Here is a 144179-nt window from a genome sequence, read left to right on the forward strand (position 1 = left end):
AATAAAAAACATGCCTTTAGAAATGTTTTATGAACGGAGTTATCTCATTTTGGAACCAAAGTCTTCATATAGGCTACTTTATAATGGCACTGATTGATGCAAGTAAACAGGCATGAAGCAAGGCACGAGAAGAAAATAAATGAAGTAGCAATACAAATAAGTGATGTGTTTTGAAGAAGAGAGAAAAAATCATGAAATGAGAAGGAAATGTTATTAGCAGGGGTCTACTCCTCAATCCTCATGAAGTCAACCAGATGCTCTTATTTGTAAAAGTAACGTTAATATTTCAGCCAGGGATAGTAATAAAACGAGAGAAATCACCTTTAAATGAATTCACAGGTTTTACACAGGTCTAAATGCTTTCTCAAAAGACTTAAGAATGGCATTGATACAACTCTGTTCTTTCTGTTCAGAAAAACCTGAGACCACTTTACATTTATTTTGGAACTGCTCTTTCACAGTTACATTTTGGTGTGACATTTGTGATTTTATCAATTGTTATGTAAATCCTAATGTTGATTTTACATACATTAAATGTAATTTTTTGTTTTCATGAATGTGAAAAGAAAAGTGATATTTATTTTATAAACCTTATTTTTCTGTTAGCTAAATTTCACATTCACAAATCTAAATTGTCTAAATGCACTCCTCTTTTTTTGAGGTTTAAATGCGAGTTGAAAATGTACTTTGAGTAGCCTGTTGAGTTCTCTAAAAACTTAAAAGCTACAAGAACAGTGACTGTGTTTAAGGACTTTGCACCTAATCTGGATTGGAAGACTGAAGGAATTTAGTCTGGACTGAGGGAATCTGGAGCTTGTATTGACAATGATAATGGTTGTTGTAAATGTTTGTTTTTTGTTATCTTCTACAAGCATTTAATTAAAAAAAAAGATATATATATAAATATATTTCAGGCAGGGATTCGAGCACTTCCGGTGGGACGGGTTCACTTCCTGCGGTTGGTGTAGCGTCGCATATGCAGGTCATCTCTTCTGATGCACATGGATGTGTAGTAAAGCTCTCACATTAACGTGTGTCTCTTGTAGACGTACAAAAGAAACAAAAGCCGATGCTCGCCGACGGCATCAGCCCGTTGTCCGAGCGCAGAGACCCAGCGCGCCCTGACGAGCGACTCTAGTAGCATGTTGGCTTGGGCCAAGGCGATAGATCACCGTGGCAACTTGCTGGTGTCGCGACTGGTTTTATACGGCATATCGGCGACGCTCCAACCGACGACGGTTGGTGAGGAAATTTACATTCACGTTTAACGTTAAGAACACGAGTCAGACAGAGTGTTTTTATTGTACACACTTTTGTTGAAAACGGAACTCGAAACACAATGATATTTATAAACGAGTAGTCACAGAATGACATTTCCAGACCTAGCTCATTAATTATGCAAAACAACAGCCAATGGCGGTTCTCCAAGCAATATTTGAATCGGTCATTCACAGATTGTTTGCCTCCAAATAAAGAGCTTTTGCTTATATCGTGTCGTCATTCTTTTCACCACCTAATCAATGAAATCAACGGGACTTGATGTACACATTTGAAAAAGCAAACTCTCTGTTCGATGTGAAACGGGGCTTTTAGGACATCTAGTGTAAGGAAAACAACGTTGCATGATATTACCAATCCTGTTTCGGAGCTACAGTATATACTCGTTTATGCTCTTTCGCAAATGCAACGCTTGGGGGGTGATGTGAAATTGTCATGAGATATCTTCTTTTTGATAAACGCATGGCTTTTACCACAAGATGACCTCTACCACTAGACGTCGTCATCACTTCTTCGATCGTTCCTAACAATTATTTATTAATAAAAATTAAAATCATATTTATTACAGTCTCTTATTCATATTTATTACAGTCTGTTGTTCATACAACGCTAATCAATATTCGGTTATGTGTGTTTGTGTGGCACTTTTAGGAGTGTCATTCATCAATTCAGTAAGTACTTTTAAACTCTTTTTATACTGGCTTTTACTTCTGTAAAGAAAATGAGAATCTGATTTGTCTTCTCCTTTCAATTGAACGTTTGCACCCCTTCGCCAGTAGAGGGCGTTGTTTGATAACCGTTGACAGTTGTAAAGGTTTCCTAATGGGTTTTAGCTGCTGAATGAATTAATTCTTTAGGTTCGAGCACACAGGCTGATCTCAGACCACAGTTTCTTAGGGAGTGCCTTAAAGAAAGATTTATTCTGCATACTCACTTTGCCATCCAACTCTTGAAGTAACTTTCTTGAACTAATATACATACATATGTATATATATATATATATATATATATATATATATATATATATATATATTTAGCCTGTATATCGTGTACATATTGAACAAGATATTATTATGAAGGGATTGAGGGATTTAAGCAATAGTAACTCCAAAAATAAAGCTAGATAACACAATAAAACACAACAAAAACGTGATAACGTAATAAAAAACATGCCTTTAGAAATGTTTTATGAACGGAGTTATCTCATTTTGGAACCAAAGTCTTCATATAGGCTACTTTATAATGGCACTGATTGATGCAAGTAAACAGGCATGAAGCAAGGCACGAGAAGAAAATAAATGAAGTAGCAATACAAATAAGTGATGTGTTTTGAAGAAGAGAGAAAAAATCATGAAATGAGAAGGAAATGTTATTGGCAGGGGTCTACTCCTCAATCCTCATGAAGTCAACCTGATTCTCTTATTTCTAAAAGTAACATTAATATTTCAGCCAGTGATAGTAAAAAAGCGAGAGAAATCACCTTTAAATGAATTCACAGGTTTTACACAGGTCTAAATGCTTTCTCAAAAGACTTAAGAATGGCATTGATACCCTCTGTTCTTTCTGTTCAGAAAAACCTGAGTCCACTTTACATTTATTTTGGAACTGCTCTTTCACAGTTACATTTTGGTGTGACATTTGTGATTTTATCAATTGTTATGTAAATCCTAATGTTGATTTTAGGAGAACTTCCGGTGGGACGGGTTCACTTCCTGCCGTCGGTGTGGTGTCGCATATGCAGGTCATCTCTTCTGATGCACATGGATGTGTACACAAGTAAAGCTCTCACATTAACGTGTGTCTCTTGTAGACGTACAAAAGAAACAAAAGCTGATGCTCGCCGACGGCATCAGCCCGTTGTCCGAGCGCAGAGACCCAGCGCGCCCTGACGAGCGACTCTAGTAGCATGTTGGCTTGGGCAAGGCGATAGATCACCGTGGCAACCAGCTGGTGTCGCGACTGGTTTTATACGGCATACTGGCGACGCTCCAACCGACGACGGTTGGTGATGAAATTTACATTCACGTTTAACGTTGAGAACACGAGTCAGACAGAGCGTTTTTATTGTACACACTTTTGTTGAAAACGGAACTCGAAACACAATGATATTTATAAACGAGTAGTCACAGAATGACATTTCCAGACCTAGCTCATTAATTATGCAAAACAACAGCCAATGGCGGTGCTCCAAGCAATATTTGAATCGGTCATTCACAGATTGTTTGCCTCCAAATAAAGAGCTTTTGCTTATATCGTGTTGTCATTCTTTTCACCACCTAATCAATGAAATCAACGGGACTTGATGTACACATTTGTAAAAGCAAACTCTCTGTTCGATGTGAAACGGGGCTTTTAGGACATCTAGTGTAAGGAAAACAACGTTGCATGATATTACCAATCCTGTTTCGGAGCTACAGTATATACTCGTTTATGCTCTTTCGCAAATGCAACGCTTGGGGGGTGATGTGAAATTGTCATGAGATCACTTCTTTTTGATAAACGCATGGCTTTTACCAAAAGATGACCTCTACCACTAGAGGTCGTCATCACTTCTTCGATCGTTCCTAACAATTATTTATTAATAAAAATTAAAATCATATTTATTACAGTCTCTTAATCATATTTATTACAGTCTGTTGTTCATACAACGCTAATCAATATTCGGTTATGTGTGTTTGTGTGGCACTTTTAGGAGTGTCATTCATCAATTCAGTAAGTACATTTAAACTCTTTTTATACTGGCTTTTACTTCTGTAAAGAAAATGAGAATCTGATTTGTCTTCTCCTTTCAATTGAACGTTTGCACCCCTTCGCCAGTAGAGGGCGTTGTTTGATAACCGTGGACAGTTGTAAAGGTTTCCTAATGGGTTTTAGCTGCTGAATGATTGAATTCTTTAGGTTCGAGCACACAGGCTGATCTCAGACCACAGTTTCTTAGGGAGTGCCTTAAAGAAAGGTTTATTCTGCATACTCACTTTGCCATCCAACTCTTGAAGTAACTTTCTTGAACTAATATACATACATATATATATATATATATATATATATATATATATATAGAGAGAGAGAGAGAGAGAGAGAGAGAGAGAGCCTGTATATTGTGTACATATTGAACAAGATATTATTATGAAGGGATTAAGGGGTTTAATCCATAGTAACTCCAAAAATACAGCTAGATAACACAATAAAACACAACAAAAACATGATAACATAATAAAAAACATGCCTTTAGAAATGAGAGTTATCTCATATGCAGGTCATCTCTTCTGATGCACATGGATGTGTACACAAGTAAAGCGAGTCTCACATTAAACCGTGTCTCTTGTAGACGTACAAAAGAAACAAAAGCCGATGCACGCCGGCGATCCGACGGGCATCGGCCCGTTGTTTCCGAGCGCAGAGAACAAGCGCGCCCTGACGAGCGACTCTAGTAGCGTGTTGGCTTGGTGTCAAGGCGATAGGTCCCCGGCCCGAACAGATCTAGCAGGTGTCGCGACTGCTTTTATACGGCACATCGGCGACGCTAAAGCCGACGACGGTTGGTGAGAAAATGTACATTCACGTTTAACGTTGAGAACACGAGTCAGACAGAACAGAGCATTTTTATTGTACACACTTTTGTTGAAAACGGAACTCGAAACACAATGATATTTGTAAATGAGTAGTCACAGAATGACATTTCCAGACCTAGCTCATTAATTATGCAAAACAACAGCCAATGGCGGTTCTCCAACTGCACACAAAGCAATATTTGAGTCGGTCATTCACAGATTGTTTGAAGTATATGTAACCCCCTCGCTCTATGCGTGCTCGCTAGCCTCTAGCACCGCCGCTGTTACTCTGCGCTGTGTGTGTGTTCGTGGGTGGTGGTAGAGAGAGGCGCGGACACAGAGGGGTTCCGGATCGTGGCTTGGCCTGTTTATTTCACAGCACGGCATCTGTAGCGTTGAAGAGAATAACTCAACTTAAGTTTATCCATTAAAGTAAATTCGATGCACATTAAATTTCACAACAACCTCTCGTTGTTACACAATCATACCTAGCTTAGCATCAACCACCCCGTATTAATCAAACTCAAAAGATAAGACAAAAAACAAACATTTTAACTCCCCACATTACTCCGCTTTTAGTTTAGAACACAAAATATCTAAATAGACAGAACCTAAGAGTGATAACAAAGATTCTTTAAATATAAATTTCCGCTACTATTAACACATCTTACCTGTAGCGTTGACAAGAATAACTGAAGAAAAATCAACGCTACGGTACATCAAGAGGCTCAAAAACATTACTAAGAGAAAAACACACTTGTATCTGCCGTAACACAACAGTGTCATAGCGACATCTTGTGGGCAATCCAGAACACTGCCCTACATCCACCCCTTCTTTAAGTGATGGTGTCCCAGCCATCAAATTAACAAAAACTCAAGCGTGGTCTGATCTATGACAATCAAAACAATAAATGTATAGTGCAAAGTGTGTGTAAATTGTGTGTGTGTGGTAGCTAACTGTTATCAGGGTGCATGCAGCATGGCTCTGCGAATGTTCTTCAGTTCCTTTTATTTTTAGCCTTTAGCCACACCTTTCTCCCTCTTTCTATCTTTTGGAGGTCACTCTCCAGCTCCAGAACTTGGGATTCGAGTGAGAGTTTAATCGGGGGATGCCGGTTTCTTTTTGGGTTTCTCCTTAGAGGGATGGGCACTTGAGTGGAGGTGGTCCCCTTTCCGGTCATAACCACTCCCTCTCTGTCACCCGTTTCTTCTTTCCACATGTCAGCCCCTTCTGTGCTTATTTGCTCCCCCTCTTCATCGTCTGCTCCAACCAGGGCTCTGTCCACAGCCTCCTCTATACCATCGCTCTCTGTTACCTCTTCGCCTTTCCATTCAGTTCCTGCCCCACTTATCTCATCCTCTGACTCTCCATCTTTTACGATATCTCCTTCCTCCCGCTCCACTGGAAGAAACATACACTGTGTCAAGAGGTTTCTATGCAACACTCTCTCTGGTCCTCCATTCTCTGGCCGCACCACATACACAGGCAAACCTGGTTGCTTCTTGACCACAACATATGGGCGTGCCTCCCAACGATCTCTCAACTTCTGCTTCCCCTCCACATGACAGACCTTGACTAAGACTCTATCTCCTGGACTGAAGTCTTCACTCTTAGCTCTTTTGTCATAATACTTTTTCTGTTGTCCTTTCGCCAGCTGAGATGTCTGATTAGCCAGGGCATATGTAGCACACTTGAAGGAATGAACAAGCGTGTGATTTGGTTGGGTTCTTTTATTCAGCCCGCATCATTCGCAACAGCTCCGTAGCACACAGTACAATACAACTCGCTAACACTCGCGCGAACGAACTCTTCTTCTCCTCTTTTAGGTTTTCCGCCGGCTTACTGCCACCAACTGGACACTCATCACATAGCTGTATACTACAAATTGGCATGCATGTACTGAATAATTAAATTACCATTATTAATAAAATAACTGAAATAACAAAAACTATTACATGGGGGGGTCTAACTTTTAACTCACAATTATATTATAACAATTATACTCTTCTATCAATATATATATATTCTAGATTTCCCCACATTCTCCCCTACAAAACAGAATGTAGTCCCGACATTCTCAAAATAAATTACAGGTTATCTACCCGTAGATCATTTCTTTGGCAGGAGTCAGTGATATAACAGTTTTAGTACTCGTGCTATACTGTCACACGACACACAACATGTATCTTCTTTTTCCATGCAGTGTGTTTGTAGCAGACATCATTGTGCACCATGATTTTCTACCACCATCGCTGTTTATCAACAGGAATCTGTACTTTCACTGAAGGAATCTAACCTTACACCATTAAAACAATTTACATTTGTTTCTGGAATGTTATGGTAACTATTTTCTCGTTAAAACCAAAAATATGAACTCAATATTATTCTGGTCAATTATTTAGCTTCTTAACATTTAAACTAGAACTTATTACTGTGATTTAATTCAGCAGTTTACCCATCTACAATACTAGGCTGACCTAGAGAATGGTAAGTAAACAATCTTGTTAGTTTTCTGTTTCTCAAAGGATATACTCTTTTGCAGGCTGGTTGTGAAGGAGTCTCCCCATCACTATCATTAGGATCATCAGTTTCACCCGCCTCGTCTCTGGATGATGATAAATCATCTTCTCCCCGTCTTGGTGCTTGCTCGTGTTCAACCTCTGGTTCTACATCGTTCAGCGTCACTGTGTCTTCTGAATGAGGTTCTGGAGGTTCTCTGACACTCTGACTCTCCTTTTCGACTGGTACTCCAACCAGGCATTTCCAATCATCCTCACCATCTGAACTGTCACAGTATGTTCGATTTTGCTGTGTCGATGTTTTTCCAGTCTTGGCTTTTTTCTTGTTTTCTTTTTCAGGTCTTCCAGGTAAACATTCTCTCTCTGCAGGTAAGTAGTCACACGGTAGCAATAGGTTCCTGTGTAGTATTCTTGTTTTCCCTTTGCCTTGTTCAGGCCGGACTTCATATACTGGACTATCCTGGTGCTTCCTCTTGGTGACGACATAGACTTGTTCTTCCCAAAATGATCGAAGCTTCCCAGGTCCACCTTTTTCCTTGAAATTCCGAACAAGTACTCTGTTCCCAGGGATCAGTTCAGCTCCGTGTATTTTCTTATCGTACAAAGCTTTACCTCTTTCCTTCTCTTTGTGTGACACTCTTGAGGCTAACTTGTAAGCTTCTGTCATTCTCATTCTCCAGTCCTCAGCATAGTCATGGTAAGATGAGCTTTGGTTCTTTGCTGGTACACCGAACATGATATCAATGGGAAGTCTGGGAGTGCGGCCAAACAGGAGATAATACGGAGCAAACCCTGTTGCCTCACTTTTCGTACAGTTGTATGCATTCACAACTTTTGCAAGTGACGTCTTCCAGTCGGCTTTTGCGGTTTCTGGTAAGGTCCTCAGCATTGCTAGCAAAGTTCGGTTAAAACGCTCAACTTGACCATTGCCCTGGGGGTGATATGGGGTCGTGTGGGAGCCTTGCACGCCACTGTACTCTTGCAGCCTTGAAAACAGCTTGTTATCAAACTCCCTGCCTTGGTCGTGGTGCAGTTTTGTCGGGAACCCAAATTTCAAAACAAAGTCCCCGAACACCTTCTCAGCCGCTGTCTTGGCGCTCTTGTTTCTGCATGCATACGCCTGTGCGAATCGTGTAAAGTGGTCCATCACAACTAAAATGTACTCATAACCCCCCTTACTCTTCTCTAGGTGCAGGAAATCAATAGAGACAAGCTCAAACGGGTAAGTGGTGGTGATGTTTACCAGAGGGGCTCGGGTCGGTCTGTTTGGACGCTTGCTTCTCAAGCAACTACAAACACGTGTGACATAGTGTTCCACGTCCTTTTGCATGTGGGGCCAATAAAACCGATCTCTGATTAAGTTCAGCACCCTTTCTGCTCCCAGGTGGCCCATGTCTTGATGCAACTCCTTATAAACGAGCTCATGGTATATCCTAGGCAAAACCAACTGATGACGAATTACTGTTTTCCTAAACAAGAGACCATGTTCATCCAGGTATAACTTTGCTCTTTCCCTCATCAGTCCCAGAGCCTCTCTACCCTGACCTCTGATCACAGGCCGCGGTTTCATTTTTAGGTATGTGACAGCTTCTCTGATTTCAGGGTCTTCCTCTTGGGCTTTTCTCAGTACATCCTTGGGGATCTCTGCAACTGAAGTGAACAGCTCCTCCTCCTGTTCTCCTGACAACGCAGTTTCAATTGTAAGTGGACACAACCACGGCCCTCTCTCCTGACTCTGTACTACCGCTGCCTGAGATACGCTGACCATGACTTCAGGGTGCACCTCTTCTGAACAGGTTTCCATGTACTGTTCCATATGCAGCGGCATACGTGACAAGCCATCTGCGTCCCCATTTGACTTTCCTGGGCGGTATTTGATGGTAAATCGGAAGTCAGCAAGTTCCGCTACCCATCTGTACGTTGTGGCATTTAACTTGGCTGTCGACATCACATATGTGAGAGGGTTATTGTCCGTGTACACGATGAATGAAGGTGCATGATAAACATAGTCCCTGAACCGCTCGCATATAGCCCACTTCATGGCCAAGAACTCCAACTTTCCTGAGTGAAGATGGTAGTTTTTCTCAGGAGGGGTAAGGGTTCTTGATCCGTACGCTATTACCACTAACTTGCCTCTTTGCCTTTGATAAAGCACCGCACCAAGGCCTTCCTGTGAAGCATCGCAATGGAGTACAAAAGGTTCATCCAGATCTGGATATCCCAGCACCGGTGGGTTAGATAAATAATCAATTAACTCATAGAGGGCCTTTTGATGTTCATCTGTCCACATGACTGGGTGTGCTGACGCAAGCTGTCCTTGGCTATGTTTCACTTTTCCTTTCCGCTTAATCTGTACTTTCCCTGTCGGTGTCTTTTTTTCGGCGAGCAGCAAATAAAGAGATGCGGCCTTGCGGGAAAAGTTTTCAATGTATGACCGGTAGTAGGAAAGAAATCCTAACAACTTTCTCACCTCACCAACTGTCTTAGGGGTCCTTTCTTTCAGTGCTTGGACAGGAGCAACGTCAGCCGGGTCCATCGTGTACCCATCTTTTGTCACCAGCCTCCCTAGGAATCGTACCTGATTCCGGAACACTTCACATTTTCGAGGCGTTAGTTTGACACCATGATTTTGATAACACTGCAGCACTTTTCTAATGTCCTGAAGATGATCATCAAATGTTTTAGAATGAACCAAGTTATCATCCAAATATGGTTGACATACCTCATCACGCAATTCTCTCAGACACTCCTCCATGCTCCTTTGGAATTCAGCAGGTGCATTTGACAATCCAAAAGGGACCCTCACCCATTCATATAATCCCCACGGTGTAATGAACGCAGTGAGAGGTCGGCTGGATTCATCTACAAAACCCTGGTGATAGGCTTTACCTTGATCAAGGACTGAAAACCAGGTGTTGCCTGCCAAGCTGTCGAGCATGTCCTGTATGCGGGGAATTGGATGTCTATCTGGAATGGATTTCTTGTTCAACTCCCGATAGTCACAGCAGAGGCGAAGAGTTCCATCTTTCTTACGCACACAGACTACTGGTGAAGAATATGGTGACTTAGATTTAGTAATCCACCCCTTATTTAACAGATCCTCCAGGTATTCTTTAACCTCTCTGCGAAGTGGCTTCGGGACAGACATGTATGTGTGCTTCACGAAGGTGGTATCATGTAGGCGGATTTTTAGCTGGAGAGATGGAATACATCCCACATCACTGTCATCGCGAGCAAAAGCACCACTCTCCTCCCTTAGAAGCTGCTTCACCTTCTGCTGCTGTTCAGGTTTTAAGTGATCAACGCATACAGGAGGGTCCCATAGGTTTTCTTTTTGCCCAGTTAACATTGTATTAGTGTTTTCTGTAGATTGACTGACTTGTTCACCGTCTTTTTGGAACGGGCTTTGACTGGCGTGTGTAACAGTCGCACATGCAACCTCTTTCTGAGCGGTCACCGGTCTCACCTCAGCAGGGTAAATGGATTTCACTCGCTGTATATGGCCCAGAACTGCCCGTGGAGGCAGGTCGATGTCATGGTTGGTATCATTGATCACAGGAATACAGATGCGTGAACAGGTCCCTCTCTTGAGGCAAACGATGTTTTCCTCCACCCTCAATCCATCTGGCCACTTCACGAACTCATCCGGTTCAAAAAGAGCCTCTTGATCAGATAGCAACGGGCCCGTTCTAATGTAACATTTGACAGCTCTAGCCTGTTGGGCAGGAATTCTTGTTACTGACCTTCCTACTTTCACTACTCCATCACTGAACCCTTCGTTTTGGCTTCTTACTAAGTTCAGCAAAACCTCAGCTTTTTTACAGTCACAGGACAGTGCAGTACTCATGGCTTTGGTCTTTACATTGGTAGGGCGCTCTACACCACTGTTCAACAGGTACTCAATGACATTGTAACCAATGATGGGCTCCTCTGCCACTTCATCGTCACCACATACCAATACCGGTACCTCCAGTTCTAACGGTGTGGTTTTGTCTGTTCCCAGCTTAAATGTCACTTCAACCCAGCTTTCGAACGGGATCACTGTTTGATTCACTGCTCGACCGGTGAGGGTTCCAGGGCCTAGGATCTCTTCAAGACCACGTAGTGTTGTGTGTGGGAGATGTTCTTTTCGCCACTTTTCATTCATGAGACAGACTTGTGAGCCAGTATCCCACAGCGCTTTTGTTGCTACACCATCAAAGAAACAGTTCACCATACATTTTTCTCCGATCAAATTCAATAACTGTGCATGATGTTTGGTGGACAACTGATTAGTAGTTATGGATCTGATATGCTGCAGAGGACAGTCCTTCCGTTTCGCTGCTTCATGAGCTTCCAGCTGCTTAATTCTGTCACCCAGGATGTCATGGTGATTGTCTAGGCTCGGTGAGGATGTGGTATGAGTTGTGACTGCCATACTGCTCGCTGAGTGCCCTCTTTCGGTTCTTCCTGCAGGTGGTGCCCTGCACCCTCTGGAAAGATGTCCACTTTGCCCACAACTAAAGCAATGATCACACTGATCACCTCTGCCTTCATTTTGACATCCACGGCATCCTCGCTTCCTTTCCCTGGGCTGCGTGGAACGGTAAGTACTCATCGCTTTTCTCATTTCTCCGATCTCCTCTCTCAGCTGTTTAACGACCTCATAGAGCTCAGAGTCTTTCTTGTCCATGACTTGTGGAGTTTTCAAAGCTTTTAATTGTGTATATGTGGACTGTTCTTTACCTCCCACAGCATAACCAATTTTCTCTTGACTTTGGCGTAGTTCCACTGGAACCTCACTGACTTTAGTTTCTTTGATGTGGGCATTTTTCTTGAACTTTTGCTGTCGTTCGCACTCAAGACTTGCAGCTTCGTTCATAGCTGTGATGAGAACCTCATCTGTGATTTTAGGATCATCAAGGCAGGTTTTTAGCTGATACTTAATGTGATCGTTTGATAACCCTGTTCCTAGTGCGCGCAGGAATCTTCTCTGTATGAGATCAGGGCTATACGGTTCTTCTCCATCTGGTTCTCGAGCAGCAGCTAAAAGTCTTTTCTTCAACTCAATGGCACGGAATAGGAAGTTTTGTGGTGACTCACGGCTCTCTTGAGTGATGTTTATCAGTCGATGATACAGGTCTGTTGAGCTTTCTTCCTTATAATGGCCTTTCAGAATTGTGCGCAGCTGAGAAAGGGTTAAATCTGTCTTGATCTCCAGCATATCGCGCAGGCTCATACCTGGACTCACTGCTCTTATCACCGCATCAAGTATTTCAGACTCTCTGTGTCCCTTGTTCACTCCAGCCTCAATTTGGTGCATCAAGTTGTTGTATGAAAGCTTATCTTTCTGACCTCGTTCTCCAATTTGGCCATTAATCTTAAAATCACGCCGGATAGTGACTTCAGAAACTTCATGATGACGTTGGGAAAACGCCGGGAGGCCGGACACAACAGGAACTTTCAAACTCAGGCGTTGGATTTCGTTTTTTAGCGCATCTGTTGACAACTCAAACTGATGCTGCAATTCGGTGTACTGTCTCTTTAAATGCGCGAGCTCCGCCGAATTTCTGTCTGCGTTAACACCGCCATCTTGTACCGCGCGGTTACTGCTTTGCATCATCTTGCTAGAAAACTCTAACAAATCTTCCACATGTTGACGGGCTACATCGTCATCTTCCGTCTCAATCACCTTCTCTACTGATTCACTTATTAATCTGATCAGCGAGTGCCGTTTGGTTTGTCCCTCCTCCACTGACAGTTTCGCATACACACTCACCTCGTGCAGCTGATCGAGCCGCAGCCGGAGCAACGCCGCGCTCAGCTGATCCTGCAGTTGCTCAAAGTCCATGCTCAGCCTCTTCGTAGACAACTCACTCAAAACGGCACCGCCGATTCCATCCATCCTCGTCGCCAATATTTTGTAGCACACTTGAAGGAATGAACAAGCGTGTGATTTGGTTGGGTTCTTTTATTCAGCCCGCATCATTCGCAACAGCTCCGTAGCACACAGTACAATACAACTCGCTAACACTCGCGCGAACGAACTCTTCTTCTCCTCTTTTAGGTTTTCCGCCGGCTTACTGCCACCAACTGGACACTCATCACATAGCTGTATACTACAAATTGGCATGCATGTACTGAATAATTAAATTACCATTATTAATAAAATAACTGAAATAACAAAAACTATTACATGGGGGGGTCTAACTTTTAACTCACAATTATATTATAACAATTATACTCTTCTATCAATATATATATATTCTAGATTTCCCCACACATAGGCCTGCATCAGGGAGTCATACAGGGTCTGGACGTATTCGCTGTATTCACTCGGCTGGTCCGTTTTGGGGGACCCGAAGACGAGGTCCACTGGAAGCCTTGGATGCCTGCCGAACATGAGGTAGTAAGGGCTGTATCCAGTAGAGTCATGTCGCGAGCAGTTGTATGCATGTGTCATGGCATCCACATACTCATGCCACCGGGGCTTCAGGCGCGGCTCCAGTGTTCCCAGCATGTTCATCAGGGTACGGTTGAATCTTTCAGTGGTCCCGTTGCCCTGTGGGTGGTAGGGCGTGGTGTGGGTTTTAGTGATCCCAGTGCACTTGCATAACTCCTTTACAATTGCGCTTTCAAAATTACGACCTTGATCGGCGTGTAACCTTGCAGGGAATCCAAACCGACAGAAGAAATTCTTCCATAAGACCCTGGCTACTGTTCCTGCCTTCTGGTCCCTGGTGGGGTAGGCCTGCGCATAGCGAGAAAAGTGGTCTGTAACAATGAGCACATTCTCTATACCACCCTTGGATTTCTCCAGCATCAAGATGTCCACACAGACCAGATCCATAGGGGCACTGGTATGGATACTGACAAGGGGGGCCCTGACGTTGGCTGTGGGAGTTTTCCTAAGGCAGCACCTTTCACACTGTTCACACCAAGCCTTGATCTCCTGGAACATTCTTGGCCAGTAAAATCTTTCTCTTATCATCTGCAGTGTCCTCTCGAATCCCAGATGCCCTGAATCATTGTGAAGGGCTATTTTGATGGTTTCACGCAGCTTTTCAGGCAGTATTAGTTGCTCCACCAACCCTTTTTTAAAGTCTCTGATGCTACGGTACAGGATTCCTTCTTTTACTACAAGCCTCCTCCACTCTTTTAAGAGGAGACCCCCCGTGGCTCCCACTTTTATCCTCTCGCTGTGGCTTGGTTTGTGGTTTCTGCTTTTAAAGTGGAGGATGGGACCGATTACTCTGTCTTCCTTCTGCCCCGCTCGAAGCTCCTGTATGGTCATAGCAGGCAGTGCCTCCATCCCCACATCCACATACACTTCACTGGCCTCCTGACCACTTTCAGGTTCCTCTTTGCCAGCTGTATCCTCGCCTGAGAGCTCCTCAGGCTCCTGGGTGATTTGTGCCTCCTCATGTCTCAGTCCACCAGTCCTCAACTGCTGCGGGCATGACTGCAGGGTCTCCGCCACCACCTGGTTGGACATACGTGATAGAGCATCAGCGTTAGAGTTATCCTGCCCCCTCCGATACTGGATGTCAAAGTCAAATATGGACAGATGAGAAACCCAACGCTGACCTGTGGCGTCTAGTTTGGCTGAGGTCATTACATACTTCAGAGGGTTGTTGTCCGTCAGAACAGAGAACTTGCGCCCATAGAGGTGGTCATGGAACTTATCCGTCACGGCCCACTTGAGAGCAAGGAACTCAAGCTTGTGTGCTGGATATCTTGTCTCAGGTGGGCTTAGGCCTCTGCTCGCATACGCAATGACCCTTTCCACCCCATCTTGGACCTGTACTAACACCGCACCAAGCCCTACTCCTGAGGCATCAGTCTGCAGCATAAAGGGCTGACTGTAGTCCGGATACCCTAGCACTGGAGCGTTTATCAGTTTTTCTTTTAGAGACTGAAAGGCCTCTTCGCATTCAGCAGTCCACAGAAATGGCTGGTCAGGCCCCGGGCTTTTCTGGGTCCCTCTTTTCTTCTTTTTAGGGTCACCAGAGGTAAGGCGGTATAACGGAGCAGCCATGTTCGAGTAGCTCTTCACGTACCTCCTATAATAACCCGAAAAACCCAAAAACCGCAGCACCTCCATACGATTAGTAGGCCTCACCCAATCCTTGACCTTGTTGATCTTCTCTGGGTCTGTCCTGATGCCCTGTGCAGACACCAAGTGACCCAAGTATTGCACTTCCTTCCTCACAAGCTGACACTTGGACGGCTTTAGTTTCAAGCCATGCTCCCTAAGCCTATCGAAAGTCAGCTGCAGCCTCTCCAAATGTTCAGTAAAGGACTTAGAGAAAATGATGATGTCGTCCAGGTAAATAAGGAGATGGGTGAAATTTAAGTCTCCAAAACAGGACGTCATTAGTCTTTGAAATGTGGAGGGTGCGTTTTGTAGCCCAAACGGCATCCTATTGGCCTCAAACAGCCCCATGGGAGTGCTGAATGCTGTCTTGTGCTTGTCTTGTTCCGCAACCTCCACCTGCCAGTATCCAGATGTTAGGTCAAGGGTGGAGAAGTATTTTGCTTGTCCTAAAGCCTCCAGAGCCTCCTCTATCCTTGGCAGTGGGAATGCATCTCTGGTGCCGCAGGAGTTGAGCTTCCTGTAGTCAATACACAATCGGAGTGACCCATCTTTCTTGGTCACGACCACCACAGGAGATGCATACGGACTTTTACTGGGTCGAATTACTCCTGCTGTCTCCATTTCCATCAATAACCGCCTCACATCTTGCCACTGGGAAGGGGGTATTTTGCGGTATGGCAGTCGGAAAGGCCTCGGGTCAACCAGGGGAATCTCATGGTGTACTGTTGTGGTGTGACCATAGTCCATACGATGTTGGGAGAACACATCTGCATTCTGGTCCAGCATTTCCCGAAGCAGCGCACGTTGGTCCTCACTTTCCACCGCTGCTTCACTAAGGTCAACCCCACAGCTAGTCACTACTTGGTCCAGACTGAGACATGCCCCTCTGCTCCCAGCTTCGCTATACTTTTTATCTGGAAACTCTACCACCTTGTCCACCAGGACTGCATTGGCCAGACTTGTGTGTCGTCTGATCGTAATGACTCGCTGGGAAAGATTCATCACTCTAACTGGAGCACAACCTCTTTTTACATTAGCAAGCACTTTGGCCACCAAGACCTCCTGGGGGAGTTGCGAGGGGTGATGGGCTTCAATCAAGGCTGTATAAATCTTCCTTTGAGGACCAGCTTTAATCCTACACATTAAGTCCATCTCTTTCCCACTAGGGAGGCGTATTGTACGACCAGTGTATACAGCAGGACCCACAACATCATGCATTTCACTTTGCTTGGCGCTTCCCACCTTCAGTAAAGCCGTGTACCACTCTGGATGCTTCTCCTTGACCTGGTGTAGATACTCTGAACCATAAGCTGCTTGAAGGTGGGTTTGCGAGGCTCGAATGACATTGGTTCCCACCAGCAGGGGGACTGAAGAACGATAGTCAGAATCAGGAACAACAAAGGTAGGTACTGCTTTGAATTCTTTCCCCAGCACTTTCAGGTCGATGTGCAGAACACCACGGTAGGGTACGATCTGACCTGCTGCACCCTCTATTGGTATCTTAGAAGACTGTAACTTCTGCTTCAGTAAAGCTGGGTGGCTCTGCCAGTAGTTGTGCGTAATACTGGTGATCTGCGATCCAGAGTCAATGAGAGCCTTGCATGTCTTCCCATTGACTTCCACTTCCCCTTCGTTCCTAGGGCCTACTAGGGGTGTTTCCCCTAGTTCAGTGTGAATCCTCTTCACAGGTGGGTGGGGTCCTTGCTGCGTACCCATGGATGCCCCGGCTGCCATGGGCACTAAGCGTTTAAATTTTGAGCAGAGTGCTTGCGTCCTTCAGCAGGGGTCTTAGGCCGCTGGGCTTCAGCTTGGCTTGGATCCAGAAGCACTGCCCTGCACACTCTGGCTGTGTGGCCTGGCTCTCCACACCGGTAACAGACAAAGCTTATACCCTGGCTTGCTGTTCCCTTTGCTGGCTGAACTGCTAATGGGGAGGCAAGGAGTGGAGAGGCCATTCTCATTTCTAGTTGGGATAGCTTAGTCATTTGTTCTTCCTGAATGAGGGCTAGTTTCTTTACCATTTCTGTCAACTCTGACATTTCCGATGTGTGGTTTGGCCTATCCAGTTTGCTGTGTCCACCCCCTCCTGATGTTACGTGCACCTGAGCATACGTTTTCTTTGCTTTACTCTGCGTCTGGAACTTCTTAGTTTCTCTGGCGTAATTTCGGAGCTCCGCCTGCAGCTCTCTGAAGCTCAAGAGCCTGGGGACCATTGGTGCGATTCTAGTGTACACCTCCTCATCAGTAAGGCCCCTCATGAACTGCCGGCTTAGTTTGCAATCTCGGTCCAGGAAGGGCTTGCCTCCTCTTTGCTTCTCCTCCACCGTCCGCAACTTAGCCTCCAGTGCTATAGCATAAGAACAGGCAGACTCCCCTGAATTCTGGCTCCGCTCATAGAAGTCAGCCAGAGGGTCTAGGGAGCCTCGTGTATCACCGTATTCAGCCCTCAGTTCCTCAAAAGCTTTCTCAGGGGTTTGATCATGTGGAGGTAAGTTAAGAATGAGATTTCGGGCTTCACCACCCAGGTGTCGCACAACAGTGGAGAAGCGAAGGTGCATTGGGAGCTCTATTGCCTCCAAGAGGTACTGCAAGTCGCGAATCCAGTCTTCCACCAGTATCCTACAGTCTGGATTTCCCGTGAAAACTTGAACATTCTTCACCTGATGAGTTTGCATGAAACCGCCATGGGCTGCTATGGGAAGGCACTGGCCGGTGACTGCAGGGGGCCTGAATTGAGCCACATGTGAGTGGGCCGTTCGGCTGGCAGTCGTAGGTGGATGGGCAACTTGAGAGAGAGCATCGACATGCACATTAAGGTGGGAGTGGGGATTCTGTGTCTGTTGAGATGACCATTCAAGAGGAGCATCAGCGGTTGTCTTGTTTGACGCTGTCTGAGGGCCATGTAAAGTCATGCTGGGAACCCATGCATTAGCAGATGGGGCCAATGAGGTGGGTCCACTATAGACTGGAACTTGAGCGGCTTGAAATGTGGCCTGCCCAGTGGTTACGTGCTTAACTGTAATGTTAGCACCTGGCGACCTCGGACATGGTGCAGGCTCAAAAGGGGGATACGAATAACCAGAGTAAGCCTGGAGGCCGGGTCTAATCGGCTGGGCTGGATATGGTGATGTAACTGGAATGGGCCCGGGTGGCTGCTGTTCATCTGGCACCTCAACAAAACTATGATGTGTAGGGCTTTGCCAAAGCGTGGCTCCTGATGGCCCAAGACCACTGCGTTTGCGAACAGAGGCATCCACTGACCTTTCCACCAGGCCACCTGTTCTTGCATCTGGGCTGTCTTCGAAACAGAGTGGCGGTACCTGCCCTGAGGCCCCAGTGCCTGGCGGCCTTGTTGCGTGGGCTGGTGTCATGTACTGGCCAGCATAGAGCAGGTTCATTGGGGGTGGTGGAGCATGGCGTTCAAAGGGCAATGGTAGGTTATTTGAGGGATGCTCAGCTGGCGGTAGGAGGTTGGGTTCGTTACATGAGGAACTATGCAAGTTTTTAGTTGAGTTTGCATAGGTTTGCGCCATTGTAGGATGTAAAATTGTATTTATTATGTGCAAGTAGGTTAAATGTCAGTGTATTTGGATTGTAAGAAGATGTAATGTCAAAAGTTTCAATCTCGTACAAAAAACAAGAAAAAATATATATATATATTACTAATAAACCATCACATATTTCTTACATAACAGCAAGTCACTTCAATTATAACAACAAAACATGTTCAGATTCCCATCAGGCTGTAAAGGATATAGCAGTGACTGCGAGGCATACGCAAGATCACCAGTTTGGTTAAGAACTCAGTCTGTCTATTATAGAGTTCAGCACACAAACTCCTGGCTGTAGAAATCTTTTCGGCTTCAGTCTAGTGGTGCCACAATCCGGGTCACGGCACCAAAGATGTAACCCCCTCGCTCTATGCGTGCTCGCTAGCCTCTAGCACCGCCGCTGTTACTCTGCGCTGTGTGTGTGTTCGTGGGTGGTGGTAGAGAGAGACGCGGACACAGAGGGGTTCCGGATCGTGGCTTGGCCTGTTTATTTCACAGCACGGCATCTGTAGCGTTGACAAGAATAACTCAACTTAAGTTTATCCATTAAAGTAAATTCGATGCACATTAAATTTCACAACAACCTCTCGTTGTTACACAATCATACCTAGCTTAGCATCAACCACCCCGTATTAATCAAACTCAAAAGATAAGACAAAAAACAAACATTTTAACTCCCCACATTACTCCGCTTTTAGTTTAGAACACAAAATATCTAAATAGACAGAACCTAAGAGTGATAACAAAGATTCTTTAAATATAAATTTCCGCTACTATTAACACATCTTACCTGTAGCGTTGACAAGAATAACTGAAGAAAAATCAACGCTACGGTACATCAAGAGGCTCAAAAACATTACTAAGAGAAAAACACACTTGTATCTGCCGTAACACAACAGTGTCATAGCGACATCTTGTGGGCAAACCAGAACACTGCCCTACATATATAGACATGATATGACTTTGTTTGCTTAATAAGCAGTTTAGATCGTTGGATTACTCTGCAGTAATTGTGGCACATTACTGCAGAGCAATCAGGGTTAAGGTGCCTTGCTCAAGGGCACTTCATCCATGACCCGTGCTGGCTGGCATTGAGATTTGAATCGTCGACCTTCTGATCACAAGCCCAGCGCTTTAACCACTAGGCCACAGCGGACCCCGAGCCGCCTTGGGCGTAATAGACTGGGTTCTAAAGGGTCAGTGCCAGAGGGTCAGCCAGGATTTAAGCAATAGTAACTCCAAAAATAAAGCTAGATAACACAATAATACACAACAAAAACGTGATAACGTAATAAAAAACATGCCTTTAGAAATGTTTTATGAACGGAGTTATCTCATTTTGGAACCAAAGTCTTCATATAGGCTACTTTATAATGGCACTGATTGATGCAAGTAAACAGGCATGAAGCAAGGCACGAGAAGAAAATAAATGAAGTAGCAATACAAATAAGTGATGTGTTTTGAAGAAGAGAGAAAAAATCATGAAATGAGAAGGAAATGTTATTGGCAGGGGTCTACTCCTCAATCCTCATGAAGTCAACCTGATTCTCTTATTTGTAAAAGTAACGTTAATATTTCAGCCAGGGATAGTAATAAAACGAGAGAAATCACCTTTAAATGAATTCACAGGTTTTACACAGGTCTAAATGCTTTCTCAAAAGACTTAAGAATGGCATTGATACAACTCTGTTCTTTCTGTTCAGAAAAACCTGAGACCACTTTACATTTATTTTGGAACTGCTCTTTCACAGTTACATTTTGGTGTGACATTTGTGATTTTATCAATTGTTATGTAAATCCTAATGTTGATTTAACATACATTAAATGTAATTTTTGGTTTTCATGAATGTGAAAAGAAAAGTGATATTTATTTTATAAACCTTATTTTTCTGTTAGCTAAATTTCACATTCACAAATCTAAATTGTCTAAATGCACTCCTCTTTTTTTGAGGTTTAAATGCGAGTTGAAAATGTACTTTGAGTAGCCTGTTGAGTTCTCTAAAAACTTAAAAGCTACAAGAACAGTGACTGTGTTTAAGGACTTTGCATCTAATCTGGATTGGAAGACTAAAGGAATTTAGTCTGGACTGAGGGAATCTGGAGCTTGTATTGACAATGATAATGGTTGTTGTAAATGTTTGTTTTTTGTTATCTTCTACAAGCATTTAATAAAAAAAAAAGATAAATATATAAATATATTTCAGGCAGGGATTCGAGCACTTCCGGTGGGACGGGTTCACTTCCTGCGGTTGGTGTAGCGTCGCATATGCAGGTCATTTCTTCTGATGCACATGGATGTGTAGTAAAGCTCTCACATTAACGTGTGTCTCTTGTAGACCTACAAAAGAAACAAAAGCCGATGCTCGCCGACGGCATCAGCCCGTTGTCCGAGCGCAGAGACCCAGCGCGCCCTGACGAGCGACTCTAGTAGCATGTTGGCCTGGGCCAAGGCGATAGATCACCGTGGCAACTTGCTGGTGTCGCGACTGGTTTTATACGGCATATCGGCGACGCTCCAACCGACGACGGTTGGTGAGGAAATTTACATTCACGTTTAACGTTAAGAACACGAGTCAGACAGAGCGTTTTTATTGTTCACACTTTTGTTGAAAACGGAACTCGAAACACAATGATATTTATAAACGAGTAGTCACAGAATGACATTTCCAGACCTAGCTCATTAATTATGCAAAACAACAGCCAATGGCGGTTCTCCAAGCAATATTTGAATCGGTCATTCACAGATTGTTTGCCTCCAAATAAAGAGCTTTTGCTTATATCGTGTCGTCATTCTTTTCACCACCTAATCAATGAAATCAACGGGACTTGATGTACACATTTGAAAAAGCAAACTCTCTGTTCGATGTGAAACGGGGCTTTTAGGACATCTAGTGTAAGGAAAACAACGTTGCATGATATTACCAATCCTGTTTCGGAGCTACAGTATATACTCGTTTATGCTCTTTCGCAAATGCAACGCTTGGGGGGTGATGTGAAATTGTCATGAGATATCTTCTTTTTGATAAACGCATGGCTTTTACCACAAGATGACCTCTACCACTAGATGTCGTCATCACTTCTTCGATCGTTCCTAACAATTATTTATTAATAAAAATTAAAATCATATTTATTACAGTCTCTTAATCATATTTATTACAGTCTGTTGTTCATACAACGCTAATCAATATTCGGTTATGTGTGTTTGTGTGGCACTTTTAGGAGTGTCATTCATCAATTCAGTAAGTACATTTAAACTCTTTTTATACTGGCTTTTACTTCTGTAAAGAAAATGAGAATCTGATTTGTCTTCTCCTTTCAATTGAACGTTTGCACCCCTTCGCCAGTAGAGGGCGTTGTTTGATAACCGTTGACAGTTGTAAAGGTTTCCTAATGGGTTTTAGCTGCTGAATGAATTAATTCTTTAGGTTCGAGCACACAGGCTGATCTCAGACCACAGTTTCTTAGGGAGTGCCTTAAAGAAAGATTTATTCTGCATACTCACTTTGCCATCCAACTCTTGAAGTAACTTTCTTGAACTAATATACATACATATGTATATATATATATATATATATATATATATATATATATATTTAGCCTGTATATCGTGTACATATTGAACAAGATATTATTATGAAGGGATTGAGGGATTTAAGCAATAGTAACTCCAAAAATAAAGCTAGATAACACAATAAAACACAACAAAAACGTGATAACGTAATAAAAAACATGCCTTTAGAAATGTTTTATGAACGGAGTTATCTCATTTTGGAACCAAAGTCTTCATATAGGCTACTTTATAATGGCACTGATTGATGCAAGTAAACAGGCATGAAGCAAGGCACGAGAAGAAAATAAATGAAGTAGCAATACAAATAAGTGATGTGTTTTGAAGAAGAGAGAAAAAATCATGAAATGAGAAGGAAATGTTATTGGCAGGGGTCTACTCCTCAATCCTCATGAAGTCAACCTGATTCTCTTATTTCTAAAAGTAACATTAATATTTCAGCCAGTGATAGTAAAAAAGCGAGAGAAATCACCTTTAAATGAATTCACAGGTTTTACACAGGTCTAAATGCTTTCTCAAAAGACTTAAGAATGGCATTGATACCCTCTGTTCTTTCTGTTCAGAAAAACCTGAGTCCACTTTACATTTATTTTGGAACTGCTCTTTCACGGTTACATTTTGGTGTGACATTTGTGATTTTATCAATTGGTATGTAAATCCTAATGTTGATTTTAGGAGCACTTCCGGTGGGACGGGTTCACTTCCTGCCGTCGGTGTGGTGTCGCATATGCAGGTCATCTCTTCTGATGCACATGGATGTGTACACAAGTAAAGCTCTCACATTAACGTGTGTCTCTTGTAGACGTACAAAAGAAACAAAAGCTGATGCTCGCCGACGGCATCAGCCCGTTGTCCGAGCGCAGAGACCCAGCGCACCCTGACGAGCGACTCTAGTAGCATGTTGGCTTGGGCAAGGCGATAGATCACCGTGGCAACCAGCTGGTGTCGCGACTGCTTTTATACGGCATACTGGCGACGCTCCAACCGACGACGGTTGGTGATGAAATTTACATTCACGTTTAACGTTGAGAACACGAGTCAGACAGAGCGTTTTTATTGTACACACTTTTGTTGAAAACGGAACTCGAAACACAATGATATTTATAAACGAGTAGTCACAGAATGACATTTCCAGACCTAGCTCATTAATTATGCAAAACAACAGCCGATGGCGGTGCTCCAAGCAATATTTGAATCGGTCATTCACAGATTGTTTGCCTCTAAATAAAGAGCTTTTGCTTATATCGTGTCGTCATTCTTTTCACCACCTAATCAATGAAAACAACGGGACTTGATGTACACATTTGAAAAAGCAAACTCTCTGTTCGATGTGGAACGGGGCTTTTAGGACATCTAGTGTAAGGAAAACAACGTTGCATGATATTACCAATCCTGTTTCGGAGCTACAGTATATACTCGTTTATGCTCTTTCGCAAATGCAACGCTTGGGGGGTGATGTGAAATTGTCATGAGATCACTTCTTTTTGATAAACGCATGGCTTTTACCACAAGATGACCTCTACCACTAGAGGTCGTCATCACTTCTTCGATCGTTCCTAACAATTATTTATTAATAAAAATTAAAATCATATTTATTACAGTCTCTTATTCATATTTATTACAGTCTGTTGTTCATACAACGCTAATCAATATTCGGTTATGTGTGTTTGTGTGGCACTTTTAGGAGTGTCATTCATCAATTCAGTAAGTACATTTAAACTCTTTTTATACTGGCTTTTACTTCTGTAAAGAAAATGAGAATCTGATTTGTCTTCTCCTTTCAATTGAACGTTTGCACCCCTTCGCCAGTAGAGGGCTTTGTCTGATAACCGTGGACAGTTGTAAAGGTTTCCTAATGGGTTTTAGCTGCTGAATGATTGAATTCTTTAGGTTCGAGCACACAGGCTGATCTCAGACCACAGTTTCTTAGGGAGTGCCTTAAAGAAAGATTTATTCTGCATACTCACTTTGCCATCCAACTCTTGAAGTAACTTTCTTGAACTAATATACATACATATATATATATATATATATATATATAGAGAGAGAGAGAGAGAGAGAGAGAGCCTGTATATTGTGTACATATTGAACAAGATATTATTATGAAGGGATTGAGGGATTTAAGCCATAGTAACTCCAAAAATACAGCTAGATAACACAATAAAACACAACAAAAACATGATAACATAATAAAAAACATGCCTTTAGAAATGAGAGTTATCTCATATGCAGGTCATCTCTTCTGATGCACATGGATGTGTACACAAGTAAAGCGAGTCTCACATTAACGCGTGTCTCTTGTAGACGTACAAAAGAAACAAAAGCCGATGCACGCCGGCGATCCGACGGGCATCGGGCCGTTGTTTCCGAGCGCAGAGACCAAGCGCGCCCTGACGAGCGACTCTAGTAGCGTGTTGGCTTGGTGTCAAGGCGATAGGTCCCCGGCCCGAACACATCTAGCAGGTGTCGCGACTGCTTTTATACGGCACATCGGCGACGCTACAGCCGACGACGGTTGGTGAGAAAATGTACATTCACGTTTAACGTTGAGAACACGAGTCAGACAGAACAGAGCATTTTTATTGTACACACTTTTGTTGAAAACGGAACTCGAAACACAATGATATTTGTAAATGAGTAGTCACAGAATGACATTTCCAGACCTAGCTCATTAATTATGCAAAACAACAGCCAATGGCGGTTCTCCAACTGCACACAAAGCAATATTTGAGTCGGTCATTCACAGATTGTTTGAAGTATATAGACATGATATGACTTTGTTTGCTTAATAAGCAGTTTAGATCGTTGGATTACTCTGCAGTAATTGTGGCACATTACTGCAGAGCAATCAGGGTTAAGGTGCCTTGCTCAAGGGCACTTCATCCATGACCCGTGCTGGCTGGCATTGAGATTTGAATCGTCGACCTTCTGAACACAAGCCCAGCGCTTTAACCACTAGGCCACAGCGGACCCCGAGCCGCCTTGGGCGTAATAGACTGGGTTCTAAAGGGTCAGTGCCAGAGGGTCAGCCGGGATTTGAGCAATAGTAACTCCAAAAATAAAGCTAGATAACACAATAATACACAACAAAAACGTGATAACGTAATAAAAAACATGCCTTTAGAAATGTTTTATGAACGGAGTTATCTCATTTTGGAACCAAAGTCTTCATATAGGCTACTTTATAATGGCACTGATTGATGCAAGTAAACAGGCATGAAGCAAGGCACGAGAAGAAAATAAATTAAGTAGCAATACAAATAAGTGATGTGTTTTGAAGAAGAGAGAAAAAATCATGAAATGAGAAGGAAATGTTATTAGCAGGGGTCTACTCCTCAATCCTCATGAAGTCAACCAGATGCTCTTATTTGTAAAAGTAACGTTAATATTTCAGCCAGGGATAGTAATAAAACGAGAGAAATCACCTTTAAATGAATTCACAGGTTTTACACAGGTCTAAATGCTTTCTCAAAAGACTTAAGAATGGCATTGATACAACTCTGTTCTTTCTGTTCAGAAAAACCTGAGACCACTTTACATTTATTTTGGAACTGATCTTTCACAGTTACATTTTGGTGTGACATTTGTGATTTTATCAATTGTTATGTAAATCCTAATGTTGATTTTACATACATTAAATGTAATTTTTGGTTTTCATGAATGTGAAAAGAAAAGTGATATTTATTTTATAAACCTTATTTTTCTGTTAGCTAAATTTCACATTCACAAATCTAAATTGTCTAAATGCACTCCTCTTTTTTTGAGGTTTAAATGCGAGTTGAAAATGTACTTTGAGTAGCCTGTTGAGTTCTCTAAAAACTTAAAAGCTACAAGAACAGTGACTGTGTTTAAGGACTTTGCACCTAATCTGGATTGGAAGACTGAAGGAATTTAGTCTGGACTGAGGGAATCTGGAGCTTGTATTGACAATGATAATGGTTGTTGTAAATGTTTGTTTTTTGTTATCTTCTACAAGCATTTAATTAAAAAAAAAGATATATATATAAATATATTTCAGGCAGGGATTCGAGCACTTCCGGTGGGACGGGTTCACTTCCTGCGGTTGGTGTAGCGTCGCATATGCAGGTCATCTCTTCTGATGCACATGGATGTGTAGTAAAGCTCTCACATTAACGTGTGTCTCTTGTAGACGTACAAAAGAAACAAAAGCTGATGCTCGCCGACGGCATCAGCCCGTTGTCCGAGCGCAGAGACCCAGCGCGCCCTGACGAGCGACTCTAGTAGCATGTTGGCTTGGGCCAAGGCGATAGATCACCGTGGCAACTTGCTGGTGTCGCGACTGGTTTTATACGGCATATCGGCGACGCTCCAACCGACGACGGTTGGTGAGGAAATTTACATTCACGTTTAACGTTAAGAACACGAGTCAGACAGAGCGCTTTTATTGTACACACTTTTGTTGAAAACGGAACTCGAAACACAATGATATTTATAAACGAGTAGTCACAGAATTTTTAAGAAGGGGGACCGGAGGGTGTGTTCCAACTACAGAGGGATCACACTTCTCAGCCTTCCCGGGAAAGTCTATGCCAGGGTACTGGAGAGGAGAATACGGCCGATAGTAGAACCTCGGATTCAGGAGGAACAGTGTGGTTTTCGTCCAGGCCGTGGAACGCTGGACCAGCTCTACACCCTCTACAGGGTGCTGGAGGGTGCATGGGAGTTTGCTCAACCAATCCACATGTGTTTTGTGGATTTGGAGAAAGCATTCGACTGTGTCCCTCGCGGCATCCTGTGGAGGGTGCTTCGGGAGTATGGGGTCTGTGGTCCTTTGCTAAGGGCTGTCAGGTCCCTGTACGACCGAAGCAGGAGCTTGGTTCGTATTGCCGGCAGTAAGTCGGACCTGTTCCCAGTGCATGTCGGACTCCGGCAGGGCTGCCCTTTGTCCCCGGTTCTGTTCGTAATTTTTATGGACAGAATTTCTAGGCGCAGCCAGGGGCCGGAGGGTGTCAGGTTTGGGGACCACACGATCTCGTCTCTGCTATTTGCGGATGATGTCGTCGTGTTGGCCCCTTCAAACCAGGACCTTCAGCATGCACTGGGACGGTTTACAGCAGAGTGTGAAGCGGCTGGAATGAAAATCAGTACCTCCAAATCCGAGGCCATGGTCCTCAGTCGGAAAAGGGTGGCTTGCCCACTTCAGGTTGGTGGAGAGTTCCTTCCTCAAGTGGAGGAGTTTAAGTATCTCGGGGTCTTGTTCACGAGTGAGGGGAGGAGGGAACGGGAGATTGACAGACGGATCGGTGCAGCTTCTGCAGTAATGCGGTCGATGTACCGGTCCGTCGTGGTGAAGAAAGAGCTGAGCCGCAAGGCGAAGCTCTCAATTTACCGGTCAATCTACGTTCCTACTCTCACCTATGGTCATGAGCTTTGGGTCATGACCGAAAGGACAAGATCCCGGATACAGGCGGCTGAAATGAGCTTCCTCCGCAGGGTGGCTGGGCGATCCCTTAGAGATAGGGTGAGAAGCTCGGTCACCCGCGAGGAGCTCGGAGTAGAGCCGCTGCTCCTCCACATCGAGAGGGGTCAGCTGAGGTGGCTTGGGCATCTGTTACGGATGCCTACTGGACGCCTTCCTCGGAAGGTGTTCCGGGCCCGTCCGACCGGGAGGAGACCCCGGGGAAGACCTAGGACACGCTGGTGGGACTATGTCTCCCGGCTGGCCTGGGAACGCCTCGGTGTCCCCCCGGAAGAGCTGGAGGAAGTGTCTAGGGTGAGGGATGTCTGGGCATCTCTGCTTAGACTGCTGCCCCCGCGACCCGGTCCCGGATAAGCGGAAGAAAATGGATGGATGGATGGATAGTCACAGAATGACATTTCCAGACCTAGCTCATTAATTATGCAAAACAACAGCCAATGGCGGTTCTCCAAGCAATATTTGAATCGGTCATTCACAGATTGTTTGCCTCCAAATAAAGAGCTTTTGCTTATATCGTGTCGTCATTCTTTTCACCACCTAATCAATGAAATCAACGGGACTTGATGTACACATTTGAAAAAGCAAACTCTCTGTTCGATGTGAAACGGGGCTTTTAGGACATCTAGTGTAAGGAAAACAACGTTGCATGATATTACCAATCCTGTTTCGGAGCTACAGTATATACTCGTTTATGCTCTTTCGCAAATGCAACGCTTGGGGGGTGATGTGAAATTGTCATGAGATATCTTCTTTTTGATAAACGCATGGCTTTTACCACAAGATGACCTCTACCACTAGACGTCGTCATCACTTCTTCGATCGTTCCTAACAATTATTTATTAATAAAAATTAAAATCATATTTATTACAGTCTCTTAATCATATTTATTACAGTCTGTTGTTCATACAACGCTAATCAATATTCGGTTATGTGTGTTTGTGTGGCACTTTTAGGAGTGTCATTCATCAATTCAGTAAGTACATTTAAACTCTTTTTATACTGGCTTTTACTTCTGTAAAGAAAATGAGAATCTGATTTGTCTTCTCCTTTCAATTGAACGTTTGCACCCCTTCGCCAGTAGAGGGCGTTGTTTGATAACCGTGGACAGTTGTAAAGGTTTCCTAATGGGTTTTAGCTGCTGAATGATTGAATTCTTTAGGTTCGAGCACACAGGCTGATCTCAGACCACAGTTTCTTAGGGAGTGCCTTAAAGAAAGGTTTATTCTGCATACTCACTTTGCCATCCAACTCTTGAAGTAACTTTCTTGAACTAATATACATACATATGTATATATATATATATTTATATATATATATATATTTAGCCTGTATATCGTGTACATATTGAACAAGATATTATTATGAAGGGATTGAGGGATTTAAGCAATAGTAACTCCAAAAATAAAGCTAGATAACACAATTGTTCCGCCCTTCGGCGTTTTAATTTGTTTCCTAGTCGGACCCGTTAGTACGGGCAAGCGTTCGAGCCGAGCAACAGTGCGGAAATCACCCTCGTGTCTGCGTCATCACAGAGTTTTGTTAAATCTTTGTCTGTAAGTCCTTTTTTCGTCAGAATTGTGGTTTCTGTATGATGTATGTTTACTTTAAGTAATGTGTGTTATTACGTTCGTGACTCTTTCAGTTTCATCGCGTATGCTCCAGTTTGAAGCTTTTTTGTTTTCTGACTCGCTGATTTATCTGCTCAGCAACGAGCCTCGACGTTTCGCCTTAGATTAAGTAGTTGATTTATTTACATCTGTTGATTCGTATATATATTATACATGTAACAGTCTAACAGGTAGTTTGGTGATATTGCGGATGTTTGTTTTATTACTATACATTAAGGACACCTGTAGTTTATTGTGTGAAAGTGTTGATATAGAGAATGCTGTATACTGTATAGAGAGTTACTGGGTAATTCATGTTTATTGTGTAAGAGACACTTCAGATGTTACACTTTTGTAATGTTATTTTCTGTTTATTATTTCAGTCTTACAGACTTAAATGGAGAAAACACTAAGAAATAAAACTGAGGAAGAAAAGAGTTCAAAAGATAAAACATCATTCCTCAATAAGAAGTCTGGAGTTTCTCTTCATTGCTGTTAACTATCTGTCTAGCTGTACAAATCAGACGTCGTACATGCGAGGGCAGAATAACAATAAAACACAACAAAAACGTGATAACGTAATAAAAAACATGCCTTTAGAAATGTTTTATGAACGGAGTTATCTCATTTTGGAACCAAAGTCTTCATATAGGCTACTTTATAATGGCACTGATTGATGCAAGTAAACAGGCATGAAGCAAGGCACGAGAAGAAAATAAATGAAGTAGCAATACAAATAAGTGATTTGTTTTGAAGAAGAGAGAAAAAATCATGAAATGAGAAGGAAATGTTATTAGCAGGGGTCTACTCCTCAATCCTCATGAAGTCAACCTGATTCTCTTATTTCTAAAAGTAACATTAATATTTCAGCCAGTGATAGTAAAAAAGCGAGAGAAATCACCTTTAAATGAATTCACAGGTTTTACACAGGTCTAAATGCTTTCTCAAAAGACTTAAGAATGGCATTGATACCCTCTGTTCTTTCTGTTCAGAAAAACCTGAGTCCACTTTACATTTATTTTGGAACTGCTCTTTCACAGTTACATTTTGGTGTGACATTTGTGATTTTATCAATTGTTATGTAAATCCTAATGTTGATTTTAGGAGCACTTCCGGTGGGACGGGTTCACTTCCTGCGGTTGGTGTAGCGTCGCATATGCAGGTCATCTCTTCTGATGCACATGGATGTGTAGTAAAGCTCTCACATTAACGTGTGTCTCTTGTAGACGTACAAAAGAAACAAAAGCTGGTGTCGCGACTGGTTTTATACGGCATATCGGCGACGCTCCAACCGACGACGGTTGGTGAGGAAATTTACATTCACGTTTAACGTTAAGAACACGGGTCAGACAGAGCGTTTTTATTGTACACACTTTTGTTGAAAACGGAACTCGAAACACAATGATATTTATAAACGAGTAGTCACAGAATGACATTTCCAGACCTAGCTCATTAATTATGCAAAACAACAGCCAATGGCGGTTCTCCAAGCAATATTTGAATCAGTCATTCACAGATTGTTTGCCTCCAAATAAAGAGCTTTTGCTTATATCGTGTCGTCATTCTTTTCACCACCTAATCAATGAAATCAACGGGACTTGATGTACACATTTGTAAAAGCAAACTCTCTGTTCGATGTGAAACGGGGCTTTTAGGACATCTAGTGTAAGGAAAACAACGTTGCATGATATTACCAATCCTGTTTCGGAGCTACAGTATATACTCGTTTATGCTCTTTCGCAAATGCAACGCTTGGGGGGTGATGTGAAATTGTCATGAGATATCTTCTTTTTGATAAACGCATGGCTTTTACCACAAGATGACCTCTACCACTAGACGTCGTCATCACTTCTTCGATCGTTCCTAACAATTATTTATTAATAAAAATTAAAATCATATTTATTACAGTCTCTTATTCATATTTATTACAGTCTGTTGTTCATACAACGCTAATCAATATTCGGTTATGTGTGTTTGTGTGGCACTTTTAGGAGTGTCATTCATCAATTCAGTAAGTACTTTTAAACTCTTTTTATACTGGCTTTTACTTCTGTAAAGAAAATGAGAATCTGATTTGTCTTCTCCTTTCAATTGAACGTTTGCACCCCTTCGCCAGTAGAGGGCTTTGTTTGATAACCGTTGACAGTTGTAAAGGTTTCCTAATGGGTTTTAGCTGCTGAATGAATTAATTCTTTAGGTTCGAGCACACAGGCTGATCTCAGACCACAGTTTCTTAGGGAGTGCCTTAAAGAAAGATTTATTCTGCATACTCACTTTGCCATCCAACTCTTGAAGTAACTTTCTTGAACTAATATACATACATATGTATATATATATATATATATATATATATATTTAGCCTGTATATCGTGTACATATTGAACAAGATATTATTATGAAGGGATTGAGGGATTTAAGCAATAGTAACTCCAAAAATAAAGCTAGATAACACAATAAAACACAACAAAAACGTGATAACGTAATAAAAAACATGCCTTTAGAAATGTTTTATGAACGGATTTATCTCATTTTGGAACCAAAGTCTTCATATAGGCTACTTTATAATGGCACTGATTGATGCAAGTAAACAGGCATGAAGCAAGGCACGAGAAGAAAATAAATGAAGTAGCAATACAAATAAGTGATGTGTTTTGAAGAAGAGAGAAAAAATCATGAAATGAGAAGGAAATGTTATTAGCAGGGGTCTACTCCTCAATCCTCATGAAGTCAACCAGATGCTCTTATTTGTAAAAGTAACATTAATATTTCAGCCAGTGATAGTAAAAAAGCGAGAGAAATCACCTTTAAATGAATTCACAGGTTTTACACAGGTCTAAATGCTTTCTCAAAAGACTTAAGAATGGCATTGATACCCTCTGTTCTTTCTGTTCAGAAAAACCTGAGTCCACTTTACATTTATTTTGGAACTGCTCTTTCACAGTTACATTTTGGTGTGACATTTGTGATTTTATCAATTGTTATGTAAATCCTAATGTTGATTTTAGGAGCACTTCCGGTGGGACTGGTTCACTTGCTGCCGTCGGTGTGGTGTCGCATATGCAGGTCATCTCTTCTGATGCACATGGATGTGTACACAAGTAAAGCTCTCACATTAACGTGTGTCTCTTGTAGACGTACAAAAGAAACAAAAGCTGATGCTCGCCGACGGCATCAGCCCGTTGTCCGAGCGCAGAGACCCAGCGCGCCCTGACGAGCGACTCTAGTAGCATGTTGGCTTGGGCAAGGCGATAGATCACCGTGGCAACCAGCTGGTGTCGCGACTGCTTTTATACGGCATACTGGCGACGCTCCAACCGACGACGGTTGGTGATGAAATTTACATTCACGTTTAACGTTGAGAACACGAGTCAGACAGAGCGTTTTTATTGTACACACTTTTGTTGAAAACGGAACTCGAAACACAATGATATTTATAAACGAGTAGTCACAGAATGACATTTCCAGACCTAGCTCATTAATTATGCAAAACAACAGCCAATGGCGGTGCTCCAAGCAATATTTGAATCGGTCATTCACAGATTGTTTGCCTCCAAATAAAGAGCTTTTGCTTATATCGTGTCGTCATTCTTTTCACCACCTAATCAATGAAATCAACGGGACTTGATGTACAAATTTGTAAAAGCAAACTCTCTGTTCGATGTGAAACGGGGCTTTTAGGACATCTAGTGTAAGGAAAACAACGTTGCATGATATTACCAATCCTGTTTCGGAGCTACAGTATATACTCGTTTATGCTCTTTCGCAAATGCAACGCTTGGGGGGTGATGTGAAATTGTCATGAGATATCTTCTTTTTGATAAACGCATGGCTTTTACCACAAGATGACCTCTACCACTAGACGTCGTCATCACTTCTTCGATCGTTCCTAACAATTATTTATTAATAAAAATTAAAATCATATTTATTACAGTCTCTTATTCATATTTATTACAGTCTGTTGTTCATACAACGCTAATCAATATTCGGTTATGTGTGTTTGTGTGGCACTTTTAGGAGTGTCATTCATCAATTCAGTAAGTACTTTTAAACTCTTTTTATACTGGCTTTTACTTCTGTAAAGAAAATGAGAATCTGATTTGTCTTCTCCTTTCAATTGAACGTTTGCACCCCTTCGCCAGTAGAGGGCGTTGTTTGATAACCGTTGACAGTTGTAAAGGTTTCCTAATGGGTTTTAGCTGCTGAATGAATTAATTCTTTAGGTTCGAGCACACAGGCTGATCTCAGACCACAGTTTCTTAGGGAGTGCCTTAAAGAAAGATTTATTCTGCATACTCACTTTGCCATCCAACTCTTGAAGTAACTTTCTTGAACTAATATACATACATATGTATATATATATATATATATATATATATATATATATATATATATATATTTAGCCTGTATATCGTGTACATATTGAACAAGATATTATTATGAAGGGATTGAGGGATTTAAGCAATAGTAACTCCAAAAATAAAGCTAGATAACACAATAAAACACAACAAAAACGTGATAACGTAATAAAAAACATGCCTTTAGAAATGTTTTATGAACGGAGTTATCTCATTTTGGAACCAAAGTCTTCATATAGGCTACTTTATAATGGCACTGATTGATGCAAGTAAACAGGCATGAAGCAAGGCACGAGAAGAAAATAAATGAAGTAGCAATACAAATAAGTGATGTGTTTTGAAGAAGAGAGAAAAAATCATGAAATGAGAAGGAAATGTTATTGGCAGGGGTCTACTCCTCAATCCTCATGAAGTCAACCTGATTCTCTTATTTCTAAAAGTAACATTAATATTTCAGCCAGGGATAGTAAAAAAGCGAGAGAAATCACCTTTAAATGAATTCACAGGTTTTACACAGGTCTAAATGCTTTCTCAAAAGACTTAAGAATGGCATTGATACCCTCTGTTCTTTCTGTTCAGAAAAACCTGAGTCCACTTTACATTTATTTTGGAACTGCTCTTTCACAGTTACATTTTGGTGTGACATTTGTGATTTTATCAATTGTTATGTAAATCCTAATGTTGATTTTAGGAGCACTTCCGGTGGGACGGGTTCACTTTCTGCCGTCGGTGTGGTGTCGCATATGCAGGTCATCTCTTCTGATGCACATGGATGTGTACACAAGTAAAGCTCTCACATTAACGTGTGTCTCTTGTAGACGTACAAAAGAAACAAAAGCCGATGCTCGCCGACAGCATCAGCCCGTTGTCCGAGCGCAGAGACCCAGCGCGCCCTGACGAGCGACTCTAGTAGCATGTTGGCTTGGGCCAAGGCGATAGATCACCGTGGCAACTTGCTGGTGTCGCGACTGGTTTTATACGGCATATCGGCGACGCTCCAACCGACGACGGTTGGTGAGGAAATTTACATTCACGTTTAACGTTAAGAACACGAGTCAGACAGAGCGTTTTTATTGTACACACTTTTGTTGAAAACGGAACTCGAAACACAATGATATTTATAAACGAGTAGTCACAGAATGACATTTCCAGACCTAGCTCATTAATTATGCAAAACAACAGCCAATGGCGGTTCTCCAAGCAATATTTGAATCGGTCATTCACAGATTGTTTGCCTCCAAATAAAGAGCTTTTGCTTATATCGTGTCGTCATTCTTTTCACCACCTAATCAATGAAATCAACGGGACTTGATGTACACATTTGAAAAAGCAAACTCTCTGTTCGATGTGAAACGGGGCTTTTAGGACATCTAGTGTAAGGAAAACAACGTTGCATGATATTACCAATCCTGTTTCGGAGCTACAGTATATACTCGTTTATGCTCTTTCGCAAATGCAACGCTTGGGGGGTGATGTGAAATTGTCATGAGATATCTTCTTTTTGATAAACGCATGGCTTTTACCACAAGATGACCTCTACCACTAGACGTCGTCATCACTTCTTCGATCGTTCCTAACAATTATTTATTAATAAAAATTAAAATCATATTTATTACAGTCTCTTAATCATATTTATTACAGTCTGTTGTTCATACAACGCTAATCAATATTCGGTTATGTGTGTTTGTGTGGCACTTTTAGGAGTGTCATTCATCAATTCAGTAAGTACATTTAAACTCTTTTTATACTGGCTTTTACTTCTGTAAAGAAAATGAGAATCTGATTTGTCTTCTCCTTTCAATTGAACGTTTGCACCCCTTCGCCAGTCGAGGGCGTTGTTTGATAACCGTTGACAGTTGTAAAGGTTTCCTAATGGGTTTTAGCTGCTGAATGAATTAATTCTTTAGGTTCGAGCACACAGGCTGATCTCAGACCACAGTTTCTTAGGGAGTGCCTTAAAGAAAGATTTATTCTGCATACTCACTTTGCCATCCAACTCTTGAAGTAACTTTCTTGAACTAATATACATACATATGTATATATATATATATATATATATATATTTAGCCTGTATATCGTGTACATATTGAACAAGATATTATTATGAAGGGATTGAGGGATTTAAGCAATAGTAACTCCAAAAATAAAGCTAGATAACACAATAAAACACAACAAAAACGTGATAACGTAATAAAAAACATGCCTTTAGAAATGTTTTATGAACGGAGTTATCTCATTTTGGAACCAAAGTCTTCATATAGGCTACTTTATAATGGCACTGATTGATGCAAGTAAACAGGCATGAAGCAAGGCACGAGAAGAAAATAAATGAAGTAGCAATACAAATAAGTGATGTGTTTTGAAGAAGAGAGAAAAAATCATGAAATGAGAAGGAAATGTTATTGGCAGGGGTCTACTCCTCAATCCTCATGAAGTCAACCAGATTCTTTTATTTCTAAAAGTAACATTAATATTTCAGCCAGTGATAGTAAAAAAGCGAGAGAAATCACCTTTAAATGAATTCACAGGTTTTACACAGGTCTAAATGCTTTCTCAAAAGACTTAAGAATGGCATTGATACCCTCTGTTCCTTCTGTTCAGAAAAACCTGAGTCCACTTTACATTTATTTTGGAACTGCTCTTTCACAGTTACGTTTTGGTGTGACATTTGTGATTTTATCAATTGTTATGTAAATCCTAATGTTGATTTTAGGAGCACTTCCGGTGGGACGGGTTCACTTCCTGCCGTCGGTGTGGTGTCGCATATGCAGGTCATCTCTTCTGATGCACATGGATGTGTACACAAGTAAAGCTCTCACATTAACGTGTGTCTCTTGTAGACGTACAAAAGAAACAAAAGCTGATGCTCGCCGACGGCATCAGCCCGTTGTCCGAGCGCAGAGACCCAGCGCGCCCTGACGAGCGACTCTAGTAGCATGTTGGCTTGGGCAAGGCGATAGATCACCGTGGCAACCAGCTGGTGTCGCGACTGCTTTTATACGGCATACTGGCGACGCTCCAACCGACGACGGTTGGTGATGAAATTTACATTCACGTTTAACGTTGAGAACACGAGTCAGACAGAGCGTTTTTATTGTACACACTTTTGTTGAAAACGGAACTCGAAACACAATGATATTTATAAACGAGTAGTCACAGAATGACATTTCCAGACCTAGCTCATTAATTATGCAAAACAACAGCCAATGGCGGTGCTCCAAGCAATATTTGAATCGGTCATTCACAGATTGTTTGCCTCCAAATAAAGAGCTTTTGCTTATATCGTGTCGTCATTCTTTTCACCACCTAATCAATGAAATCAACGGGACTTGATGTACACATTTGTAAAAGCAAACTCTCTGTTCGATGTGAAACGGGGCTTTTAGGACATCTAGTGTAAGGAAAACAACGTTGCATGATATTACCAATCCTGTTTCGGAGCTACAGTATATACTCGTTTATGCTCTTTCGCAAATGCAACGCTTGGGGGGTGATGTGAAATTGTCATGAGATATCTTCTTTTTGATAAACGCATGGCTTTTACCACAAGATGACCTCTACCACTAGACGTCGTCATCACTTCTTCGATCGTTCCTAACAATTATTTATTAATAAAAATTAAAATCATATTTATTACAGTCTCTTATTCATATTTATTACAGTCTGTTGTTCATACAACGCTAATCAATATTCGGTTATGTGTGTTTGTGTGGCACTTTTAGGAGTGTCATTCATCAATTCAGTAAGTACTTTTAAACTCTTTTTATACTGGCTTTTACTTCTGTAAAGAAAATGAGAATCTGATTTGTCTTCTCCTTTCAATTGAACGTTTGCACCCCTTCGCCAGTAGAGGGCGTTGTTTGATAACCGTTGACAGTTGTAAAGGTTTCCTAATGGGTTTTAGCTGCTGAATGAATTAATTCTTTAGGTTCGAGCACACAGGCTGATCTCAGACCACAGTTTCTTAGGGAGTGCCTTAAAGAAAGATTTATTCTGCATACTCACTTTGCCATCCAACTCTTGAAATAACTTTCTTGAACTAATATACATACATATGTATATATATATATATATATATATATATATATATATATATATATATATATATATATATTTAGCCTGTATATCGTGTACATATTGAACAAGATATTATTATGAAGGGATTGAGGGATTTAAGCAATAGTAACTCCAAAAATAAAGCTAGATAACACAATAAAACACAACAAAAACGTGATAACGTAATAAAAAACATGCCTTTAGAAATGTTTTATGAACGGAGTTATCTCATTTTGGAACCAAAGTCTTCATATAGGCTACTTTATAATGGCACTGATTGATGCAAGTAAACAGGCATGAAGCGAGGCACGAGAAGAAAATAAATGAAGTAGCAATACAAATAAGTGATGTGTTTTGAAGAAGAGAGAAAAAATCATGAAATGAGAAGGAAATGTTATTGGCAGGGGTCTACTCCTCAATCCTCATGAAGTCAACCTGATTCTTTTATTTCTAAAAGTAACATTAATATTTCAGCCAGTGATAGTAAAAAAGCGAGAGAAATCACCTTTAAATGAATTCACAGGTTTTACACAGGTCTAAATGCTTTCTCAAAAGACTTAAGAATGGCATTGATACCCTCTGTTCCTTCTGTTCAGAAAAACCTGAGTCCACTTTACATTCATTTTGGAACTGCTCTTTCACGGTTACATTTTGGTGTGACATTTGTGATTTTATCAATTGTTATGTAAATCCTAATGTTGATTTTAGGAGCACTTCCGGTGGGACGGGTTCACTTCCTGCCGTCGGTGTGGTGTCGCATATGCAGGTCATCTCTTCTGATGCACATGGATGTGTAGTAAAGCTCTCACATTAACTTTCGTCTCTTGTAGACGTACAAAAGAAACAAAAGCTGATGCTCGCCGACGGCATCAGCCCGTTGTCCGAGCGCAGAGACCCAGCGCGCCCTGACGAGCGACTCTAGTAGCATGTTGGCTTGGGCAAGGCGATAGATCACCGTGGCAGCCAGCTGGTGTCGCGACTGATTTTATACGGCATACTGGCGACGCTCCAACCGACGACGGTTGGTGATGAAATTTACATTCACGTTTAACGTTGAGAACACGAGTCAGACAGAGCGTTTTTATTGTACACACTTTTGTTGAACACGGAACTCGAAACACAATGATATTTATAAACGAGTAGTCACAGAATGACATTTCCAGACCTAGCTCATTAATTATGCAAAACAACAGCCAATGGCGGTGCTCCAAGCAATATTTGAATCGGTCATTCACAGATTGTTTGCCTCCAAATAAAGAGCTTTTGCTTATATCGTGTCGTCATTCTTTTCACCACCTAATCAATGAAATCAACGGGACTTGATGTACACATTTGAAAAAGCAAACTCTCTGTTCGATGTGAAACGGGGCTTTTAGGACATCTAGTGTAAGGAAAACAACGTTGCATGATATTACCAATCCTGTTTCGGAGCTACAGTATATACTCGTTTATGCTCTTTCGCAAATGCAACGCTTGGGGGGTGATGTGAAATTGTCATGAGATATCTTCTTTTTGATAAACGCATGGCTTTTACCACAAGATGACCTCTACCACTAGACGTCGTCATCACTTCTTCGATCGTTCCTAACAATTATTTATTAATAAAAATTAAAATCATATTTATTACAGTCTCTTATTCATATTTATTACAGTCTGTTGTTCATACAACGCTAATCAATATTCGGTTATGTGTGTTTGTGTGGCACTTTTAGGAGTGTCATTCATCAATTCAGTAAGTACTTTTAAACTCTTTTTATACTGGCTTTTACTTCTGTAAAGAAAATGAGAATCTGATTTGTCTTCTCCTTTCAATTGAACGTTTGCACCCCTTCGCCAGTAGAGGGCGTTGTTTGATAACCGTTGACAGTTGTAAAGGTTTCCTAATGGGTTTTAGCTGCTGAATGAATTAATTCTTTAGGTTCGAGCACACAGGCTGATCTCAGACCACAGTTTCTTAGGGAGTGCCTTAAAGAAAGATTTATTCTGCATACTCACTTTGCCATCCAACTCTTGAAGTAACTTTCTTGAACTAATATACATACATATGTGTATATATATATATATATATATATATATATATATATATATATATATATATATATATATATATATATTTAGCCTGTATATCGTGTACATATTGAACAAGATATTATTATGAAGGGATTGAGGGATTTAAGCAATAGTAACTCCAAAAATAAAGCTAGATAACACAATAAAACACAACAAAAACGTGATAACGTAATAAAAAACATGCCTTTAGAAATGTTTTATGAACGGAGTTATCTCATTTTGGAACCAAAGTCTTCATATAGAAAACACAACGACAAATCCGGAAACAAAATAACAAATCAGAAAACACAACGACAAGTCAGAAAACACAACGACAAATCAGTAAAACCGGAAAAGGTAGGTCTTTTGTGTGACCGGGGTAGTTACTGCTGATTGGAAGGAACCCCTGTCAATCAAGATAAACAGGAAGTACTGTTCTGTAGCTAGCGGCACAGAATAACAAGAAGTAGCTGGCGTCAGTGTACACAAATATATAATGTATTATCCTTATTGTGGGTTCAAATTTGGTGTTTTGCATCTGCTCTGAAAGCATTCCTGACATCGATTAATTGGGAATCGTTTTTTCGTCTGAATAAACCTGCATTCTTGAGGTGTCTTTCAATAGAGCGCAAGCTGATCTTAATATCATGATATGTTTAGAAGCATATCTAGAATCACGCCATATGAATGTCCTTCTTGAAAGTAGTGCTGAACAAACTCCATTATTTTCTATGAAAAAACACACCTGACTGTTTATCTTGATTGACAGGGGTTCCGTCCAATCAGCAGTAACTACCCGGTCACACAAAAGACCTACCTTTTCCGGTTTGACCGAATTGTCGTTGTGTTTTCTGACTTGTCGTTGTGTTTTCTGATTTGTTATTTTGTTTCCGGATTTGTCGTTGTGTTTTCTGACTTGTCGTTGTGTTTTCTGATTTGTTATTTTGTTTCCGGATTTGTCGTTGTGTTTTCTGACTTGTCGTTGTGTTTTCTGATTTGTTATTTTGTTTCCGGATTTGTTGTTGTGCTTTATGGTTTGTTAATGTGTTTTCAGATTTGGTGTTGCGTTTTGCGATTTGTTGTTTTGTTTGGCACTTCACGGCTTCCGTACCGAGCCGCCTTGGGCGGAATAGACTGGGTTCTAAAGGGTCAGTGCCAGAGGGTCAGCCGGGATTTAAGCAATAGTAACTCCAAAGATAAAGCTAGATAACACAATAATACACAACAAAAACGTGATAACGTAATAAAAAACATGCCTTTAGAAATGTTTTATGAACGGAGTTATCTCATTTTGGAACCAAAGTCTTCATATAGGCTACTTTATAATGGCACTGATTGATGCAAGTAAACAGGCATGAAGCAAGGCACGAGAAGAAAATAAATGAAGTAGCAATACAAATAAGTGATGTGTTTTGAAGAAGAGAGAAAAAATCATGAAATGAGAAGGAAATGTTATTAGCAGGGGTCTACTCCTCAATCCTCATGAAGTCAACCAGATGCTCTTATTTGTAAAAGTAACGTTAATATTTCAGCCAGGGATAGTAATAAAACGAGAGAAATCACCTTTAAATTAATTCACAGGTTTTACACAGGTCTAAATGCTTTCTCAAAAGACTTAAGAATGGCATTGATACAACTCTGTTCTTTCTGTTCAGAAAAACCTGAGACCACTTTACATTTATTTTGGAACTGCTCTTTCACAGTTACATTTTGGTGTGACATTTGTGATTTTATCAATTGTTATGTAAATCCTAATGTTGATTTTACATACATTAAATGTAATTTTTGGTTTTCATGAATGTGAAAAGAAAAGTGATATTTATTTTATAAACCTTATTTTTCTGTTAGCTAAATTTCACATTCACAAATCTAAATTGTCTAAATGCACTCCTCTTTTTTTGAGGTTTAAATGCGAGTTGAAAATGTACTTTGAGTAGCCTGTTGAGTTCTCTAAAAACTTAAAAGCTACAAGAACAGTGACTGTGTTTAAGGACTTTGCACCTAATCTGGATTGGAAGACTGAAGGAATTTAGTCTGGACTGAGGGAATCTGGAGCTTGTATTGACAATGATAATGGTTGTTGTAAATGTTTGTTTTTTGTTATCTTCTACAAGCATTTAATTAAAAAAAAAGATATATATATAAATATATTTCAGGCAGGGATTCGAGCACTTCCGGTGGGACGGGTTCACTTCCTGCGGTTGGTGTAGCGTCGCATATGCAGGTCATCTCTTCTGATGCACATGGATGTGTAGTAAAGCTCTCACATTAACGTGTGTCTCTTGTAGACGTACAAAAGAAACAAAAGCCGATGCTCGCCGACGGCATCAGCCCGTTGTCCGAGCGCAGAGACCCAGCGCGCCCTTACGAGCGACTCTAGTAGCATGTTGGCTTGGGCCAAGGCGATAGATCACCGTGGCAACTTGCTGGTGTCGCGACTGGTTTTATACGGCATATCGGCGACGCTCCAACCGACGACGGTTGGTGAGGAAATTTACATTCACGTTTAACGTTAAGAACACGAGTCAGACAGAGCGTTTTTATTGTACACACTTTTGTTGAAAACGGAACTCGAAACACAATGATATTTATAAACGAGTAGTCACAGAATGACATTTCCAGACCTAGCTCATTAATTATGCAAAACAACAGCCAATGGCGGTTCTCCAAGCAATATTTGAATCGGTCATTCACAGATTGTTTGCCTCCAAATAAAGAGCTTTTGCTTATATCGTGTCGTCATTCTTTTCACCACCTAATCAATGAAATCAACGGGACTTGATGTACACATTTGAAAAAGCAAACTCTCTGTTCGATGTGAAACGGGGCTTTTAGGACATCTAGTGTAAGGAAAACAACGTTGCATGATATTACCAATCCTGTTTCGGAGCTACAGTATATACTCGTTTATGCTCTTTCGCAAATGCAACGCTTGGGGGGTGATGTGAAATTGTCATGAGATATCTTCTTTTTGATAAACGCATGGCTTTTACCACAAGATGACCTCTACCACTAGACGTCGTCATCACTTCTTCGATCGTTCCTAACAATTATTTATTAATAAAAATTAAAATCATATTTATTACAGTCTCTTATTCATATTTATTACAGTCTGTTGTTCATACAACGCTAATCAATATTCGGTTATGTGTGTTTGTGTGGCACTTTTAGGAGTGTCATTCATCAATTCAGTAAGTACTTTTAAACTCTTTTTATACTGGCTTTTACTTCTGTAAAGAAAATGAGAATCTGATTTGTCTTCTCCTTTCAATTGAACGTTTGCACCCCTTCGCCAGTCGAGGGCGTTGTTTGATAACCGTTGACAGTTGTAAAGGTTTCCTAATGGGTTTTAGCTGCTGAATGAATTAATTCTTTAGGTTCGAGCACACAGGCTGATCTCAGACCACAGTTTCTTAGGGAGTGCCTTAAAGAAAGATTTATTCTGCATACTCACTTTGCCATCCAACTCTTGAAGTAACTTTCTTGAACTAATATACATACATATGTATATATATATATATATATATATATATATATATATATATATATATATATATATTTAGCCTGTATATCGTGTACATATTGAACAAGATATTATTATGAAGGGATTGAGGGATTTAAGCAATAGTAACTCCAAAAATAAAGCTAGATAACACAATAATACACAACAAAAACGTGATAACGTAATGAAAAACATGCCTTTAGAAATGTTTTATGAACGGAGTTATCTCATTTTGGAACCAAAGTCTTCATATAGGCTACTTTATAATGGCACTGATTGATGCAAGTAAACAGGCATGAAGCAAGGCACGAGAAGAAAATAAATGAAGTAGCAATACAAATAAGTGATGTGTTTTGAAGAAGAGAGAAAAAATCATGAAATGAGAAGGAAATGTTATTAGCAGGGGTCTACTCCTCAATCCTCATGAAGTCAACCAGATGCTCTTATTTGTAAAAGTAACGTTAATATTTCAGCCAGGGATAGTAATAAAACGAGAGAAATCACCTTTAAATGAATTCACAGGTTTTACACAGGTCTAAATGCTTTCTCAAAAGACTTAAGAATGGCATTGATACAACTCTGTTCTTTCTGTTCAGAAAAACCTGAGACCACTTTACATTTATTTTGGAACTGATCTTTCACAGTTACATTTTGGTGTGACATTTGTGATTTTATCAATTGTTATGTAAATCCTAATGTTGATTTTACATACATTAAATGTAATTTTTGGTTTTCATGAATGTGAAAAGAAAAGTGATATTTATTTTATAAACCTTATTTTTCTGTTAGCTAAATTTCACATTCACAAATCTAAATTGTCTAAATGCACTCCTCTTTTTTTGAGGTTTAAATGCGAGTTGAAAATGTACTTTGAGTAGCCTGTTGAGTTCTCTAAAAACTTAAAAGCTACAAGAACAGTGACTGTGTTTAAGGACTTTGCACCTAATCTGGATTGGAAGACTGAAGGAATTTAGTCTGGACTGAGGGAATCTGGAGCTTGTATTGACAATGATAATGGTTGTTGTAAATGTTTGTTTTTTGTTATCTTCTACAAGCATTTAATTAAAAAAAAAGATATATATATAAATATATTTCAGGCAGGGATTCGAGCACTTCCGGTGGGACGGGTTCACTTCCTGCGGTTGGTGTAGCGTCGCATATGCAGGTCATCTCTTCTGATGCACATGGATGTGTACACAAGTAAAGCTCTCACATTAACGTGTGTCTCTTGTAGACGTACAAAAGAAACAAAAGCTGATGCTCGCCGACGGCATCAGCCCGTTGTCCGAGCGCAGAGACCCAGCGCGCCCTGACGAGCGACTCTAGTAGCTTGTTGGCTTGGGCAAGGCGATAGATCACCGTGGCAACCAGCTGGTGTCGCGACTGCTTTTATACGGCATACTGGCGACGCTCCAACCGACGACGGTTGGTGTTGAAATTTACATTCACGTTTAACGTTAAGAACACGAGTCAGACAGAGCGTTTTTATTGTACACACTTTTGTTGAAAACGGAACTCGAAACACAATGATATTTATAAACGAGTAGTCACAGAATGACATTTCCAGACCTAGCTCATTAATTATGCAAAACAACAGCCAATGGCGGTTCTCCAAGCAATATTTGAATCGGTCATTCACAGATTGTTTGCCTCCAAATAAAGAGCTTTTGCTTATATCGTGTCGTCATTCTTTTCACCACCTAATCAATGAAATCAACGGTACTTGATGTACACATTTGAAAAAGCAAACTCTCTGTTCGATGTGAAACGGGGCTTTTAGGACATCTAGTGTAAGGAAAACAACGTTGCATGATATTACCAATCCTGTTTCGGAGCTACAGTATATACTCGTTTATGCTCTTTCGCAAATGCAACGCTTGGGGGGTGATGTGAAATTGTCATGAGATATCTTCTTTTTGATAAACGCATGGCTTTTACCACAAGATGACCTCTACCACTAGACGTCGTCATCACTTCTTCGATCGTTCCTAACAATTATTTATTAATAAAAATTAAAATCATATTTATTACAGTCTCTTATTCATATTTATTACAGTCTGTTGTTCATACAACGCTAATCAATATTCGGTTATGTGTGTTTGTGTGGCACTTTTAGGAGTGTCATTCATCAATTCAGTAAGTACTTTTAAACTCTTTTTATACTGGCTTTTACTTCTGTAAAGAAAATGAGAATCTGATTTGTCTTCTCCTTTCAATTGAACGTTTGCACCCCTTCGCCAGTCGAGGGCGTTGTTTGATAACCGTTGACAGTTGTAAAGGTTTCCTAATGGGTTTTAGCTGCTGAATGAATTAATTCTTTAGGTTCGAGCACACAGGCTGATCTCAGACCACAGTTTCTTAGGGAGTGCCTTAAAGAAAGATTTATTCTGCATACTCACTTTGCCATCCAACTCTTGAAGTAACTTTCTTGAACTAATATACATACATATGTATATATATATATATATATATATATATATATATATATATATATTTAGCCTGTATATCGTGTACATATTGAACAAGATATTATTATGAAGGGATTGAGGGATTTAAGCAATAGTAACTCCAAAAATAAAGCTAGATAACACAATAATACACAACAAAAACGTGATAACGTAATAAAAAACATGCCTTTAGAAATGTTTTATGAACGGAGTTATCTCATTTTGGAACCAAAGTCTTCATATAGGCTACTTTATAATGGCACTGATTGATGCAAGTAAACAGGCATGAAGCAAGGCACGAGAAGAAAATAAATGAAGTAGCAATACAAATAAGTGATGTGTTTTGAAGAAGAGAGAAAAAATCATGAAATGAGAAGGAAATGTTATTAGCAGGGGTCTACTCCTCAATCCTCATGAAGTCAACCAGATGCTCTTATTTGTAAAAGTAACGTTAATATTTCAGCCAGGGATAGTAATAAAACGAGAGAAATCACCTTTAAATGAATTCACAGGTTTTACACAGGTCTAAATGCTTTCTCAAAAGACTTAAGAATGGCATTGATACAACTCTGTTCTTTCTGTTCAGAAAAACCTGAGACCACTTTACATTTATTTTGGAACTGATCTTTCACAGTTACATTTTGGTGTGACATTTGTGATTTTATCAATTGTTATGTAAATCCTAATGTTGATTTTACATACATTAAATGTAATTTTTGGTTTTCATGAATGTGAAAAGAAAAGTGATATTTATTTTATAAACCTTATTTTTCTGTTAGCTAAATTTCACATTCACAAATCTAAATTGTCTAAATGCACTCCTCTTTTTTTGAGGTTTAAATGCGAGTTGAAAATGTACTTTGAGTAGCCTGTTGAGTTCTCTAAAAACTTAAAAGCTACAAGAACAGTGACTGTGTTTAAGGACTTTGCACCTAATCTGGATTGGAAGACTGAAGGAATTTAGTCTGGACTGAGGGAATCTGGAGCTTGTATTGACAATGATAATGGTTGTTGTAAATGTTTGTTTTTTGTTATCTTCTACAAGCATTTAATTAAAAAAAAAGATATATATATAAATATATTTCAGGCAGGGATTCGAGCACTTCCGGTGGGACGGGTTCACTTCCTGCGGTTGGTGTAGCGTCGCATATGCAGGTCATCTCTTCTGATGCACATGGATGTGTACACAAGTAAAGCTCTCACATTAACGTGTGTCTCTTGTAGACGTACAAAAGAAACAAAAGCTGATGCTCGCCGACGGCATCAGCCCGTTGTCCGAGCGCAGAGACCCAGCGCGCCCTGACGAGCGACTCTAGTAGCTTGTTGGCTTGGGCAAGGCGATAGATCACCGTGGCAACCAGCTGGTGTCGCGACTGCTTTTATACGGCATACTGGCGACGCTCCAACCGACGACGGTTGGTGTTGAAATTTACATTCACGTTTAACGTTAAGAACACGAGTCAGACAGAGCGTTTTTATTGTACACACTTTTGTTGAAAACGGAACTCGAAACACAATGATATTTATAAACGAGTAGTCACAGAATGACATTTCCAGACCTAGCTCATTAATTATGCAAAACAACAGCCAATGGCGGTTCTCCAAGCAATATTTGAATCGGTCATTCACAGATTGTTTGCCTCCAAATAAAGAGCTTTTGCTTATATCGTGTCGTCATTCTTTTCACCACCTAATCAATGAAATCAACGGTACTTGATGTACACATTTGAAAAAGCAAACTCTCTGTTCGATGTGAAACGGGGCTTTTAGGACATCTAGTGTAAGGAAAACAACGTTGCATGATATTACCAATCCTGTTTCGGAGCTACAGTATATACTCGTTTATGCTCTTTCGCAAATGCAACGCTTGGGGGGTGATGTGAAATTGTCATGAGATATCTTCTTTTTGATAAACGCATGGCTTTTACCACAAGATGACCTCTACCACTAGACGTCGTCATCACTTCTTCGATCGTTCCTAACAATTATTTATTAATAAAAATTAAAATCATATTTATTACAGTCTCTTATTCATATTTATTACAGTCTGTTGTTCATACAACGCTAATCAATATTCGGTTATGTGTGTTTGTGTGGCACTTTTAGGAGTGTCATTCATCAATTCAGTAAGTACTTTTAAACTCTTTTTATACTGGCTTTTACTTCTGTAAAGAAAATGAGAATCTGATTTGTCTTCTCCTTTCAATTGAACGTTTGCACCCCTTCGCCAGTAGAGGGCGTTGTTTGATAACCGTTGACAGTTGTAAAGGTTTCCTAATGGGTTTTAGCTGCTGAATGAATTAATTCTTTAGGTTCGAGCACACAGGCTGATCTCAGACCACAGTTTCTTAGGGAGTGCCTTAAAGAAAGATTTATTCTGCATACTCACTTTGCCATCCAACTCTTGAAGTAACTTTCTTGAACTAATATACATACATATGTATATATATATATATATATATATATATATATATATATATATATTTAGCCTGTATATCGTGTACATATTGAACAAGATATTATTATGAAGGGATTGAGGGATTTAAGCAATAGTAACTCCAAAAATAAAGCTAGATAACACAATAAAACACAACAAAAACATGATAACATAATAAAAAACATGCCTTTAGAAATGAGAGTTATCTCATATGCAGGTCATGTCTTCTGATGCACATGGATGTGTACACAAGTAAAGCTCTCACATTAACGTGTGTCTCTTGTAGACGTACAAAAGAAACAAAAGCCAATACACGCCGGCGATCCGACGGGCATCGGCCCGTTGTTTCCGAGCGCAGAGACCAAGCGCGCCCTGACGAGCGACTCTAGTAGCGTGTTGGCTTGGTGTCAAGGCGATAGGTCCCCGGCCCGAACAGATCTAGCAGGTGTCGCGATTGGTTTTATACGGCACATCGGCGACGCTACAGCCGACGACGGTTGGTGAGAAAATGTACATTCACATTTAACGTTGAGAACACGAGTCAGACAGAACAGAGCATTTTTATTGTACACACTTTTGTTGAAAACGGAACTCGAAACACAATGATATTTGTAAATGAGTAGTCACAGAATGACATTTCCAGACCTAGCTCATTAATTATGCAAAACAACAGCCAATGGCGGTTCTCCAACTGCACACAAAGCAATATTTGAGTCGGTCATTCACAGATTGTTTGAAGTATATAGACATGATATGACTTTGTTTGCTTAATAAGCAGTTTAGATCGTTGGATTACTCTGCAGTAATTGTGGCACATTACTGCAGAGCAATCAGGGTTAAGGTGCCTTGCTCAAGGGCACTTCATCCATGACCCGTGCTGGCTGGCATTGAGATTTGAATCGTCGACCTTCTGAACACAAGCCCAGCGCTTTAACCACTAGGCCACAGCGGACCCCGAGCCGCCTTGGGCGTAATAGACTGGGTTCTAAAGGGTCAGTGCCAGAGGGTCAGCCGGGATTTGAGCAATAGTAACTCCAAAAATAAAGCTAGATAACACAATAATACACAACAAAAACGTGATAACGTAATAAAAAACATGCCTTTAGAAATGTTCTATGAACGGAGTTATCTCATTTTGGAACCAAAGTCTTCATATAGGCTACTTTATAATGGCACTGATTGATGCAAGTAAACAGGCATGAAGCAAGGCACGAGAAGAAAATAAATGAAGTAGCAATACAAATAAGTGATGTGTTTTGAAGAAGAGAGAAAAAATCATGAAATGAGAAGGAAATGTTATTAGCAGGGGTCTACTCCTCAATCCTCATGAAGTCAACCAGATGCTCTTATTTGTAAAAGTAACGTTAATATTTCAGCCAGGGATAGTAATAAAACGAGAGAAATCACCTTTAAATGAATTCACAGGTTTTACACAGGTCTAAATGCTTTCTCAAAAGACTTAAGAATGGCATTGATACAACTCTGTTCTTTCTGTTCAGAAAAACCTGAGACACATTTTACATTTATTTTGGAACTGCTCTTTCACAGTTACATTTTGGTGTGACATTTGTGATTTTATCAATTGTTATGTAAATCCTAATGTTGATTTTACATACATTAAATGTAATTTTTGGTTTTCATGAATGTGAAGAGAAAAGTGATATTTATTTTATAAACCTTATTTTTCTGTTAGCTAAATTTCACATTCACAAATCTAAATTGTCTAAATGCACTCCTCTTTTTTTGAGGTTTAAATGCGAGTTGAAAATGTACTTTGAGTAGCCTGTTGAGTTCTCTAAAAACTTAAAAGCTACAAGAACAGTGACTGTGTTTAAGGACTTTGCACCTAATCTGGATTGGAAGACTGAAGGAATTTAGTCTGGACTGAGGGAATCTGGAGCTTGTATTGACAATGGTAATGGTTGTTGTAAATGTTTGTTTTTTGTTATCTTCTACAAGCATTTAATTAAAAAAATATATATATATATAAATATATTTCAGTCAGGGATTCGAGCACTTCCGGTGGGACGGGTTCACTTCCTGCGGTTGGTGTAGCGTCGCATATGCAGGTCATCTCTTCTGATGCACATGGATGTGTAGTAAAGCTCTCACATTAACGTGTGTCTCTTGTAGACGTACAAAAGAAACAAAAGCTGATGCTCGCCGACGGCATCAGCCCGTTGTCCGAGCGCAGAGACCCAGCGCGCCCTGACGAGCGACTCTAGTAGCATGTTGGCTTGGGCAAGGCGATAGATCACCGTGGCAACCAGCTGGTGTCGCGACTGCTTTTATACGGCATACTGGCGACGCTCCAACCGACGACGGTTGGTGATGAAATTTACATTCACGTTTAACGTTGAGAACACGAGTCAGACAGAGCGTTTTTATTGTACACACTTTTGTTGAAAACGGAACTCGAAACACAATGATATTTATAAACGAGTAGTCACAGAATGACATTTCCAGACCTAGCTCATTAATTATGCAAAACAACAGCCAATGGCGGTTCTCCAAGCAATATTTGAATCGGTCATTCACAGATTGTTTGCCTCCAAATAAAGAGCTTTTGCTTATATCGTGTTGTCATTCTTTTCACCACCTAATCAATGAAATCAACGGGACTTGATGTACACATTTGTAAAAGCAAACTCTCTGTTCGATGTGAAACGGGGCTTTTAGGACATCTAGTGTAAGGAAAACAACGTTGCATGATATTACCAATCCTGTTTCGGAGCTACAGTATATACTCGTTTATGCTCTTTCGCAAATGCAACGCTTGGGGGGTGATGTGAAATTGTCATGAGATCACTTCTTTTTGATAAACGCATGGCTTTTACCAAAAGATGACCTCTACCACTAGAGGTCGTCATCACTTCTTCGATCGTTCCTAACAATTATTTATTAATAAAAATTAAAATCATATTTATTACAGTCTCTTAATCATATTTATTACAGTCTGTTGTTCATACAACGCTAATCAATATTCGGTTATGTGTGTTTGTGTGGCACTTTTAGGAGTGTCATTCATCAATTCAGTAAGTACATTTAAACTCTTTTTATACTGGCTTTTACTTCTGTAAAGAAAATGAGAATCTGATTTGTCTTCTCCTTTCAATTGAACGTTTGCACCCCTTCGCCAGTAGAGGGCGTTGTTTGATAACCGTGGACAGTTGTAAAGGTTTCCTAATGGGTTTTAGCTGCTGAATGATTGAATTCTTTAGGTTCGAGCACACAGGCTGATCTCAGACCACAGTTTCTTAGGGAGTGCCTTAAAGAAAGGTTTATTCTGCATACTCACTTTGCCATCCAACTCTTGAAGTAACTTTCTTGAACTAATATACATACATATATATATATATATATATATATAGAGAGAGAGAGAGAGAGAGAGAGAGAGAGAGAGAGAGAGCCTGTATATTGTGTACATATTGAACAAGATATTATTATGAAGGGATTAAGGGGTTTAATCCATAGTAACTCCAAAAATACAGCTAGATAACACAATAAAACACAACAAAAACATGATAACATAATAAAAAACATGCCTTTAGAAATGAGAGTTATCTCATATGCAGGTCATCTCTTCTGATGCACATGGATGTGTACACAAGTAAAGCGAGTCTCACATTAAACCGTGTCTCTTGTAGACGTACAAAAGAAACAAAAGCCGATGCACGCCGGCGATCCGACGGGCATCGGCCCGTTGTTTCCGAGCGCAGAGACCAAGCGCGCCCTGACGAGCGACTCTAGTAGCGTGTTGGCTTGGTGTCAAGGCGATAGGTCCCCGGCCCGAACAGATCTAGCAGGTGTCGCGACTGCTTTTATACGGCACATCGGCGACGCTACAGCCGACGACGGTTGGTGAGAAAATGTACATTCACGTTTAACGTTGAGAACACGAGTCAGACAGAACAGAGCATTTTTATTGTACACACTTTTGTTGAAAACGGAACTCGAAACACAATGATATTTGTAAATGAGTAGTCACAGAATGACATTTCCAGACCTAGCTCATTAATTATGCAAAACAACAGCCAATGGCGGTTCTCCAACTGCACACAAAGCAATATTTGAGTCGGTCATTCACAGATTGTTTGAAGTATATGTAACCCCCTCGCTCTATGCGTGCTCGCTAGCCTCTAGCACCGCCGCTGTTACTCTGCGCTGTGTGTGTGTTCGTGGGTGGTGGTAGAGAGAGGCGCGGACACAGAGGGGTTCCGGATCGTGGCTTGGCCTGTTTATTTCACAGCACGGCATCTGTAGCGTTGACAAGAATAACTCAACTTAAGTTTATCCATTAAAGTAAATTCGATGCACATTAAATTTCACAACAACCTCTCGTTGTTACACAATCATACCTAGCTTAGCATCAACCACCCCGTATTAATCAAACTCAAAAGATAAGACAAAAAACAAACATTTTAACTCCCCACATTACTCCGCTTTTAGTTTAGAACACAAAATATCTAAATAGACAGAACCTAAGAGTGATAACAAAGATTCTTTAAATATAAATTTCCGCTACTATTAACACATCTTACCTGTAGCGTTGACAAGAATAACTGAAGAAAAATCAACGCTACGGTACATCAAGAGGCTCAAAAACATTACTAAGAGAAAAACACACTTGTATCTGCCGTAACACAACAGTGTCATAGCGACATCTTGTGGGCAATCCAGAACACTGCCCTACATCCACCCCTTCTTTAAGTGATGGTGTCCCAGCCATCAAATTAACAAAAACTCAAGCGTGGTCTGATCTATGACAATCAAAACAATAAATGTATAGTGCAAAGTGTGTGTAAATTGTGTGTGTGTGGTAGCTAACTGTTATCAGGGTGCATGCAGCATGGCTCTGCGAATGTTCTTCAGTTCCTTTTATTTTTAGCCTTTAGCCACACCTTTCTCCCTCTTTCTATCTTTTGGAGGTCACTCTCCAGCTCCAGAACTTGGGATTCGAGTGAGAGTTTAATCGGGGGATGCCGGTTTCTTTTTGGGTTTCTCCTTAGAGGGATGGGCACTTGAGTGGAGGTGGTCCCCTTTCCGGTCATAACCACTCCCTCTCTGTCACCCGTTTCTTCTTTCCACATGTCAGCCCCTTCTGTGCTTATTTGCTCCCCCTCTTCATCGTCTGCTCCAACCAGGGCTCTGTCCACAGCCTCCTCTATACCATCGCTCTCTGTTACCTCTTCGCCTTTCCATTCAGTTCCTGCCCCACTTATCTCATCCTCTGACTCTCCATCTTTTACGATATCTCCTTCCTCCCGCTCCACTGGAAGAAACATACACTGTGTCAAGAGGTTTCTATGCAACACTCTCTCTGGTCCTCCATTCTCTGGCCGCACCACATACACAGGCAAACCTGGTTGCTTCTTGACCACAACATATGGGCGTGCCTCCCAACGATCTCTCAACTTCTGCTTCCCCTCCACATGACAGACCTTGACTAAGACTCTATCTCCTGGACTGAAGTCTTCACTCTTAGCTCTTTTGTCATAATACTTTTTCTGTTGTCCTTTCGCCAGCTGAGATGTCTGATTAGCCAGGGCATAGGCCTGCATCAGGGAGTCATACAGGGTCTGGACGTATTCGCTGTATTCACTCGGCTGGTCCGTTTTGGGGGACCCGAAGACGAGGTCCACTGGAAGCCTTGGATGCCTGCCGAACATGAGGTAGTAAGGGCTGTATCCAGTAGAGTCATGTCGCGAGCAGTTGTATGCATGTGTCATGGCATCCACATACTCATGCCATCGGGGCTTCAGGCGCGGCTCCAGTGTTCCCAGCATGTTCATCAGGGTACGGTTGAATCTTTCAGTGGTCCCGTTGCCCTGTGGGTGGTAGGGCGTGGTGTGGGTTTTAGTGATCCCAGTGCACTTGCATAACTCCTTTACAATTGCGCTTTCAAAATTACGACCTTGATCGGCGTGTAACCTTGCAGGGAATCCAAACCGACAGAAGAAATTCTTCCATAAGACCCTGGCTACTGTTCCTGCCTTCTGGTCCCTGGTGGGGTAGGCCTGCGCATAGCGAGAAAAGTGGTCTGTAACAATGAGCACATTCTCTATACCACCCTTGGATTTCTCCAGCATCAAGATGTCCACACAGACCAGATCCATAGGGGCACTGGTATGGATACTGACAAGGGGGGCCCTGACGTTGGCTGTGGGAGTTTTCCTAAGGCAGCACCTTTCACACTGTTCACACCAAGCCTTGATCTCCTGGAACATTCTTGGCCAGTAAAATCTTTCTCTTATCATCTGCAGTGTCCTCTCGAATCCCAGATGCCCTGAATCATTGTGAAGGGCTATTTTGATGGTTTCACGCAGCTTTTCAGGCAGTATTAGTTGCTCCACCAACCCTTTTTTAAAGTCTCTGATGCTACGGTACAGGATTCCTTCTTTTACTACAAGCCTCCTCCACTCTTTTAAGAGGAGACCCCCCGTGGCTCCCACTTTTATCCTCTCGCTGTGGCTTGGTTTGTGGTTTCTGCTTTTAAAGTGGAGGATGGGACCGATTACTCTGTCTTCCTTCTGCCCCGCTCGAAGCTCCTGTATGGTCATAGCAGGCAGTGCCTCCATCCCCACATCCACATACACTTCACTGGCCTCCTGACCACTTTCAGGTTCCTCTTTGCCAGCTGTATCCTCGCCTGAGAGCTCCTCAGGCTCCTGGGTGATTTGTGCCTCCTCATGTCTCAGTCCACCAGTCCTCAACTGCTGCGGGCATGACTGCAGGGTCTCCGCCACCACCTGGTTGGACATACGTGATAGAGCATCAGCGTTAGAGTTATCCTGCCCCCTCCGATACTGGATGTCAAAGTCAAATATGGACAGATGAGAAACCCAACGCTGACCTGTGGCGTCTAGTTTGGCTGAGGTCATTACATACTTCAGAGGGTTGTTGTCCGTCAGAACAGAGAACTTGCGCCCATAGAGGTGGTCATGGAACTTATCCGTCACGGCCCACTTGAGAGCAAGGAACTCAAGCTTGTGTGCTGGATATCTTGTCTCAGGTGGGCTTAGGCCTCTGCTCGCATACGCAATGACCCTTTCCACCCCATCTTGGACCTGTACTAACACCGCACCAAGCCCTACTCCTGAGGCTTCAGTCTGCAGCATAAAGGGCTGACTGTAGTCCGGATACCCTAGCACTGGAGCGTTTATCAGTTTTTCTTTTAGAGACTGAAAGGCCTCTTCGCATTCAGCAGTCCACAGAAATGGCTGGTCAGGCCCCGGGCTTTTCTGGGTCCCTCTTTTCTTCTTTTTAGGGTCACCAGAGGTAAGGCGGTATAACGGAGCAGCCATGTTCGAGTAGCTCTTCACGTACCTCCTATAATAACCCGAAAAACCCAAAAACCGCAGCACCTCCATACGATTAGTAGGCCTCACCCAATCCTTGACCTTGTTGATCTTCTCTGGGTCTGTCCTGATGCCCTGTGCAGACACCAAGTGACCCAAGTATTGCACTTCCTTCCTCACAAGCTGACACTTGGACGGCTTTAGTTTCAAGCCATGCTCCCTAAGCCTATCGAAAGTCAGCTGCAGCCTCTCCAAATGTTCAGTAAAGGACTTAGAGAAAATGATGATGTCGTCCAGGTAAATAAGGAGATGGGTGAAATTTAAGTCTCCAAAACAGGACGTCATTAGTCTTTGAAATGTGGAGGGTGCGTTTTGTAGCCCAAACGGCATCCTATTGGCCTCAAACAGCCCCATGGGAGTGCTGAATGCTGTCTTGTGCTTGTCTTGTTCCGCAACCTCCACCTGCCAGTATCCAGATGTTAGGTCAAGGGTGGAGAAGTATTTTGCTTGTCCTAAAGCCTCCAGAGCCTCCTCTATCCTTGGCAGTGGGAATGCATCTCTGGTGCCGCAGGAGTTGAGCTTCCTGTAGTCAATACACAATCGGAGTGACCCATCTTTCTTGGTCACGACCACCACAGGAGATGCATACGGACTTTTACTGGGTCGAATTACTCCTGCTGTCTCCATTTCCATCAATAACCGCCTCACATCTTGCCACTGGGAAGGGGGTATTTTGCGGTATGGCAGTCGGAAAGGCCTCGGGTCAACCAGGGGAATCTCATGGTGTACTGTTGTGGTGTGACCATAGTCCATACGATGTTGGGAGAACACATCTGCATTCTGGTCCAGCATTTCCCGAAGCAGCGCACGTTGGTCCTCACTTTCCACCGCTGCTTCACTAAGGTCAACCCCACAGCTAGTCACTACTTGGTCCAGACTGAGACATGCCCCTCTGCTCCCAGCTTCGCTATACTTTTTATCTGGAAACTCTACCACCTTGTCCACCAGGACTGCATTGGCCAGACTTGTGTGTCGTCTGATCGTAATGACTCGCTGGGAAAGATTCATCACTCTAACTGGAGCACAACCTCTTTTTACATTAGCAAGCACTTTGGCCACCAAGACCTCCTGGGGGAGTTGCGAGGGGTGATGGGCTTCAATCAAGGCTGTATAAATCTTCCTTTGAGGACCAGCTTTAATCCTACACACAGAATCAGGAACAACAAAGGTAGGTACTGCTTTGAATTCTTTCCCCAGCACTTTCAGGTCGATGTGCAGAACACCACGGTAGGGTACGATCTGACCTGCTGCACCCTCTATTGGTATCTTAGAAGACTGTAACTTCTGCTTCAGTAAAGCTGGGTGGCTCTGCCAGTAGTTGTGCGTAATACTGGTGATCTGCGATCCAGAGTCAATGAGAGCCTTGCATGTCTTCCCATTGACTTCCACTTCCCCTTCGTTCCTAGGGCCTACTAGGGGTGTTTCCCCTAGTTCAGTGTGAATCCTCTTCACAGGTGGGTGGGGTCCTTGCTGCGTACCCATGGATGCCCCGGCTGCCATGGGCACTAAGCGTTTAAATTTTGAGCAGAGTGCTTGCGTCCTTCAGCAGGGGTCTTAGGCCGCTGGGCTTCAGCTTGGCTTGGATCCAGAAGCACTGCCCTGCACACTCTGGCTGTGTGGCCTGGCTCTCCACACCGGTAACAGACAAAGCTTATACCCTGGCTTGCTGTTCCCTTTGCTGGCTGAACTGCTAATGGGGAGGCAAGGAGTGGAGAGGCCATTCTCATTTCTAGTTGGGATAGCTTAGTCATTTGTTCTTCCTGAATGAGGGCTAGTTTCTTTACCATTTCTGTCAACTCTGACATTTCCGATGTGTGGTTTGGCCTATCCAGTTTGCTGTGTCCACCCCCTCCTGATGTTACGTGCACCTGAGCATACGTTTTCTTTGCTTTACTCTGCGTCTGGAACTTCTTAGTTTCTCTGGCGTAATTTCGGAGCTCCGCCTGCAGCTCTCTGAAGCTCAAGAGCCTGGGGACCATTGGTGCGATTCTAGTGTACACCTCCTCATCAGTAAGGCCCCTCATGAACTGCCGGCTTAGTTTGCAATCTCGGTCCAGGAAGGGCTTGCCTCCTCTTTGCTTCTCCTCCACCGTCCGCAACTTAGCCTCCAGTGCTATAGCATAAGAACAGGCAGACTCCCCTGAATTCTGGCTCCGCTCATAGAAGTCAGCCAGAGGGTCTAGGGAGCCTCGTGTATCACCGTATTCAGCCCTCAGTTCCTCAAAAGCTTTCTCAGGGGTTTGATCATGTGGAGGTAAGTTAAGAATGAGATTTCGGGCTTCACCACCCAGGTGTCGCACAACAGTGGAGAAGCGAAGGTGCATTGGGAGCTCTATTGCCTCCAAGAGGTACTGCAAGTCGCGAATCCAGTCTTCCACCAGTATCCTACAGTCTGGATTTCCCGTGAAAACTTGAACATTCTTCACCTGATGAGTTTGCATGAAACCGCCATGGGCTGCTATGGGAAGGCACTGGCCGGTGACTGCAGGGGGCCTGAATTGAGCCACATGTGAGTGGGCCGTTCGGCTGGCAGTCGTAGGTGGATGGGCAACTTGAGAGAGAGCATCGACATGCACATTAAGGTGGGAGTGGGGATTCTGTGTCTGTTGAGATGACCATTCAAGAGGAGCATCAGCGGTTGTCTTGTTTGACGCTGTCTGAGGGCCATGTAAAGTCATGCTGGGAACCCATGCATTAGCAGATGGGGCCAATGAGGTGGGTCCACTATAGACTGGAACTTGAGCGGCTTGAAATGTGGCCTGCCCAGTGGTTACGTGCTTAACTGTAATGTTAGCACCTGGCGACCTCGGACATGGTGCAGGCTCAAAAGGGGGATACGAATAACCAGAGTAAGCCTGGAGGCCGGGTCTAATCGGCTGGGCTGGATATGGTGATGTAACTGGAATGGGCCCGGGTGGCTGCTGTTCATCTGGCACCTCAACAAAACTATGATGTGTAGGGCTTTGCCAAAGCGTGGCTCCTGATGGCCCAAGACCACTGCGTTTGCGAACAGAGGCATCCACTGACCTTTCCACCAGGCCACCTGTTCTTGCATCTGGGCTGTCTTCGAAACAGAGTGGCGGTACCTGCCCTGAGGCCCCAGTGCCTGGCGGCCTTGTTGCATGGGCTGGTGTCATGTACTGGCCAGCATAGAGCAGGTTCATTGGGGGTGGTGGAGCATGGCGTTCAAAGGGCAATGGTAGGTTATTTGAGGGATGCTCAGCTGGCGGTAGGAGGTTGGGTTCGTTACATGAGGAACTATGCAAGTTTTTAGTTGAGTTTGCATAGGTTTGCGCCATTGTAGGATGTAAAATTGTATTTATTATGTGCAAGTAGGTTAAATGGCAGTGTATTTGGATTGTAAGAAGATGTAATGTCAAAAGTTTCAATCTCGTACAAAAAACAAGAAAAAATATATATATATATTACTAATAAACCATCACATATTTCTTACATAACAGCAAGTCACTTCAATTATAACAACAAAACATGTTCAGATTCCCATCAGGCTGTAAAGGATATAGCAGTGACTGCGAGGCATACGCAAGATCACCAGTTTGGTTAAGAACTCAGTCTGTCTATTATAGAGTTCAGCACACAAACTCCTGGCTGTAGAAATCTTTTCGGCTTCAGTCTAGTGGTGCCACAATCCGGGTCACGGCACCAAAGATGTAACCCCCTCGCTCTATGCGTGCTCGCTAGCCTCTAGCACCGCCGCTGTTACTCTGCGCTGTGTGTGTGTTCGTGGGTGGTGGTAGAGAGAGACGCGGACACAGAGGGGTTCCGGATCGTGGCTTGGCCTGTTTATTTCACAGCACGGCATCTGTAGCGTTGACAAGAATAACTCAACTTAAGTTTATCCATTAAAGTAAATTCGATGCACATTAAATTTCACAACAACCTCTCGTTGTTACACAATCATACCTAGCTTAGCATCAACCACCCCGTATTAATCAAACTCAAAAGATAAGACAAAAAACAAACATTTTAACTCCCCACATTACTCCGCTTTTAGTTTAGAACACAAAATATCTAAATAGACAGAACCTAAGAGTGATAACAAAGATTCTTTAAATATAAATTTCCGCTACTATTAACACATCTTACCTGTAGCGTTGACAAGAATAACTGAAGAAAAATCAACGCTACGGTACATCAAGAGGCTCAAAAACATTACTAAGAGAAAAACACACTTGTATCTGCCGTAACACAACAGTGTCATAGCGACATCTTGTGGGCAATCCAGAACACTGCCCTACATATATAGACATGATATGACTTTGTTTGCTTAATAAGCAGTTTAGATCGTTGGATTACTCTGCAGTAATTGTGGCACATTACTGCAGAGCAATCAGGGTTAAGGTGCCTTGCTCAAGGGCACTTCATCCATGACCCGTGCTGGCTGGCATTGAGATTTGAATCGTCGACCTTCTGATCACAAGCCCAGCGCTTTAACCACTAGGCCACAGCGGACCCCGAGCCGCCTTGGGCGTAATAGACTGGGTTCTAAAGGGTCAGTGCCAGAGGGTCAGCCAGGATTTAAGCAATAGTAACTCCAAAAATAAAGCTAGATAACACAATAATACACAACAAAAACGTGATAACGTAATAAAAAACATGCCTTTAGAAATGTTTTATGAACGGAGTTATCTCATTTTGGAACCAAAGTCTTCATATAGGCTACTTTATAATGGCACTGATTGATGCAAGTAAACAGGCATGAAGCAAGGCACGAGAAGAAAATAAATGAAGTAGCAATACAAATAAGTGATGTGTTTTGAAGAAGAGAGAAAAAATCATGAAATGAGAAGGAAATGTTATTAGCAGGGGTCTACTCCTCAATCCTCATGAAGTCAACCTGATTCTCTTATTTGTAAAAGTAACGTTAATATTTCAGCCAGGGATAGTAATAAAACGAGAGAAATCACCTTTAAATGAATTCACAGGTTTTACACAGGTCTAAATGCTTTCTCAAAAGACTTAAGAATGGCATTGATACAACTCTGTTCTTTCTGTTCAGAAAAACCTGAGACCACTTTACATTTATTTTGGAACTGCTCTTTCACAGTTACATTTTGGTGTGACATTTGTGATTTTATCAATTGTTATGTAAATCCTAATGTTGATTTTACATACATTAAATGTAATTTTTGGTTTTCATGAATGTGAAAAGAAAAGTGATATTTATTTTATAAACCTTATTTTTCTGTTAGCTAAATTTCACATTCACAAATCTAAATTGTCTAAATGCACTCCTCTTTTTTTGAGGTTTAAATGCGAGTTGAAAATGTACTTTGAGTAGCCTGTTGAGTTCTCTAAAAACTTAAAAGCTACAAGAACAGTGACTGTGTTTAAGGACTTTGCATCTAATCTGGATTGGAAGACTAAAGGAATTTAGTCTGGACTGAGGGAATCTGGAGCTTGTATTGACAATGATAATGGTTGTTGTAAATGTTTGTTTTTTGTTATCTTCTACAAGCATTTAATAAAAAAAAAAGATATATATATAAATATATTTCAGGCAGGGATTCGAGCACTTCCGGTGGGACGGGTTCACTTCCTGCGGTTGGTGTAGCGTCGCATATGCAGGTCATTTCTTCTGATGCACATGGATGTGTAGTAAAGCTCTCACATTAACGTGTGTCTCTTGTAGACGTACAAAAGAAACAAAAGCTGATGCTCGCCGACGGCATCAGCCCGTTGTCCGAGCGCAGAGACCCAGCGCGCCCTGACGAGCGACTCTAGTAGCATGTTGGCCTGGGCCAAGGCGATAGATCACCGTGGCAACTTGCTGGTGTCGCGACTGGTTTTATACGGCATATCGGCGACGCTCCAACCGACGACGGTTGGTGAGGAAATTTACATTCACGTTTAACGTTAAGAACACGAGTCAGACAGAGCGTTTTTATTGTTCACACTTTTGTTGAAAACGGAACTCGAAACACAATGATATTTATAAACGAGTAGTCACAGAATGACATTTCCAGACCTAGCTCATTAATTATGCAAAACAACAGCCAATGGCGGTTCTCCAAGCAATATTTGAATCGGTCATTCACAGATTGTTTGCCTCCAAATAAAGAGCTTTTGCTTATATGGTGTCGTCATTCTTTTCACCACCTAATCAATGAAATCAACGGGACTTGATGTACACATTTGAAAAAGCAAACTCTCTGTTCGATGTGAAACGGGGCTTTTAGGACATCTAGTGTAAGGAAAACAACGTTGCATGATATTACCAATCCTGTTTCGGAGCTACAGTATATACTCGTTTATGCTCTTTCGCAAATGCAACGCTTGGGGGGTGATGTGAAATTGTCATGAGATATCTTCTTTTTGATAAACGCATGGCTTTTACCACAAGATGACCTCTACCACTAGATGTCGTCATCACTTCTTCGATCGTTCCTAACAATTATTTATTAATAAAAATTAAAATCATATTTATTACAGTCTCTTAATCATATTTATTACAGTCTGTTGTTCATACAACGCTAATCAATATTCGGTTATGTGTGTTTGTGTGGCACTTTTAGGAGTGTCATTCATCAATTCAGTAAGTACATTTAAACTCTTTTTATACTGGCTTTTACTTCTGTAAAGAAAATGAGAATCTGATTTGTCTTCTCCTTTCAATTGAACGTTTGCACCCCTTCGCCAGTAGAGGGCGTTGTTTGATAACCGTTGACAGTTGTAAAGGTTTCCTAATGGGTTTTAGCTGCTGAATGAATTAATTCTTTAGGTTCGAGCACACAGGCTGATCTCAGACCACAGTTTCTTAGGGAGTGCCTTAAAGAAAGATTTATTCTGCATACTCACTTTGCCATCCAACTCTTGAAGTAACTTTCTTGAACTAATATACATACATATGTATATATATATATATATATATATATATATATATATATATTTAGCCTGTATATCGTGTACATATTGAACAAGATATTATTATGAAGGGATTGAGGGATTTAAGCAATAGTAACTCCAAAAATAAAGCTAGATAACACAATTGTTCCGCCCTTCGGCGTTTTAATTTGTTTCCTAGTCGGACCCGTTAGTACGGGCAAGCGTTCGAGCCGAGCAACAGTGCGGAAATCACCCTCGTGTCTGCGTCATCACAGAGTTTGGTTAAATCTTTGTCTGTAAGTCCTTTTTTCGTCAGAATTGTGGTTTCTGTATGATGTATGTTTACTTTAAGTAATGTGTGTTATTACGTTCGTGACTCTTTCAGTTTCATCGCGTATGCTCTAGTTTGAAGCTTTTTTGTTTTCTGACTCGCTGATTTATCTGCTCAGCAACGAGCCTCGACGTTTCGCCTTAGATTAAAGGCGGGCGTACACGGTGCGAATTCTGATGGTCGGAAGATCGTATGTCCACGCACACGTCACGAGTGAGTTTATCTGAAAATCATACGGACGAGGTGATATACGACACGATTTTACGACCTGCCGATTTCCGAAGCAATCGCACAAAGTTCCGCGCCAAAAACATGGAGTCAGAGGAAGATTTGCTTTTTTTGTGGCAGCAATGGCTTGCGAAAGAATAAAAAAGAAAAGAAAAAGAAGGGCATGGCAAAGAGTTTGTGTTGAGCATCCGAGTGCGCAATTCACCTTCACTCGCGTGTAGGAAAACAAGCGAGACGTTGTTCAGTGCTGAATATCCTTTCAGTTGTATTTTTATTTAACACACTTCACTTGAACATAACATCAGTTCACTGCTCTCTCAACTTAGCAGCATGTGACGTAAAACAAACGTAACGTCTTCACGTACAAAACCGTATAACTCTTAATAAAACAATTTAGGTAGTCAATACCGTAATACAATGTATAAGGGTGCAATACGTTTAACACCCCCACTCACTCTTAGCCCATTGTATTTCTAAAACAAAAACAAAAAAAATTAGGCATCAAATATATTTATCCTCTTTACATAAATCATGTTCCAAACATGTCCCGAGAAAAAGTCTTTAACTTCTGTTTGGTGGCTGGCTTTGTCATTATGTCTGCAACCATTGTCTCCGTAGGACAATATTCCAAAATAACCTTGCCACCATTCACAATTTCTCTTATGAAATGGTATTTGATGTCAATGTGTTTACATCTTTGCCTAGAGATTGGATTTCTGGCTAGTGCAATGGTACCTTGGTTGTCTTCGTACACCTTTGTTTGTGCATATTTGTATGTGTCCATACCCTTAAGCAACTGCTCTAAGTAGATACATTCCTGCATGGCTGATGCTAAAGACATATATTCAGCCTCACAAGTAGATAATGCTACTGTCGGTTGTTTTCTTGTTTTCCATGAGATCATAGAGCTTTCTTCGCTTAGATTAACACAGTATCCTGAAGTACTACGTCTGTCTTTTGTATCCGATGCCCAGTCAGCGTCACTATACACTTTCAGACCTAGCCTCTCTGTGTCATTTCTCCTGAAACATAATTGCTGTTCTGCTGTCCCTTTAAGGTACCTGAACACATGTTTGACTGTGTTCCAGTGTTGCTCTGTTGGTTCAGCAAAATACTGAGATAGTTTACTGACGACAAAACTCAGATCTGGTCTTGTGCAAGTGGACAAGTATATCAAACTTCCTACTGCCTCCCTGAACTTCTTTGGCTCTTTCATTTTTTCAGCATTTTCTGTAAAATCAAGCTTTGGTTCACATGGAGTTTCCCTAGATTTACAGTTCTGCATGTCAAAACGATCCAGTATTCTCCTCACATATCTTTCCTGTGACATTTTGACTAGACCCTCTGCTTGTTCAAAATCTATGCCCAGGAAATGTTTCAACCTTCCCATGTCTTTCATTTTGAACCTTTGGGTGAGCATTTCTTTTACACTTTCCAGAACTTTTTCACTGTTAGCAGCTAGGATTAAATCATCAACCCATACTATCAAGATTACCTTCTCATCTGGTTTTTCTTTTGTGTAAACGCAATTGTCAGCTGGGTTCTGTGTAAAACCGTTCTCAGTCAAACATACATGTAACACAGCATTCCAGTTTCTGCCAGATTGCTTAAGGCCATAGAGAGATTTCTTTAGCTTGCATACTAATTTTGCATCTTTTTCAGATTTTTGCTTATAACCTTCCGGTTGTTCCATATAGATTTCGTGATCTATTGGTGCATGCAAGTAAGCTGTCTCAACGTCCATTTGGTGCAAGATCAGGTTTTCTTGTGCTGCCTTCTGTAAAACCACTCTCACGCTTGTCATGTCAGCTGTGGGTGAGAATGTCTCATCATAGTCAGTCCCTTGTTTCTGACTGTAACCTTTCGCCACAAATCTTGCCTTGTATTTTTCAGATCCGTCAATGTCTCTTTTAAGTGCGTAAACCCATCTTCCTCCAACTGGTTGTTTTCCTGGTGGTAATTTAGTGAGTGTGAAGGTCTTGTTCTCCTCCAATGATCGCATTTCTTTGTCCATAGCATCCTTCCATTGCTTGGATTTTGTTGATGTTATGGCTTCCTGGTAGGTTTGAGGTATATCGCATACTGCTCTGTAGCAAAAATCTATGCATGTTTGCAGTTTGTCTTCTGCATCCTCAATTTCAAAATCCTGTAGGTAAACTGGCTTCTTCCTGGTTCTTGGGGGGTTCTTTCTCATCTCGGATTCTGTAGCTCTACCTGACTGATTGGGAGCAGCTTGTTCGGGCAAAGTCTCTGAAACATCACTTTGAACACCATGAACTGGTTCATCCTCCATGTTATCGGCAGCATTGACTTCACTGCTGAAGATATTTGGATCCGTGTTTTCATACCTAGTGTATGTCTCAGATGTTTGTTTTTCTCTTTCACTGGTTGTCTGTGTTGTGAACTTCACCAATCTGTGTTTTTGGACTTTTTCGGTGTTGGGATAGTATACTAGATAGGCTGGGCTGTTCTTGTCGTAGCCTATAAAAACACCTTGTTCACATCTTGAGTCCAATTTGCTTTTCTCTTGCTTGTAAGCAAAACATATTGATCCAAATTTGTGCATTCTGGAAACATCTGGCTTTTTGCCTGTGAATAATTCGTATGGTGTTTTCTTTGTACGTCTACTGTAACACCTATTTCTCACGTAGGCTGATGTTTGCATTGCGTAGTTCCACAACTCATCTGGTAACTCACTCTCTATCAGCAAGCATCTGCTCATATCAAAAAGTGTTCTCCATCCTCTCTCTGCTGTGCCATTCTGATGAGGTGAATAAGGTGCAGATGTTTCATGTCTAATCTTATTCCTTCTCAACAGCGCTTGGAAATCTCGACTCATGAATTCAGTGCCGTTATCTGAACGAAAACACTTGATTTCTCCAAAAGGTGCAGTGTCAGCTAAAAACTTTTCAGTAGCTTGTATTGTGTCACCTTTAGTTTTCAAGAAGTAAACGAACATGGTACCTGAATAGTCATCTGTAAACGACTGTACATATCTGTGTCCTTCTTTGCTCTGTGTCGGCGTGGGACCAGCCAGATCCGTGTGAATTAATTCAAGAGGTTTCTTCGCCTTTCTGTCTGGCTCCCGGTTTCTGGTCTGCGTGAATTTTCCTTTTGTACACACTTCACATAATTTTTCCTGTCGCATTTTGTTTCCGCTTATCTCCATGCCTCTTACTACACCTTGTAGCTTCTGTACATCTTCATGGTTACAATGTCCCAAAATTTCATGCCAGGTTTGTAAATCATGACACACTTTGCACTGGTCAGGGTCCTCTTCTATTGTTGGCAGATAGTACAAGTTTCCACTTTCATGGATATCAAAACGGCTTCCGTTTTTGGTAATCAAGTGACTGTCTCCTCTTTTGAAAATGACTGTTGCTCTTCCATTTGTTGCTCTAGCTACAGAGAAAATGTCGTGTGGGTATGAGGGCATGTATAGCGCGTCTCGTAGCTGTGCAGTGTGCTGTTTTCCAGCATCATCTATGAGATAAATCACTGCCGTTCCTCTCCGTTGCGCCATTCCACTGCACTTCGTCCCGTCAGCTAATTCCACTGAATGTTTCTCTGGTTGAAATGAGCTATCAAAACCTCTGAACTTTGTGATGTCGCTCACAATATGAGATGTCGCGCCAGCGTCTACCATGATGCCTTTCATCTTCACTTTGTTCTTTGGTTTTTCATATTCTGAGTGTTCAGCTTTGAAGAGGTGATCTTGGTCATTATCGTGTTCGTCTGTAACCTTTCTGAAACCATCTTGGTCGCCCTTTTTCTTGCACAGGAACTCTGTATGTGAACTATTTTTACAATGATTGCACCACACTCTCTTGTAACATTTTCTTGCTTTGTGTCCTTTTATTCCACATTTGTAACATGTCACATTAATGTCTTCATCTTTTCTTTCTTTAGTGTGGTACCGGACGGGACCTTTTCCACGTCTTGTCTGTGTCTTCATCACATTATCTGTGGATTCGGTTCCTTTCATTTTTTCCGCCTCTTCGTAAATCCGCAGTCTTCTCTTAAAATCTGTGAACGTAACGTCGTCCTCATTCTGTGTTATGTGGACGGCTAACGGCTTGAAGAAATCTGGTAATCCACGGAGAATCATTGCTATGGTTAATCCATCACTCATGGCTTCTCCCGCATCTCTCAATGCTGTGATGATGTTTTCTGCTCTTATCAAGTAGTCAGTAACACTTTCGTCGGCTGCCATGTGTAGCTGAGTTAACGATGTGTACATATTTATTATCCGTGGCTTGCTTTTCCCTGAATAATGTTCTTTCAGTATTTTAAGGGCTTTCCTGCCATCGTCAGCAGCTTCGTGTCTTATCAGTGATAGGCTTTTATCATCTATCAGTCTTACAAGTTCAGCATAACAATCAGCATTCTTCCGTCTGTCTTCGGCTAGCTGTTCTGCGTTAGCATCAGTGGGTTCATGCAAAATAGTCTCTTTTAACTTTAGAGTGTGCAAACAGCTTAAGAATCTCGTTTCCCAAAGATCGTATTTATCTTCGGATCCATCAAACAAAGATTGTGTTGCCAGTGCTCCTACCGCTCTGTTTACCGCTCTGTTTGCCATTTTTTCGACTTTTCTTCTAATGTAACTCCAGTTTAAGCTTTATCGCTAGCTTCATAGAACGCGTTATACGCCGCGTGGGTTTTACTCACACTCGTTTGTTTCCGTGCCTGGGCCCATAACCTGTTGAGCATCCGAGTGCGCAATTCACCTTCACTCGCGTGTAGGAAAACAAGCGAGACGTTGTTCAGTGCTGAATATCCTTTCAGTTGTATTTTTATTTAACACACTTCACTTGAACATAACATCAGTTCACTGCTCTCTCAACTTAGCAGCATGTGACGTAAAACAAACGTAACGTCTTCACGTACAAAACCGTATAACTCTTAATAAAACAATTTAGGTAGTCAATACCGTAATACAATGTATAAGGGTGCAATACGTTTAACAGTTTGGCTGAAGAGCAGAGAAAAGCATGGACTTTCAGTTCTTCAAAAACAGCCGTGTATCTGTGTGCGCATGCTTTGATGTGGTCGTGGAAGATATAGCAAAGTATATAACCATAGCGTGTCACGCAAGTTTGTGCATATAGCAACGTCGTTTTTATATATTTTTTGAACAAATGTTATTGCTGGATAGTCTAGGTATAATAATTGTATACATACTGTTTTTACAGGCCAAATGTTTGATATGGAATAGCCTACATATTGTATTGTGGGAGAAAAGTGATGCAGAGTCAGCATGATGCAAAAAACTGCCTTTAGGCCTTTTGTTATATGTTTAAATCCGCTGTAAAATATCATCACGGATGACCCTGTCATGGTACACGCTGCTGGAAACATCATACAGCGCTCGCTGTTCCTGCCAGAGTTCGGCGAGTTTATCCTCTTTTTCAATAGTCTATCTTCTTCTGTGGTTTCCTAGTTCGTGATTGGTCAACTTCAGATAGATCAACAAATCGGCTCGTTCAACCGCACACATGTCACGAATTCAAACCGATAGCTCACAAACTTTTTAGACATGTTTAAAAATGTTCGGGAGGTCGGGAAGTGCTCGTAAGGCACTCTGCTCGGATCGTAATTCCTCGCACTTGATACGAGCCGCGACCATACGAGCATACACGATTTCCACACGATTGAAAAAAATCGCATGCGAACTCGTACGACAGCAAAAATCGCACCGTGTACGCCCGCCTTTAGTAGTTGATTTATTTACATCTGTTGATTCGTATATATATTATACATGTAACAGTCTAACAGGTAGTTTGGTGATATTGCGGATGTTTGTTTTATTACTATACATTAAGGACACCTGTAGTTTATTGTGTGAAAGTGTTGATATAGAGAATGCTGTATACTGTATAGAGAGTTACTGGGTAATTCATGTTTATTGTGTAAGAGACACTTCAGATGTTACACTTTTGTAATGTTATTTTCTGTTTATTATTTCATTCTTACAGACTTAAATGGAGAAAACACTAAGAAATAAAACTGAGGAAGAAAAGAGTTCAAAAGATAAAACATCATTCCTCAATAAGAAGTCTGGAGTTTCTCTTCATTGCTGTTAACTATCTGTCTAGCTGTACAAATCAGACGTCGTACATGCGAGGGCAGAATAACAATAAAACACAACAAAAACGTGATAACGTAATAAAAAACATGCCTTTAGAAATGTTTTATGAACGGAGTTATCTCATTTTGGAACCAAAGTCTTCATATAGGCTACTTTATAATGGCACTGATTGATGCAAGTAAACAGGCATGAAGCAAGGCACGAGAAGAAAATAAATGAAGTAGCAATACAAATAAGTGATGTGTTTTGAAGAAGAGAGAAAAAATCATGAAATGAGAAGGAAATGTTATTAGCAGGGGTCTACTCCTCAATCCTCATGAAGTCAACCTGATTCTCTTATTTCTAAAAGTAACATTAATATTTCAGCCAGTGATAGTAAAAAAGCGAGAGAAATCACCTTTAAATGAATTCACAGGTTTTACACAGGTCTAAATGCTTTCTCAAAAGACTTAAGAATGGCATTGATACCCTCTGTTCTTTCTGTTCAGAAAAACCTGAGTCCACTTTACATTTATTTTGGAACTGCTCTTTCACAGTTACATTTTGGTGTGACATTTGTGATTTTATCAATTGTTATGTAAATCCTAATGTTGATTTTAGGAGCACTTCCGGTGGGACGGGTTCACTTCCTGCCGTCGGTGTTTGTTTATTTGTTTATTTAAAAGGATCCCCATTAGCTGACGCCGAAACGACAGCTAGTCTTCCTGGGGTCCAAACAATACATACAAAACCCAGTAATTACAGTCACAATTACTGATAAAATATCATATATAATTACACATAAAAGAACAAAATGAAGTAACAATACAAGAAGTACTGATTAAAATAAAAATAATGCAAAACGACATAGCACATAATACAGCCTCACATAACCAATCCAGACGATGTTATTATATGTTAAAACAAATACGTTCTTAGTCTTTTTTTGAAAGCAGTTTTTCCCTTAATTTCCCGAACCCCAACTGGAAGATTGTTCCAAAACACAATTGACCTATAAAACACGGTCCTCTTCATAGAGTCAGATTTTGGTAGGGGTAAAGAAATCTGTCGACTATTCGCCCCTCTTGTGCAATGAGAATGCATATCTGAATAGTAAATTAAATTGTCATAAAAAAAATTAGGAATCCGAGTGTTAATAATTCTATGAAAATATACTAACATATTAGCGGATAGTCTGTGCTTGACCAGCGGCCAAGCCAGACTTTCATGCATCTCAGCGACACTAGTTCTCGGAGAACAACCAAGAACCAGTCTTGCAGCCTTATTTTGAGCCACTTGTAATTTTTTTAAATGACTGCTTGATGCAGCAGACCATACAACAGAACAGTAATCTAAATGACACAAAACCAATGTACAAACAACACGACTAAACGACCGTGAATTTAGAAATTGTGCACATTTCCGCGTTACTGCAACCGCTCTGCCCATTTTAGAAACAACTTTGTTGATGTGGTCAGACCATGACCATGTAGAATCAAGCCAAAGTCCAAGAAGCTTCACCTTTTTTACTTGCTGTACATTTTGACCATTTACTTGTATATTCATTTTAGGATTATCAGATAATCTATACTTAGAACCAAATATTATACTAGTAGTTTTTAAAATATTAAGGACAAGTTTATTTGTTTTAATCCAGTTATGCAATTTGCTAATCTCACAAGACAGAACCTGATTAAGCTCTGAACATGTAGAGGCTGCATAATAAAGAGTAGAATCATCCGCAAACATAGTCAATTTAGCCTTACTGAGTAAATACGGCATATCATTAGTGAAAATTGAAAATAACAAAGGTCCGAGGCAACTTCCTTGAAAAACGCCACAATCCAGGGACTTGCTAGAAGATAATGCACCGTTAAAATAAACTCTTTGCGACCTCTCCGACAAATAGCTCTTAAACCACTTGATAGATGAGGAAGTAAAACCATAACTAATAAGTTTGGAAATCAAAATTTCATGGTCAATCACATCAAAGGCAGCACTGAAGTCTAGTAGTAGTGTACCCACTAGCATTGAGTTATCAATCGATGTTAGCCAGCTATCCGACATTTGTGTCATTGCAGTGCAGGTGGAATGACCATTCCTATAAGCATGCTGAGAATTTGTAGTCAAATCATTGTTAGCAAAGTAACCTTGTACTTGCTCAGATACCATCTTTTCTAGTAATTTACTTAGAATAGGTAAAATGCTAATAGGCCTACTATTTGGACCACAGAAAGTTGATTTTGTGTCTTTGGGTAAGGGGATTATCTTACTCTCCTTCCAAAGTTTTGGACACACACCACTAATCAGACATCTGTTAAAAATGTGACAAATTGGTTTAGAAATATGTCCAGCTGATAACTTCAACAGCCGACTATCCAAGTTGTCTGTACCAGCAGACCCACCGACAGTCAAAGATCTCAGCAACTTTTCCACCTGCACAACATTAACCTGATGAAATTCAAAACTACACAGTTTATCTTTCATAATACATCGTTCAATTAGCTCATTTGAGTTGGAATCAACAGTGCATTTGATTGTCTCTCTAAGTTTAGAAACCTTATTAACAAAATAGTCATTAAAATAATTTGCAATCTGTATTGGCTTAGTCAAATAAACTCCGTTCAATTCAACAAAAGAAGTACAAGTAGATTTTTTCCCCATGATTTCATTGAGTACGTTCCACATTCTCTTGCTATCTGTACCACTGTCGTCAATTCTCTTCTGAAAATATTTTTTCTTTTTCGCTCTGTTCTCCTTGGTCACCTGATTCCTTAGAGTACAATAAAATTTTCTGTCCTCAAAGGAGTCAGAAAGAACCGCAACCTTTTTAGCCTCTTCCCTTTGAGCCATTAAGCTCCTTAACTCAGTATCAACCCAAGGAGCACTTTTGGCTTTAACTGTGAATTTCTTTAGTGGGGCATGATAGTTAACAACTCTCATAAAACAATCCATAAATAAATTAAGGGATACATCCACATCATCAATGTCACTTATCAAATTCCATTTAATCTTATCCAAGTCATTTAGAAAACTCTCCTCATTAAATACCCTATAAGATCTATTCATAATAATTTTAGGACAGGCTCTAGGTAGCTTAGTTCTCCTGGAGACAGCAATACAGTTGTGATCACTAAAGCCAACTGTTACAGAAATAGGCGTTGAGCACATATCAGGATTATAAGTGTAAATGTGATCAATACATTTTGATGTTAAAGATCCTGTATTATTACTAGAAACTCTTGTTGGTTGATCTATTAATTGAGATAAACCACAGGTGTCTGTCATGGTTTTAATCTTATTCTTCAGAGGACAAGTATCAGACAGCCAATCAATATTTAGATCACCCAGCCAGTATAACTCTCTGTTTTCTTCAGTCACCTTATCTAGCATATTACATAAACCATTTACATACTCTATCCTGGCACTAGGTGGCCTATAACAACACCCAAGAATAATTGGTTTTAGATGTGGAAGATGTACCTGTAACCATAACACTTCAACATCAACAACCATTAAGTCATGTCTCATTTTAACAGGGAAATGATCCCGTATATAGATGGCAACACCACCTCCAAACCTGTTTCGATCATTTCTATAAATAGAAAACCCCCCTATATCAACATCTGAATTGTCTATGAAGTGATCCAGATGAGTTTCGGAAATCATTAGTATGTCTATTTTGTTTAGTTGCAAAAATAAAGACAAGTCTTGAATTTTGTTCCTTAGACTACATATATTAATATGTGCGAGTATTAAACCTTTAGGTAGTTTATTTATACTGGTCATCTTAGTTGAAAGTAAATAAGTCCTATATTATAATCTGGTTGAATATCTTGTACCCTAGGTTAGTTTATCTACATCAAATAGGCTACGTACATATACGTCCTGCACACAAACACACACACATGTAAACAACCATATTTAAAATTGAGCTTAAAGCTCATTAGGCGATAACTGACTTTGTCCGTTCCTTGGGGTAATGATCAGTTTATCATACTTCAAACTCGCTTTATCCCCTCTCTCTCTGGCAGCTTTCACCTTCGGCCACAACTCTTTCCTCCTCAGTTGCACAGCTTCCGAGAAATCTTCGTTAATGTAGATCTTAGTGCCCTTTAATTTCTTGGCAGAAGAAAGAATCAGCTCTCTATCTTTAATGCGAAGAAGTTTAACAACGATTTTCCTTGGCCATTCCCTCTCCTGAAACTGACCAAGTCTCTGGGCACGCTCAATGTCCATATTTATTCCATCTAAGCCCAAGTTTTTTGAAAACATTTCTCGCACCTTTTTCTCTGATTCACACCAATTATCTCCTTTCTCGTCAGCAATGCCATCGATTACAATATTTGTTCTCCTGCTCTGGTTTTCAATGTACTCAAGCTTGTTAAACATTGCATCCAATTCCTGCTTGGAGGTAGTGATGTTTGTCTCAAATGCCCTTATCTTTGACTCGATCTCCTTGCATCCCATCTTCTCTTCTTCAAACTTTGATTGGGTAAATTCCAAGCTGGTCTTCAGCTCCTGTACTTCTCTGATAACACCATCCAATCTTTTGTTAGTTCCATCCATGATCAGCTGAATGAAACATTTGAAGTTCTCTTGCTGCTGCAATAACATATCTTTATAGATCCTGTAATGGAAATTTTCTAGTCTAGCTTCTTGATGTGTCTATCTACATGTTTATGAAGTTTTAATCTATGTTTTCTTCTCTATGTTATCATGTTTTTCTCTATACGCGTCATACCACTCTGCCTTTGCCCTCGAGCAGATGCCAAGATGTTCTGTTTGGAATAACGGGCATCACTTCTCGGAAACCAGCTCGGGATTCTGGCTAGGGGGCAAAGGGAGGGGGTTTTCACGTTTTAATATATAAACTCTGAGTGTAGGAGGAAAGAGTGCCTTTTCTCTGCACATGCTCATTGCTTATGATGCAGATTAAACGACAATAAAATACTTTGCAAAGTACCTGATGTCTCTGTATATTGCGTTTGTCAAAATTGACTCACCTTGATTAAGGAATAAGAAAATTCCACAACAATTTGGCGACGAGGTATGGGATCACAAGGCTGACGGAGAACGGACTAGAGTTGACTGATCATCCTGGACATAGCAAATCCAGCTCTAACCCCATACAGGGACGAGAGAACTCTACTCCGGACCCCAAGCTGACGTGATCCCAAAAGAACTCAGTGCAAGGCACAAAAAGGAAAAGTGGTGAGTCAGATACATTTCTAAAAAGTCTGTAGAGCGGGGACTACTCTGAAATAGTAGATTTCTAAAAGGTCTGTAGAGCAGGGACTACTCTGAAATAGTAAATTTCAAAAAAATCTGTAGAGCAGGGACTACTCTGAAATAAAATAGATTTCTAAACAGTCTGTAGAGCAGGGATTACTCTGAAATAAAATAGAATTCTAAAAAGTCTGTAGAGCAGGGACTACTCTGAAATAGAAAGAACATTTCTAAACAGTCTGTAGAGGGGGACTACTCTGAATCGTGAAAAATGGGACAAGGAAGATCCCATATGAATATGGATAAACCAACATACAGAGAAATGAGGAAAAGGTGGGGAACGGGAAGTTTACAAGGTGTACCCTATTTAATAGAAAAAGCTAACTTTCCAGGAAACGGTACATTTAGTACCACAAAATTAGAGAAAATAAGAGAACACATGGGGAAAAAGGACATATTTAAAATGTCTACAAAAGAAAGGGAAAAATATGACGAAGCGTGTAAATGTTTAGAATTATGGGAAAAGGAAGCAAATAGACGTGACTATGTTTTTAAAGAAATGGCATTTGAAGAACTACCACCACCGAAAACTCCATTGTACCCTGTTTTGCTTGAATATAATGATTTAACCCCTCTGTCTTCTTTACCCCCATCTATGACTGAGTACAACCACCAACCGGAGGATGATTGTGTCCCTCCTCACCGACATCTGAACCCGATCGAGGCAGCTCCAGTGCCCCCACCAGTGTCTCCACCAGCACCAGTGCCGTCTCCACCACAGCCCGTGGTGCGTCCAAAGCAAGAAAGAGTGCAACCAGCACCGACGTATAAAGAACTTTTGACCTTTTGCAAAGAATTCTCACCCTCAATGAAAGAATTAGAGAGACTGTTGGAAGTCAAACTGAAACCATCTGACCTAAGAAAGCTACAGTGTAAATGGCCTGTGGAGGAAGTATTTAAAGAACATTCTGGACTTCAACCTGATTCAGACGGACCGGACATTGGTCCGTTCGAAGGACATCTCAGATCCGCTTTTCTGCGGAACCTCAGAGAAGAGCTGAGACGAAAAGTGGAAAAATCATGCATCGAGCCAGATCGCGCGAGAATGAGCGAGATCATCCGTCATGCTGTACACGCCGAAAGACAAACAGACAAGAAAGAGCTTCAGAAGAAAAACACACAAGATAAAGAACTCCACATGGCTCTAATGAATATCGGAGGAGAACACGGAAGAATAGGAAGATGGCGAGGGAGAGGAGGTTTTAAACCCTCTAGCACCTATGATCCAGAGAAATGTTTCAATTGCGGAAAGACGGGGCACTGGCGGAACGACTGTCCGAAGCCTCTGAGACCAATGGGGTCAAAGAAAAGGTAGATGGAAGTGAGGAGGTGAGGCATCATTCCGAGGGTGGTGAGTATGATTTCACTTAGAATATGCAATGAAGAAATGCTTTTTCCTACTGTATGCAACGAAGATCTGCTTAGCTCACATTCCATGATGAATGAAAACGCTTTCTGAACTTTGCTAAAATGCACAATGCTTGTGTGCAACAAACCGCTTGAATTTTTGATAGATTCAGGGGCAACAAATAGCCTACTGTGACACAAGAAATGTTTAAATTTGCCAGAGTCTAAACTAGCTGTGTTTTCCCTAAATACTAGTGGCTCTAATGTAAAATAATTGATGTCAAAAGGGTGCAATGTGAGTTGGGGAGTGTCAAATATCAACACAGGTTTCTCATGTCTGACTGCTGCCCGATTCATTTGCTGGGCAGAGTCATAATGTGTATGATGACAGATTGAGCATGATACCAACACGACCCGAGTGCAGCGCTCGTACAGCTGTACGATGTAGTTTTGAATTACGTAAGTACGATGTAGAATGTATTGCCTCACAGAGCCTCATGACGTTGATTACAATGGTGTGGGGAGCTGTGGGTGTTTTGCTGACAAATATGCGCACGCCATAGAATGGGTTAAAAGGGACGACGTGCAATATTCAAATGTGTTGCATGCCCATCGTGAGAATCATGCCTGTCTGTCAGCAACAAGGGGACTTGAAGTGTTTTCACACACAAAAAGATTGATGAAGAGTATTTACATACCAGAAATTTTGGGAAAGGTGCCCGTTCAACTGTTGGTAACAGGAAAATATTATGTTGAGTTGATTAGGATTTGTGAGCCTGTTGTGATAACGCCCAAGGGTAATTTTCGTCCACGCAAACAGCAATTCCCCCTCAAAACAGAAGCCTCAAATCAGAAGCCCTCAATGGCATAAGGCCAATATTTAATGAGTTTAAAAAGATTAAAAATAAAGTCATAGTTGTGCCATGTCCAAATTCACCTGTGCGCACACCTTTGTTTCCAGTTAAAAAGATCAGAGAAAAGGGAGCACCCGTTGAATGGCGGTTCGTACAAGATTTGCAAGCAGTTAATGCCGCAGTACAGCCACGAGCACCAAACGTACCCAACCCGTATACCATTCTCAGCCAAATTCCGCCTGAGACGAAATGGTATACGGTGATTGATTTGTCAAACGCGTTTTTCAGTGTGCCAGTACACCCAGACTCACAATACTGGTTCGCCTTTTCATTTGATGGCAGGCCATATACATTCACACGTCTATGCCAAGGGTACTGCGAATCACCGACCATTTACAACGGGGCACTGCGACAATCACTGGAGCCATTCCATCTCCCGAAGGGGGTGGCATTGCTTCAGTATGTGGATGACATTCTTTTATGTGCACCCACCAAAGCGCAATGTGAAGAACACACTGTACGACTGTTAACTCATTTGGCACACGAAGGACACAAAGTGAATATCTCCAAAGTCCAGCTGGCAAAACAATTTGTTCGTTTTTTGGGTCACGAAATTACTGGCCGTGGCAGACAGCTGTCCGCAAAGCGCGTGTCTGCAATTTCAGACATCGCACGCCCAAAAACTAAGAAGCAACTAATGACATTTTTAGGGATGACCTCTTACTGGAGGAATTTCATTTTGAGGTACACAGAGATGGAAAAACATCTCACGGTATTGATTCACGGGAAGCCCATGACTGCAAATGCGCAGATTGAATGGACTGATGCAGGGGTTGAGGCTTTTGGTGATCTCAAGCGAGCTCTGCAATCTGCGCCTGCGCTAGGTATCCCAAACCCAGACAAACCATTCACACAAATGGTAGACGAAAAAGACGGCACAATGCTCTCTGTGCTGCTCCAAAAACACGAAGACCAGCTGCGCCCCGTGCTTATCTTTCATCCAGATTAGATAGTGTGGCACAAGGTCTCCCACCGTGCCTGCGCGCAGTAGCAGCAGCGGAGAAAGCAGTGCTGGCCTCTAGGGAGTTTGTTGGTTATTCTCCCCTTACTGTGTTTGTTCCCCATGCAGTGGCTATGATTCTGTTGGAACAACGAGTGTCACATTTATCTACAGCGAGGTGGCTGAGATATAATCTGACGTTGTTGGAATTGCCAAACATCACGGTAAAGAGATGTAACACACTAAACCCAGCCACGTTGCTGCCACTTCCTGACAATGGTGACCCACACAACTGTGTTGCCACTTTAGAGCAAGTCTGCTCGCCACGTGTTGATCTCAGAGACGAACCTCTGCTAAATGCAGACTTGACTTTCTATGTAGATGGCAGTGCACGAACAGATGAGGCGGGAAAGAATCATGTGGGGTTTGCTGTTGTGTCTGATTTTGAAACAGTACAGTCAGGCCGCCTGCCTGACCATTTCTCTGCTCAAACAGCAGAGCTCATTGCACTCACACGCACATGCGAATTAGCAAAGAATAAAAATGTAGACATTCACACAGATTTAGATGTGCATTTGGTGTAACTCATGATTTTGGCACACTGTGTAAACACAGAAACTTTTTAAAAGCTGATGGTAAAAACATTCTTAATCAACACAGGTTGCTGATATGCTATCTGCCATTCTTCTCCCATCAGCCATTGTTGTGTGTGACTATGCCACACACACTTTGTATCTGAAACTATTTTTTGCAGGAAGCCGACGAGCTGACCTTGCAGCAAAGCAAGCAACATCAGAGACAGACAGATTGTCTCCAGAAATCACTAACAAAACTCTTTCCCTTGCAGAGATGCAAACATTTTGCGGAACCAGCTGAATGTAAATACACAGACAATGTGCTTCACCTGTTTGCCAAAACATTTTTTCCCTGCTTTTGCAATTTTGACACGTGGTCTAGACCACGCGTCAAAAGGGGGGATGTTACAAGGCAATGTGTTTTTGTGTTTTTGCTCTCAAAATGTTTGTGCAGGTCAGAAGAGCAGGAGCAAATGGAGCTGACAAATCATTACACAGCTTCCAGGAAGTCGTAGGAAAGACATGCCTCCCACTGCAAAAAGGTCTCCAAGGAGTGGCAACTCCAACCATAGGCCCATCAAAATGGCATCCACAATGGCTCTTCGCAATGGTCGTGCTGACTGAAGCGACAGGAGGGGCACTATTGGTGCTCACAAAGGGAATCCACAGTTCGAGTCGGGGACACATCGAACCCCGAGAAATTAGAGATTATAGAATTTTGTTTCTGTGCAACACTAAATTCCAAGTTTAATAAAATGGTATGGGGAGGGACAGTGTTACCCTAATTCTGTTAGGTACTGGGGAACAAATATGTATTTGTGTAGAGGTACGTGTACCTCAGGTGATGTTGTGGATAAGGCAACAAAATTTGAAAATGTGGGCCATTATGTCCCCTGGGACGGCTAAATAAAAAGGAAAAAGAGAAAGTTTTAGACTAGCTGTAACTCAGAAAAATTTTAGTTATGAGGGAAAGGGCGTTGCTCATCTTACATGGTCAAAGTATAAAGATTTTGGTTATCATATATGATAAAAGGGGGGAATGTAATGGAAATTTTCTAGTCTAGCTTCTTGATGTGTCTATCTACATGTTTATGAAGTTTTAATCTATGTTTTCTTCTCTATGTTATCATGTTTTTCTCTATACGCGTCATACCACTCTGCCTTTGCCCTCGAGCAGATGCCAAGATGTTCTGTTTGGAATAACGGGCATCACTTCTCGGAAACCAGCTCGGGATTCTGGCTAGGGGGCAAAGGGAGGGGGTTTTCACGTTTTAATATATAAACTCTGAGTGTAGGAGGAAAGAGTGCCTTTTCTCTGCACATGCTCATTGCTTATGATGCAGATTAAACGACAATAAAATACTTTGCAAAGTACCTGATGTCTCTGTATATTGCGTTTGTCAAAATTGACTCACCTTGATTAAGGAATAAGAAAATTCCACAACAATCCCTCTCTGCTGCTCCATTAACTGAGAGAGTACACTCATTGTGACAACAGCATCCTCCTCACTAGGAGATGTTTTAGCATTTTTAGGAGGCATGATGTGTCTTACCAGGATGTACCGGGAGTTGATGAAAGTTGCAAATATTGATGGTGACAGATCTGTTTGTCCAGTCCTGGTAGGCCCAAAAGCCCAACCACTTGGGCTACAGCACAAGCTCAGCAGATAGTGGAAATATTGTCCCCAATTCTGAGACGCAATTTAAATAAAATGCCACTTGTGTCAATTAACCACTGAATTTGAGAATATCAGAAAGGATTCAGTAGATTTTTGTTAGATTCTAAGAGACCAGGTTCTCAGAGAAAACTCATGGCAGCCATCTTGAATACCTGTGTGTGTGGTGTCGCATATGCAGGTCATCTCTTCTGATGCACATGGATGTGTACACAAGTAAAGCTCTCACATTAACGTGTGTCTCTTGTAGACGTACAAAAGAAACAAAAGCTGATGCTCGCCGACGGCATCAGCCCATTATCCGAGCGCAGAGACCCAGCGCGCCCTGACGAGCGACTCTAGTAGCATGTTGGCTTGGGCAAGGCGATAGATCACCGTGGCAACCAGCTGGTGTCGCGACTGCTTTTATACGGCATACTGGTGACGCTCCAACCGACGACGGTTGGTGATGAAATTTACATTCACGTTTAACGTTGAGAACACGAGTCAGAGAGAGCGTTTTTATTGTACACACTTTTGTTGAAAACGGAACTCGAAACACAATGATATTTATAAACGAGTAGTCACAGAATGACATTTCCAGACCTAGCTCATTAATTATGCAAAACAACAGCCAATGGCGGTGCTCCAAGCAATATTTGAATCGGTCATTCACAGATTGTTTGCCTCCAAATAAAGAGCTTTTGCTTATATCGTGTCGTCATTCTTTTCACCACCTAATCAATGAAAACAACGGGACTTGATGTACACATTTGAAAAAGCAAACTCTCTGTTCGATGTGGAACAGGGCTTTTAGGACATCTAGTGTAAGGAAAACAACGTTGCATGATATTACCAATCCTGTTTCGGAGCTACAGTATATACTCGTTTATGCTCTTTTGCAAATGCAACGCTTGGGGGGTGATGTGAAATTGTCATGAGATATCTTCTTTTTGATAAACGCATGGCTTTTACCACAAGATGACCTCTACCACTAGACGTCGTCATCACTTCTTCGATCGTTCCTAACAATTATTTATTAATAAAAATTAAAATCATATTTATTACAGTCTCTTAATCATATTTATTACAGTCTGTTGTTCATACAACGCTAATCAATATTCGGTTATGTGTGTTTGTGTGGCACTTTTAGGAGTGTCATTCATCAATTCAGTAAGTACATTTAAACTCTTTTTATACTGGCTTTTACTTCTGTAAAGAAAATGAGAATCTGATTTGTCTTCTCCTTTCAATTGAACGTTTGCACCCCTTCGCCAGTAGAGGGCTTTGTCTGATAACCGTGGACAGTTGTAAAGGTTTCCTAATGGGTTTTAGCTGCTGAATGATTGAATTCTTTAGGTTCGAGCACACAGGCTGATCTCAGACCACAGTTTCTTAGGGAGTGCCTTAAAGAAAGGTTTATTCTGCATACTCACTTTGCCATCCAACTCTTGAAGTAACTTTCTTGAACTAATATACATACATATGTATATATATATATATATATATATATATATATATATATATATATTTAGCCTGTATATCGTGTACATATTGAACAAGATATTATTATGAAGGGATTGAGGGATTTAAGCAATAGTAACTCCAAAAATAAAGCTAGATAACACAATAATACACAACAAAAACGTGATAACGTAATAAAAAACATGCCTTTAGAAATGTTTTATGAACGGAGTTATCTCATTTTGGAACCAAAGTCTTCATATAGGCTACTTTATAATGGCACTGATTGATGCAAGTAAACAGGCATGAAGCAAGGCACGAGAAGAAAATAAATGAAGTAGCAATACAAATAAGTGATGTGTTTTGAAGAAGAGAGAAAAAATCATGAAATGAGAAGGAAATGTTATTAGCATACTCCTCAATCCTCATGAAGTCAACCAGATGCTCTTATTTGTAAAAGTAACGTTAATATTTCAGCCAGTGATAGTAAAAAAGCGAGAGAAATCACCTTTAAATGAATTCACAGGTTTTACACAGGTCTAAATGCTTTCTCAAAAGACTTAAGAATGGCATTGATACAACTCTGTTCTTTCTGTTCAGAAAAACCTGAGTCCACTTTACATTTATTTTGGAACTGCTCTTTCACAGTTACATTTTGGTGTGACATTTGTGATTTTATCAATTGTTATGTAAATCCTAATGTTGATTTTACATACATTAAATGTAATTTTTGGTTTTCATGAATGTGAAAAGAAAAGTGATATTTATTTTATAAACCTTATTTTTCTGTTAGCTAAATTTCACATTCACAAATCTAAATTGTCTAAATGCACTCCTCTTTTTTTGAGGTTTAAATGCGAGTTGAAAATGTACTTTGAGTAGCCTGTTGAGTTCTCTAAAAACTTAAAAGCTACAAGAACAGTGACTGTGTTTAAGGACTTTGCACCTAATCTGGATTGGAAGACTGAAGGAATTTAGTCTGGACTGAGGGAATCTGGAGCTTGTAGTGACAATGATAATGGTTGTTGTAAATGTTTGTTTTTTGTTATCTTCTACAAGCATTTAATAAAAAAAAAAGATATATATATAAATATATTTCAGGCAGGGATTCGAGCACTTCCGGTGGGACGGGTTCACTTCCTGCGGTTGGTGTAGCGTCGCATATGCAGGTCATCTCTTCTGATGCACATGGATGTGTAGTAAAGCTCTCACATTAACGTGTGTCTCTTGTAGACGTACAAAAGAAACAAAAGCTGATGCTCGCCGACGGCATCAGCCCGTTGTCCGAGCGCAGAGACCCAGCGCGCCCTGACGAGCGACTCTAGTAGCATGTTGGCTTGGGCCAAGGCGATAGATCACCGTGGCAACTTGCTGGTGTCGCGACTGGTTTTATACGGCATATCGGCGACGCTCCAACCGACGACGGTTGGTGAGGAAATTTACATTCACGTTTAACGTTAAGAACGCGAGTCAGACAGAGCGTTTTTATTGTACACACTTTTGTTGAAAACGGAACTCGAAACACAATGATATTTATAAACGAGTAGTCACAGAATTACATTTCCAGACCTAGCTCATTAATTATGCAAAACAACAGCCAATGGCGGTTCTCCAAGCAATATTTGAATCGGTCATTCACAGATTGTTTGCCTCCAAATAAAGAGCTTTTGCTTATATCGTGTCGTCATTCTTTTCACCACCTAATCAATGAAATCAACGGGACTTGATGTACACATTTGAAAAAGCAAACTCTCTGTTCGATGTGAAACGGGGCTTTTAGGACATCTAGTGTAAGGAAAACAACGTTGCATGATATTACCAATCCTGTTTCGGAGCTACAGTATATACTCGTTTATGCTCTTTCGCAAATGCAACGCTTGGGGGGTGATGTGAAATTGTCATGAGATATCTTCTTTTTGATAAACGCATGGCTTTTACCACAAGATGACCTCTACCACTAGACGTCGTCATCACTTCTTCGATCGTTCCTAACAATTATTTATTAATAAAAATTAAAATCATATTTATTACAGTCTCTTAATCATATTTATTACAGTCTGTTGTTCATACAACGCTAATCAATATTCGGTTATGTGTGTTTGTGTGGCACTTTTAGGAGTGTCATTCATCAATTCAGTAAGTACTTTTAAACTCTTTTTATACTGGCTTTTACTTCTGTAAAGAAAATGAGAATCTGATTTGTCTTCTCCTTTCAATTGAACGTTTGCACCCCTTCGCCAGTAGAGGGCGTTGTTTGATAACCGTTGACAGTTGTAAAGGTTTCCTAATGGGTTTTAGCTGCTGAATGAATGTATTCTTTAGGTTCGAGCACACAGGCTGATCTCAGACCACAGTTTCTTAGGGAGTGCCTTAAAGAAAGATTTATTCTGCATACTCACTTTGCCATCCAACTCTTGAAGTAACTTTCTTGAACTAATATACATACATATGTATATATATATATATATATATATATTTAGCCTGTATATCGTGTACATATTGAACAAGATATTATTATGAAGGGATTGAGGGATTTAAGCAATAGTAACTCCAAAAATAAAGCTAGATAACACAATAAAACACAACAAAAACGTGATAACGTAATAAAAAACATGCCTTTAGAAATGTTTTATGAACGGAGTTATCTCATTTTGGAACCAAAGTCTTCATATAGGCTACTTTATAATGGCACTGATTGATGCAAGTAAACAGGCATGAAGCAAGGCACGAGAAGAAAATAAATGAAGTAGCAATACAAATAAGTGATGTGTTTTGAAGAAGAGAGAAAAAATCATGAAATGAGAAGGACATGTTATTGGCAGGGGTCTACTCCTCAATCCTCATGAAGTCAACCTGATTCTCTTATTTCTAAAAGTAACATTAATATTTCAGCCAGTGATAGTAAAAAAGCGAGAGAAATCACCTTTAAATGAATTCACAGGTTTTACACAGGTCTAAATGCTTTCTCAAAAGACTTAAGAATGGCATTGATACCCTCTGTTCTTTCTGTTCAGAAAAACCTGAGTCCACTTTACATTTATTTTGGAACTGCTCTTTCACAGTTACATTTTGGTGTGACATTTGTGATTTTATCAATTGTTATGTAAATCCTAATGTTGATTTTAGGAGCACTTCCGGTGGGACGGGTTCACTTCCTGCCGTCGGTGTGGTGTCGCATATGCAGGTCATCTCTTCTGATGCACATGGATGTGTACACAAGTAAAGCTCTCACATTAACGTGTGTCTCTTGTAGACGTACAAAAGAAACAAAAGCTGATGCTCGCCGACGGCATCAGCCCGTTGTCCGAGCGCAGAGACCCAGCGCGCCCTGACGAGCGACTCTAGTAGCATGTTGGCTTGGGCAAGGCGATAGATCACCGTGGCAACCAGCTGGTGTCGCGACTGCTTTTATACGGTATACTGGCGACGCTCCAACCGACGACGGTTGGTGATGAAATTTACATTCACGTTTAACGTTGAGAACACGAGTCTGACAGAGCGTTTTTATTGTACACACTTTTGTTGAAAACGGAACTCGAAACACAATGATATTTATAAACGAGTAGTCACAGAATGACATTTCCAGACCTAGCTCATTAATTATGCAAAACAACAGCCAATGGCGGTGCTCCAAGCAATATTTGAATCGGTCATTCACAGATTGTTTGCCTCCAAATAAAGAGCTTTTGCTTATATCGTGTCGTCATTCTTTTCACCACCACCGTGTGTGCTCCCTGCCTTTTCTCCTCTGTCTGAAGCTGATGTCTCAAAGATCATTGGCTCCAACCACCCTACCACCTGCCCACTGGATCCCATCCCCACCCATCTCCTCCAGGCCATCTCTCCAACGGTTGTGCCTGCTCTGACCCACATCATCAACTCTTCGCTCACCACTGGGACATTTCCCACAGCTTTCAAAGAGGCCCGCATCACACCGCTTCTAAAGAAACCCACCCTGGACCCTACACTGCTAGAAAACTACAGGCCTGTCTCCCTTCTTCCCTTCATCGCCAAAGCCCTGGAGCGAGTTGTGTTCAATCAGCTCTCCTCCTTTCTCATGCAAAACAACCTCCTGGACAGCAATCAGTCTGGGTTCAAGACCGGTCATTCCACAGAGACTGCACTGCTCTCAGTCATCGAAGCCCTGAGACTGGCAAAAGCATCATCCATGTCTTCTGTGCTCATCCTACTGGATCTGTCTGCTGCCTTTGACACTGTCAATCATCACATCCTCCTGGCTTCTCTCAGTGCTATGGGTGTCTCTGGAATGGCGTTGCAATGGTTTGAGTCCTACCTCTCGGGTAGGTCATTCAGAGTATCCTGGAGAGATGAGGTCTCCGCGTCCCAACAGCTCAACACGGGGGTGCCACAGGGCTCAGTGCTTGGACCGCTACTCTTCTCCATTTACATGACATCCCTCGGCTCGGTCATTCAGAAGCATGGCTTCTCCTATCACTGCTATGCGGACGACACACAACTCTACTTGTCATTTCAACCGGACGATCCGACGGTCGCTGCTCGCATCGCGGCATGCCTTAGTGACATCTCGCTTTGGATGAAGGATCATCACCTGCAGCTAAACCTTGCAAAAACGGAACTGCTTGTGATCCCGGGCAACCCAAAGATTCACCACAACCTTGCCATTCAACTAGGCTCATCAACGATTACACCGTCTAGCACAGCCAGAAACCTGGGAGTGGTAATCGATGATCGGCTTAACCTCACAAGTCATGTTGCCAGCACCACCCGGTCCTGTAGATTCATCCTCTACAACATTAGGAAAATTAGACCATTCCTATCGGAGCACTCTACGCAAGTCCTAGTCCAGGCTCTTGTCCTGTCCAAACTGGATTATTGCAATGCGCTTCTGGCTGGACTTCCTGCTTGCACAATCAAACCTCTCCAGATGATCCAGAATGCGGCGGCAAGAGTGGTCTTCAATGAACCGAAGAGAGCGCATGTAACTCCGCTCTTCATCAGGTTACACTGGCTCCCTGTTGCCGCCCGCATAAAGTTCAAGGCTTTGCTCCTGGCCTACAAGACCAACACCGGATCTGCACCATCGTATCTCCACTCGCTAATGCAGATCTATGTTCCTGCCAGATCACTGCGGTCTGCAAAGGAACAACGACTAGTGGTACCATCCCAAAAAGGAAAAAAGTCACTCTCCCGTACCTTCACTGGATCTGTTCCACATTGGTGGAATGATCTACCAGCTGCTACAAGATCAGCAGACTCGGTTGCCATCTTTAAAAAACACCTAAAAACGCATCTCTTCCGTCAACACGTTGCTGATTGAGTTTTTCCTAATTCTCTTCCCTTTCCTTCTTAAAAAAAAAAAAAAAAACATTACTAACCTCACTATTCTTAGCTTTTATACTGTGCTAGGCTTTAATGGACTAGTTTGATGCACTTATGTATTTTTCGTTGCCTATGTTGTTATAATTGCTTCCAATGTTTCCTCATCTGTAAGTCGCTTTGGATAAAAGCGTCTGCTAAATGACTAAATGTAAATGTAAATGTAATCAATGAAAACAACGGGACTTGATGTACACATTTGAAAAAGCAAACTCTCTGTTCGATGTGGAACGGGGCTTTTAGGACATCTAGTGTAAGGAAAACAACGTTGCATGATATTACCAATCCTGTTTCGGAGCTACAGTATATACTCGTTTATGCTCTTTCGCAAATGCAACGCTTGGGGGGTGATGTGAAATTGTCATGAGATCACTTCTTTTTGATAAACGCATGGCTTTTACCACAAGATGACCTCTACCACTAGAGGTCGTCATCACTTCTTCGATCGTTCCTAACAATTATTTATTAATAAAAATTAAAATCATATTTATTACAGTCTCTTAATCATATTTATTACAGTCTGTTGTTCATACAACGCTAATCAATATTCGGTTATGTGTGTTTGTGTGGCACTTTTAGGAGTGTCATTCATCAATTCAGTAAGTACATTTAAACTCTTTTTATACTGGCTTTTACTTCTGTAAAGAAAATGAGAATCTGATTTGTCTTCTCCTTTCAATTGAACGTTTGCACCCCTTCGCCAGTAGAGGGCTTTGTCTGATAACCGTGGACAGTTGTAAAGGTTTCCTAATGGGTTTTAGCTGCTGAATGATTGAATTCTTTAGGTTCGAGCACACAGGCTGATCTCAGACCACAGTTTCTTAGGGAGTGCCTTAAAGACAGGTTTATTCTGCATACTCACTTTGCCATCCAACTCTTGAAGTAACTTTCTTGAACTAATATACATACATATATAAATATATATATATATATATAGAGAGAGAGAGAGAGCCTGTATATTGTGTACATATTGAACAAGATATTATTATGAAGGGATTGAGGGATTTAAGCCATAGTAACTCCAAAAATACAGCTAGATAACACAATAAAACACAACAAAAACATGATAACATAATAAAAAACATGCCTTTAGAAATGAGAGTTATCTCATATGCAGGTCATCTCTTCTGATGCACATGGATGTGTACACAAGTAAAGCGAGTCTCACATTAACGCGTGTCTCTTGTAGACGTACAAAAGAAACAAAAGCCGATGCGCCCGTTGTTTCCGAGCGCAGAGACCAAGCGCGCCCTGACGAGCGACTCTAGTAGCGTGTTGGCTTGGTGTCAAGGCGATAGGTCCCCGGCCCGAACAGATCTAGCAGGTTTCGCGACTGCTTTTATACGGCACATCGGCGACGCTACAGCCGACGACGGTTGGTGAGAAAATGTACATTCACGTTTAACGTTGAGAACACGAGTCAGACAGAACAGAGCATTTTTATTGTACACACTTTTGTTGAAAACGGAACTCGAAACACAATGATATTTGTAAATGAGTAGTCACAGAATGACATTTCCAGACCTAGCTCATTAATTATGCAAAACAACAGCCAATGGCGGTTCTCCAACTGCACACAAAGCAATATTTGAGTCGGTCATTCACAGATTGTTTGAAGTATATAGACATGATATGACTTTGTTTGCTTAATAAGCAGTTTAGATCGTTGGATTACTCTGCAGTAATTGTGGCACATTACTGCAGAGCAATCAGGGTTAAGGTCACTTCATCCATGACCCGTGCTGGCTGGCATTGAGATTTGAATCGTCGACCTTCTGAACACAAGCCCAGCGCTTTAACCACTAGGCCACAGCGGACCCCGAGCCGCCTTGTGCGTAATAGACTGGGTTCTAAAGGGTCAGTGCCAGAGGGTCAGCCGGGATTTGAGCAATAGTAACTCCAAAAATAAAGCTAGATAACTCGCCGACGGCATCAGCCCATTGTCCGAGCGCAGAGACCCAGCGCGCCCTGACGAGCGACTCTAGTAGCATGTTGGCTTGGGCAAGGCGATAGATCACCGTGGCAACCAGCTGGTGTCGCGACTGCTTTTATACGGCATACTGGCGACGCTCCAACCGACGACGGTTGGTGATGAAATTTACATGTCAAGTCAAGTCAAGTCAGCTTTATTTATATAGCGCTTTTTACAATTTTCATTGTTACAAAGCAGCTGTACAAGAAAAAATGACTATAAGTAAAACATAAAAGGTTATGGAATTCAAAACACAGGTCAAATATCAGACACACAATAAATTCCTATATGCAGTGTTAATTAAATAAGACTAACAAATTCTAGCAGCCCCCCCGGCCAGGCAAAACAGTGCAAAACAGTATGCAAACGGTGGCGAGGAACCCAAAACTCCATTGGAGGAGAAAAAAAACCTCGGAGGGAAACCAGGCCTAACCAGGGGATTCCAGTTCCCCTCTGGCAAAAACTGCAGCCTCTGCACAAGCTCAACAGTGCTTGCACAACAAGGCGAAAATAAAAAAATTAGATTTAAAATTATCATTAATAATCTAATAGTGGCTGAAGTTTTGTAGGGACGTCACTTCCTTCGTCCAGCATTTGTCAGGTCTAGGAATGGATTGCGCCCTGCCCGCTCCGCTCTTGTAACCTTGGAACAATGAGACAAGACTGGCTGAGAGTAGAGTACTGTTCTGCACTCTTTGATGCAACAAATGCATCAGTTGTTATTGGAAGTGTCCCTGGTTCCGGTTGATCTAACTAGTGCAGCCTAGATCTTTGAAATACATATATTATGATAATGTAGTGTATGCAAGACTAAAAAGATGCGTCTTTAGTCTAGATTTAAACTGACAGAGTGTGTCCGCCTCCCGGATATTGCAGGGAAGACTGTTCCAAAGTTTAGGCGCTAGATAAGAAAAGGATCTGCCGCCTGCACTTGATTTTGAAATTCTAGGTATTACCAACTGACCTGACGCCTGAGAGCGTAGTGCACGTGATGGACTATAATACGTTAGAAGTTCTCTCAAGTAGTGAGGAGCTAAACCATGCAAGGCTTTATAGGTAATAAGCAAGATTTTAAAATTTATGCAATGCTTTATAGGTAACCAGTGCAAGGTTGACAGAACCGGGCTAATATGCTCATACTTTTTTGTACGTGTAAGAACTCGAGCTGCCGCATTTTGGACCAGTTGGAGTTTTTGTAATAGGCCTGCAGGGCAACCACCTAATAGTGCATTACAGTAATCTAGTCTTGATGTCATAAAGGCATGTATAAGCTTCTCCGCATCTGATGATGACAGCATATGACGTAATTTAGATATATTTTTAAGATGGAAAAACCCAATCTTACAGGTGTTGGCGATCTGGTTCTCAAATGACAGAGTACTATCGAATATAAAGCCAAGATTCTTAGCTGAAGATGAGGGTTTTATGGAACATCCATCAATAGTTAAGCAGTATTCTTGGTTGTTACGTAGGGCGGTTTTCGGTCCGATAAGTAACACCTCAGTTTTGTCCGAGTTCAGTAATAAAAAATTGCTACTCATCCACTTTTTTATATCGACTATGCATTCCACTATTCGATGGAATTGCTGTGTTTCGTGAGGCTTCGAGGAAATATAAAGTTGCGTATCATCAGCATAGCAGTGAAAGCTTATTCCGTGTCGCTTTATTATATCTCCTAGGGGTAACATGTATAATGCGAAGAGCATAGGCCCTAGTACTGAGCCCTCTGGTACACCGTACTGGACTTGCGATTTGCGTGATACCTCATTGTTTATTGCTACATATTGGAAACGGTCGCATAAATAAGATCTAAGCCATTTCAAAGCTATTTCCTTAATACCGACATCATTTTCAAGTCTATGTAGGAGCATGCTGTGGTCAATGGTGTCGAATGCAGCACTAAGATCTAGCAGCACCAATAAGGAGATACAACCTCGGTCAGACGCCATAAGCAGATCATTTGTAACTCTAATCAGAGCAGTCTCTGTACTGTGATGTGCTCTAAATCCAGACTGGAAATCTTCATTAATCTCATTCCTTTGGAGGAAGGAGCATATTTGAATTGAGACTACTTTTTCCAGAACTTTAGATAAGAAAGGTAGATTCGAAATAGGTCTATAGTTAACTAGTTCTCCAGGGTCCAGATGGGGTTTTTTGACAAGGGGCCTTATAACAGCCACCTTATATGCTTTAGGCACATGTCCTAATGTCAGAGATGAGTTAATAATGCTGTGGTGAGGAAGGCGGGACGAGAGCCGTGACGCGGGGCCGGTGGCGTGAGTGATAAGTGCAATCAGCTGTGCGCGCACCGGTCCCGCATCTTATCACGGAGGAGATTGGGAGCTTAAAAGGATGTTCGGCAGGACTGTTGACGAGAGAGGACCGGGCCCGAAACTGTGTTTAGTTTGTGTATGTTTTATGGCCGACAGTCTACCGTGAGGTGGCTGTCGGCAACTTCCGTGTTTATTGTTTGTTTAATTAAAGTTTTATTATTTGAATGTTCGCCGGTTCCCGCCTCCTTCCTTCCCTTCTACGAACTTTATTACATTGGTGCCGAAACCCGGGAGGAAGGAGGGGCATGCTGTCGAAGAGCCCTCGCTGCCGAGAGGCATCGTGGTGCGGAGGAGTTCGGGCAGCGCGGACAAGGGACGTCCGCCGGCGCGCTGCCCGAGGCGGTGGTGCTGGAGCAAGAAAAATCGGCTGGGACGGAGAGCCCGCTGCCGTGCTCCTGGGCCGAGGTGGGATGGCGGCCTTAAGGAGGGAGCGGAGGGGTCGTCGCCGTTGGCCGTGGGCCGGAATCCTGTGTCCAACAACTATGAGGGTGAGGAACAGGAAACGGGGGACCCGCTGCTGGCTGCCCTCACGCTGAGGGCCATCGCCAACCGCCAGGAGGCGAAGGAGGATCGGGCCGTCCCCCCGACGTCCAGCACTACCGCATCGCACCGCGAGGAAGAGCCTCTCGGCTGGGCTGAGGACCGAGTGACAGCGTGTCAGGGAACCGGACAATTTTTTTTCTTTTCCTCTCTCCCCTCTCTCGTCCCTGTCGCTCCGGGGGCTCCCGTCTCCGTTCTTTCGTCTCGCCGGTGCATACCCCCAGGCGCTGCCGACTCCGAGACTGGCTCCCCGGGGGGGGAGTAGGTACAGTCTCGGGGGTGCCCCCCGGCCTGTAAGGGGTGATGGGGGTATGTGGTGAGGAAGGCGGGACGAGAGCCGTGACGCGGGGCCGGTGGCGTGAGTGATAAGTGCAATCAGCTGTGCGCGCACCGGTCCCGCATCTTATCACGGAGGAGATTGGGAGCTTAAAAGGATGTTCGGCAGGACTGTTGACGAGAGAGGACCGGGCCCGAAACTGTGTTTAGTTTGTGTATGTTTTATGGCCGACAGTCTACCGTGAGGTGGCTGTCGGCAACTTCCGTGTTTATTGTTTGTTTAATTAAAGTTTTATTATTTGAATGTTCGCCGGTTCCCGCCTCCTTCCTTCCCTTCTACGAACTTTATTACAAATGCTAAGTAGAGGATCTATAATTTCTGGGAGCATCTCTTTCAGAAGATTTGTAGGTATAGGGTCTAGCATGCATGTAGTCGATTTAGATGATCTAATGATTTTCGATAGTTCATCGTGATCTATAGTAGAAAATAAACATAATTTCTCCTTAGGGGTGCTGTAGTTAGTCATATGTTCAGCGGGTTTCGCATCTGGTTGCATAGCTATAATTTTCTCCCGACTATCTTGGATTTTATTTGTGAAATAGTTCATAAAATCATCACTGCTATGCTGGTATACAGCATCAGAAGTCGCTGACGATTTATTTTTGGTTAATTTAGCCACTGTATCAAATAAAAACCTAGGGTTATTTTGGTTTTCTTCTATTAATGATGAAATGTAGGCGGATCGAGACGTTTTAGGGCTTTCCTGTATTTTTTTGTACTATCCTTCCAGGCAGTACGAAATACCTCTAATTTAGTCTTCTTAAAGTTGCGCTCCATTTTTCGAGCCGCTTTCTTTAGAGCCTGAGTGTGTTCATTATTCCACGGTGTCGGTCTGTCATTTTTAATCTTCTTTAAGCGCAAGGGAGCAACTATGTCTAGCGTTTCCGAGAAGGTGGCATTAATATTTTCAATGGTAAAGTCAAGATCTTCAACGTTATTACTCATGCTAGAGATTTGAGACAATTCAGGCAAATTATCAAGAAACGCACCTTTTGTAGTCGAAGTTAATGTTCTACAATATTTGTAACTTGGAGTTTGATTTGCCACCATTGGGTATTGAAGCAAGCATGATACCAGATAATGATCTGAGATGTCTTCGCTCTGCTGAAGGATTTTAACATCGACCACGTTTATACCGTAAGACAAAATTAAATCTAAAGTATGATTACGAAGGTGAGTAGGTCCTGACACATGTTGACTAACGCCCATGGAGTTAAGAGTGTCTTTAAAAGCCATTCCTAAAGCATCTGTATCATTATCTACATGAATGTTAAAGTCCCCAGCAACAAGGACTCTGTCTGCAGACAGTACTAGTTCTGATAAGAACCCACCAAATTCTTTTATAAAATCTGTGTGGTGCCCTGGAGGCCTATATACAATAGCCAGAATAAATTTTAAAGATGTTTTGTCCTTAGTATTAGGTATTGATGCATCAAGTACCATGACTTCAAAAGAATTGTATTTAGGATTAGACTTCTGGGAAATGCTAAAAGAGTTACGGTAAAGTGCAGCAACACCTCCCCCTCTGCCTTTTAGGCGAGGCTCGTGTTTATAATAATAATCTTGGGGGACAGACTCATTTAACGCAATATAATCATCTGGCTTTAGCCATGTTTCTGTCAGACAGAGCATGTCTATTTTATGATCTGTTATCATATCATTAACAAAAAGTGCTTTATTAGAGAGAGATCTAATATTTAGCAATCCGAGTCGTAACAGTTGATTATCTGTATTATGTTCATGTTTAGATAGTTTAACGTTAACTAAATTACCTTTGAGTATTCACGTTTAACGTTGAGAACACGAGTCAGACAGAGCGTTTTTATTTTACACACTTTTGTTGAAAACGGAACTCGAAACACAATGATATTTATAAACGAGTAGTCACAGAATGACATTTCCAGACCTAGCTCATTAATTATGCAAAACAACAGCCAATGGCGGTGCTCCAAGCAATATTTGAATAGGTCATTCACAGATTGTTTGCCTCCAAATAAAGAGCTTTTGCTTATATCGTGTCGTCATTCTTTTCACCACCTAATCAATGAAAACAACGGGACTTGATGTACACATTTGAAAAAGCAAACTCTCTGTTCGATGTGGAACGGGGCTTTTAGGACATCTAGTGTAAGGAAAACAACGTTGCATGATATTACCAATCCTGTTTCGGAGCTACAGTATATACTCGTTTATGCTCTTTCGCAAATGCAACGCTTGGGGGGTGATGTGAAATTGTCATGAGATATCTTCTTTTTGATAAACGCATGGCTTTTACCACAAGATGACCTCTACCACTAGACGTCGTCATCACTTCTTCGATCGTTCCTAACAATTATTTATTAATAAAAATTAAAATCATATTTATTACAGTCTCTTAATCATATTTATTACAGTCTGTTGTTCATACAACGCTAATCAATATTCGGTTATGTGTGTTTGTGTGGCACTTTTAGGAGTGTCATTCATCAATTCAGTAAGTACATTTAAACTCTTTTTATACTGGCTTTTACTTCTGTAAAGAAAATGAGAATCTGATTTGTCTTCTCCTTTCAATTGAACGTTTGCACCCCTTCGCCAGTAGAGGGCGTTGTTTGATAACCGTGGACAGTTGTAAAGGTTTCCTAATGGGTTTTAGCTGCTGAATGATTGAATGATTGAATTCTTTAGGTTCGAGCACACAGGCTGATCTCAGACCACAGTTTCTTAGGGAGTGCCTTAAAGAAAGGTTTATTCCGCATACTCACTTTGCCATCCAACTCTTGAAGTAACTTTCTTGAACTAATATACATACATATGTATATATATATATATTTAGCCTGTATATCGTGTACATATTGAACAAGATATTATTATGAAGGGATTGAGGGATTTAAGCAATAGTAACTCCAAAAATAAAGCTAGATAACACAATAATACACAACAAAAACGTGATAACGTAATAAAAAACATGCCTTTAGAAATGTTTTATGAACGGAGTTATCTCATTTTGGAACCAAAGTCTTCATATAGGCTACTTTATAATGGCACTGATTGATGCAAGTAAACAGGCATGAAGCAAGGCACGAGAAGAAAATAAATGAAGTAGCAATACAAATAAGTGATGTGTTTTGAAGAAGAGAGAAAAAATCATGAAATGAGAAGGAAATGTTATTAGCAGGGGTCTACTCCTCAATCCTCATGAAGTCAACCTGATTCTCTTATTTCTAAAAGTAACATTAATATTTCAGCCAGTGATAGTAAAAAAGCGAGAGAAATCACCTTTAAATGAATTCACAGGTTTTACACAGGTCTAAATGCTTTCTCAAAAGACTTAAGAATGGCATTGATACCCTCTGTTCTTTCTGTTCAGAAAAACCTGAGTCCACTTTACATTTATTTTGGAACTGCTCTTTCACAGTTACATTTTGGTGTGACATTTGTGATTTTATCAATTGTTATGTAAATCCTAATGTTGATTTTAGGAGCACTTCCGGTGGGACGGGTTCACTTCCTGCCGTCGGTGTGGTGTCGCATATGCAGGTCATCTCTTCTGATGCACATGGATGTGTACACAAGTAAAGCTCTCACATTAACGTGTGTCTCTTGTAGACGTACAAAAGATACAAAAGCCGATGCTCGCCGACGGCACCAGCCCGTTGTCCGAGCGCAGAGACCCAGCGCGCCCTGACGAGCGACTCTAGTAGCATGTTGGCTTGGGCAAGGCGATAGATCACCGTGGCAACCAGCTGGTGTCGCGACTGCTTTTATACGGCATACTGGCGACGCTCCAACCGACGACGGTTGGTGTTGAAATTTACATTCACGTTTAACGTTAAGAACACGAGTCAGACAGAGCGTTTTTATTGTACACACTTTTGTTGAAAACGGAACTCGAAACACAATGATATTTATAAACGAGTAGTCACAGAATGACATTTCCAGACCTAGCTCATTAATTATGCAAAACAACAGCCAATGGCGGTTCTCCAAGCAATATTTGAATCGGTCATTCACAGATTGTTTGCCTCCAAATAAAGAGCTTTTGCTTATATCGTGTCGTCATTCTTTTCACCACCTAATCAATGAAATCAACAGTACTTGATGTACACATTTGAAAAAGCAAACTCTCTGTTCGATGTGAAACGGGGCTTTTAGGACATCTAGTGTAAGGAAAACAACGTTGCATGATATTACCAATCCTGTTTCGGAGCTACAGTATATACTCGTTTATGCTCTTTCGCAAATGCAACGCTTGGGGGGTGATGTGAAATTGTCATGAGATATCTTCTTTTTGATAAACGCATGGCTTTTACCACAAGATGACCTCTACCACTAGACGTCGTCATCACTTCTTCGATCGTTCCTAACAATTATTTATTAATAAAAATTAAAATCATATTTATTACAGTCTCTTATTCATATTTATTACAGTCTGTTGTTCATACAACGCTAATCAATATTCGGTTATGTGTGTTTGTGTGGCACTTTTAGGAGTGTCATTCATCAATTCAGTAAGTACTTTTAAACTCTTTTTATACTGGCTTTTACTTCTGTAAAGAAAATGAGAATCTGATTTGTCTTCTCCTTTCAATTGAACGTTTGCACCCCTTCGCCAGTAGAGGGCGTTGTTTGATAACCGTTGACAGTTGTAAAGGTTTCCTAATGGGTTTTAGCTGCTGAATGAATTAATTCTTTAGGTTCGAGCACACAGGCTGATCTCAGACCACAGTTTCTTAGGGAGTGCCTTAAAGAAAGATTTATTCTGCATACTCACTTTGCCATCCAACTCTTGAAGTAACTTTCTTGAACTAATATACATACATATGTATATATATATATATATATATATATATATATATATATATATATATATATATTTAGCCTGTATATCGTGTACATATTGAACAAGATATTATTATGAAGGGATTGAGGGATTTAAGCAATAGTAACTCCAAAAATAAAGCTAGATAACACAATAAAACACAACAAAAACGTGATAACGTAATAAAAAACATGCCTTTAGAAATGTTTTATGAACGGAGTTATCTCATTTTGGAACCAAAGTCTTCATATAGGCTACTTTATAATGGCACTGATTGATGCAAGTAAACAGGCATGAAGCAAGGCACGAGAAGAAAATAAATGAAGTAGCAATACAAATAAGTGATGTGTTTTGAAGAAGAGAGAAAAAATCATGAAATGAGAAGGAAATGTTATTAGCAGGGGTCTACTCCTCAATCCTCATGAAGTCAACCTGATTCTCTTATTTCTAAAAGTAACATTAATATTTCAGCCAGTGATAGTGAAAAAGCGAGAGAAATCACCTTTAAATGAATTCACAGGTTTTACACAGGTCTAAATGCTTTCTCAAAAGACTTAAGAATGGCATTGATACCCTCTGTTCTTTCTGTTCAGAAAAACCTGAGTCCACTTTACATTTATTTTGGAACTGCTCTTTCACAGTTACATTTTGGTGTGACATTTGTGATTTTATCAATTGTTATGTAAATCCTAATGTTGATTTTAGGAGCACTTCCGGTGGGACGGGTTCACTTCCTGCCGTCGGTGTGGTGTCGCATATGCAGGTCATCTCTTCTGATGCACATGGATGTGTACACAAGTAAAGCTCTCACATTAACGTGTGTCTCTTGTAGACGTACAAAAGAAACAAAAGCTGATGCTCGCCGACGGCATCAGCCCGTTGTCCGAGCGCAGAGACCCAGCGCGCCCTGACGAGCGACTCTAGTAGCATGTTGGCTTGGGCAAGGCGATAGATCACCGTGGCAACCAGCTGGTGTCGCGACTGCTTTTATACGGCATACTGGCGACGCTCCAACTGACGACGGTTGGTGATGAAATTTACATTCACGTTTAACGTTGAGAACACGAGTCAGACAGAGCGTTTTTATTGTACACACTTTTGTTGAAAACGGAACTCGAAACACAATGATATTTATAAACGAGTAGTCACAGAATGACATTTCCAGACCTAGCTCATTAATTATGCAAAACAACAGCCAATGGCGGTGCTCCAAGCAATATTTGAATCGGTCATTCACAGATTGTTTGCCTCCAAATAAAGAGCTTTTGCTTATATCGTGTCGTCATTCTTTTCACCACCTAATCAATGAAAACAACGGGACTTGATGTACACATTTGAAAAAGCAAACTCTCTGTTCGATGTGGAACGGGGCTTTTAGGACATCTAGTGTAAGGAAAACAACGTTGCATGATATTACCAATCCTGTTTCGGAGCTACAGTATATACTCGTTTATGCTCTTTCGCAAATGCAACGCTTGGGGGGTGATGTGAAATTGTCATGAGATCACTTCTTTTTGATAAACGCATGGCTTTTACCACAAGATGACCTCTACCACTAGAGGTCGTCATCACTTCTTCGATCGTTCCTAACAATTATTTATTAATACAAATTAAAATCATATTTATTACAGTCTCTTAATCATATTTATTACAGTCTGTTGTTCATACAACGCTAATCAATATTCGGTTATGTGTGTTTGTGTAGCACTTTTAGGAGTGTCATTCATCAATTCAGTAAGTACATTTAAACTCTTTTTATACTGGCTTTTACTTCTGTAAAGAAAATGAGAATCTGATTTGTCTTCTCCTTTCAATTGAACGTTTGCACCCCTTCGCCAGTAGAGGGCGTTGTTTGATAACCGTGGACAGTTGTAAAGGTTTCCTAATGGGTTTTAGCTGCTGAATGATTGAATTCTTTAGGTTCGAGCACACAGGCTGATCTCAGACCACAGTTTCTTAGGGAGTGCCTTAAAGAAAGGTTTATTCTGCATACTCACTTTGCCATCCAACTCTTGAAGTAACTTTCTTGAACTAATATACATACATATATAAATATATATATATATATAGAGAGAGAGAGAGAGAGAGAGCCTGTATATTGTGTACATATTGAACAAGATATTATTATGAAGGGATTGAGGGATTTAAGCCATAGTAACTCCAAAAATACAGCTAGATAACACAATAAAACACAACAAAAACATGATAACATAATAAAAAACATGCCTTTAGAAATGAGAGTTATCTCATATGCAGGTCATCTCTTCTGATGCACATGGATGTGTACACTAGTAAAGCGAGTCTCACATTAACGCGTGTCTCTTGTAGACGTACAAAAGAAACAAAAGCAGATGCGCCCGTTGTTTCCGAGCGCAGAGACCAAGCGCGCCCTGACGAGCGACTCTAGTAGCGTGTTGGCTTGGTGTCAAGGCGATAGGTCCCCGGCCCGAACAGATCTAGCAGGTTTCGCGACTGCTTTTATACGGCACATCGGCGACGCTACAGCCGACGACGGTTGGTGAGAAAATGTACATTCACGTTTAACGTTGAGAACACGAGTCAGACAGAACAGAGCATTTTTATTGTACACACTTTTGTTGAAAACGGAACTCGAAACACAATGATATTTATAAACGAGTAGTCACAGAATGACATTTCCAGACCTAGCTCATTAATTATGCAAAACAACAGCCAATGGCGGTGCTCCAAGCAATATTTGAATCGGTCATTCACAGATTGTTTGCCTCCAAATAAAGAGCTTTTGCTTATATCGTGTCGTCATTCTTTTCACCACCTAATCAATGAAATCAACGGGACTTGATGTACACATTTGAAAAAGCAAACTCTCTGTTCGATGTGAAACGGGGCTTTTAGGACATCTAGTCTAAGGAAAACAACGTTGCATGATATTACCAATCCTGTTTCGGAGCTACAGTATATACTCGTTTATGCTCTTTCGCAAATGCAACGCTTGGGGGGTGATGTGAATTTGTCATGAGATATCTTCTTTTTGATAAACGCATGGCTTTTACCACAAGATGACCTCTACCACTAGACGTCGTCATCACTTCTTCGATCGTTCCTCACAATTATTTATTAATAAAAATTAAAATCATATTTATTACAGTCTCTTATTCATATTTATTACAGTCTGTTGTTCATACAACGCTAATCAATATTCGGTTATATATATATATATATATTTAGCCTGTATATCGTGTACATATTGAACAAGATATTATTATGAAGGGATTGAGGGATTTAAGCAATAGTAACTCCAAAAATAAAGCTAGATAACACAATAAAACACAACAAAAACGTGATAACGTAATAAAAAACATGCCTTTAGAAATGTTTTATGAACGGAGTTATCTCATTTTGGAACCAAAGTCTTCATATAGGCTACTTTATAATGGCACTGGTTGATGCAAGTAAACAGGCATGAAGCAAGGCACGAGAAGAAAATAAATGAAGTAGCAATACAAATAAGTGATGTGTTTTGAAGAAGAGAGAAAAAATCATGAAATGAGAAGGAAATGTTATTGGCAGGGGTCTACTCCTCAATCCTCATGAAGTCAACCTGATTCTCTTATTTCTAAAAGTAACATTAATATTTCAGCCAGTGATAGTAAAAAAGCGAGAGAAATCACCTTTACATGAATTCACAGGTTTTACACAGGTCTAAATGCTTTCTCAAAAGACTTAAGAATGGCATTGATACCCTCTGTTCTTTCTGTTCAGAAAAACCTGAGTCCACTTTACATTTATTTTGGAACTGCTCTTTCACAGTTACATTTTGGTGTGACATTTGTGATTTTATCAATTGTTATGTAAATCCTAATGTTGATTTTAGGAGCACTTCCGGTGGGACGGGTTCACTTCCTGCCGTCGGTGTGGTGTCGCATATGCAGGTCATCTCTTCTGATGCACATGGATGTGTACACAAGTAAAGCTCTCACATTAACGTGTGTCTCTTGTAGACGTACAAAAGAAACAAAAGCTGATGCTCGCCGACGGCATCAGCCCGTTGTCCGAGCGCAGAGACCCAGCGCGCCCTGACGAGCGACTCTACACACTAAAAAATGCTGGGTTATTTAATCTACCCAACCGCTGGGTTATGAAATGGTTTACCCATTATGGGTTATTTATGTCAACATTTGGGTTATATTAATATAATATTGGGTTATTTTGTGCAACTCATGCGTTGAGTTAAAATCAATCAACCCAACATACATCGGTTGACCCAGCACTTGGGTTGTTTGTGCTTCGAACGTCATCACATCGTCTCCAGAGTCCACACACCGTGTGCTCGTCACAGCAGAAAACCTGACTGATCATCCAGCGAGGTAAATAAATAATAAAAGGTTTGTGGAACTTATACTATTCACATTGTCTGTGTTGCGTTACCTGTTAAAGTAGTATCTTTATATTGTCGAGGCTTTGGTTTGGCTATCTGAAGAACATTTAAACAATGTTCTGCGCGTTCAAAAATTGGAGAGAGGCCAGTTCATGAAACGTTGGCATTTATTGATCAGAATCCTCAAACAAACAGCTGTTTCGGTGGATCCTCAGACTCAGAACAGTCTTAACAAAGGATCGACCCCGAAAAACAGTTTCACTGGTATTTATATGTATTTCTCGCCGAAACTCTTCTTCAGCCGGGGTCCAATCAGATCGCCTTCCCTTTGTCTGCATTTCAGCCAATCAGCTCACTGCCTTGTTTTTCAAACCCGACATCTGTAACAAATTTGCACACAAGACCCTCACCCATTCCATGGGGCCCCCCGTGTAATCTAATCTTTTCACACACACATAGTAACATCCTATGGAAAAACCCCACAATATCAGCGATTATGGCTTGGTTACACACAACTCACACACTGGTTATATTTTCAACATATTATGCATAGTTAGTAATCAATGGTAAAATCATATTAAATGTAAAGGCACGTTTAAACCACAATAAGATCCTTGAGTGTACACATTTCTTCCCCAAAAATAAGATCTGGTTATTGTTACACATTTACACAAGCAGATCCTGCAACCCCCCTCTCACTGACCACATTCCGATCTCTGGCAACATCTGGCAACTGAAGAACTCTCAACTTCAAGCTTTTGTTCACAATCATGTCATGTAGGAAAATACATCTGATTTAAACAACATCAATCATCCATTTTTATATCGATCCATATACGGATCTAAATTCCCATAATCCCTCTCTTGACCATTAAAAAATGGTCACAAATCATCACAAACATCATTATCATCTTCATCTAGGAAATGATCGCCAGACAATAGAGGCATGGTATATTTCGGAGGGGTTAGGTCTGTCTTTTCTATTGCCGATAATATCACTCTGTTACATAGTGATCTGATACAGGGAATACAACAGCATCCGCATGAGACCAAAATACCTGCAAATACAGCTATTGATAACACAATCGACATTAAAACGGATTTCCATTTGCCTAGTGCCTTGTCTAGCCAATCTCCAATAGGATTATTCACTCCTGAATGTTCCTTCATTTCGATAGACAAAGTTCTCAAACCTTCCAATGCCCTAGTGACTGATCCGTCTGGTGCTGTATTATTAGGAATGTAAGTACAGCAAAGATCACCAAACATAACACATACTCCTCCCTTTTCTGCCAACAACATGTCCAGAGCCATACGGTTCTGTATAGCCATAAGTGAAGTTGGTGCTAGCTGTTCTGCTAAACCATCTACTGCATCCCTTGTCATATTTGCTAACCTCATCACATTATAATGTACATAATTAATCCTATCTACATTCTTGTTTGGGGTGACTGGAAAAATAGCAGCTATTATGGGGATATTCTCAAAACCTGCTGCCACTTGGTTCGCTAGCTTATATTCATCTGGAACACCTCTGGGAATCCCTATCGCGTCAATGTACGTCGGACTATTTAATGATAAATCTACACTTGATCCTATTGCTCTCTTTGTCATGATGTGTCTCCTACGTCTTCTAGTCAATGTTGCTGAATTCACGGTTTCCGTTCTAACTGCTCTGTCTCCTATCAGAGTTATTGGGGCTCCCAGTCTCACCATGGCACACACTCCCTTTGCCTTCTCAGGTATCCTAGTAAACAATCTTCGATCTCCACAATAATAATACAAACCTGCTCTAGCCCACGTACCTATCTCAGTCCCATTATCTACTATGATCTGATCACACCACTCCTTATTTATCTCCCCCAGGTTGCTGGTTGGTGATAGACGTTTAATATCAAAACAGGTATAATTTGCTTTCTTTGGTGTAAATGGACCTGCCCGTGAAAGGTTGGTTATTGGTGGGAATATTGCTGCCAATGTGGTACAATTTTTTGGACTGGCCATCCGTGTCAATGCCAGCATACACTCATAACCCCACGTATCGTTTTGGTACAACGGGGCTGGTTCAATATATAAATGAGGTCTTGCATTAGCACATCCAACACAATCGTCTAAGCTCTGTTCTCTGGCTGTGGTAATTATCCATTCCAGCCACAAATTATTTTCCCCATATCCTGTGGCTCTTTCTATCATATCTTCTGGTTTTAACATGGTGTAATCTATTTCTACCACTCCATACTTTTGTCCTACCGATAATGGCTCAGCTACTGTCCCATTTCTTTCCTCCTCAGGTGAACTGTCCACAACAAATTTTATTACTGCTTTTTTATCTGTTCCTGGGCTGTGCACCCCCATTATAAGGAAAAACTCCCCTGTATAATTGGCTGATCCCGTTCTAGTGGATATTGAAAGGGTGAGTGGATTTTGACTTGCACTATAATCTCTTTGCATTTTAAAATCAAATTTTGCCGAGGTACGGGTCCAAAGGCTAGGTTCTTTCGGAGTCCAAGCACCGGTGTATGCTATCACGTTGTTCCATGACGGACACCATTCACCCCTATGGGTTCGCCTAGACTGGTATGCCTTACAAACACTGTCCGTATTCCAGTCCATACATACATATACCTCGTACCCCCTCCATGAGCTATTTTTTCCCCCACAATTTATGACAGCGCATAGGTCGAAAGTAAATGAGGTGGTCTTACCCCAAACATAGTTAATTACGAGTTGTTCACATGGTAACCTCGTATCGGCTATGGCTCTTTTGTAACTCGGTTTCGATATGTTGTTGTTGCTGCTTTCCTGACCCTCAGTTATGCTAAAAATTATTCCTACTATAACCCCTGAAATTATTAATAGGATCCCTGACAGCTTACAGTTTTCCCACAGCTTCATCTCGTTACCCTCTCTTGGACTTTAAAGGAACAATAAACACACTCTTGGAAATTTAAATGGTTAAACACACAGTACACTTAATGGGAATATGAAATTCAGAAAAAATATATGGTTAAAATCCCACAAAATAGAAATGTAAGGAATAAATGGTTATACGTTAATGAATATGACAATATAAAATCACAATAGCAACATAAAAATATAGAAAATATGGGAAATACTGAATATGAAATATGAAAACTGTGAATATAAAAATATGAAAAATAGCAAATATGGAAAATGTGAATATTAAAATTGAAGGATCACAATAACAACAATATATATTGCTTATAAAGGATTAGAAAGAAAATTAATATATAAAGATTTGGTAAAGGTAAATACGAAAATGTTGATAACCCTTGATTATAATGAGTATATAGTCTACACACCAGTTTCTTATTTGTTTTAAGCTCTGGGTGTGATCATCATAAATTGGATAGTCCGTGCACCTTGCTTTTGTGACTAAATGGAAGATAGTTCTACTGTCTTCCTCATGAGTCACTGCACAATCACCTGTTCTTTTATTTTGTCGTCTCACGTTCTCCACTCCGTACCTGTTTTTAAATGTCACTGCTTGAAAAAATGTCACCTTTTTTGCACTGGATTTTTAATTTTTAATGCCCCTGTTGTTGATGCTTGTATGTCACTTTCTGCTCCACTTTCTGCTCCAGAGATACCCTCCCCCTCTTGGACCTGAGCCCTTAGGTCCACAGCAGTCTCTGACAGCGACCTGTTTGGTGGATCACAGTTAACACAAGAAGACAAGTGATACCAGGTGTCGCCCTTGCCAGATAGACGGACACAATGTGATGTCCTGGCCGTCACTTTCAGAGGCTCCGTCCAGCGTGGCTCATTCCACTTCCTTCGAAACTTCTTCAGGCGAACCCACTGCGAACCGGGCTCGACAGGATCTCCAGCAATGTCAGAGGGAGTCTGCTGAGAGAAATGTTGAATCATAGCAGTCAGTTTGTCAAAGTATACACAATGTGAAAGTGGTACACAGGTGTCCGGCTTCAGCGGCGTCGACGGTCCTGGAAAAGATCTACCTGTAAGCAATTCAAAAGGTGTAAAGCCAGTGATTCTGTTAACAGAGGAACGTACAGACATTAGAGCCAACGGAAGAGCTGATAGCCATGATAATTTGGTCTGTGCACAGATTTTAGCCAATTTAAGTTTCAGTGTTAGGTTCATCCGTTCGACCTTACCTTGCGATTCGGGATGATAGACGGCCCCAAACGCATGCGTTAGACCCAGCGATTTCTCTACGATTTTTAAATGCTCATTTTTGAAGTGTGAGCCGTTATCTGACCGGATATGCCGGGGGAAACCGTAATGCGGGATGTACAAATTAATGAGACACTTAATGACTGCAGTGCTGTCTTCTTTCCCACAAGGAAAAGCCTCAGGCCAACCTGTGAATTGGTCAACTATCACCAACAAATACCGTTTCCCTTGCACCCTCTCTACCATGTCTGTAAAGTCAATCACGATTTCCTCTCCTGGGCCTCGTAATGGCAAAAATGTGCCCTTTAACTGTTTTAAAGTTGGTTTGATGTTATGTTTTTGACAAATGTCGCATGAAAGTACAAAGTTAGACACCATAGCCGTCAAAAAAGGATGCCACCAATATTGCAATGTTTTCATCATCTGTTTTGAACTCACGTGTGACATAGTGTGTGCTTGGGTCATGATAGAGCGTGACAGGCTCATGGGCAATGCTGGTCTGCCATCTGGGGCCTGCCACAGACCATCTGGTGCACACAGGGCCCCATACTCTGTCCACGTTGACAGTTCCTCTGGTGTGCATTTGCCATGTTCGGCCACAAGTGTTTCTCTGCTGAAAGATGGTAACAGTTTCACATATGAACAGTCAGTCTGTACCATCATGGTCACCTGATAGCCTGCAGCTGTTTTGGCAGCCAAGTCAGCAGCCTCATTTCCCCGTGCTACAGCACTGTCTGTTTTACAGTGGCCCTGACATTTTATGACAGCAACAGCTGCTGGAATTTTCAATGCGTCCAACAGTGCACGTACTTCTGCATCATGTGCTATAGGTTTACCAGACGTAGTGACGAACCCACTCCTTTGCCAAACTGCGAGTTCGACATGAACAGCACCCACGACATAAGCTGAGTCACTATAAATGTTGACTTTGCCAGACCCTGCAAGTTTAAGTGCTTGTGTGACCGCAATTAGTTCTGCTCTCTGTGCCGACTGTTTGCCTTCTATTTTCTCTGCTTCCCTAGTAGTGTAACCTAAGTCTGTTTGCTGCACAACAGAGTAAGCTGAGACCAAAGAGCCATCATGAGCTCTAAAACAGCACCCGTCCGTGAAAAATGTAATCACGTCCGAGGCTTCAGGGATAGGGGTTGCAGTTAAGTCCTGGCGAACACGAGATGCCAGGTCAGTGATTGGTGCACAGTCATGTGGTTCCCCTTTGGTGAACAAATCTGCCATGTTAATGCCATCGTGTTTGTATGTTATGTTTGGCGCCGTTAGACATTTGGACAGTTTTCTCTGCCTCAACGGTGAAAACGTAAATGATGCAGAATTGACAAACGACATGACAGAGTGCGTGGTCAGGACCGTCAACTGATGACCCATCACAATGTGTGATGTCTTTTCAATAATCTTTGCTAATCCTGCAGTAAACCTGGCACAAACCGGCTGGCGTTGTTCAATGGCGTCCATTAGGACACTGACATACATGAGCACACGTCTAGCACTAGACTGCTTCTGAAAAAGTACTCCATGTGCGCTATTCCCTGTTTCAGAAACGTCTAGGAAAAATGCCTTACTGTAATCAGGGCTATGCAGATATGCTGCATGTGACAGCTCCCCTTTCAATTTAATGAACGCAGTTTCTGCTTCAGGGGTCCATGTTAACTTCGCCTGCACATTTCTCATGCCTTGTTCCTTGACCATGTCTCGTAATGGCTTGGTGACCGCTACATACATAGGGATATAATTTCTGCTGAAACCTGTCAATCCCAGAAAGGAAAGCATGTCCTTCACATTGTGTGGCTTCGGGTGTGACAAAATGCCATCACGTTGGCGATCAGACAATGTTGTGCCTTGGCCTGTGATTAAACGGCCCATGAAAGTAACAGATGGCCTGCTGACCTGCAGTTTTTCTTTACTAACCTTGAACCCAGACGCATACAGCTGTCTCAGAATGACGCCCGTTGCTTTTAAGCAATCTTCATTGGTTACGGCTGCTAGCAAAAGATCATCAACATACATTATTAGAATGCAATCCACAGGTAACACACAATTTATCAGCTGATTTTTTAGGACCTGATTGAATATCCCTGGCGATAAAATAAAGCCCTGTGGAAGTCTGTTATAAGAATATTGACATTTTCGGTAAGTGAAAGTCAGGCACGATTTACATTCTTCCGAGATTGGTATACAGAAAAAAGCGTTGGCCAAATCAATGCATGTGAACCATTGGTGAGCTGGGGTCAAATTTGAGATGGCAGTATATGGGTTTGGTACGGCCATTGTTGGTGTTGTCACCAGGCTGTTTACTCGACGCAGATCATGGACTAATCTATATTTGTTTGTGCCTGGTTTTTTTACAGGAAAAATCGGGGTGTTCCATGGCGATCGCCATGGAATAATGACACCTTTCTCCACTAAACCTTGAACAGTGGGCGCAATGCCTTCCTCTGCCTCCCTTTTGTTAGGATATTGTGGGACCCAAACTGGTTCTGTCGATTTTAACTGAAATTTGACTGGCTCAATGTTACAGAGGCCAACGTCCGTTGGACCTTGTGACCAGAGGTCGTCCGGCTGGCTGTTAATTAACTGCTCAGCTCCGGGACCGTCTGTCAGTTCGCGACCATGGCTTCTTGTAATTTCGAGGTGAGTTAATTGGCCCCTATCGGTCGTTTTTTGTGGTACCCAATATGAATCTGTCATACGCGAATGCAAAACCCCAACAATGCCAGAGGGCTCCCAATCGGTCACCAAGCGCAACCTTTTTGTCATAGCTCCTAACTCTCGAGCTTCATGGCCTGGATGCAGTGCCATAGAAATGTGAGGTTCAGCTGTGTCTGCCATTTCATACCATATCTGTTGTTCTGGTGTCAGTGTAACCGGAACTACTACACCCTCTTGTCCTACATATAGACCCTCCCCTGTGAGTGTCCACATTTGGCCCTCAATTTCATGGAACATTTCCTGGTATGTGACAGTGTCATTCCGGTCATAAAATAGTGTACAATGCAGGGGGTCGATGGGAGGTAAATAGACAGCTAAGTCTTTGATCCAGGGCCACTGACTCTTATACAGTGCTCTGGCTCCCGATTGTGAATCATCTAGTTCCACCCAATATATGTCTGCCATCTCTTGCAAGGGTCCTCCCAGCAAAACCTGCTGGTGGCCCTCTCTACTGTGTGCCTGTGAACAGTCGACTTTAGTGCCGTCCGGGAACGTGACTGTGACACCTTCTGGTGAGCATAAAATATTTGCACCCAATTTAATCAACAGATCTCTGCCCAATAGGGGAACAGGTGCTTTTGTGGAATATAGAAATGAGTGTGACAGGGACTGATTTGCCACTTTCGTGGTAAGAGGAACAGTAAGATGCCAGTGTTCGAACCTTCCAGAGAACCCCATAACTCCAACAGTCTTATCACTTAGATCTTTGTCAGTGATTGTGCCCCTCGTTACTGTGGAGTATGTTGCTCCGGTATCTACCAAAGCTGTTAGTGGTCTGTTGTTAACCACTAAAATCATGTAAGGCTCAGCCAGACCTCGCATGATTGTTCTCTGTTGGCCTCGTCAACAATCCGCGCCTTCCCCCTGGCCCCAAGATGGGTTCAAGGGCGCCTGAATCGAGTGGGGAGGTGGGCCTTGTTGCTCCGGGTATTTTGGAGTTTGTGGTCCTCTGCCACGACCACTGGGCCCACCTCTATGAGGATCCCATCCCCCCGCAGGTGGTCCCATATACTGGCTGTCCCCTGTCATGGGACAATGTCTCCTCCAATGATCAGTCCCCCCACACTGATGACATGCATCCCTGTAGCGCACCCCTCCCCCACTCGGCTTCCCCCTAGCCCATCCGCTATTGCCCCGTGGCCTATACCCTCCCCATGGTTTTATTAATTGGAAATTAGGGACATGTCCTCCCTGAGCATAGCCAAAAGTTTCAGGTGTGACTATGGGAAAAGGTGGGGTCTTCCCCCCGGGCTGCCCGTCAAAGCCGCTGCTCACAGGACGTTGTGACATTTGTTTGGATTTTTTGGTATCTGACTTAGCCATTTCTAATTGTAGTTTTAACAATTGTTGCTTTGTCTTTTCTAATTCCTCCTGTTCTTTATCCTGCTTATCGACTGATCTGTCAATATGGAACACTAGATGTCTTTCCCACATTTCGTTGCTGGCAACTGGAGTGTCAGGATTACATTCCATTGCCTGCTTGACACCATTGGGGGCCCCTGTCATTACGGCAGTTCTAAATATATTACGCGTAATCGGATTATTTAAACTATTTTCTTCTACCATCTGCTCCCATTCAGCTGCGCATCTAAAATAGTAACTTGCTCCAGTCTCACCAGGCTTAATGCGGAACTTAATGTTTTGGTATACGGTTGGGGGTGTTGGAAATTTTGCTCTGAGGGCCCTGGCGATCGCTGTACTGGCAGTGGTATACTGTGCGTCATTGGGTTCGTCTTCAATGTTTGCATCCTTCTCAAACTCTGCCATCTGCGAAACAGTAAAAACTTGGCCTAAAAGGCATCTTATGTCTCCTACCGCCAAGGTGGTGCCGTGGCACAATGCCATCAACTTTATAAGCCATCTGCCTCCACCAGATGTAATGGGGGGCAATTTTGCCAGCACAGCTGTCATGTCACTATGGCTCCAGGGCTGGTACTTTGGTACCCCACGGTTGCCCTGTAACAGAGGCATGTTAGTTGCCCCTCCTGACATCAGCTGGGCGTTTGGCACATTAACATTCCTTTCATCATACTCACTACCTGGGCGACACATACTGTCCCATTGTCTCTCTTGAGGGGGAGTGAATTGACAGGCTGGCGTGGATTGACAGGCTCTGGTACGACTCCTAGTACCCTGTGACACTGGGGTAGACATCATAGTTCCTTTAATAACTACGTCCCTACATACCTGCAGTGACCCTCCATCCTCACTGTTATTACATGCTTCCTGTCCCTTCATGTCTCTGCCTTCCTCCTCATTGTGCACTACTTGTGCTCTTTGGTTTGTTATGCTATCCTTTCTTTGTAAGGTTTCCTGTCTATTTACCATTAGGTCTAATTGTGCTGTCAACACGTTTATTTGATCCTTTAAAACATCTAGATCTGGCATGTCTACCTCCACCAATGAATCTTTCACATTCACTTGCACTTGCTGTGAAGCTGGTATGTAGGGCGGTGGCAACAGCTTATTCAAATCAGGATATAAGGGGGCGGTCTCAGTATGACGCGAAATACTGGCTCCTGCACTTCCTGACTCTCTCACCATTTCTTTCTCTGACTCCTCCGATTGCACATGTCCTGTGCCCCCCCTAGGGGAACTCAAAGCAATTGCAGTTAGAGCAATCCGTGTCCAACGGCGTAATTCTTCTCTCAATCTCTCTTCCTCCTTTTTATGCTTATTTTTATCTAACCACTTCACATCTTTTCCTCCTTCTACATGTTTGTTTAAACTTGCATGCGCTTTTTCCTCCATTTCCCTGATTTTTGGAGTGATCTTAATCAACACTTTCTCAGATTCCTTCCACACATTCTCCATGCAAATTTCACTCCATTTTTGTTTCCAGATTTTGCTGTCTTTCTTACGAGTTTTCGGCTCTGATTGGGCCATTAACATATCAACAATTTTTTCCCACTGCATAGCCACAGGGGAACAGCTATACTCCGCACATTTTCTCTCAAAATCAGACATTTTACACTGTATACAATACACAATATGCACAATTTAATCGGCTTTTAGTGTACCTTTATAAATACACTCGTGACGCGGCCTTTCACCGGTCTTGTTAACGTAAATACACCGTGACGGGCCTTTCACCGCGTCTTGTTAACGTAAATAAAACTCGTGACGGGCCTTTCACCGCGTCTTGTTAATGAAAATAAACCGTGACGGGCCTTTCACCGCGTCTTGTTAACGTAAATAAAACTCGTGACGGGCCTTTCACCGCGTCTTGTTAATGAAAATAAACCGTGACGGGCCTTTCACCGCGTCTTGTTAACGTAAATAAAACTCGTGACGGGCCTTTCACCGCGTCTTGTTAACGTAAATAAAACTCGTGACGGGCCTTTCACCGCGTCTTGTTAATGAAAATAAACCGTGACGGGCCTTTCACCGCGTCTTGTTAACGTAAATAAAACTCGTGACGGGCCTTTCACCGCGTCTTGTTAACGTAAATAAAACTTGTGACGGGCCTTTCACCGCGTCTTGTTAACGTAAATAAAATCGTGACACGGCCTTTTATTCTGATCAACAAATATCAATGATCTTTAATTTCTACTCAAATGGTACAGATATACTTCAAACTCAACACATAAATTTGGAATATCCAATCTGCAGAAGTTCGTTTAAACAGGCTCTGCTCACCTTTTTTTAATTCTGTCGACAGCGTGTTGAAGTTAAAAGTTGTCTCGTCCCAATTTTCGGTCACTCTCCGAGTTTTACAATTCTCTTTTGGTGGCTCTGTCTCCAACCGCGTTCGGGGTCACCATCTGAAGAACATTTAAACAATGTTCTGCGCGTTCAAAAATTGGAGAGAGGCCAGTTCATGAAACGTTGGCATTTATTGATCAGAATCCTCAAACAAACAGCTGTTTCGGTGGATCCTCAGACTCAGAACAGTCTTAACAAAGGATCGACCCCGAAAAACAGTTTCACTGGTATTTATATGTATTTCTCGCCGAAACTCTTCTTCAGCCGGGGTCCAATCAGATCGCCTTCCCTTTGTCTGCATTTCAGCCAATCAGCTCACTGCCTTGTTTTTCAAACCCGACATCTGTAACAAATTTGCACACAAGACCCTCACCCATTCCATGGGGCCCCCCGTGTAATCTAATCTTTTCACACACACATAGTAACATCCTATGGAAAAACCCCACAATATCAGCGATTATGGCTTGGTTACACACAACTCACACACTGGTTATATTTTCAACATATTATGCATAGTTAGTAATCAATGGTAAAATCATATTAAATGTAAAGGCACGTTTAAACCACAATAAGATCCTTGAGTGTACACATTTCTTCCCCAAAAATAAGATCTGGTTATTGTTACACATTTACACAAGCAGATCCTGCAACCCCCCTCTCACTGACCACATTCCGATCTCTGGCAACATCTGGCAACTGAAGAACTCTCAACTTCAAGCTTTTGTTCACAATCATGTCATGTAGGAAAATACATCTGATTTAAACAACATCAATCATCCATTTTTATATCGATCCATATACGGATCTAAATTCCCATACAACGTAGCCATTTAGCCGTTATCATGGATAGCCTAACGTTACAGCTTATCCGTTTGCTCTGAATTATATTAATGAATTAATTAAACAAGTTCATAATGCCCATGGGGATGTTTATTGAGCTCACCAGTCTAATTTGCCAGCTAGTTTCAAGCTAGCCAGGTGATTAGGCAGTTAACTAGTTTACTAGCCAACATGCTCTCAGTTAGTTGCTTTGCTAGCTATATTATTTTAACTAGCTATAAATGAGCGCGCTTTTTTACTGAAGCTTTTCATGTGAAGGCATAACACAGTGTTTGACTGATTAAAGTATGTAAAAAACGGTGAGATAACCTGATATGTCTGACTTAATGCATTTATTTAAGTAACGTTAATGTAGTTAACGTAATTTGACCGACAATAGATAAGAACAAATTCTTATTTAAAATGGCGGCCTGGCAAACGACAAGGGCCACTTGAGTGAGGGGTTAAGAAATATAAAATAAAAAGTTTGGGAACCACTGCTGTAGCCACAAATATTCTTGTGAAGTAAAAACATAGACAATATACATGCATGCATTTTGTCATATGAATTGTATAAGGAGAAAGGGAGGATTGTTTTCTCTATATTTTGTGATGCTAAATAAAATGGCTGTTATCTTCACATTGGGTTACATTTTGCTGCTAGTCTGCATTGCTTTTGCATAGTGACATCTGAATAGTTAATACAATAGCAATTGTATTTTTGCTTAAGCTCTTTTTGTGTTTGTTTCAGATCAATGGACAGCTTTGTCATTAACATTTTGACAGAGTGGCAGCTGACAGACCTTGTCGACAAATTTAAAGGTAAGAAATATTTGTTTTCCCATCCACAGCATATCAAGTCTGCATTGCTACTCAAGCCCTACACAATACAGCTCACTCCTCCTAGAAACGCTTCTGTGCTGTTTGATGCCCACTGTTATGCACTAAGCAACAGGAACAATAATTGATCTACTGAGGACAGACAGACGTACAGACAAACCCTGTTCTAACCGTAGCCCACGCTGTCAAAGTCAAACATGCCTCATCTCTATTCATTAAAGATTTTGATTTCTTGGCAGGAAATATGGTACACCCCAGGACGGAGCCACCGGCCAGCCACTGGATTCCGGGAGGAAAGGCTGCTGAACGTCAGAAAGCGGCTGAGATCAACCAGCAAGTCGCGGAGCATGGCACAGACACCATCACAAGCGCCAGATAATGGAGCTCTTGCAAGGGCTCTCATACCAGGTAATTATTAAACTGAAAAATTATTTGATCAAGCAAAACATCCATATTTCAGTGACTGACTACTTGTTCTTTTTTACAGAATGTACCATATCAGATGAACGTGCGTCACAGTTTAGAGAATGGATGAGAAACAATTCTCAGCCCCTCAGCCAGATAGAGACCTACATGGAGAACACGGCAGTCTACAGGGCCAAGTGCATTAGGGACAACAATCCCTCACCTAATGACCAAAGGCATGGTAGGTATAGGGAAATCTGATCTTGTATATGAGGATGCATTATTTATAACCTTTTATTATTGTGCCACATTGAATTGGTTTTAAAATGTGTTTTTCATTTTATAGATTGCACAGGACTTTCTTGTCCTGCATGGGGATGCTGCATCAAAATTGTTTGAAACTTGGCTACCCATTTATGCTGAGAAGATCCTGTGCCTGGCAAGACAGGAGGGGAAGCTGACATTACCCCTGGATGGATTATCACCAGGTAATAGTTTCTTGTCTGCATATCTTGTAAAAGCAGGGTTTTCCCTGGCTTCTTAGGGGGCTCTACCAAAAACTGCAATTTCACATCATTTTGGCCACTATCATTATCAGAATCAGAACTATAGCTAACAAAAAAAAGAAAGTGTAAATTTGCTTTAGATGTATTTGTACACCTGTATTTGCACAATTCACAGCCTTCTCGAACATGAGCTCTGAGAATAGTGAGTGATATCATAATAGGAATAGAGTTAAATAAATCTGTCAGCCTCTTTATGCTAATTGAGTACAAAAAAGTTTTCACAGCAGAGTTAACACGGCAGTACCGGTGTAACTAATAACATTACGTTTTTTTGTGATTGTTGCGGGAAAAAATCCTTGATTATGTGGCACGTCATCGCAAAAAATGCGATGGAATAGACATTATATTTATGCAATTTTATGCGATGAAATTGCGGGGATTATGAAATCATGCAAATATTCTAATTTGACCTTGCATTACAAGATCGCCATTATCCTAACAGACTGGTGACGGTAAGAAAAAATGCAAGTAAAACAAGCCATGGTCACGTTTACTGCCAAAGAAACGCAGTGCTCCGGTGCTCTTTTAAATACTTAAATCTCTGCCGCCGTCCGGCCCACTAATGGGAGGATTAACTACACTACAAACTAACCAGCTGCAGGGCGCGAATTAACAGCACGTAACAGTTCTCATGGGTTTTATTTTAGTTGGATATTGAATGACAAAATCACAGGTATGCCATTCCACATCGTATTGACACCTATGTCTTCCTACAGATAGCGTTGGGGACCTCGCCCTGAGGCAGCTGCCAGCCTTGCTTCCACCTACAACTTACAAAGTTGGCCGTGGCCGCGGTGTGAAAGTGGTTCGCCACACCATTCAGGAATGCAGCTTGGCCTTCATCGACCATAAGCTTGTAAGTCCTCAAGCACATCTAAAGGGGAAACTTTATTCATTTTATCAACATATCTGAGCTTAAAAATGTGTCCACACACACATGCATATCCAGGTTTGTTTTACTATACTTTTGTGGACAGGCATCAAATATAGCCTGACAGTATTATATAGCCCACCTATCTGACCACCTAACTCGGCTGCCTATCAGCCAGATAGGATAGTCAGATTTTCTGATCATGTTTATTGTAATGATAGATCATCAATAGATTTATGGCTTTTTAGGTCAATTGAGAACATATGATACAGATCAACGTTTTGAATTAGAGATGCACTGAATCTTTTCCAAATTAAATTCCAAGCTAACTAGACTTTATAATAAAACAATAATTTCTCTAGTGAGGACCAGGAAAATGGTCCTCACAATGTCTATATTTGAATTATTCTATAGTAGTCTGTAAACATTTGGTCCTTACTCACTCGCACTCTCTCACTTGCTCTTTTGTATTCTTTCTTTTTTAGCCTGGAATAAACATGGTGGAGTACCTCCATGAGGCCAAGGCATGTAAACCATACCCCCACATCCTGACGCTTGGCAATGATCATGGTGCATTTCAGGTCTTTGTGATAATAGCTGGACAGGAATATATGAAATCCCAGGAGGGGAGTCTAAATTAGTCAAGTTTATTCAAAGTAGAATACTTGCTTGCAAGTAGAGCTAATGGCTCTCAATAGCAACTTAGACTTTGAATTTCGTGAATTTGTTCAAGAGATTTGACTGTTGGCATGTTGAATGTTAAGCCAGTTCATTCATAATTATTGTTTTGATAAGAATGTTTTCTACCTAAGTGATATTAAAGCTATTGTTGATATTAATTAATGTAATATAATAAATGTTTTCTAAGATTCCATTGTTGTTTTGTTTTTGTATTTTTTATTGCATAATATATGCATAAATATATCATGTATTCTGCTCTAGGTTTGTAGTTTAACAGTTTTATAGCTATGGGTAGTCTATTGCAATTTATTTTCTTAAATTGTACTGTAATGTGTTAGAATTATCTGGCATATGGGTTAATTTGACCCAACATTTGGGTACACTATATAACCAATATGTAGTTGAATCAACCCAGCATTGTAATTAATTTGACCCAACATTTGGGTACACTATTTAACCAAAATATGTAGTTAAATCAACCCATAATTGTAATTGGTTTTAACCCTGCATTTGGGTAGAATATTTAACTCATCTGTTGGGTTAAATATGACCGACCCATCATGCTGGGTCAAATTAACTAATGCTGGGCTGGTGCAATATTTAACCAGCGGCTGAGTTATAAAACAACCCAAGTTGAGTTATTTTTAACCCAGCATTTTTTAGAGTGTAGTAGCATGTTGGCTTGGGCAAGGCGATGGATCACCATGGCAACCAGCTGGTGTCGCGACTGCTTTTATACGGCATACTGGCGACGCTCCAACTGACGACGGTTGGTGATGAAATTTACATTCACGTTTAACGTTGAGAACACGAGTCAGACAGAGCGTTTTTATTGTACACACTTTTGTTGAAAACGGAACTCGAAACACAATGATATTTATAAACGAGTAGTCACAGAATGACATTTCCAGACCTAGCTCATTAATTATGCAAAACAACAGCCAATGGCGGTTCTCCAACTGCACACAAAGCAATATTTGAGTCGGTCATTCACAGATTGTTTGAAGTATATAGACATGATATGACTTTGTTTGCTTAATAAGCAGTTTAGATCGTTGGATTACTCTGCAGTAATTGTGGCACATTACTGCAGAGCAATCAGGGTTAAGGTCACTTCATCCATGACCCGTGCTGGCTGGCATTGAGATTTGAATCGTCGACCTTCTGAACACAAGCCCAGCGCTTTAACCACTAGGCCACAGCGGACCCCGAGCCGCCTTGTGCGTAATAGACTGGGTTCTAAAGGGTCAGTGCCAGAGGGTCAGCCGGGATTTGAGCAATAGTAACTCCAAAAATAAAGCTAGATAACACAATAATACACAACAAAAACGTGATAACGTAATAAAAAACATGCCTTTAGAAATGTTTTATGAACGGAGTTATCTCATTTTGGAACCAAAGTCTTCATATAGGCTACTTTATAATGGCACTGATTGATGCAAGTAAACAGGCATGAAGCAAGGCACGAGAAGAAAATAAATGAAGTAGCAATACAAATAAGTGATGTGTTTTGAAGAAGAGAGAAAAAATCATGAAATGAGAAGGAAATGTTATTAGCAGGGGTCTACTCCTCAATCCTCATGAAGTCAACCAGATGCTCTTATTTGTAAAAGTAACGTTAATATTTCAGCCAGGGATAGTAATAAAACGAGAGAAATCACCTTTAAATGAATTCACAGGTTTTACACAGGTCTAAATGCTTTCTCAAAAGACTTAAGAATGGCATTGATACAACTCTGTTCTTTCTGTTCAGAAAAACCTGAGACCACTTTACATTTATTTTGGAACTGCTCTTTCACAGTTACATTTTGGTGTGACATTTGTGATTTTATCAATTGTTATGTAAATCCTAATGTTGATTTTACATACATTAAATGTAATTTTTGGTTTTCATGAATGTGAAAAGAAAAGTGATATTTATTTTATAAACCTTATTTTTCTGTTAGCTAAATTTCACATTCACAAATCTAAATTGTCTAAATGCACTCCTCTTTTTTTGAGGTTTAAATGCGAGTTGAAAATGTACTTTGAGTAGCCTGTTGAGTTCTCTAAAAACTTAAAAGCTACAAGAACAGTGACTGTGTTTAAGGACTTTGCACCTAATCTGGATTGGAAGACTGAAGGAATTTAGTCTGGACTGAGGGAATCTGGAGCTTGTATTGACAATGATAATGGTTGTTGTAAATGTTTGTTTTTTGTTATCTTCTACAAGCATTTAATTAAAAAAAAAGATATATATATAAATATATTTCAGGCAGGGATTCGAGCACTTCCGGTGGGACGGGTTCACTTCCTGCGGTTGGTGTATAGCGTCGCATATGCAGGTCATCTCTTCTGATGCACATGGATGTGTAGTAAAGCTCTCACATTAACGTGTGTCTCTTGTAGACGTACAAAAGAAACAAAAGCCGATGCTCGCCGACGGCATCAGCCCGTTGTCCGAGCGCAGAGACCCAGCGCGCCCTTACGAGCGACTCTAGTAGCATGTCGGCTTGGGCCAAGGCGATAGATCACCGTGGCAACTTGCTGGTGTCGCGACTGGTTTTATACGGCATATCGGCGACGCTCCAACCGACGACGGTTGGTGAGGAAATTTACATTCACGTTTAACGTTGAGAACACGAGTCAGACAGAGCGTTTTTATTGTACACACTTTTGTTGAAAACGGAACTCGAAACACAATGATATTTATAAACGAGTAGTCACAGAATGACATTTCCAGACCTAGCTCATTAATTATGCAAAACAACAGCCAATGGCGGTGCTCCAAGCAATATTTGAATCGGTCATTCACAGATTGTTTGCCTCCAAATATAGAGCTTTTGCTTATATCGTGTCGTCATTCTTTTCACCACCTAATCAATGAAAACAACGGGACTTGATGTACACATTTGAAAAAGCAAACTCTCTGTTCGATGTGGAACGGGGCTTTTAGGACATCTAGTGTAAGGAAAACAACGTTGCATGATATTACCAATCCTGTTTCGGAGCTACAGTATATACTCGTTTATGCTCTTTCGCAAATGCAACGCTTGGGGGGTGATGTGAAATTGTCATGAGATATCTTCTTTTTGATAAACGCATGGCTTTTACCACAAGATGACCTCTACCACTAGATGTCGTCATCACTTCTTCGATCGTTCCTAACAATTATTTATTAATAAAAATTAAAATCATATTTATTACAGTCTCTTATTCATATTTATTACAGTCTGTTGTTCATACAACGCTAATCAATATTCGGTTATGTGTGTTTGTGTGGCACTTTTAGGAGTGTCATTCATCAATTCAGTAAGTACTTTTAAACTCTTTTTATACTGGCTTTTACTTCTGTAAAGAAAATGAGAATCTGATTTGTCTTCTCCTTTCAATTGAACGTTTGCACCCCTTCGCCAGTAGAGGGCGTTGTTTGATAACCGTTGACAGTTGTTAAGGTTTCCTAATGGGTTTTAGCTGCTGAATGAATTAATTCTTTAGGTTCGAGCACACAGGCTGATCTCAGACCACAGTTTCTTAGGGAGTGCCTTAAAGAAAGATTTATTCTGCATACTCACTTTGCCATCCAACTCTTGAAGTAACTTTCTTGAACAAATATACATACATATGTATATATATATATATATATATATATATATATATATATATGTATATATATATATATATATATATATATATATATATATATTTAGCCTGTATATCGTGTACATATTGAACAAGATATTATTATGAAGGGATTGAGGGATTTAAGCAATAGTAACTCCAAAAATAAAGCTAGATAACACAATTGTTCCGCCCTTCGGCGTTTTAATTTGTTTCCTAGTCGGACCCGTTAGTACGGGCAAGCGTTCGAGCCGAGCAACAGTGCGGAAATCACCCTCGTGTCTGCGTCATCACAGAGTTTGGTTAAATCTTTGTCTGTAAGTCCTTTTTTCGTCAGAATTGTGGTTTCTGTATGATGTATGTTTACTTTAAGTAATGTGTGTTATTACGTTCGTGACTCTTTCAGTTTCATCGCGTATGCTCTAGTTTGAAGCTTTTTTGTTTTCTGACTCGCTGATTTATCTGCTCAGCAACGAGCCTCGACGTTTCGCCTTAGATTAAAGGCGGGCGTACACGGTGCGAATTCTGATGGTCGGAAGATCGTATGTCCACGCACACGTCACGAGTGAGTTTATCTGAAAATCATACGGACGAGGTGATATACGACACGATTTTACGACCTGGGCCCAGTTTTTCAAAAGGTTTAATCCGGATAAAATTGATCCGGATTTAGTAATCCTTTTTTTGCGATCCGTGATCACGTAATCCAGCTTACTTTTGGAGCCAGTTTTTTAAAGCAACATCGGATTGGATCAATCTGATCCAGATAGGAACTTTTCAGGATCACCAAATCTGGATAACCAGTGCTCAAACAGGATAGGAACTCACAATGTAGAACTATAGATATGTAAAGAGCAACAAGTAGAATAGCCAATGTGGGGGTCAATATAAGTTTATTTTGATTTGAAATGAAAACACACACATTTAAAAAAAACTAAAAACAAGAAAAACCCCACCCCATCCTCTTCCTGCAGTCCGCTCATCTGACACCTACAACACAAACACTGTACATTGAGGATATTTATAACAAGTATCAAGTACAGATATATTGAATAAAAAAAAGACTTACTGTCAAATACTACACAATAATTTCAGACTTCCTCATCTGATGTGGAGAGACCAGCTTGTCTGAGCGTAGCCTTTAGGATGCGGATCTCAAGTCTAGCCTTGGTTTGCTGCAGTTTGGTCAGAGTCAGTTGTTCCTCTGCCAGACGAAGCTGTGCTTCTGCCCTTTCAGTCTCTTTTTGCAGAAGTGCCTTGTAATCATCATCTTTGTTTGATGAAGGGCACTTCAAGCCTTTCCTCTGAGATCCTGTGGCAACTACCACTGGCTCAACCAATGAGGATCCAGCTTCTTCCTCAGGAACAGAGCTGAGATTCAATATAAATACGCTCTCTGGATCAGCCTCAGGAGGAACTGGCAGATTCTCCTCCTCAATCCAAGGCTTGCCATCCCCTACAACACCTTGAAAACCATGGAGAGCTTGCGACTTCTCACCTCCAATGATGTCGAGGACCACATCTGTGTAATCTCCCCTCTTAAATGGCTTGTTGCCTGTTTGTGGGTTTTTGGCTTCAGCATGGTCCTTTGTTGCCCTGGCCTTAAGATTCTTCCACCGCCATTTGATTTGGTCTGTGGTCCTCTTCTGGCCAGACCCTATGGCATTCACATTTTCTGTGATTAAAATCCAAACATCATTTTTCTTTTTGTTGGTATCCTTAGCAGAATTAAAACTTCCCACTATTGCTCCATAATTGCACCGAACACCCTCTAGGTGGGTTTGAAAAGACCAACTACACAGCCATATAAATCAGCCTTTCTCAGAGGATTCACAGAGAGACAGTGAAATGGCCGGTGTTGTCCACCGCCACCACCACTTTGCCAGGAGAGGATACCGTCAAAGGGTGTATGTTGAACGTACCAAGCCACTGGAGCAATACACCACTGAGGAGCTGTATGTCCGGTTTCGCTTTGGGAAGGCCAAAACTTCAACACAGAACCCAAAGGAGTCACGGTCTGTCTGTGGAAGACCAGATCCTCATTGCGCTCCGATTTTATGCATGTGGGACTTTCTATCAAGTTGTTGGTGACTATATGGGAGTGGTGAAATCAGCTGTGTGTGATGTGGTGAGAGATGTGTCAATCGCACTGGCCAGCCTGGTCAATGAATTTGTTTCTTTTCCAAAGGACAACCAGATTGCCCAGGCCAAGCGCAGCTTTTTTCTTTTGGGGAATATGCCCAATACTATTGGAGCAATCGACTGCACACATGTGCATGTACAAGCACCTTGTGAGAATGAATGGGAGTTTATAAACAGAAAGGGCAGGCACAGCATCAATGTCCAACTTGTGTGTGATGCTGACCTCATCATCACCAACTGCGTTGTCAAGTGGCCTGGGTCTGTCCATGATGCACGCATCCTGAGGGAGAGCGCTCTATATAGAGACCTCCAAACCAACCGACCGGATGGCATAATATTAGGAGACAGTGCCTACCCACTCCTACCATGGCTGATGACTCCTTTTCTAACAGCAAATACACTGGCGCAGGCACGCTTCAACACTGCTCATTGCAGAGCAAGATGTGCAATTGAGCGTTTTAAATGGAGTTCTTAAGAGGCGCTTTGCATGCCTTATCTACCTGAGAGCGGAACCACAGAAAGCATGCAACATAACCCTTGCCTGTATTGTCCTGCACAACATCGCTACTAAGCGCAATGTCCCTCTCTGTGCTGACAATGATGCACCTGAGCCCCTTGGAGACACTAACCAACCGCCTGCATTCTGCCAGAACGAGCAAAGAGGACGTGCAACAAGGGACACAATAGTTAGACACTATTTCTGATTTGGATTTGTTTTGTATTTCAAAAATCATTGTGATTGCCATTCTTTGCATTTTTTTGGTTATTCTGTAATCATTGCATGCATCACTAATAAATATTCTAAAAACAAAAATAATTTTGATTGTGATATATATATACACATCAATTAGTGACAGAATAAAATTTATTGTTTTTGGTCAATTTTGACAGCTGTTTGGACAAACTCTTTCTACTTTGCTGTAGGCCTTTACTGAAAGGCTGAATATGTTAAAGCCTACCTAATCACTGTAGCCTGACGGATGAACAAATAAAAATAAAACCTTATGAATAAATAGGATATCTTGTAAAATTCTGCATGATCCAAATATAGTATTATTTGATACTTTTTTAAAGTTTTCATTACATTTTGGGCATGAAATCCACGCTGAATCCACCCTTCTGATGGGATCAATTTAATCCAGATTTTTTGGATCAAAGTGATCCAAATCCTACAAAAAAGTTCTGAAAAACCCAAACTAAAGGTTTGATCAGGATCAAAACCAAAATTGGATTACGTGATCTAATCCGATTATGTGATCCGTTTTTTCTTTTTGAAAAACACATTTTCAAGATTTGATCCAATCCGTTATCCAAAATCCTAGTGGATTACTTTTGAAAAACTGGGCCCTGCCGATTTCCGAAGCAATCGCACAAAGTTCCGCGCCAAAAACATGGAGTCAGAGGAAGATTTGCTTTTTTTGTGGCAGCAATGGCTTGCGAAAGAATAAAAAATTAAAGAAAAAGAAGGGCATGGCAAAGAGTTTGGCTGAAGAGCAGAGAAAAGCATGGACTTTCAGTTCTTCAAAAACAGCCGTGTATCTGTGTGCGCATGCTTTGATGTGGTCGTGGAAGATATAGCAAAGTATATAACCATAGCGTGTCACGCAAGTTTGTGCATATAGCAACGTCGTTTTTATATATTTTTTGAACAAATGTTATTGCTGGATAGTCTAGGTATAATAATTGTATACATACTGTTTTTACAGGCCAAATGTTTGATATGGAATAGCCTACATATTGTATTGTGGGAGAAAAGTGATGCAGAGTCAGCATGATGCAAAAAACTGCCTTTAGGCCTTTTGTTATATGTTTAAATCCGCTGTAAAATATCATCACGGATGACCCTGTCATGGTACACGCTGCTGGAAACATCATACAGCGCTCGCTGTTCCTGCCAGAGTTCGGCGAGTTTATCCTCTTTTTCAATAGTCTATCTTCTTCTGTGGTTTCCTAGTTCGTGATTGGTCAACTTCAGATAGATCAACAAATCGGCTCGTTCAACCGCACACATGTCACGAATTCAAACCGATAGCTCACGAACTTTTTAGACATGTTTAAAAATGTTCGGGAGGTCGGGAAGTGCTCGTAAGGCACTCTGCTCGGATCGTAATTCCTCGCACTTGATACGAGCCGCGACCATACGAGCATACACGATTTCCACACGATTGAAAAAAATCCACACGATTGAAAAAAATGCGAACTCGTACGACAGCAAAAATCGCACCGTGTACGCCCGCCTTTAGTAGTTGATTTATTTACATCTGTTGATTCGTATATATATTATACATGTAACAGTCTAACAGGTAGTTTGGTGATATTGCGGATGTTTGTTTTATTACTATACATTAAGGACACCTGTAGTTTATTGTGTGAAAGTGTTGATATAGAGAATGCTGTATACTGTATAGAGAGTTACTGGGTAATTCATGTTTATTGTGTAAGAGACACTTCAGATGTTACACTTTTGTAATGTTATTTTCTGTTTATTATTTCATTCTTACAGACTTAAATGGAGAAAACACTAAGAAATAAAACTGAGGAAGAAAAGAGTTCAAAAGATAAAACATCATTCCTCAATAAGAAGTCTGGAGTTTCTCTTCATTGCTGTTAACTATCTGTCTAGCTGTACAAATCAGACGTCGTACATGCGAGGGCAGAATAACAATAAAACACAACAAAAACGTGATAACGTAATAAAAAACATGCCTTTAGAAATGTTTTATGAACGGAGTTATCTCATTTTGGAACCAAAGTCTTCATATAGGCTACTTTATAATGGCACTGATTGATGCAAGTAAACAGGCATGAAGCAAGGCACTAGAAGAAAATAAATGAAGTAGCAATACAAATAAGTGATGTGTTTTGAAGAAGAGAGAAAAAATCATGAAATGAGAAGGAAATGTTATTGGCAGGGGTCTACTCCTCAATCCTCATAAGGTCAACCTGATTCTCTTATTTCTAAAAGTAACATTAATATTTCAGCCAGTGATAGTAAAAAAGCGAGAGAAATCACCTTTAAATGAATTCACAGGTTTTACACAGGTCTAAATGCTTTCTCAAAAGACTTAAGAATGGCATTGATACCCTCTGTTCTTTCTGTTCAGAAAAACCTGAGTCCACTTTACATTTATTTTGGAACTGCTCTTTCACAGTTACATTTTGGTGTGACATTTGTGATTTTATCAATTGTTATGTAAATCCTAATGTTGATTTTAGGAGCACTTCCGGTGGGACGGGTTCACTTCCTGCCGTCGGTGTGGTGTCGCATATGCAGGTCATCTCTTCTGATGCACATGGATGTGTACACAAGTAAAGCTCTCACATTAACGTGTGTCTCTTGTAGACGTACAAAAGAAACAAAAGCTGATGCTCGCCGACGGCATCAGCCCGTTGTCCGAGCGCAGAGACCCAGCGCGCCCTGACGAGCGACTCTAGTAGCATGTTGGCTTGGGCAAGGCGATAGATCACCGTGGCAACCAGCTGGTGTCGCGACTGCTTTTATACGGCATACTGGCGACGCTCCAACCGACGACGGTTGGTGATGAAATTTACATTCACGTTTAACGTTGAGAACACGAGTCAGACAGAGCGTTTTTATTGTAGACACTTTTGTTGAAAACGGAACTCGAAACACAATGATATTTATAAACGAGTAGTCACAGAATGACATTTCCAGACCTAGCTCATTAATTATGCAAAACAACAGCCAATGGCGGTGCTCCAAGCAATATTTGAATCGGTCATTCACAGATTGTTTGCCTCCAAATAAAGAGCTTTTGCTTATATCGTGTCGTCATTCTTTTCACCACCTAATCAATGAAATCAACGGGACTTGATGTACACATTTGTAAAAGCAAACTCTCTGTTCGATGTGAAACGGGGCTTTTAGGACATCTAGTGTAAGGAAAACAACGTTGCATGATATTACCAATCCTGTTTCGGAGCTACAGTATATACTCGTTTATGCTCTTTCGCAAATGCAACGCTTGGGGGGTGATGTGAAATTGTCATGAGATATCTTCTTTTTGATAAACGCATGGCTTTTACCACAAGATGACCTCTACCACTAGACGTCGTCATCACTTCTTCGATCGTTCCTAACAATTATTTATTAATAAAAATTAAAATCATATTTATTACAGTCTCTTATTCATATTTATTACAGTCTGTTGTTCATACAACGCTAATCAATATTCGGTTATGTGTGTTTGTGTGGCACTTTTAGGAGTGTCATTCATCAATTCAGTAAGTACTTTTAAACTCTTTTTATACTGGCTTTTACTTCTGTAAAGAAAATGAGAATCTGATTTGTCTTCTCCTTTCAATTGAACGTTTGCACCCCTTCGCCAGTAGAGGGCGTTGTTTGATAACCGTTGACAGTTGTAAAGGTTTCCTAATGGGTTTTAGCTGCTGAATGAATTAATTCTTTAGGTTCGAGCACACAGGCTGATCTCAGACCACAGTTTCTTAGGGAGTGCCTTAAAGAAAGATTTATTCTGCATACTCACTTTGCCATCCAACTCTTGAAATAACTTTCTTGAACTAATATACATACATATGTATATATATATATATACATATGTATATATATATATATATATATATATATTTAGCCTGTATATCGTGTACATATTGAACAAGATATTATTATGAAGGGATTGAGGGATTTAAGCAATAGTAACTCCAAAAATAAAGCTAGATAACACAATAAAACACAACAAAAACGTGATAACGTAATAAAAAACATGCCTTTAGAAATGTTTTATGAACGGAGTTATCTCATTTTGGAACCAAAGTCTTCATATAGGCTACTTTATAATGGCACTGATTGATGCAAGTAAACAGGCATGAAGCAAGGCACGAGAAGAAAATAAATGAAGTAGCAATACAAATAAGTGATGTGTTTTGAAGAAGAGAGAAAAAATCATGAAATGAGAAGGAAATGTTATTAGCAGGGGTCTACTCCTCAATCCTCATGAAGTCAACCAGATGCTCTTATTTCTAAAAGTAACATTAATATTTCAGCCAGTGATAGTAAAAAAGCGAGAGAAATCACCTTTAAATGAATTCACAGGTTTTACACAGGTCTAAATGCTTTCTCAAAAGACTTAAGAATGGCATTGATACCCTCTGTTCTTTCTGTTCAGAAAAACCTGAGTCCACTTTACATTTATTTTGGAACTGCTCTTTCACAGTTACATTTTGGTGTGACATTTGTGATTTTATCAATTGTTATGTAAATCCTAATGTTGATTTTAGGAGCACTTCCGGTGGGACGGGTTCACTTCCTGCCGTCGGTGTGGTGTCGCATATGCAGGTCATCTCTTCTGATGCACATGGATGTGTACACAAGTAAAGCTCTCACATTAACGTGTGTCTCTTGTAGACGTACAAAAGAAACAAAAGCTGATGCTCGCCGACGGCATCAGCCCGTTGTCCGAGCGCAGAGACCCAGCGCGCCCTGACGAGCGACTCTAGTAGCATGTTGGCTTGGGCAAGGCGATAGATCACCGTGGCAACCAGCTGGTGTCGCGACTGCTTTTATACTGCATACTGGCGACGCTCCAACCGACGACGGTTGGTGATGAAATTTACATTCACGTTTAACGTTGAGAACACGAGTCTGACAGAGCGTTTTTATTGTACACACTTTTGTTGAAAACGGAACTCGAAACACAATGATATTTATAAACGAGTAGTCACAGAATGACATTTCCAGACCTAGCTCATTAATTATGCAAAACAACAGCCAATGGCGGTGCTCCAAGCAATATTTGAATCGGTCATTCACAGATTGTTTGCCTCCAAATAAAGAGCTTTTGCTTATATCGTGTCGTCATTCTTTTCACCACCTAATCAATGAAATCAACGGGACTTGATGTACACATTTGAAAAAGCAAACTCTCTGTTCGATGTGAAACGGGGCTTTTAGGACATCTAGTGTAAGGAAAACAACGTTGCATGATATTACCAATCCTGTTTCGGAGCTACAGTATATACTCGTTTATGCTCTTTCGCAAATGCAACGCTTGGGGGGTGATGTGAAATTGTCATGAGATATCTTCTTTTTGATAAACGCATGGCTTTTACCACAAGATGACCTCTACCACTAGACGTCGTCATCACTTCTTCGATCGTTCCTAACAATTATTTATTAATAAAAATTAAAATCATATTTATTACAGTCTCTTATTCATATTTATTACAGTCTGTTGTTCATACAACGCTAATCAATATTCGGTTATGTGTGTTTGTGTGGCACTTTTAGGAGTGTCATTCATCAATTCAGTAAGTACTTTTAAACTCTTTTTATACTGGCTTTTACTTCTGTACAGAAAATGAGAATCTGATTTGTCTTCTCCTTTCAATTGAACGTTTGCACCCCTTCGCCAGTCGAGGGCGTTGTTTGATAACCGTTGACAGTTGTAAAGGTTTCCTAATGGGTTTTAGCTGCTGAATGAATTAATTCTTTAGGTTCGAGCACACAGGCTGATCTCAGACCACAGTTTCTTAGGGAGTGCCTTAAAGAAAGATTTATTCTGCATACTCACTTTGCCATCCAACTCTTGAAATAACTTTCTTGAACTAATATACATACATATGTATATATATATATATATATATATTTAGCCTGTATATCATGTACATATTGAACAAGATATTATTATGAAGGGATTGAGGGATTTAAGCAATAGTAACTCCAAAAATAAAGCTAGATAACACAATAAAACACAACAAAAACGTGATAACGTAATAAAAAACATGCCTTTAGAAATGTTTTATGAACGGAGTTATCTCATTTTGGAACCAAAGTCTTCATATAGGCTACTTTATAATGGCACTGATTGATGCAAGTAAACAGGCATGAAGCAAGGCACGAGAAGAAAATAAATGAAGTAGCAATACAAATAAGTGATGTGTTTTGAAGAAGAGAGAAAAAATCATGAAATGAGAAGGAAATGTTATTAGCAGGGGTCTACTCCTCAATCCTCATGAAGTCAACCAGATGCTCTTATTTGTAAAAGTAACGTTAATATTTCAGCCAGGGATAGTAATAAAACGAGAGAAATCACCTTTAAATTAATTCACAGGTTTTACACAGGTCTAAATGCTTTCTCAAAAGACTTAAGAATGGCATTGATACAACTCTGTTCTTTCTGTTCAGAAAAACCTGAGACCACTTTACATTTATTTTGGAACTGCTCTTTCACAGTTACATTTTGGTGTGACATTTGTGATTTTATCAATTGTTATGTAAATCCTAATGTTGATTTTACATACATTAAATGTAATTTTTGGTTTTCATGAATGTGAAAAGAAAAGTGATATTTATTTTATAAACCTTATTTTTCTGTTAGCTAAATTTCACATTCACAAATCTAAATTGTCTAAATGCACTCCTCTTTTTTTGAGGTTTAAATGCGAGTTGAAAATGTACTTTGAGTAGCCTGTTGAGTTCTCTAAAAACTTAAAAGCTACAAGAACAGTGACTGTGTTTAAGGACTTTGCACCTAATCTGGATTGGAAGACTGAAGGAATTTAGTCTGGACTGAGGGAATCTGGAGCTTGTATTGACAATGATAATGGTTGTTGTAAATGTTTGTTTTTTGTTATCTTCTACAAGCATTTAATAAAAAAAAAAGATATATATATAAATATATTTCAGGCAGGGATTCGAGCACTTCCGGTGGGACGGGTTCACTTCCTGCGGTTGGTGTAGCGTCGCATATGCAGGTCATCTCTTCTGATGCACATGGATGTGTAGTAAAGCTCTCACATTAACGTGTGTCTCTTGTAGACGTACAAAAGAAACAAAAGCCGATGCTCGCCGACGGCATCAGCCCGTTGTCCGAGCGCAGAGACCCAGCGCGCCCTGACGAGCGACTCTAGTAGCATGTTGGCTTGGGCCAAGGCGATAGATCACCGTGGCAACTTGCCGGTGTCGCGACTGGTTTTATACGGCATATCGGCGACGCTCCAACCGACGACGGTTGGTGAGGAAATTTACATTCACGTTTAACGTTAAGAACACGAGTCAGACAGAGCGTTTTTATTGTACACACTTTTGTTGAAAACGGAACTCGAAACACAATGATATTTATAAACGAGTAGTCACAGAATGACATTTCCAGACCTAGCTCATTAATTATGCAAAACAACAGCCAATGGCGGTTCTCCAAGCAATATTTGAATCGGTCATTCACAGATTGTTTGCCTCCAAATAAAGAGCTTTTGCTTATATCGTGTCGTCATTCTTTTCACCACCTAATCAATGAAATCAACGGGACTTGATGTACACATTTGTAAAAGCAAACTCTCTGTTCGATGTGGAACGGGGCTTTTAGGACATCTAGTGTAAGGAAAACAACGTTGCATGATATTACCAATCCTGTTTCGGAGCTACAGTATATACTCGTTTATGCTCTTTCGCAAATGCAACGCTTGGGGGGTGATGTGAAATTGTCATGAGATCACTTCTTTTTGATAAACGCATGGCTTTTACCACAAGATGACCTCTACCACTAGAGGTCGTCATCACTTCTTCGATCGTTCCTAACAATTATTTATTAATAAAAATTAAAATCATATTTATTACAGTCTCTTAATCATATTTATTACAGTCTGTTGTTCATACAACGCTAATCAATATTCGGTTATGTGTGTTTGTGTGGCACTTTTAGGAGTGTCATTCATCAATTCAGTAAGTACATTTAAACTCTTTTTATACTGGCTTTTACTTCTGTAAAGAAAATGAGAATCTGATTTGTCTTCTCCTTTCAATTGAACGTTTGCACCCCTTCGCCAGTAGAGGGCTTTGTCTGATAACCGTGGACAGTTGTAAAGGTTTCCTAATGGGTTTTAGCTGCTGAATGATTGAATTCTTTAGGTTCGAGCACACAGGCTGATCTCAGACCACAGTTTCTTAGGGAGTGCCTTAAAGAAAGGTTTATTCTGCATACTCACTTTGCCATCCAACTCTTGAAGTAACTTTCTTGAACTAATATACATACATATGTATATATATATATATATTTAGCCTGTATATCGTGTACATATTGAACAAGATATTATTATGAAGGGATTGAGGGATTTAAGCAATAGTAACTCCAAAAACAAAGCTAGATAACACAATAAAACACAACAAAAACGTGATAACGTAATAAAAAACATGCCTTTAGAAATGTTTTATGAACGGAGTTATCTCATTTTGGAACCAAAGTCTTCATATAGGCTACTTTATAATGGCACTGATTGATGCAAGTAAACAGGCATGAAGCAAGGCACGAGAAGAAAATAAATGAAGTAGCAATACAAATAAGTGATGTGTTTTGAAGAAGAGAGAAAAAATCATGAAATGAGAAGGAAATGTTATTGGCAGGGGTCTACTCCTCAATCCTCATGAAGTCAACCAGATGCTCTTATTTGTAAAAGTAACGTTAATATTTCAGCCAGGGATAGTAATAAAACGAGAGAAGTCACCTTTAAATGAATTCACAGGTTTTACACAGGTCTAAATGCTTTCTCAAAAGACTTAAGAATGGCATTGATACCCTCTGTTCTTTCTGTTCAGTAAAACCTGAGACCACTTTACATTTATTTTGGAACTGCTCTTTCACAGTTACATTTTGGTGTGACATTTGTGATTTTATCAATTGTTATGTAAATCCTAATGTTGATTTTACATACATTAAATGTAATTTTTGGTTTTCATGAATGTGAAAAGAAAAGTGATATTTATTTTATAAACCTTATTTTTCTGTTAGCTAAATTTCACATTCACAAATCTAAATTGTCTAAATGCACTCCTCTTTTTTTGAGGTTTAAATGCGAGTTGAAAATGTACTTTGAGTAGCCTGTTGAGTTCTCTAAAAACTTAAAAGCTACAAGAACAGTGACTGTGTTTAAGGACTTTGCACCTAATCTGGATTGGAAGACTGAAGGAATTTAGTCTGGACTGAGGGAATCTGGAGCTTGTATTGACAATGATAATGGTTGTTGTAAATGTTTGTTTTTTGTTATCTTCTACAAGCATTTAATTAAAAAAAAAGATATATATATAAATATATTTCAGGCAGGGATTCGAGCACTTCCGGTGGGACGGGTTCACTTCCTGCGGTTGGTGTAGCGTCGCATATGCAGGTCATCTCTTCTGATGCACATGGATGTGTAGTAAAGCTCTCACATTAACGTGTGTCTCTTGTAGACGTACAAAAGAAACAAAAGCCGATGCTCGCCGACGGCATCAGCCCGTTGTCCGAGCGCAGAGACCCAGCGCGCCCTGACGAGCGACTCTAGTAGCATGTTGGCTTGGGCCAAGGCGATAGATTACCGTGGCAACTTGCTGGTGTCGCGACTGGTTTTATACGGCATATCGGCGACGCTCCAACCGACGACGGTTGGTGAGGAAATTTACATTCACGTTTAACGTTAAGAACACGAGTCAGACAGAGCGTTTTTATTGTACACACTTTTGTTGAAAACGGAACTCGAAACACAATGATATTTATAAACGAGTAGTCACAGAATAACATTTCCAGACCTAGCTCATTAATTATGCAAAACAACAGCCAATGGCGGTTCTCCAAGCTATATTTGAATCGGTCATTCACAGATTGTTTGCCTCCAAATAAAGAGCTTTTGCTTATATCGTGTCGTCATTCTTTTCACCACCTAATCAATGAAATCAACGGGACTTGATGTACACATTTGAAAAAGCAAACTCTCTGTTCGATGTGAAACGGGGCTTTTAGGACATCTAGTGTAAGGAAAACAACGTTGCATGATATTACCAATCCTGTTTCGGAGCTACAGTATATACTCGTTTATGCTCTTTCGCAAATGCAACGCTTGGGGGGTGATGTGAAATTGTCATGAGATATCTTCTTTTTGATAAACGCATGGCTTTTACCACAAGATGACCTCTACCACTAGACGTCGTCATCACTTCTTCGATCGTTCCTAACAATTATTTATTAATAAAAATTAAAATCATATTTATTACAGTCTCTTAATCATATTTATTACAGTCTGTTGTTCATACAACGCTAATCAATATTCGGTTATGTGTGTTTGTGTGGCACTTTTAGGAGTGTCATTCATCAATTCAGTAAGTACTTTTAAACTCTTTTTATACTGGCTTTTACTTCTGTAAAGAAAATGAGAATCTGATTTGTCTTCTCCTTTCAATTGAACGTTTGCACCCCTTCGCCAGTAGAGGGCGTTGTTTGATAACCGTTGACAGTTGTAAAGGTTTCCTAATGGGTTTTAGCTGCTGAATGAATTAATTCTTTAGGTTCGAGCACACAGGCTGATCTCAGACCACAGTTTCTTAGGGAGTGCCTTAAAGAAAGATTTATTCTGCATACTCACTTTGCCATCCAACTCTTGAAGTAACTTTCTTGAACTAATATACATACATATGTATATATATATATATATATATATATATATATATATATATATATATATATATATATATATATATATATATTTAGCCTGTATATCGTGTACATATTGAACAAGATATTATTATGAAGGGATTGAGGGATTTAAGCAATAGTAACTCCAAAAATAAAGCTAGATAACACAATAAAACACAACAAAAACGTGATAACGTAATAAAAAACATGCCTTTAGAAATGTTTTATGAACGGAGTTATCTCATTTTGGAACCAAAGTCTTCACATAGGCTACTTTATAATGGCACTGATTGATGCAAGTAAACAGGCATGAAGCAAGGCACGAGAAGAAAATAAATGAAGTAGCAATACAAATAAGTGATGTGTTTTGAAGAAGAGAGAAAAAATCATGAAATGAGAAGGAAATGTTATTGGCAGGGGTCTACTCCTCAATCCTCATGAAGTCAACCTGATTCTTTTACTTCTAAAAGTAACATTAATATTTCAGCCAGTGATAGTAAAAAAGCGAGAGAAATCACCTTTAAATGAATTCACAGGTTTTACACAGGTCTAAATGCTTTCTCAAAAGACTTAAGAATGGCATTGATACCCTCTGTTCTTTCTGTTCAGAAAAACCTGAGTCCACTTTACATTTATTTTGGAACTGCTCTTTCACAGTTACATTTTGGTGTGACATTTGTGATTTTATCAATTGTTATGTAAATCCTAATGTTGATTTTAGGAGCACTTCCGGTGGGACGGGTTCACTTCCTGCCGTCGGTGTGGTGTCGCATATGCAGGTCATCTCTTCTGATGCACATGGATGTGTACACAAGTAAAGCTCTCACATTAACGTGTGTCTCTTGTAGACGTACAAAAGAAACAAAAGCTGATGCTCGCCGACGGCATCAGCCCGTTGTCCGAGCGCAGAGACCCAGCGCGCCCTGACGAGCGACTCTAGTAGCATGTTGGCTTGGGCAAGGCGATAGATCACCGTGGCAACCAGCTGGTGTCGCGACTGCTTTTATACGGCATACTGGCGACGCTCCAACCGACGACGGTTGGTGATGAAATTTACATTCACGTTTAACGTTGAGAACACGAGTCAGACAGAGCGTTTTTATTGTACACACTTTTGTTGAAAACGGAACTCGAAACACAATGATATTTATAAACGAGTAGTCACAGAATGACATTTCCAGACCTAGCTCATTAATTATGCAAAACAACAGCCAATGGCGGTGCTCCAAGCAATATTTGAATCGGTCATTCACAGATTGTTTGCCTCCAAATAAAGAGCTTTTGCTTATATCGTGTCGTCATTCTTTTCACCACCTAATCAATGAAATCAACGGGACTTGATGTACACATTTGTAAAAGCAAACTCTCTGTTCGATGTGAAACGGGGCTTTTAGGACATCTAGTGTAAGGAAAACAACGTTGCATGATATTACCAATCCTGTTTCGGAGCTACAGTATATACTCGTTTATGCTCTTTCGGAAATGCAACGCTTGGGGGGTGATGTGAAATTGTCATGAGATATCTTCTTTTTGATAAACGCATGGCTTTTACCACAAGATGACCTCTACCACTAGACGTCGTCATCACTTCTTCGATCGTTCCTAACAATTATTTATTAATAAAAATTAAAATCATATTTATTACAGTCTCTTAATCATATTTATTACAGTCTGTTGTTCATACAACGCTAATCAATATTCGGTTATGTGTGTTTGTGTGGCACTTTTAGGAGTGTCATTCATCAATTCAGTAAGTACTTTTAAACTCTTTTTATACTGGCTTTTACTTCTGTAAAGAAAATGAGAATCTGATTTGTCTTCTCCTTTCAATTGAACGTTTGCACCCCTTCGCCAGTAGAGGGCGTTGTTTGATAACCGTTGACAGTTGTAAAGGTTTCCTAATGGGTTTTAGCTGCTGAATGAATTAATTCTTTAGGTTCGAGCACACAGGCTGATCTCAGACCACAGTTTCTTAGGGAGTGCCTTAAAGAAAGATTTATTCTGCATACTCACTTTGCCATCCAACTCTTGAAGTAACTTTCTTGAACTAATATACATACATATGTATATATATATATATATATATATATATATATATATATATATATATATTTAGCCTGTATATCGTGTACATATTGAACAAGATATTATTATGAAGGGATTGAGGATTTAAGCAATAGTAACTCCAAAAATAAAGCTAGATAACACAATAATACACAAGAAAAACGTGATAACGTAATAAAAAACATGCCTTTAGAAATGTTTTATGAACGGAGTTATCTCATTTTGGAACCAAAGTCTTCATATAGGCTACTTTATAATGGCACTGATTGATGCAAGTAAACAGGCATGAAGCAAGGCACGAGAAGAAAATAAATGAAGTAGCAATACAAATAAGTGATGTGTTTTGAAGAAGAGAGAAAAAATCATGAAATGAGAAGGAAATGTTATTAGCAGGGGTCTACTCCTCAATCCTCATGAAGTCAACCAGATGCTCTTATTTGTAAAAGTAACGTTAATATTTCAGCCAGGGATAGTAATAAAACGAGAGAAATCACCTTTAAATGAATTCACAGGTTTTACACAGGTCTAAATGCTTTCTCAAAAGACTTAAGAATGGCATTGATACAACTCTGTTCTTTCTGTTCAGAAAAACCTGAGACCACTTTACATTTATTTTGGAACTGCTCTTTCACAGTTACATTTTGGTGTGACATTTGTGATTTTATCAATTGTTATGTAAATCCTAATGTTGATTTTACATACATTAAATGTAATTTTTGGTTTTCATGAATGTGAAAAGAAAAGTGATATTTATTTTATAAACCTTATTTTTCTGTTAGCTAAATTTCACATTCACAAATCTAAATTGTCTAAATGCACTCCTCTTTTTTTGAGGTTTAAATGCGAGTTGAAAATGTACTTTGAGTAGCCTGTTGAGTTCTCTAAAAACTTAAAAGCTACAAGAACAGTGACTGTGTTTAAGGACTTTGCACCTAATCTGGATTGGAAGACTGAAGGAATTTAGTCTGGACTGAGGGAATCTGGAGCTTGTATTGACAATGATAATGGTTGTTGTAAATGTTTGTTTTTTGTTATCTTCTACAAGCATTTAATTAAAAAAAAGATATATATATAAATATATTTCAGGCAGGGATTCGAGCACTTCCGGTGGGACGGGTTCACTTCCTGCGGTTGGTGTAGCGTCGCATATGCAGGTCATCTCTTCTGATGCACATGGATGTGTACACAAGTAAAGCTCTCACATTAACGTGTGTCTCTTGTAGACGTACAAAAGAAACAAAAGCTGATGCTCGCCGAAGGCATCAGCCCGTTGTCCGAGCGCAGAGACCCAGCGCGCCCTGACGAGGGACTCTAGTAGCATGTTGGCTTGGGCAAGGCGATAGATCACCGTGGCAACCAGCTGGTGTCGCGACTGCTTTTATACGGCATACTGGCGACGCTCCAACCGACGACGGTTGGTGTTGAAATTTACATTCACGTTTAACGTTAAGAACACGAGTCAGACAGAGCGTTTTTATTGTACACACTTTTGTTGAAAACGGAACTCGAAACACAATGATATTTATAAACGAGTAGTCACAGAATGACATTTCCAGACCTAGCTCATTAATTATGCAAAACAACAGCCAATGGCGGTTCTCCAAGCAATATTTGAATCGGTCATTCACAGATTGTTTGCCTCCAAATAAAGAGCTTTTGCTTATATCGTGTCGTCATTCTTTTCACCACCTAATCAATGAAATCAACGGTACTTGATGTACACATTTGAAAAAGCAAACTCTCTGTTCGATGTGAAACGGGGCTTTTAGGACATCTAGTGTAAGGAAAACAACGTTGCATGATATTACCAATCCTGTTTCGGAGCTACAGTATATACTCGTTTATGCTCTTTCGCAAATGCAACGCTTGGGGGGTGATGTGAAATTGTCATGAGATATCTTCTTTTTGATAAACGCATGGCTTTTACCACAAGATGACCTCTACCACTAGACGTCGTCATCACTTCTTCGATCGTTCCTAACAATTATTTATTAATAAAAATTAAAATCATATTTATTACAGTCTCTTATTCATATTTATTACAGTCTGTTGTTCATACAACGCTAATCAATATTCGGTTATGTGTGTTTGTGTGGCACTTTTAGGAGTGTCATTCATCAATTCAGTAAGTACTTTTAAACTCTTTTTATTCTGGCTTTTACTTCTGTAAAGAAAATGAGAATCTGATTTGTCTTCTCCTTTCAATTGAACGTTTGCACCCCTTCGCCAGTAGAGGGCGTTGTTTGATAACCGTTGACAGTTGTAAAGGTTTCCTAATGGGTTTTAGCTGCTGAATGAATTAATTCTTTAGGTTCGAGCACACAGGCTGATCTCAGACCACAGTTTCTTAGGGAGTGCCTTAAAGAAAGATTTATTCTGCATACTCACTTTGCCATCCAACTCTTGAAGTAACTTTCTTGAACTAATATACATACATATGTATATATATATATATATATATATATTTAGCCTGTATATCGTGTACATATTGAACAAGATATTATTATGAAGGGATTGAGGGATTTAAGCAATAGTAACTCCAAAAATAAAGCTAGATAACACAATAAAACACAACAAAAACGTGATAACGTAATAAAAAACATGCCTTTAGAAATGTTTTATGAACGGAGTTATCTCATTTTGGAACCAAAGTCTTCATATAGGCTACTTTATAATGGCACTGATTGATGCAAGTAAACAGGCATGAAGCAAGGCACGAGAAGAAAATAAATGAAGTAGCATTACAAATAAGTGATGTGTTTTGAAGAAGAGAGAAAAAATCATGAAATGAGAAGGAAATGTTATTGGCAGGGGTCTACTCCTCAATCCTCATGAAGTCAACCTGATTCTCTTATTTCTAAAAGTAACATTAATATTTCAGCCAGTGATAGTAAAAAAGCGAGAGAAATCACCTTTAAATGAATTCACAGGTTTTACACAGGTCTAAATGCTTTCTCAAAAGACTTAAGAATGGCATTGATACCCTCTGTTCTTTCTGTTCAGAAAAACCTGAGTCCACTTTACATTTATTTTGGAACTGCTCTTTCACAGTTACATTTTGGTGTGACATTTGTGATTTTATCAATTGTTATGTAAATCCTAATGTTGATTTTAGGAGCACTTCCGGTGGGACGGGTTCACTTCCTGCCGTCGGTGTGGTGTCGCATATGCAGGTCATCTCTTCTGATGCACATGGATGTGTACACAAGTAAAGCTCTGACATTAACGTGTGTCTCTTGTAGACGTACAAAAGAAACAAAAGCTGATGCTCGCCGACGGCATCAGCCCGTTGTCCGAGCGCAGAGACCCAGCGCGCCCTGACGAGCGACTCTAGTAGCATGTTGGCTTGGGCAAGGCGATAGATCACCGTGGCAACCAGCTGGTGTCGCGACTGCTTTTATACGGCATACTGGCGACGCTCCAACCGACGACGGTTGGTGATGAAATTTACATTCACGTTTAACGTTGAGAACACGAGTCAGACAGAGCGTTTTTATTGTACACACTTTTGTTGAAAACGGAACTCGAAACACAATGATATTTATAAACGAGTAGTCACAGAATGACATTTCCAGACCTAGCTCATTAATTATGCAAAACAACAGCCAATGGCGGTGCTCCAAGCAATATTTGAATCGGTCATTCACAGATTGTTTGCCTCCAAATAAAGAGCTTTTGCTTATGTCGTGTCGTCATTCTTTTCACCACCTAATCAATGAAAACAACGGGACTTGATGTACACATTTGAAAAAGCAAACTCTCTGTTCGATGTGGAACGGGGCTTTTAGGACATCTAGTGTAAGGAAAACAACGTTGCATGATATTACCAATCCTGTTTCGGAGCTACAGTATATACTCGTTTATGCTCTTTCGCAAATGCAACGCTTGGGGGGTGATGTGAAATTGTCATGAGATCACTTCTTTTTGATAAACGCATGGCTTTTACCACAAGATGACCTCTACCACTAGAGGTCGTCATCACTTCTTCGATCGTTCCTAACAATTATTTATTAATAAAAATTAAAATCATATTTATTACAGTCTCTTAATCATATTTATTACAGTCTGTTGTTCATACAACGCTAATCAATATTCGGTTATGTGTGTTTGTGTGGCACTTTTAGGAGTGTCATTCATCAATTCAGTAAGTACATTTAAACTCTTTTTATACTGGCTTTTACTTCTGTAAAGAAAATGAGAATCTGATTTGTCTTCTCCTTTCAATTGAACGTTTGCACCCCTTCGCCAGTAGAGGGCTTTGTCTGATAACCGTGGACAGTTGTAAAGGTTTCCTAATGGGTTTTAGCTGCTGAATGATTGAATTCTTTAGGTTCGAGCACACAGGCTGATCTCAGACCACAGTTTCTTAGGGAGTGTCTTAAAGAAAAGTTTATTCTGCATACTCACTTTGCCATCCAACTCTTGAAGTAACTTTCTTGAACTAATATACATACATATATATATATATATAGAGCCTGTATATTGTGTACATATTGAACAAGATATTATTATGAAGGGATTGGGGGATTTAAGCCATAGTAACTCCAAAAATACAGCTAGATAACACAATAAAACACAACAAAAACATGATAACATAATAAAAAACATGCCTTTAGAAATGAGAGTTATCTCATATGCAGATCATCTCTTCTGATGCACATGGATGTGTACACAAGTAAAGCGAGTCTCACATTAACGCGTGTCTCTTGTAGACGTACAAAAGAAACAAAAGCTGATTCACGCCGGCGATCCGACGGGCATCGGGCCGTTGTTTCCGAGCGCAGAGACCAAGCGCGCCCTGACGAGCGACTCTAGTAGCGTGTTGGCTTGGTGTCAAGGCGATAGGTCCCCGGCCCGAACAGATCTAGCAGGTGTCGCGACTGGTTTTATACGGCACATCGGCGACGCTACAGCCGACGACGGTTGGTGAGAAAATGTACATTCACGTTTAACGTTGAGAACACGAGTCAGACAGAACAGAGCATTTTTATTGTACACACTTTTGTTGAAAACGGAACTCGAAACACAATGATATTTATAAACGAGTAGTCACAGAATGACATTTCCAGACCTAGCTCATTAATTATGCAAAACAACAGCCAATGGCGGTTCTCCAACTGCACACAAAGCAATATTTGAGTCAGTCATTCACAGATTGTTTGAAGTATATAGACATGATATGACTTTGTTTGCTTAATAAGCAGTTTAGATCATTGGATTACTCTGCAGTAATTGTGGCACATTACTGCAGAGCAATCAGGGTTAAGGTGCCTTGCTCAAGGGCACTTCATCCATGACCCGTGCTGGCTGGCATTGAGATTTGAATCGTCGACCTTCTGATCACAAGCCCAGCGCTTTAACCACTAGGCCACAGCGGACCCCGAGCCGCCTTGGGCGGAATAGACTGGGTTCTAAAGGGTCAGTGCCAGAGGGTCAGCCGGGATTTAAGCAATAGTAACTCCAAAAATAAAGCTAGATAACACAATAATACACAACAAAAACGTGATAACGTAATAAAAAACATGCCTTTAGAAATGTTTTATGAACGGAGTTATCTCATTTTGGAACCAAAGTCTTCATATAGGCTACTTTATAATGGCACTGATTGATGCAAGTAAACAGGCATGAAGCAAGGCACGAGAAGAAAATAAATGAAGTAGCAATACAAATAAGTGATGTGTTTTGAAGAAGAGAGAAAAAATCATGAAATGAGAAGGAAATGTTATTAGCAGGGGTCTACTCCTCAATCCTCATGAAGTCAACCAGATGCTCTTATTTGTAAAATTAACGTTAATATTTCAGCCAGTGATAGTAAAAAAGCGAGAGAAATCACCTTCAAATGAATTCACAGGTTTTACACAGGTCTAAATGCTTTCTCAAAAGACTTAAGAATGGCATTGATACAACTCTGTTCTTTCTGTTCAGAAAAACCTGAGACCACTTTACATTTATTTTGGAACTGCTCTTTCACAGTTACATTTTGGTGTGACATTTGTGATTTTATCAATTGTTATGTAAATCCTAATGTTGATTTTACATACATTAAATGTAATTTTTGGTTTTCATGAATGTGAAAAGAAAAGTGATATTTATTTTATAAACCTTATTTTTCTGTTAGCTAAATTTCACATTCACAAATCTAAATTGTCTAAATGCACTCCTCTTTTTTTGAGGTTTAAATGCGAGTTGAAAATGTACTTTGAGTAGCCTGTTGAGTTCTCTAAAAACTTAAAAGCTACAAGAACAGTGACTGTGTTTAAGGACTTTGCATCTAATCTGGATTTGAAGACTGAAGGAATTTAGTCTGGACTGAGGGAATCTGGAGCTTGTATTGACAATGATAATGGTTGTTGTAAATGTTTGTTTTTTGTTATCTTCTACAAGCATTTTGTTGAACTTAGTTACACTGTTGTTGCAGTTAGCGTTGTGTTCGGGGAAAAATAAACGAGAGATGGATCCTCTTTAGCCGCTCTTGGCATATTTATTTTTCGTTGCTGACACATCAGTCTCACGGTCAGACAGCCATCAGTAAGAATACCGTAAAACAACTTAAACAAACATAATAACTCAAACGCGTCTTCTGTGGCTTAAACTTTAGTGCCCCCTTGTGGCATACACACAGTACAGCATTACATAAATATACAACTGAGGACATAATGAACATATTTTAACACCCCCACTTGTACTCAGGTTGCTACAAAAGAAATATATATATAAAGTATAATGAATGTGGACCCCTGTCATACACATATCAATCCCCAAAAAGAGCACCTGCAAACCTATCCAGTTTCAACTTATTTACAGGTTTGGTCATTACATCAGCAATCATGTTATCAGTAGGACAATACATCAAGGTCATTCTTCCATCGTTCACAATAGACCTGATAAAGTGATACCTTATGTCTATGTGTTTGCATCTCCGTCTGTTTATAGGGTTTTTGGCGAGAGCAATTGTTCCCTGATTGTCCTCATGTACTACAGTTTGCGTGTACTTGTAGTTATCTATACCTCCCAGTAACTGTTCTAGGTATAAACACTCTTGTATGGTTGAAGCTAGTGCCATATATTCCGCTTCGCATGTGGATAGCGCCACAGTTGGCTGCTTTCTAGTCTTCCACGAGACTAGAGAGCTGTTTTGGCTCAGTCTCACACAGTACCCCGTAGTACTGCGTCTGTCACTGGTATCAGCTGCCCAGTCAGCATCACTGTAGGCTTGTATACCTAGTTTCTCGCAGTCGTTTCTCCTAAAACTTAACCCCTTCTCTGCTGTACCTTTCAGATACCTAAGAACATGCTTCACAGTGACCCACTGTTCCTCTGTAGGTTCAGCAAAATACTGTGATAACCTGCTCACTACGAAACTCAAATCGGGTCTGGTTCAAGTAGTCAGGTATATAAGACTTCCCACAGCTTCTCTGTACATTCTGACATCTTTCATCTTTACTGCATCCTCAGTATACACTAACTTTTGCTCGCATGGTGTTTCTCTGGTCCTACAGTTTTGCATGTCAAAACGCTGTAGTATCTTGTTAGTGTACTTTTCTTGTGTCATTTTTACACACCCATCAGACTGATTGAAATCGATACCCAGAAAATGTTTGAGTTGGCCCAGATCTTTCATTTTAAACCTTTCTGAAAGTATCTCTTTCACTTCTTTCAGTCTCTCTTGATTGCTCGCTGCAATAATTAAATCATCGACCCATGTAATTATAAACACTTTCTCTTCTTTTGTCTCTTTAGCATAAACACAGTGGTCGGCTGGGTTTTGTGTGAATCCATTCTCAATTAAACAATCGTGCAAAACCTTATTCCAATTTCGCCCGGATTGTTTTAATCCGTAAAGTGATTTCTGTAGCTTGTAAACTATACCCACTTTTTCTTGGTAACCCTCTGGTGGATTGATGTAAATCTCATAGTCTATAGGGGCGTGCAGGTAAGCGGTTTTCACGTCCATTTGATGCAGGAGTAAATTTTCCTGTGCTGCTTTCTGTAGCACCACCCTTACACTTGTCAAATCTGCCGTAGGTGAAAATGTCTCCCCATAGTCTATTCCCATTCTCTGGTTGTACCCCTTGGCCACAAACCTTGCTTTGTATTTGTCTCTTCCATCTACATCAGTCTTGATAGAGTAAACCCATCTACCCCCCACTGTTTTCTTACCTATTGGCAGTGTTGTCGGAGTAAACGTTTTGTTTTCATTTAGAGACTGGATTTCCTCATCCATGGCTTTTAACCATTCTTTTGAGTTAGTTGACCTCATTGCTCCCTCGAAATTCTGTGGAATGCCACACACCGCTCTGCAGCAATAGTCTACCGTGATATTAACCCCATCACTATCACTGTCTTCGGTTACAAAATCATCTAAGTAACTGGGTGTTTTTCTTTCTCTTGTCGGATACCTCATACTCTCGGATTTACCACTTGTCACATTCTGTTGTGTCGGATTTTGGTCGCTAGACCTCGTTTCTTCACCTACACTATCACTATGTGTACTTCTACCCTGTTCACTTGGCTCTTGAGCTCTTTCTGTACTCCTACTCTGTGTGGTCTCACCGGTTTTGGGTTTCACACTACCATAGCCATCGCTTAGATCTGGCTCACCAGTCTGTGTCTGTTTTTCCACAGCTGCCTTGCTCACAAACTTCACTAGCCTGTGTTTTTGCACTTTGTTTGTATCTGGATGATACACCAAATACGCCGGGCTGTTCTTATCATAGCCTACAAAAAGACCCTGGTCGCACCTGGAATCGAATTTTCCCTTATCATGTTTATACGTGTAGCATACAGATCCAAACTTTTGCATTTTTGACACATTAGGCTTCTTGTCTGTCAACGACTCATAACGAGTCTGCCCTGTACGTTGGTTGAAACACCTGTTGCGTATAATTGCTGCTGTTTGTACTGCGTAGTGCCATAGCTGTTTTGGTAGTGAGCTTTCAACTATCATACACCTACCCATCTCAAAAAGAGTACGCCAACCCCTCTCTGCAGTTCCGTTCTGGTGTGGGGAATACGGAGCTGACGTTTCATGTCTAAT

The sequence above is a fragment of the Barbatula barbatula genome (genome assembly GCF_947034865.1).
Source record: "Barbatula barbatula genome assembly, chromosome: 10".
Lineage (NCBI taxonomy): Eukaryota > Metazoa > Chordata > Actinopteri > Cypriniformes > Nemacheilidae > Barbatula > Barbatula barbatula.